The 144179-nt window shown below is 47.3% G+C and overlaps 1 protein-coding gene across 1 annotated transcript; it reads right to left on the bottom strand.

Annotated features, from left to right (window-relative positions):
- Positions 1-38159: 38159 nt before the first annotated feature.
- On the bottom strand, positions 38160-129516 carry ATP1B4 (ATPase Na+/K+ transporting family member beta 4). The gene is made up of 9 exons (XM_088478202.1): positions 129263-129516; positions 120856-120919; positions 91709-91856; positions 56873-57001; positions 50455-50559; positions 45322-45518; positions 44731-44787; positions 40182-40274; positions 38160-39120 (listed from the first exon to the last, which is right to left on the bottom strand). Exons 2-9 carry the CDS (start codon positions 120916-120918, stop codon positions 38962-38964), a joined length of 951 nt encoding a protein of 316 aa, XP_088334328.1. The 5' UTR covers position 120919; positions 129263-129516; the 3' UTR covers positions 38160-38961.
- Between the last annotated feature and the right edge of the window lie 14663 nt (positions 129517-144179).

The raw sequence follows: 144179 nt of genomic DNA, 5'->3' as shown, positions 1-144179 counted from the left end.
AACACTGCCGCGGCCACAGAGGCCATGGATGCGTTCTCAAACACAGAGCCATGGCCACAGAGGCCATGGATGCATTCTCAAACACAGAGCTGCGGCCACAGAGGCCATGGATGCGTTCTCAAACACAGAGCTGCAGCCACAGAGGCCATGGATGCGTTCTCAAACACAGAGCTGCGGCCACAGAGGCCATGGATGCGTTCTCAAACACACACCGCGGCCACAGAGGCCATGGATGCATTCTCAAATAGAGCCGCAGCCACAGAGGCCATGGATGCGTTCTCAAACACAGAGCCGCAGCCAGAGGCCATAGATGCATTCTCAAACACAGAGCCGCGGCCACAGAGGCCATGGAGGCGTTCTCAAACACAGATCCGCAGCCAGAGGCCATAGATATGTTCTCAAACAGAGCTGCAGCCACAGAGGCCATGGATGCGTTCTCAAACACAGAGCCGTGGCCACAGAGGCCATGGATGCATTCTCAAACACAGAGCCGCGGCCACAGAGGCCATGGACGCGTTCTCAAACACAGATCCGCGGCCACAGAGGCCATGGATGCGTTCTCAAACACAGAGCCATGGCCACAGAGGCCATGGATGCGTTCTCAAACACAGAGCTGCGGCCAAAGAGGCCATGCATGCGTTCTCAAACACAGAGCCGTGGCCACAGAGGCCATGGATGCGTTCTCAAACACAGAGCTGTGGCCACAGAGGCCATGCATGCGTTCTCAAACACAGAGCCGCGGCCACAGAGGCCATGGATGCGTTCTCAAACTCAGACCGTGGCCACAGAGGCCATGGATGCGTTCTCAAACAGAGCTACGGCTACAGAGGCCATGGATGCATTCTCAAACACAGAGCCGCGGCCACAGAGGCCATGGATGCGTTCTGAAACACAGATCCGCAGCCAGAGGCCATAGATATGTTCTCAAACAGAGCCGCGGCCACAGAGGCCATGGATGCGTTCTCAAACAGAGCCGTGGCCACAGAGGCCATGGATGCGTTCTCAAACACAGAGCTGCGGCCACAGAGGCCATGGATGCGTTCTCAAACACAGAGCTGCGGCCACAGAGGCCATGGATGCGTTCTCAAACACAGAGCTGCGGCCACAGAAGCCATAGATGCGTTCTCAAACACAGAGCTGCGGCCAAAGAGGCCATGCATGCGTTCTCAAACACAGAGCCGCGGCCACAAAGGCCATGGATGCATTCTCAAACACAGAGCCGCGGCCACAGTGGCCATGGATGCGTTCTCAAACACAGAGCCGCGGCCACAGAGGCCATGGATGCGTTCTCAAGCAGAGCCGCGGCCACAGAGGCCATGGATGCGTTCTCAAACACAGACCGCGGCCACAGAGGCCATGGATGCGTTCTCAAACACAGAGATGCAGCCACAGAGGTCAAGGATGCATTCTCAAACACAGAGCCGCAGCCAGAGGCCATAGATGCGTTCTCAAACACAGCCGCGGCCACAGAGGCCATGGATGCGTACTCAAACACAGAGCTGTGGCCACAGAGGCCATGGATGCGTTCTCAAACACAGAGCTGCGGCCACAGAGGCCATGGATGCGTTCTCAAACACAGAGCTGCGGCCACAGAGGCCATGGATGCGTTCTCAAACACAGACCGCGGCCACAGAGGCCATGGATGCGTTCTCAAACACAGAGATGCAGCCACAGAGGCCATGGATGCGTTCTCAAACACAGAGCCGCAGCCAGAGGCCATAGATGCGTTCTCAAACACAGAGCCGCGGCCACAGAGGCCATGGATGCGTTCTCAAACACAGATCCGCAGCCAGAGGCCATAGATGCGTTCTCAAACACAGAGCCGCGGCCACAGAGGCCATGGAGGCGTTCTCAAACACAGACCGCGGGCACAGAGGCCATGGATGCATTCTCAAACACAGAGCCGCAGCCACAGAGGCCATGGATGCGTTCTCAAACACAGAGCCGCAGCCAGAGGCCGTAGATGCGTTCTCAAACACAGAGCCGCGGCCACAGAGGCCATGGAAGCGTTCTCAAACACAGATCCACAGCCAGAGGCCATAGATATGTGCTCAAACAGAGCTGCAGCCACAGAGGCCATGGATGCATTCTCAAACACAGAGCCGTGGCCACAGAGGCCATGGATGCGTTCTCAAACACAGAGCTGCGGCCACAGAGGCCATGGATGCGTTCTCAAACACAGAGCCGCGGCCACAGAGGCCATGGATGCATTCTCAAACACAGAGCCATGGCCACAGAGGCCATGGATGCGTTCTCAAACACAGAGCTGCGGCCAAAGAGGCCATGCATGTGTTCTCAAACAAAGAGCCTTGGCCACAGAGGCCATGGATGCGTTCTCAAACACAGAGCTGTGGCCAAAGAGGCCATGCATGCGTTCTCAAACACAGAGCCGCGGCCACAGAGGCCATGGATGCGTTCTCAAACTCAGACCGCGGCCACAGAGGCCATGGATGCGTTCTCAAACACAGAGCCGCGGCTACAGAGACCATGGATGCGTTCTGAAACACAGGTCCGCAGCCAGAGGCCATAGATATGTTCTCAAACAGAGCCGCGGCCACAGAGGCCATGGATGCGTTCTCAAACAGAGCCGTGGCCACAGAGGCCATGGATCCGTTCTCAAACACAGAGCTGTGGCCACAAAGGCCATGGATGCGTTCTGAAACACAGAGCTGCGGCCACAGAGGCCATGGATGCATTCTCAAACACAGAGCTGCGGCCACAGAAGCCATAGATGCGTTCTCAAACACAGAGCTGCGGCCAAAGAGGCCATGCATGCATTCTCAAACACAGAGCCGCGGCCACAAAGGCCATGGATGCATTCTCAAACACAGAGCCGCGGCCACAGAGGCCATGGATGCGTTCTCAAACACAGAGCTGCGGCCACAGAAGCCATAGATGCGTTCTCAAACACAGAGCTGCGGCCAAAGAGGCCATGCATGCATTCTCAAACACAGAGCCGCGGCCACAAAGGCCACGGATGCATTCTCAAACACAGAGCCGCGGCCACAGAGGCCATGGATGCGTTCTCAAACACAGAGCTGCGGACACAGAGGCCATGGATGCGTTCTCAAACACAGAGCTGCAGCCACAGAGGCCATGGATGCGTTCTCAAACACAGACCGCGGCCACAGAGGCCATGGATGTGTTCTCAAACACAGAGATGCAGGCACAGAGGCCATGGATGCGTTCTCAAACACAGAGCCGCAGCCAGAGGCCATAGATGCGTTCTCAAACACAGAGCCGCGGCCACAGAGGCCATGGATGCGTTCTCAAACACAGATCCGCAGCCAGAGGCCATAGATATGTTCCCAAACAGAGCCATGGCCACAGAGGCCATGGATGCGTTCTCAAACACAGAGCCGTGGCCACAGAGGCCATGGATGCATTCTCAAACACAAAGCTGCGGCCACAGAGGCCATGGATGCGTTCTCAAACACAGAGCTGCGGCCACAGAGGCCATGCATGCGTTCTCAAACACAGCCGCGGCCACAGAGGCCATGGATGCGTTCTCAAACACAGAGCCATGGCCACAGAGGCCATGGATGCATTCTCAAACACAGAGCTGCGGCCACAGAGGCCATGCATGCGTTCTCAAACAGAGCTGCGGCCACAGAGGCCATGGATGCGTTCTCAAACACAGAGCTGCGGCCACAGAGGCCATGGATGCATTCTCAAACACAGAGCTGCGGCCACAGAGGCCATGGATGCGTTCTCAAACACAGACCGCGGCCACAGAGGCCATGGATGCATTCTCAAACACAGAGCCACAGCCACAGAGGCCATGGATGCGTTCTCAAACACAGAGCCGCAGCCAGAGGCCATAGATGCATTCTCAAACACAGAGCCGCGGCCACAGAGGCCATGGAGGCATTCTCAAACACAGATCCGCAGCCAGAGGCCATAGATATGTTCTCAAACAGAGCTGCAGCCTCAGCGGCCATGGATGCGATCTCAAACACAGAGCCGCGGCCACAGAGGCCATGGATGCGTTCTCAAACACAGAGCTGCGGCCACAGAGGCCATGGATGCGTTCTCAAACACAGAGCCGCGGCCACAGAGGCCATGGATGCATTCTCAAACACAGAGCCATGGCCACAGAGGCCATGGATGCGTTCTCAAACACAGAGCTGCGGCCACAGAGGCCATGCATGCGTTCTCAAACACAGAGCCGTGGCCACAGAGGCCATGGATGCGTTATCAAACACAGAGCTGTGGCCAAAGAGGCCATGGATGCGTTCTCAAACACAGAGCCGTGGCCACAGAGGCCATGGATGCATTCTTAAACTCAGACCGTGGCCACAGAGGCCATGGATGCGTTCTCAAACACAGAGCCGCGGCTACAGAGGCCATGGATGCGTTCTCAAACACAGACCGTGGCCACAGAGGCCATGGATGCGTTCTCAAACACAGAGGTGCAGCCACAGAGGCCATGGATGCGTTCTCAAAATCAGAGCCACAGCCAGAGGCCATAGATGCATTCTCAAACACAGCCGCGGCCACAGAGGCCATGGATGCGTTCTCAAACACAGAGCTGCGGCCACAGAGGCCATGGATGCGTTCTCAAACACAGAGCTGCGGCCACAGAGGCCATGGATGCGTTCTCAAACACAGACCGCGGCCACAGAGGCCATGGATGCGTTCTCAAACACAGAGATACAGCCACAGAGGCCATGGATGCGTTCTCAAATACAGAGCCGCAGCCAGAGGCCATAGATGCGTTCTCAAACACAGAGCCGCGGCCACAGAGGCCATGGATGCGTTCTCAAACACAGATCCGCAGCCAGAGGCCATAGATATGTTCCCAAATAGAGCTGCAGCCACAGAGGCCATGGATGCGTTCTCAAACACAGAGCCGCGGCCACAGAGGCAATGGATGCGTTCTCAAACACAGAGCTGCGGCCACAGAGGCCATGGATGCGTTCTCAAACACAGAGCCGCGGCCACAGAGGCCATGGATGCGTTCTCAAACACAGAGCCTTGGCCACAGAGGCCATGCATGCGTTCTCAAACACAGAGCCGCGGCCACAGAGGCCATGGATGTGTTCTCAAACACAGAGCCGCAGCCAGAGGCCATAGATGCGTTCTCAAACACAGAGCCGCGGCCTCAGAGGCCATGGATGCGTTCTCAAACACAGATCCGCAGCCAGAGGCCATAGATATGTTTTTAAACAGAGCTGCAGCCACAGAGGCCATGGATGCATTCTCAAACACAGAGCCGTGGCCACAGAGGCCATGGATACGTTCTCAAACACAGAGCGGCGGCCACAGAGGCCATGGATGCGTTCTCAAACACAGAGCTGCGGCCACAGAGGCCATGCATGTGTTCTGAAACACAGAGCCGCGGCCATAGAGGCCATGGATGCATTCTCAAACACAGAGCCATGGCCACAGAGGCCCAGAGGCCATGGATGCGTTCTCAAACACAGAGCCGTGGCCACAGAGGCCATGGATGCGTTCTCAAACACAGAGCTGCGGCCACAGAGGCCATGGATGCGTTCTCAAACACAGAGCTGCGGCCACAGAGGCCATACATGCATTCTCAAACACAGAGCCGAGGCCACAGAGGCCATGGATGCGTTCTCAAACACAGAGCTGTGGCCACAGAGGCCATGGATGCGTTCTCAAACACAGAGCCATGGCCACAGAGGCCATGGATGCATTCTCAAACACAGAGCCGCAGCCACAGAGGCCATGGATGTGTTCTCAAACACAGAGCCGCAGCCAGAGGCCATAGATGCGTTCTCAAACACAGAGCTGTGGCCACAGAGGCCATGGATGCATTCTCAAACACAGAGCCGCAGCCACAGAGGCCATGGATGCGTTCTCAAACACAGAGCCGAAGCCAGAAGCCATAGATGCGTTCTCAAACACAGAGCCGCGGCCACAGAGGCCATGGATGCGTTCTCAAACACAGATCCGCAGCCAGAGGCCATAGATATGTTCTCAAACAGAGCTGCTGCCACAGAGGCCATGGATGCGTTCTCAAACACAGAGCCGTGGCCACAGAGGCCATGGATGCATTCTCAAACACAGAGCTGCGGCCACAGAGGCCATGGATGTGTTCTCAAACATAGCTGCGGCCACAGAGGCCATGCATGCGTTCTCAAACACAGAGCCGCGGCCACAGAGGCCATGGATGCATTCTCAAACACAGAGCCATGGCCACAGAGGCCATGGATGCATTCTCAAACACAGAGCTGCGGCCAAACAGGCCATGCATGCGTTCTCAAACACAGAGCCGTGGCCACAGAGGCCATGGATGCGTTCTCAAACACAGAGCTGCAGCCACAGAGGCCATGGATGCGTTCTCCAACACAGAGCTGCGGCCAAAGAGGCCATGCATGCGTTCTCAAAAACAGAGCCGCGGCCACAGAGGCCATGGATGCGTTCTCAAACACAGACCGCGGCCACAGAGGCCATGGATGCATTCTTAAACACAGAGCCGCGGCTACAGAGGCCATGGATGTGTTCTCAAACACAGAGCCATGGCCACAGAGGCCATGGATGCGTTCTCAAACACAGAGCCGCAGCCAGAGGCCATAGATGCGTTCTCAAACAGAGCCGCGGCCACAGAGGCCATGGATGCGTTCTCAAACACAGATCCGCAGCCAGAGGCCATAGATATGTTCTCAAACAGAGCCGCGGCCACAGAGGCCATGGATGCATTCTCAAACACAGAGCCGTGGCCACAGAGGCCATGGATGCGTTCTCAAACACAGAGCTGCGGCCACAGAGGCCATGGATGCGTTCTCAAACACAGAGCTGCGGCCACAGAAGCCATAGATGCATTCTCAAACACAGAGCTGCGGCCAAAGAGGCCATGCATGCGTTCTCAAACACAGCCGCGGCCACAAAGGCCATGGATGCATTCTCAAACACAGAGCCGCGGCCACAGAGGCCATGGATGCGTTCTCAAACACAGAGCCGCGGCCACAGAGGCCATGGATGCGTTCTCAAACACAGAGCTGCGGCCACAGAGGCCATGGATGCGTTCTCAAACACAGACCGCGGCCACAGAGGCCATGGATGCGTTCTCAAACACAGAGATGCAGCCACAGAGGCCATGGATGCGTTCTCAAACACAGAGCCGCAGCCAGAGGCCATAGATGCGTTCTCAAACACAAAGCCGCGGCCACAGAGGCCATGGATGCGTTCTCAAACACAGATCCGCTGCCACAGAGGCCATGGATGCGTTCTCAAACACAGAGCTGCGGCCACAGAGGCCATGGATGCGTTCTCAAACACAGAGCTGCGGCCACAGAGGCCATGGATGCGTTCTCAAACACAGAACGCGGCCACAGAGGCCATGGATGCATTCTCAAACACAGAGATGCAGCCACAGAGGCCATGGATGCGTTCTCAAACACAGAGCCACAGCCAAAGGCCATAGATGCGTTCTCAAACACAGAGCCGCTTCCACAGAGGCCATGGATGCGTTCTCAAACACAGATCCGCAGCCAGAGGCCATAGATATGTTCTCAAACAGAGCCGCGGCCACAGAGGCCATGGATGCGTTCTCAAACACAGAACCGTGGCCACAGAGGCCATGGATGCGTTCTCAAACACAAAGCTGCGGCCACAGAGGCCATGGATGCATTCTCAAACACAGAGCTGCGGCCACAGAGGCCATGGATGCGTTCTCAAACACAGAGCTGCAGCCACAGAGGCCATGGATGCGTTCTCAAACACAGACCGCGGCCACAGAGGCCATGGATGTGTTCTCAAACACAGAGATGCAGCCACAGAGGCCATGGATGCGTTCACAAACACAGAGCCACAGCCAGAGGCCATAGATGCGTTCTCAAACACAGAGCCGCGGCCACAGAGGCTATGGATGCGTTCTCAAACACAGATCCGCAGCCAGAGGCCATAGATATGTTCCCAAAGAGAGCCATGGCCACAGAGGCCATGGATGCGTTCTCAAACACAGAGCCGTGGCCACAGAGGCCATGGATGCGTTCTCAAACACAAAGCTGCGGCCACAGAGGCCATGGATGCGTTCTCAAACACAGAGCTGCGGCCACAGAGGCCATGCATGCGTTCTCAAACACAGCCGCGGCCACAGAGTCCATGGATGCGTTCTCAATCACAGAGCCATGGCCACAGAGGCCATGGATGCATTCTCAAACACAGAGCTGTGGCCAAAGAGGCCATGCATGCGTTCTCAAACACAGAGCCGTGGCCACAGAGGCCATGGATGCGTTCTCAAACACAGAGCTGCGGCCACAGAGGCCATGGATGCATTCCCAAACACAGAGCTGCGGCCACAGAGGCCATGGATGCGTTCTCAAACACAGAGCTGCGGCCACAGAGGCCATGGATGCGTTCTCAAACACAGAGCTGCGGCCACAGAGGCCATGCATGCATTCTCAAACACAGAGCCGCGGCCACAAAGGCCACGGATGCATTCTCAAACACAGAGCCGCGGCCACAGAGGCCATGGATGCGTTCTCAAACACAGAGCTGCGGACACAGAGGCCATGGATGCGTTCTCAAACACAGAGCTGCAGCCACAGAGGCCATGGATGCGTTTTCTCAAACACAGACCGCGGCCACAGAGGCCATGGATGCGTTCTCAAACACAGAGATGCAGGCACAGAGGCCATGGATGCGTTCTCAAACACAGAGCCGCAGCCAGAGGCCATAGATGCGTTCTCAAACACAGAGCCGCGGCCACAGAGGCCATGGATGCGTTCTCAAACACAGATCCGCAGCCAGAGGCCATAGATATGTTCCCAAACAGAGCCATGGCCACAGAGGCCATGGATGCGTTCTCAAACACAGAGCCGTGGCCACAGAGGCCATGGATGCATTCTCAAACACAAAGCTGCGGCCACAGAGGCCATGGATGCGTTCTCAAACACAGTGCTGCGGCCACAGAGGCCATGCATGCGTTCTCAAACACAGCCGCGGCCACAGAGGCCATGGATGCGTTCTCAAACACAGAGCCATGGCCACAGAGGCCATGGATGCATTCTCAAACACAGAGCTGCGGCCACAGAGGCCATGCATGCGTTCTCAAACAGAGCTGCGGCCACAGAGGCCATGGATGCGTTCTCAAACACAGAGCTGCGGCCACAGAGGCCATGGATGCATTCTCAAACACAGAGCTGCGGCCACAGAGGCCATGGATGCGTTCTCAAACACAGACCGCGGCCACAGAGGCCATGGATGCATTCTCAAACACAGAGCCGCAGCCACAGAGGCCATGGATGCGTTCTCAAACACAGAGCCGCAGCCAGAGGCCATAGATGCATTCTCAAACACAGAGCCGCGGCGACAGAGGCCATGGAGGCGTTCTCAAACACAGATCCGCAGCCAGAGGCCATAGATATGTTCTCAAACAGAGCTGCAGCCTCAGCGGCCATGGATGCGATCTCAAACACAGAGCCGCGGCCACAGAGGCCATGGATGCGTTCTCAAACACAGAGCTGCGGCCACAGAGGCCATGGATGCGTTCTCAAACACAGAGCCGCGGCCACAGAGGCCATGGATGCATTCTCAAACACAGAGCCATGGCCACAGAGGCCATGGATGCGTTCTCAAACACAGAGCTGCGGCCACAGAGGCCATGCATGCGTTCTCAAACACAGAGCCGTGGCCACAGAGGCCATGGATGCGTTATCAAACACAGAGCTGTGGCCAAAGAGGCCATGCATGCGTTCTCAAACACAGAGCCGTGGCCACAGAGGCCATGGATGCATTCTTAAACTCAGACCGCGGCCACAGAGGCCATGGATGCATTCTCAAACACAGAGCCGCGGCTACAGAGGCCATGGATGCATTCTCAAACACAGACCGCGGCCACAGAGGCCATGGATGCGTTCTCAAACACAGAGATGCAGCCACAGAGGCCATGGATGCGTTCTCAAAATCAGAGCCACAGCCAGAGGCCATAGATGCATTCTCAAACACAGCCGCGGCCACAGAGGCCATGGATGCGTTCTCAAACACAGAGCTGCGGCCACAGAGGCCATGGATGCGTTCTCAAACACAGAGCTGCGGCCACAGAGGCCATGGATGCGTTCTCAAACACAGACCGCGGCCACAGAGGCCATGGATGCGTTCTCAAACACAGAGATACAGCCACAGAGGCCATGGATGCGTTCTCAAATACAGAGCCGCAGCCAGAGGCCATAGATGCGTTCTCAAACACAGAGCCGCGGCCACAGAGGCCATGGATGCGTTCTCAAACACAGATACGCAGCCAGAGGCCATAGATATGTTCCCAAATAGAGCTGCAGCCACAGAGGCCATGGATGCGTTCTCAAACACAGAGCCGCGGCCACAGAGGCAATGGATGCGTTCTCAAACACAGAGCTGCGGCCACAGAGGCCATGCATGCGTTCTCAAACACAGAGCCGCGGCCACAGAGGCCATGGATGTGTTCTCAAACACAGAGCCGCAGCCAGAGGCCATAGATGCGTTCTCAAACACAGAGCCGCGGCCTCAGAGGCCATGGATGCGTTCTCAAACACAGATCCGCAGCCAGAGGCCATAGATATGTTTTTAAACAGAGCTGCAGCCACAGAGGCCATGGATGCATTCTCAAACACAGAGCCGTGGCCACAGAGGCCATGGATACGTTCTCAAACACAGAGCTGCGGCCACAGAGGCCATGGATGCGTTCTCAAACACAGAGCTGCGGCCACAGAGGCCATGCATGTGTTCTCAAACACAGAGCCGCGGCCATAGAGGCCATGGATGCATTCTCAAACACAGAGCCATGGCCACAGAGGCCCAGAGGCCATGGATGCGTTCTCAAACACAGAGCCGTGGCCACAGAGGCCATGGATGCGTTCTCAAACACAGAGCTGCGGCCACAGAGGCCATGGATGCGTTCTCAAACACAGAGCTGCGGCCACAGAGGCCATACATGCATTCTCAAACACAGAGCCGAGGCCACAGAGTCCATGGATGCGTTCTCAAACACAGAGCTGTGGCCACAGAGGCCATGGATGCGTTCTCAAACACAGAGCCATGGCCACAGAGGCCATGGATGCATTCTCAAACACAGAGCCGCAGCCACAGAGGCCATGGATGTGTTCTCAAACACAGAGCCACAGCCAGAGGCCATAGATGCGTTCTCAAACACAGAGCTGTGGCCACAGAGGCCATGGATGCATTCTCAAACACAGAGCCGCAGCCACAGAGGCCATGGATGCGTTCTCAAACACAGAGCCGAAGCCAGAAGCCATAGATGCGTTCTCAAACACAGAGCCGCGGCCACAGAGGCCATGGATGCGTTCTCAAACACAGATCCGCAGCCAGAGGCCATAGATATGTTCTCAAACAGAGCTGCTGCCACAGAGGCCATGGATGCGTTCTCAAACACAGAGCCGTGGCCACAGAGGCCATGGATGCATTCTCAAACACAGAGCTGCGGCCACAGAGGCCATGGATGCGTTCTCAAACAGAGCTGCGGCCACAGAGGCCATGCATGCGTTCTCAAACACAGAGCCGCGGCCACAGAGGCCATGGACGCATTCTCAAACACAGAGCCATGGCCACAGAGGCCATGGATGCATTCTCAAACACAGAGCTGCGGCCAAACAGGCCATGCATGCGTTCTCAAACACAGAGCCGTGGCCACAGAGGCCATGGATGCGTTCTCAAACACAGAGCTGCAGCCACAGAGGCCATGGATGCGTTCTCAAACACAGAGCTGCGGCCAAAGAGGCCATGCATGCGTTCTCAAACACAGAGCCGCGGCCACAGAGGCCATGGATGCGTTCTCAAACACAGACCGCGGCCACAGAGGCCATGGATGCATTCTCAAACACAGAGCCGCGGCTACAGAGGCCATGGATGTGTTCTCAAACACAGAGCCATGGCCACAGAGGCCATGGATGCGTTCTCAAACACAGAGCCGCAGCCAGAGGCCATAAATGCGTTCTCAAACAGAGCCGCGGCCACAGAGGCCATGGATGCGTTCTCAAACACAGATCCGCAGCCAGAGGCCATAGATATGTTCTCAAACAGAGCCGCGGCCACAGAGGCCATGGATGCATTCTCAAACACAGAGCCGTGGCCACAGAGGCCATGGATGCGTTTTCAAACACAGAGCCGCAGCCAGAGGCCATAGATGCGTTCTCAAACACAGAGCCGCGGCCTCAGAGGCCATGGATGCGTTCTCAAACACAGATCCGCAGCCAGAGGCCATAGATATGTTCCCAAATAGAGCTGCAGCCACAGAGGCCATGGATGCGTTCTCAAACACAGAGCCGCGGCCACAGAGGCAATGGATGTGTTCTCAAACACAGAGCCGCAGCCAGAGGCCATAGATGCGTTCTCAAACACAGAGCCGCGGCCTCAGAGGCCATGGATGCGTTCTCAAACACAGATCCGCAGCCAGAGGCCATAGATATGTTTTTAAACAGAGCTGCAGCCACAGAGGCCATGGATGCATTCTCAAACACAGAGCCGTGGCCACAGAGGCCATGGATACGTTCTCAAACACAGAGCTGCGGCCACAGAGGCCATGGATGCGTTGTCAAACACAGAGCTGCGGCCACAGAGGCCATGCATGTGTTCTCAAACACAGAGCCGCGGCCATAGAGGCCATGGATGCATTCTCAAACACAGAGCCATGGCCACAGAGGCCCAGAGGCCATGGATGCGTTCTCAAACACAGAGCCGTGGCCACAGAGGCCATGGATGCGTTCTCAAACACAGAGCTGCGGCCACAGAGGCCATGGATGCGTTCTCAAACACAGAGCTGCGGCCACAGAGGCCATACATGCATTCTCAAACACAGAGCCGAGGCCACAGAGTCCATGGATGCGTTCTCAAACACAGAGCTGTGGCCACAGAGGCCATGGATGCGTTCTCAAACACAGAGCCATGGCCACAGAGGCCATGGATGCATTCTCAAACACAGAGCCGCAGCCACAGAGGCCATGGATGTGTTCTCAAACACAGAGCCGCAGCCAGAGGCCATAGATGCGTTCTCAAACACAGAGCTGTGGCCACAGAGGCCATGGATGCATTCTCAAACACAGAGCCGCAGCCACAGAGGCCATGGATGCGTTCTCAAACACAGAGCCGAAGCCAGAAGCCATAGATGCGTTCTCAAACACAGAGCCGCGGCCACAGAGGCCATGGATGCGTTCTCAAACACAGATCCGCAGCCAGAGGCCATAGATATGTTCTCAAACAGAGCTGCTGCCACAGAGGCCATGGATGCGTTCTCAAACACAGAGCCGTGGCCACAGAGGCCATGGATGCATTCTCAAACACAGAGCTGCGGCCACAGAGGCCATGGATGCGTTCTCAAACAGAGCTGCGGCCACAGAGGCCATGCATGCGTTCTCAAACACAGAGCCGCGGCCACAGAGGCCATGGACGCATTCTCAAACACAGAGCCATGGCCACAGAGGCCATGGATGCATTCTCAAACACAGAGCTGCGGCCAAACAGGCCATGCATGCGTTCTCAAACACAGAGCCGTGGCCACAGAGGCCATGGATGCGTTCTCAAACACAGAGCTGCAGCCACAGAGGCCATGGATGCGTTCTCAAACACAGAGCTGCGGCCAAAGAGGCCATGCATGCGTTCTCAAACACAGAGCCGCGGCCACAGAGGCCATGGATGCGTTCTCAAACACAGACCGCGGCCACAGAGGCCATGGATGCATTCTCAAACACAGAGCCGCGGCTACAGAGGCCATGGATGTGTTCTCAAACACAGAGCCATGGCCACAGAGGCCATGGATGCGTTCTCAAACACAGAGCCGCAGCCAGAGGCCATAAATGCGTTCTCAAACAGAGCCGCGGCCACAGAGGCCATGGATGCGTTCTCAAACACAGATCCGCAGCCAGAGGCCATAGATATGTTCTCAAACAGAGCCGCGGCCACAGAGGCCATGGATGCATTCTCAAACACAGAGCCGTGGCCACAGAGGCCATGGATGCGTTTTCAAACACAGAGCTGCGGCCACAGAGGCCATGGATGCGTTCTCAAACACAGAGCTGCGGCCACAGAGGCCATGGATGCGTTCTCAAACACAGACCGCGGCCACAGAGGCCATGGATGCGTTCTCAAACACAGAGATACAGCCACAGAGGCCATGGATGCGTTCTCAAATACAGAGCCGCAGCCAGAGGCCATAGATGCGTTCTCAAACACAGAGCCGTGGCCACAGAGGCCATGGATGCGTTCTCAAACACAGATCCGCAGCCAGAGGCCATAGATATGTTCCCAAATAGAGCTGCAGCCACAGAGGCCATGGATGCGTTCTCAAACACAGAGCCGCGGCCACAGAGGCAATGGATGCGTTCTCAAACACAGAGCTGCGGCCACAGAGGCCATGGATGCGTTCTCAAACACAGAGCCGCGGCCACAGAGGCCATGGATGCGTTCTCAAACACAGAGCCTTGGCCACAGAGGCCATGCATGCGTTCTCAAACAAAGAGCCGCGGCCACAGAGGCCATGGATGTGTTCTCAAACACAGAGCCGCAGCCAGAGGCCATAGATGCGTTCTCAAACACAGAGCCGTGGCCTCAGAGGCCATGGATGCGTTCTCAAACACAGATCCGCAGCCAGAGGCCATAGATATGTTTTTAAACAGAGCTGCAGCCACAGAGGCCATGGATGCATTCTCAAACACAGAGCCGTGGCCACAGAGGCCATGGATACGTTCTCAAACACAGAGCTGCGGCCACAGAGGCCATGGATGCGTTCTCAAACACAGAGCTGCGGCCACAGAGGCCATGCATGTGTTCTCAAACACAGAGCCGCGGCCATAGAGGCCATGGATGCATTCTCAAACACAGAGCCATGGCCACAGAGGCCCAGAGGCCATGGATGCGTTCTCAAACACAGAGCCGTGGCCACAGAGGCCATGGATGCGTTCTCAAACACAGAGCTGCGGCCACAGAGGCCATGGATGCGTTCTCAAACACAGAGCTGCGGCCACAGAGGCCATACATGCATTCTCAAACACAGAGCCGAGGCCACAGAGGCCATGGATGCGTTCTCAAACACAGAGCTGTGGCCACAGAGGCCATGGATGCGTTCTCAAACACAGAGCCATGGCCACAGAGGCCATGGATGCATTCTCAAACACAGAGCCGCAGCCACAGAGGCCATGGATGTGTTCTCAAACACAGAGCCGCAGCCAGAGGCCATAGATGCGTTCTCAAACACAGAGCTGTGGCCACAGAGGCCATGGATGCATTCTCAAACACAGAGCCGCAGCCACAGAGGCCATGGATGCGTTCTCAAACACAGAGCCGAAGCCAGAAGCCATAGATGCGTTCTCAAACACAGAGCCGCGGCCACAGAGGCCATGGATGCGTTCTCAAACACAGATCCGCAGCCAGAGGCCATAGATATGTTCTCAAACAGAGCTGCTGCCACAGAGGCCATGGATGCGTTCTCAAACACAGAGCCGTGGCCACAGAGGCCATGGATGCATTCTCAAACACAGAGCTGCGGCCACAGAGGCCATGGATGCGTTCTCAAACAGAGCTGCGGCCACAGAGGCCATGCATGCGTTCTCAAACACAGAGCCGCGGCCACAGAGGCCATGGATGCATTCTCAAACACAGAGCCATGGCCACAGAGGCCATGGATACATTCTCAAACACAGAGCTGCGACCAAACAGGCCATGCATGCGTTCTCAAACACAGAGCCATGGCCACAGAGGCCATGGATGCGTTCTCAAACACAGAGCTGCAGCCACAGAGGCCATGGATGCGTTCTCAAACACAGAGCTGCGGCCAAAGAGGCCATGCATGCGTTCTCAAACACAGAGCCGCGGCCACAGAGGCCATGGATGCGTTCTCAAACACAGACCGCGGCCACAGAGGCCATGGATGCATTCTCAAACACAGAGCCGCGGCTACAGAGGCCATGGATGTGTTCTCAAACACAGAGCCATGGCCACAGAGGCCATGGATGCGTTCTCAAACACAGAGCCGCAGCCAGAGGCCATAGATGCGTTCTCAAACAGAGCCGCGGCCACAGAGGCCATGGATGCGTTCTCAAACACAGATCCGCAGCCAGAGGCCATAGATATGTTCTCAAACAGAGCCGCGGCCACAGAGGCCATGGATGCATTCTCAAACACAGAGCCGTGGCCACAGAGGCCATGGATGCGTTCTCAAACACAGAGCTGCGGCCACAGAGGCCATGGATGCGTTCTCAAACACAGAGCTGCGGCCACAGAAGCCATAGATGCATTCTCAAACACAGAGCTGCGGCCAAAGAGGCCATGCATGCGTTCTCAAACACAGCCGCGGCCACAAAGGCCATGGATGCATTCTCAAACACAGAGCCGCGGCCACAGAGGCCATGGATGCGTTCTCAAACACAGAGCCGCGGCCACAGAGGCCATGGATGCGTTCTCAAACACAGAGCTGCGGCCACAGAGGCCATGGATGCGTTCTCAAACACAGACCGCGGCCACAGAGGCCATGGATGCGTTCTCAAACACAGAGATGCAGCCACAGAGGCTATGGATGCGTTCTCAAACACAGAGCCGCAGCCAAAGGCCATAGATGCGTTCTCAAACACAGCCGCGGCCACAGAGGCCATGGATGCGTTCTCAAACACAGATCCGCTGCCACAGAGGCCATGGATGCGTTCTCAAACACAGAGCTGCGGCCACAGAGGCCATGGATGCGTTCTCAAACACAGAGCTGCGGCCACAGAGGCCATGGATGCATTCTCAAACACAGAACGCGGCCACAGAGGCCATGGATGCATTCTCAAACACAGAGATGCAGCCACAGAGGCCATGGATGCGTTCTCAAACACAGAGCCACAGCCAAAGGCCATAGATGCGTTCTCAAACACAGAGCCGCTGCCACAGAGGCCATGGATGCGTTCTCAAACACAGATCCGCAGCCAGAGGCCATAGATATGTTCTCAAACAGAGCCGCGGCCACAGAGGCCATGGATGCGTTCTCAAACACAGAACCGTGGCCACAGAGGCCATTGATGCGTTCTCAAACACAAAGCTGCGGCCACAGAGGCCATGGATGCATTCTCAAACACAGAGCCGCGGCCACAGAGGCCATGGATGCGTTCTCAAACACAGAGCTGCAGCCACAGAGGCCATGGAAGCGTTCTCAAACACAGACCGCGGCCACAGAGGCCATGGATGCGTTCTCAAACACAGAGATGCAGCCACAGAGGCCATGGATGCGTTCACAAACACAGAGCCGCAGCCAGAGGCCATAGATGCGTTCTCAAACACAGAGCCGCGGTCACAGAGGCTATGGATGCGTTCTCAAACACAGATCCGCAGCCAGAGGCCATAGATATGTTCCCAAAGAGAGCCATGGCCACAGAGGCCATGGATGCGTTCTCAAACACAGAGCCGTGGCCACAGAGGCCATGGATGCGTTCTCAAACACAAAGCTGCGGCCACAGAGGCCATGGATGCGTTCTCAAACACAGAGCTGCGGCCACAGAGGCCATGCATGCGTTCTCAAACACAGCCGCGGCCACAGAGTCCATGGATGCGTTCTCAATCACAGAGCCATGGCCACAGAGGCCATGGATGCATTCTCAAACACAGAGCTGTGGCCAAAGAGGCCATGCATGCGTTCTCAAACAGAGCCATGGCCACAGAGGCCATGGATGCGTTCTCAAACACAGAGCTGCGGCCACAGAGGCCATGGATGCATTCCCAAACACAGAGCTGCGGCCACAGAGGCCATGGATGCGTTCTCAAACACAGAGCTGCGGCCACAGAGGCCATGGATGCGTTCTCAAACACAGACCGCGGCCACAGAGGCGATGGATGCATTCTCAAACACAGAGCCGCAGCCACAGAGGCCATGGATGCGTTCTCAAACACAGAGCCGCAGCCAGAGGCCATAGATGCGTTCTCAAACACAGAGCCGCGGCCACAGAGGCCATGGAGGCGTTCTCAAACACAGAGCTGCGGCCAAAGAGGCCATGCAAGCGTTCTCAAACACAGGGCCGTGGCCACAGTGGCCATGGATGCGATCTCAAACACAGAGCTGTGGCCAAAGAGGCCATGCATGCGTTCTCAAACACAGAGCCGCGGCCACAGAGGCCATGCATGCGTTCTCAAACACAGCCGTGGCCACAGAGGCCATGGATGCGTTCTCAATCACAGAGCCATGGCCACAGAGGCCATGGATGCATTCTCAAACACAGAGCTGCGGCCAAAGAGGCCATGCATGCGTTCTCAAACACAGAGCCGTGGCCACAGAGGCCATGGATGCATTCTCAAACACAGAGCTGCGGCCACAGAGGCCATGGATGCGTTCTCAAACACAGAGCTGCGGCCACAGAGGCCATGGATGCGTTCTCAAACACAGACCGCGGCCACAGAGGCCATGGATGCATTCTCAAACACAGAGCCGCAGCCACAGAGGCCATGGATGCATTCTCAAACACAGAGCCGCAGCCAGAGGCCATAGATGCGTTCTCAAACACAGAGCCGCGGCCACAAAGGCCATGGAGGCGTTCTCAAACACAGAGCTGCGGCCAAAGAGGCCATGCATGCGTTCTCAAACACAGGGCCGTGGCCACAGTGGCCATGGATGCGTTCTCAAACACAGAGCTGCGGCCACAGAGGCCATGGATGCGTTCTCAAACACAGAGCTGCGGCCACAGAGGCCATACATGCATTCTCAAACACAGAGCCGAGGCCACAGAGGCCATGGATGCGTTCTCAAACACAGAGCTGTGGCCACAGAGGCCATGGATGCGTTCTCAAACACAGAGCCATGGCCACAGAGGCCATGGATGCATTCTCAAACACAGAGCCGCAGCCACAGAGGCCATGGATGTGTTCTCAAACACAGAGCCGCAGCCAGAGGCCATAGATGCGTTCTCAAACACAGAGCTGTGGCCACAGAGGCCATGGATGCATTCTCAAACACAGAGCCGCAGCCACAGAGGCCATGGATGCGTTCTCAAACACAGAGCCGAAGCCAGAAGCCACAGATGCGTTCTCAAACACAGAGCCGCGGCCACAGAGGCCATGGATGCGTTCTCAAACACAGATCCGCAGCCAGAGGCCATAGATATGTTCTCAAACAGAGCTGCTGCCACAGAGGCCATGGATGCGTTCTCAAACACAGAGCCGTGGCCACAGAGGCCATGGATGCATTCTCAAACACAGAGCTGCGGCCACAGAGGCCATGGATGCGTTCTCAAACAGAGCTGCGGCCACAGAGGCCATGCATGCGTTCTCAAACACAGAGATGCAGCCACAGAGGCCATGGATGCGTTCTCAAACACAGAGCCGCAGCCAGAGGCCATAGATGCGTTCTCAAACACAGCCGCGGCCACAGAGGCCATGGATGCGTTCTCAAACACAGATCCGCTGCCACAGAGGCCATGGATGCGTTCTCAAACACAGAGCTGCGGCCACAGAGGCCATGGATGCGTTCTCAAACACAGAGCTGCGGCCACAGAGGCCATGGATGCGTTCTCAAACACAGAACGCGGCCACAGAGGCCATGGATGCATTCTCAAACACAGAGATGCAGCCACAGAGGCCATGGATGCGTTCTCAAACACAGATCCGCAGCCAGAGGCCATAGATATGTTCTCAAACAGAGCCGCGGCCACAGAGGCCATGGATGCGTTCTCAAACACAGAACCGTGGCCACAGAGGCCATGGATGCGTTCTCAAACACAAAGCTGCGGCCACAGAGGCCATGGATGCATTCTCAAACACAGAGCCGCGGCCACAGAGGCCATGGATGCGTTCTCAAACACAGAGCTGCAGCCACAGAGGCCATGGATGCGTTCTCAAACACAGACCGCGGCCACAGAGGCCATGGATGCATTCTCAAACACAGAGATGCAGCCACAGAGGCCATGGATGCGTTCACAAACACAGAGCCGCAGCCAGAGGCCATAGATGCGTTCTCAAACACAGACCCGCGGCCACAGAGGCTATGGATGCGTTCTCAAACACAGATCCGCAGCCAGAGGCCATAGATATGTTCCCAAAGAGAGCCATGGCCACAGAGGCCATGGATGCGTTCTCAAACACAGAGGCGTGGCCACAGAGGCCATGGATGCGTTCTCAAACACAAAGCTGCGGCCACAGAGGCCATGGATGCGTTCTCAAACACAGAGCTGCGGCCACAGAGGCCATGCATGCGTTCTCAAACACAGCCGCGGCCACAGAGTCCATGGATGCGTTCTCAATCACAGAGCCATGGCCACAGAGGCCATGGATGCATTCTCAAACACAGAGCTGTGGCCAAAGAGGCCATGCATGCGTTCTCAAACACAGAGCCGTGGCCACAGAGGCCATGGATGCATTCTCAAACACAGAGCTGCGGCCACAGAGGCCATGGATGCATTCCCAAACACAGAGCTGCGGCCACAGAGGCCATGGATGCGTTCTCAAACACAGAGCTGCGGCCACAGAGGCCATGGATGCGTTCTCAAACACAGACCGCGGCCACAGAGGCCATGGATGCATTCTCAAACACAGAGCCGCAGCCACAGAGGCCATGGATGCGTTCTCAAACACAGAGCCGCAGCCAGAGGCCATAGATGCGTTCTCAAACACAGAGCCGCGGCCACAAGGCCATGGAGGCGTTCTCAAACACAGAGCTGCGGCCAAAGAGGCCATGCATGCGTTCTCAAACACAGGGCCGTGGCCACAGTGGCCATGGATGCGATCTCAAACACAGAGCTGTGGCCAAAGAGGCCATGCATGCGTTCTCAAACACAGAGCCGCGGCCACAGAGGCCATGCATGCGTTCTCAAACACAGCCGTGGCCACAGAGGCCATGGATGCGTTCTCAATCACAGAGCCATGGCCACAGAGGCCATGGATGCATTCTCAAACACAGAGCTGCGGCCAAAGAGGCCATGCATGCGTTCTCAAACACAGAGCCGTGGCCACAGAGGCCATGGATGCATTCTCAAACACAGAGCTGCGGCCACAGAGGCCATGGATGCGTTCTCAAACACAGAGCTGCGGCCACAGAGGCCATGGATGCGTTCTCAAACACAGACCGCGGCCACAGAGGCCATGGATGCATTCTCAAACACAGAGCCGCAGCCACAGAGGCCATGGATGCATTCTCAAACACAGAGCCGCAGCCAGAGGCCATAGATGCGTTCTCAAACACAGAGCCGCGGCCACAAAGGCCATGGAGGCGTTCTCAAACACAGAGCTGCGGCCAAAGAGGCCATGCATGCGTTCTCAAACACAGGGCCGTGGCCACAGTGGCCATGGATGCGTTCTCAAACACAGAGCTGCGGCCACAGAGGCCATGGATGCGTTCTCAAACACAGAGCTGCGGCCACAGAGGCCATACATGCATTCTCAAACACAGAGCCGAGGCCACAGAGGCCATGGATGCGTTCTCAAACACAGAGCTGTGGCCACAGAGGCCATGGATGCGTTCTCAAACACAGAGCCATGGCCACAGAGGCCATGGATGCATTCTCAAACACAGAGCCGCAGCCACAGAGGCCATGGATGTGTTCTCAAACACAGAGCCGCGGCCACAAAGGCCATGGAGGCGTTCTCAAACACAGAGCTGCGGCCAAAGAGGCCATGCATGCGTTCTCAAACACAGGGCCGTGGCCACAGTGGCCATGGATGCGTTCTCAAACACAGAGCTGCGGCCACAGAGGCCATGGATGCGTTCTCAAACACAGAGCTGCGGCCACAGAGGCCATACATGCATTCTCAAACACAGAGCCGAGGCCACAGAGGCCATGGATGCGTTCTCAAACACAGAGCTGTGGCCACAGAGGCCATGGATGCGTTCTCAAACACAGAGCCGCGGCCACAGAGGCCATGGATGCGTTCTCAAACACAGAGCCGCAGCCAGAGGCAATAGATGCGTTCTCAAACAGAGCCGCGGCCACAGAGGCCATGGATGCATTCTGAAACACAGATCCGCAGCCAGAGGCCATTGATATGTTCTCAAACAGAGCCGCAGCCACATAGGCCATGGATGCAATCTCAAACAGAGCCGTGGCCACAGAGGCCATGGATGCGTTCTCAAACACAGAGCTGCGGCCACAGAGGCCATGGATGCGTTCTCAAACACAGAGCTGCGGCCACAGAGGCCATGGATGCGTTCTCAAACACAGAGCTGCGGCCACAGAAGCCATAGATGCGTTCTCAAACACAGAGCTGCGGCCAAAGAGGCCATGGATGCCGCGGCCACAGAGGCCATAGATGCGTTCTCAAACACAGCCGCGGCCACAGAGGCCATGGATGTGTTCTCAATCACAGAGCCGTGGCCACAGAGGCCATGGATGCGTTCTCAAACACAGAGCTGCGGCCACAGAGGCCATGGATGCGTTCTCAAACACAGACCGCGGCCACAGAGGCCATGGATGCGTTCTCAAACACAGAGATGCAGCCACAGAGGCCATGGATGCGTTCTCAAACACAGAGCCGCAGCCAGAGGCCATAGATGCATTCTCAAACACAGAGCCGCGGCCACAGAGGCCATGGATGCGTTCTCAAACACAGATCCGCAGCCAGAGGCCATAGATATGTTCCCAAACAGAGCTGCAGCCACAGAGGCCATGGATGCATTCTCAAACACAGAGCCATGACCACAGAGGCAATGGATGCGTTCTCAAACACAGAGCTGCGGCCACAGAGGCCATGGATGCGTTCTCAAACACAGAGCTGCGGCCACAGAGGCCATGCATGCGTTCTCAAACACAGAGCCGTGGCCACAGAGGCCATGGATGCATTCTCAAACACAGAGCCTTGGCCACAGAGGCCATGGATGTGTTCTCAAACACAGAGCTGTGGCCAAAGAGGCCATGCATGCATTCTCAAACACAGAGCCGTGGCCACAGAGGCCATGGATGCGTTCTCAAACACAGAGCTGCGGCCACAGAGGCCATGGATGCGTTCTCAAACACAGAGCTGTGGCCACAGAGGCCATGGATGCGTTCTCAAACACAGACCGCGGCCACAGAGGCCATGGATGCGTTCTCAGACACAGAGATGCAGTCACAGAGGCCATGGATGCGTTCTCAAACACAGAGCCGCAGCCAGAGGCCATAGATGCGTTCTCAAACACAGAGCCGCGGCCACAGAGGCCATGGATGCGTTCTCAAACACAGATCCGCAGCCAGAGGCCATAGATATGTTCCCAAACAGAGCTGCAGCCACAGAGGCCATGGATGCGTTCTCAAACACAGAGCCGTGGCCACAGAGGCAATGGATGCATTCTCAAACACAGAGCTGCGGACACAGAGGCCATGGATGCGTTCTCAAACACAGAGCTGCGGCCACAGAGGCCATGCATGCGTTCTCACAGAGCCGCGGCCACAGAGGCCATGGATGCATTCTCAAACACAGAGCCTTGGCCACAGAGGCCATGGATGTGTTCTCAAACACAGAGCTGTGGCCAAAGAGGCCATGCATGCGTTCTCAAACACAGAGCCGTGGCCACAGAGGCCATGGATGCGTTCTCAAACACAGAGCTGCGGCCACAGAGGCTATGGATGCGTTCTCAAACACAAAGCTGTGGCCACAGAGGCCATGGATGCATTCTCAAACACAGAGCTGCGGCCACAGAGGCCATGGATGCATTCTCAAACACAGAGCCGCAGCCACAGAGGCCATGGATGCGTTCTCAAACACAGAGCCGCAGCCAGAGGCCATAGATGCGTTCTCAAACACAGAGCCGCGGCCACAGAGGCCATGGATGCATTCTCAAACACAGATCCGCAGCCAGAGGCCATAGATATGTTCTCAAACAGAGCTGCAGCCACAGAGGCCATGGATGCATTCTCAAACACAGAGCCGTGGCCACAGAGGCCATGGATGCGTTCTCAAACACAGAGCTGCGGCCACAGAGGCCATGGATGCGTTCTCAAACACAGAGCTGCGGCCACAGAGGCCATGCATGTGTTCTCAAACACAGAGCCGTGGCCACAGAGGCCATGGATGCGTTCTCAAACACAGAGCCATGGCCAGAGAGGCCATGGATGCGTTCTCAAACACAGAGCCGTGGCCACAGAGGCCATGGATGCGTTCTCAAACACAGAGCTGCGGCCACAGAGGCCATGGATGCGTTCTCAAACACAGAGCTGCGGCCACAGAGGCCATGCATGCGTTCTCAAACACAGAGCCGCGGCCACAGAGGCCATGGATGCATTCTCAAACACAGAGCTGTGGCCACAGAGGCCATGGATGCGTTCTCAAACACAGAGCCATGGCCACAGAGGCCATGGATGCGTTCTCAAACACAGAGCCGCAGCCACAGGCCATAGATGCGTTCTCAAACACAGAGCCGCAGCCACAGTGGCCATGGAATCATTCTCAAACACAGAGCCGCAGCCACAGAGGCCATGGATGCGTTCTCAAACACAGAGCCGCAGCCAGAGGCCATAGATGCGTTCTCAAACACAGAGCCGCGGCCACAGAGGCCATGGATGCGTTCTCAAACACAGATCCGCAGCCAGAGGCCATAGATATGTTCTCAAACAGAGCTGCAGCCACAGAGGCCATGGATGCGTACTCAAACACAGAGCCGTGGCCACAGAGGCCATGGATGCATTCTCAAACACAGAGCTGCGGCCACAGAGGCCATGGATGCGTTCTCAAACAGAGCTGCGGCCACAGAGGCCATGCATGCGTTCTCAAACACAGAGCCGCGGCCTCAGAGGCCATGGATGCGTTCTCAAACACAGAGCCATGGCCACAGAGGCCATGGATGCGTTCTCAAACACAGAGCTGCGGCCAAAGAGGCCATGCATGCGTTCTCAAACACAGAGCCGTGGCCACAGAGGCCATGGATGCGTTCTCAAACACAGAGCTGCGGCCACAGAGGCCATGGATGCGTTCTCAAACACAGAGCTGCGGCCAAAGAGGCCATGCATGCGTTCTCAAACACAGAGCCGTGGCCACAGAGGCCATGGATGCGTTCTCAAACACAGACCGCGGCCACAGAGGCCATGGATGCGTTCTCAAACACAGAGCCGCGGCTACAGAGGCCATGGATGTGTTCTCAAACACAGAGCTGCGGCCACAGAGGCCTTGGATGCATTCTCAAACACAGAGCCTCAGCCAGAGGCCATAGATATGTTCTCAAACAGAGCCGCGGCCACAGAGGCCATGGATGCGTTCTCAAACACAGAGCCGTGGCCACAGAGGCCATGGATGCATTCTCAAACACAGAGCTGCGGCCACAGAGGCCATGGATGCGTTCTCAAACACAGAGCTGCGGCCACAGAGGCCATGGATGCGTTCTCAAACACAGAGCTGCGGCCAAAGAGGCCATGCATGCGTTCTCAAACACAGAGCCGCGGCCACAGAGGCCATGGATGCGTTCTCAAACACAGAGCCGCGGCCACAGAGGCCATGGATGCGTTCTCAAACACAGAGCCGCGGCTACAGAGGCCATGGATGTGTTCTCAAACACAGAGCCGCGGCCACAGAGGCCATGGATGCGTTCTCAAACACAGAGCCGCAGCCAGAGGCCATAGATGCGTTCTCAAACAGAGCCGCGGCCACAGAGGCCATGGATGCGTTCTCAAACACAGATCCGCAGCCACAGAGGCCATAGATATGTTCTGAAACAGAGCCGCGGCCACAGAGGCCATGGATGTATTCTCAAACACAGAGCTGCGGCCACAGAGGCCATGGATGCGTTCTCAAACACAGAGCTGCGGCCACAGAAGCCATAGATGCGTTCTCAAACACAGAGCTGCGGCCAAAGAGGCCATGCATGCATTCTCAAACACAGCCGCGGCCACAAAGGCCATGGATGCATTCTCAAACACAGAGCCGCGGCCACAGAGGCCATGGATGCGTTCTCAAACACAGAGCCGCTGCCACAGAGGCCATGGATGCATTCTCAAACACAGAGCCGCGGCCACAGAGGCCATGGATGCGTTCTCAAACACAGACCGCGGCCATAGAGGCCATGGATGCGTTCTCAAACACAGCCGCAGCCAGAGGCCATAGATGCGTTCTCAAACACAGCCGCGGCCACAGAGGCCATTGATGCGTTCTCAAACACAGATCCGCAGCCACAGAGGCCATGGATGCGTTCTCAAACACAGAGCTGCGGCCACAGACGCCATGGATGCGTTCTCAAACACAGAGCTGCGGCCACAGAGGCCATGGATGCGTTCTCAAACACAGACCGCGGCCACAGAGGCCATGGATGCGTTCTCAAACACAGATCCGCAGCCAGAGGCCATAGATATGTTCTCAAACAGAGCCGCGGCCACAGAGGCCATGGATGCGTTTTCAAACACAGAACCGTGGCCACAGAGGCCATGGATGCGTTCTCAAACACAAAGCTGCGGCCACAGAGGCCATGGATGCGTTCTCAAACACAGAGCTGCGGCCACAGAGGCCATGCATGCATTCTCAAACACAGAGCCGCGGCCACAGAGGCCATGGATGCGTTCTCAAACACAGAGCTTCAGCGACAGAGGCCATGGATGCGTTCTCAAACACAGAGCCGCGGCCACAGAGGCCATGGATGCGTTCTCAAACAGAGCCGCGGCCACGTTCTCAAATATAGCCGCAGAGGTCATTTTTAGAGAGAGTTTTAGGAGGAGACGCTGCGCCAGCCATAGGGCGTCGTAGGTCATCGTGATGGTGAGATGAATATTTGAGTCCAACAGCAGATTTCCCCTGTCCACAGACACTGAAAGTGGGCGTCTCAGGGCTTGCATTCTACGGCATTACAGATGGGGAAAGCTAAAATTAGCATGTGCATATTATCACAGCTGTGAATCCAAAAGAAATTGCAGCCTCGCATGCATTAGCATCCACATATAAATCAGGCCCTTATGCTGGGCATACACTGTACAATTATCTGTCAGATATCTGTCCTTTCTGGCTGGTTGAAATGAAAACCTGGTAATGTATGGGAGTTGACAATCGTCCATTTGCTTACTACCACTGGAAAACAGACAAAAATGGTCGTTAAGACAAATTGGTTAAAAAAAACACATGAATTTAACCAATTTGAGCAATTGTTTTTTGTCCGTTTTCCAGTGTTTAAAACCATATGATCGACTGTCATTTGCTCCCATACATTACCAGGTTTTCATCCCAACCAGCCAGATTGGACAGATATCTGACAGATAATTGTACTGTGAATGCCCAGGCTTGGTATTTATAATGGTCTTTTCAATCTAGAATAAGTGCTTGCCCTGTACAGGTGCTTGCGCTTGTGACTTATACGTATGCCCTCACAAATAAAAGGAGTACCAAAAATAAAACAAACATAATAATATCAAATCCTATTATAATTAAAGGTTTTCTTTGGAAATTATGACACTCTAAATTAATTACATTATATTTATTGTATAATTATAATTTTATTTTGTAAAATTATTTCATGTGTTTAATTGTAGACAGCACTAGACAATGCACACAGATTACAGAGAAATATCTTTACAACCATCTTTAAGGGAAGGCTTTCTAGTGCTAATCCATGATCTGCAGCAGATGACTTGCTCGCTGATTTGGACTATAGTGTGAATACAAATTCTAAGAATACATGTAGGCAAGTGTCTGCATCTAAGTGTCATGAGTATGCCACCCAATGCCAAGCACAAAGGATAATCCTTACATATTTTATTATTTCTCAAATACTTTCACTGAAATCTCATAAAAATCACACAATAATTGGACTGATCCACATGTATCAAGAAAATAAGAAACACTGAGCATGTGCTTTCAAGCTGCTGTCATTAGCCGTATGGTTCAGCTGTGGACTTCAGGCAGTTGCAGAGGATGACAAAATGGAGATAGTGCAACAACTGGTACGATCTGCTAAAAAGTGTATAAAACAATGATTAGAGATTGTGGATGGGTTAAGCCCTCTGCGCAGGGACAGAGCCTGTTGCTTGTATTGATTAACAAGTGACTGGATCAATATCCACTATGTCCACGCACGTAAGTGGTCAAACTGGAAATGATCCAGACTTTTGGGCACTTCTGGTATAACTGGGGCTTGTTGATGTTGTTACATACCAAGACAGACAGCTTTCCTCTTTCAACCTCATTTACCAACATACCAAATTATCAAAGCCAGATCATCCATTAATCAATCTAGATTCCAGTTTACACTGAGTTAACTAGATTTACTTTAATCTGTTTTTGTGTGAATTTTTACTGAGTGACGCAGATTACTGTAACCTGTAAACATATAGAACAAGGTTTTGACTCTATAGAAATCCTAAAATAAAGGAATCATTTATATTGGTGTGCTAGGATTAAAAAAAAAACGTCACCTTCTTTAAAGATGCACCTACCCCTCCGAACTAATGTGATGTTAGTGATTTAGGCAACTAATTTATACAGATATTGGATTAAAGAAATTGGAAATAGATGACTTAATTTACATTTATGAACTGAACAATGCCAACCAGATGTTCTTATTTTATGAGCCTCATAGACATAGGCAAACGTGGGAGGGTGGGGGTCCAGTTGCCTGGAAACCCCTCTCCCCAGCCCACATCATGCCCACAATAGAAATATTAATATTATAGGATTTTACTAGTATTGCATGTTCTTTTCAGTATCACAAATTAAATAATTAGCACCATATGTGGATCTTTTAACATGTGTCAGCCAGTAATAAATGCACCTCTGCACCAAATAGGAGATCTGAAAAACATGCACTGTTAGGGATGCACAGCTAAAGACCACCAATAGGGTTAATTATTAATACTGTAGAATAATACACTATCCAATGGATAAGGAGACCAATATGTACATATATGTCCAGGGCACTGCTAGGTTCTTCTGCTGCTCCCCGAGACTCCTGGACTTGCTCCAATGATCTGGAATGGTGCCCACATCCAGTGGCCTCACTATGGAGGATGCACGGGGTGCGGTTGCTATGGGGCCCGGCGGGTTAAGGGGCCCGCCAGCCCAGCAATCGCACCCCCTGCACCTTCCATTTGCCGGGCGCCCACTGAGATTGTGTTACCAGCGGGCGCCGGTTCCTATTCAAACCCCAGACGGCAGCCGGCGGACGGCGCTCACTCCGTCTTCCGGGTCCCGCAGTGCACTATGGGAGTGACGTCATGATGTCATTCCCATAGTGCCGAGGAGCGGACGTCGTGGACGGATGGCTGCAGGCTCTGATTTAAGGTAAGTGTTTTTTTTTAATTTGTGCGTGTGTGTGCGCGCGGGGGGGGGGGGGGGGGGCAGCTACTGGGATCCCACTACTGGCCGGGGCAGCTGTAGGGGGCCCACTACTGGGGGCAGCTACAGGGGGCTCACTACTGGGGGCAGCTACAGGGGGTTCACTACTGGGGGCAGCTACAGGGGGCTCACTACTGGGGGCAGCTACAGGGGGCCCACTACTGGGGGCAGCTACAGGGGGCTGACTACTGGGAACAGCTACAGGGGGCCCACTACTGGGGGCAGCTACAGGGGGCCCACTACTGAGGGCAGCTACAGGGGGCCCACCACTGAGGGCAGCTACAGGGTGCTCACTACTGGGGGCAGCTACAGGGTGCTCACTACTGGGGGGCCCACTACTGGGGGCAGCTACAGGGGGCTCACTACTGAGGGCAGCTACAGGGGGCTCACTACTGGGGGCAGCTACAGGGGGCTCACTACTGTGGGCAGCTACAAGGGGCTCACTACTGGGGGCAGCTAATGGGGGCTCACTACTGGGAGCAGCTACAGGGGGCAGCTACTGGGCGCTCACTACTGGGGGCAGCTACAGTGGGCCCACTACTGGGGGCAGCTACAGGGGGCCCACCACTGAGGGCAGCTACAGGGTGCTCACTACTGGGGGCAGCTACAGGGTGCTCACTACTGGGGTCCCACTATTGGAGGCAGCTACAGGGGGCTCACTACTGGGGGCAGCTACAGGGGGCCCACTACTGGGGGCAGCTACAGGGGGTTCACTACTGGGGGAAGCTACAGGAGGCCCACTACTGGGGGCAGCTACAGGGGGCTCATTAATGGGGGCAGCTACAGGGGGCTCACTACTGCGGGCAGCTACAGGGGTCCCACTACTGGGGGCAGCTTCAGGGTGCTCACTACTGGGGGCAGCTACAGGGGGTCCACTACTGGAGGCAGCGACAGGGGGCAGCTACAGGGGGCCCACTACTGGGGGCAGCTACAGGGGGCTCACTACTGGGGGCAGCTACAGGGGGCGCACTACTGGGGGCAGCTACAGGTTGCTCACTACTGGAGGCCCACTACTGGGGGCAGCTGCAGGGGGCTCACTACTGGGAGCAGCTACAGGGGGCAGCTACAGGGGGCCCACCACTGAGGGCAGCTACAGGGTGCTCACTACTGGGGGCAGCTACAGGGGGCTCACTACTGGGAGCAGCTACAGGGGGCAGCTACAGGGGGCCCACCACTGAGGGCAGCTACAGGGTGCTCACTACTGGGGGCAGCTACAGGGTGCTCACTACTGGGGGCCCACTACTGGGGGCAGCTACAGGGGGCTCACTACTGGGGGCAGCTAAAGGGGGCCCACTACTGGGGGCTCACTACTAGGGGTAGCTACAGGAGGCCCACTACTGGGGGCAGCTACAGGGGGCCCACTACTGGGGGCAGCTACAGGGGGCCCACCACTGGGGGCAGCTACAGGGGGCCCACCACTGAGGGCAGCTACAGAGTGCTCACTACTGGGGGCAGCTACAGGGGGCTCACTACTGGGGGCAGCTGCAGGGGGCTCACTACTGGGGGCAGCTGCAGGGGGCTCACTACTGGGGGCAGCTACAGGGGGCTCACTACTGGGAGCAGCTACAGGGGGCCCACCACTGAGGGCAGCTACAGGGTGCTCACTACTGGGGGCAGCTACAGGGTGCTCACTACTGGGGGTCCACTACTGGGGTGCAGCTACAGAGTGCTCACTACCGGAAGCAGCTACAGGGGGCTCACTACCGGGGGCAGCTACAGGGGGCCCACTACCGGGGGCAGCTATAGGGTGCTCACTACCGGGGGCAGCTACAGGGTGCTCACTACCGGGGGCAGCTACAGGGGGCTCACTACTGGGAGCAGCTACAGGGGGCCCACCACTGGGGGCAGCTACAGGGGGCCCACCACTGAGGGCAGGTACAGGGTGCTCACTACTGGGGGAAGCTACAGGGTGCTCACTACTGGGGGCCCACTACTGGGGGCAGCTGCAGGGGGCTCACTACTGGGAGCAGCTACAGGGGGCAGCTACAGGGGGCCCACCACTGAGGGCAGCTACAGGGTGCTCACTACTGGGGGCAGCTACAGGGGGCTCACTACTGGGAGCAGCTACAGGGGGCAGCTACAGGGGGCCCACCACTGAGGGCAGCTACAGGGTGCTCACTACTGGGGGCAGCTACAGGGTGCTCACTACTGGGGGCCCACTACTGGGGGCAGCTACAGGGGGCTCACTACTGGGGGCAGCTAAAGGGGGCCCGCTACTGGGGGCTCACTACTAGGGGTAGCTACAGGAGGCCCACTACTGGGGGCAGCTACAGGGGGCCCACTACTGGGGGCAGCTACAGGGGGCCCACCACTGGGGGCAGCTACAGGGGGCCCACCACTGAGGGCAGCTACAGAGTGCTCACTACTGGGGGCAGCTACAGGGGGCTCACTACTGGGGGCAGCTGCAGGGGGCTCACTACTGGGGGCAGCTGCAGGGGGCTCACTACTGGGGGCAGCTACAGGGGGCTCACTACTGGGAGCAGCTACAGGGGGCCCACCACTGAGGGCAGCTACAGGGTGCTCACTACTGGGGGCAGCTACAGGGTGCTCACTACTGGGGGTCCACTACTGGGGTGCAGCTACAGAGTGCTCACTACCGGGAGCAGCTACAGGGGGCTCACTACCGGGGGCAGCTACAGGGGGCCCACTACCGGGGGCAGCTATAGGGTGCTCACTACCGGGGGCAGCTACAGGGTGCTCACTACCGGGGGCAGCTACAGGGGGCTCACTACTGGGAGCAGCTACAGGGGGCCCACCACTGGGGGCAGCTACAGGGGGCCCACCACTGAGGGCAGGTACAGGGTGCTCACTACTGGGGGAAGCTACAGGGTGCTCACTACTGGGGGCCCACTACTGGGGGCAGCTACAGGGGGCCCACTATTGGGGGCAGCTACAGGGGGTTCACTACTGGGGGCAGCTACAGGAGGCCCACTAATGGGGGCAGCTACAGGGGGCTCACTAATGGGGGCAGCTACAGGGGGCTCACTACTGCGGGCAGCTACAGGGGTCCCACTACTGGGGGCAGCTACAGGGGGCTCACTACTGGGGGCAGCTACAGGGGGTCCACTACTGGAGGCAGCTACAGGGGGCAGCTACAGGGGGCCCACTACTGGGGGCAGCTACAGGGGGCTCACTACTGGGGGCAGCTACAGGGGGCTCACTACTGGGGGCAGCTACAGGGGGCCCACTACTGGGGGCAGCTACAGGGGGCTAACTACTGGGAACAGCTACAGGGGGCCCACTACTGGGGGCAGCAACAGGGGGCCCAATACTGAGGGCAGCTACAGGGGGCCCACCACTGAGGGCAGCTACAGGGTGCTCACTACTGGGGGCAGCTACAGGGTGCTCACTACTGGGGGGCCCACTACTGGGGGCAGCTACAGGGGGCTCACTACTGGGGACAGCTACAGGGGGCTCACTACTGAGGGCAGCTACAGGGGGCACACTACTGGGGGCAGCTACAGGGGGCTCACTACTGTGGGCAGCTACAAGTGGTTCACTACTGGGGGCAGCTACAGGGGGCTCACTACTGGGAGCAGCTACAGGGGGCAGCTACTGGGCGCTCACTACTGGGGGCAGCTACAGGGGGCCCACTACTGGGGGCAGCTACAGGGGGCCCACCACTGAGGGCAGCTACAGGGTGCTCACTACTGGGGGCAGCTACAGGGTGCTCACTACTGGGGTCCCACTATTGGAGGCAGCTACAGGGGGCTCACTACTGGGGGCAGCTACAGGGGGCCCACTACTGGGGGCAGCTACAGGGGGTTCACTACTGGGGGCAGCTACAGGAGGCCCACTACTGGGGGCAGCTACAGGGGGCTCACTAATGGGGGCAGCTACAGGGGGCTCACTACTGCGGGCAGCTACAGGGGTCCCACTACTGGGGGCAGCTACAGGGTGCTCACTACTGGGGGCAGCTACAGGGGATCCACTACTGGAGGCAGCTACAGAGGGCAGCTACAGGGGGACCACTACTGGGGGCAGCTACAGGGGGCTCACTACTGGGGGCAGCTACAGGGGGCCCACTACTGGGGGCAGCTACAGGTTGCTCACTACTGGGGGCCCACTACTGGGGGCAGCTGCAGGGGGCTCACTACTGGGGGCAGCTGCAGGGGGCTCACTACTGGGGGCAGCTACAGGGGGCTCACTACTGGGAGCAGCTACAGGGGGCAGCTACAGGGGGCCCACCACTGAGGGCAGCTACAGGGTGCTCACTACTGGGGGCAGCTACAGGGTGCTCACTACTGGGGGCAGCTACAGGGGGCTCACTACTGGGAGCAGCTACAGGGGGCAGCTACAGGGGGCCCACCACTGAGGGCAGCTACAGGGTGCTCACTACTGGGGGCAGCTACAGGGTGCTCACTACTGGGGGCCCACTACTGGGGGCAGCTACAGGGGGCTCACTACTGGGGGCAGCTAAAGGGGGCTCACTACTGGGGGCTCACTACTAGGGGTAGCTACAGGAGGCCCACTACTGGGGGCAGCTACAGGGGGCCCACTACTGGGGGCAGCTACAGGGGGCCCACCACTGAGGGCAGCTACAGAGTGCTCACTACTGGGGGCAGCTACAGGGGGCTCACTACTGGGGGCAGCTACAGGGGGCTCACTACTGGGGGCAGCTGCAGGGGGCTCACTACTGGGGGCAGCTACATGGGGCTCACTACTGGGAGCAGCTACAGGGGGCCCACCACTGAGGGCAGCTACAGGGTGCTCACTACTGGGGGCAGCTACAGGGTGCTCACTACTGGGGGCCCACTACTGGGGTGCAGCTACAGAGAGCTCACTACCGGGAGCAGCTACAGGGGGCTCACTACCGGGGGCAGCTACAGGGGGCCCACTACCGGGGGCAACTACAGGGTGCTCACTACCGGGGGCAGCGACAGGGTGCTCACTACCGGGGGCAGCTACAGGGGGCTCACTACTGGGAGCAGCTGCAGGGGGCCCACCACTGGGGGCAGCTACAGGGGGCTCACTAATGGGGGCAGCTACAGGGGGCTCACTACTGCGGGCAGCTACAGGGGTCCCACTACTGGGGGCAGCTACAGGGGGCTCACTACTGGGGGCAGCTACAGGGGGTCCACTACTGGAGGCAGCTACAGGGGGCAGCTACAGGGGGCCCTCTACTGGGGGCAGCTACAGGGGGCTCACTACTGGGGGCAGCTACAGGGGGCTCACTACTGGGGGCAGCTACAGGGGGCCCACTACTGGGGGCAGCTACAGGGGGCTAACTACTGGGAACAGCTACAGGGGGCCCACTACTGGGGGCAGCAACAGGGGGCCCAATACTGAGGGCAGCTACAGGGGGCCCACCACTGAGGGCAGCTACAGGGTGCTCACTACTGGGGGCAGCTACAGGGTGCTCACTACTGGGGGGCCCACTACTGGGGGCAGCTACAGGGGGCTCACTACTGGGGACAGCTACAGGGGTCTCACTACTGAGCGCAGCTACAGGGGGCACACTACTGGGGGCAGCTACAGGGGGCTCACTGCTGTGGGCAGCTACAAGTGGCTCACTACTGGGGGCAGCTACAGGGGGCTCACTACTGGGAGCAGCTACAGGGGGCAGCTACTGGGCGCTCACTACTGGGGGCAGCTACAGGGGGCCCACTACTGGGGGCAGCTACAGGGGGCCCACCACTGAGGGCAGCTACAGGGTGCTCACTACTGGGGGCAGCTACAGGGTGCTCACTACTGGGGTCCCACTATTGGAGGCAGCTACAGGGGGCTCACTACTGGGGGCAGCTACAGGAGGCCCACTACTGGGGGCAGCTACAGGGGGTTCACTACTGGGGGCAGCTACAGGAGGCCCACTACTGGGGGCAGCTACAGGGGGCTCACTAATGGGGGCAGCTACAGGGGGCTCACTACTGCGCGCAGCTACAGGGGTCCCACTACTGGGGGCAGCTACAGGGTGCTCACTACTTGGGGCAGCTACAGGGGGTCCACTACTGGAGGCAGCTACAGGGGGCAGCTACAGGGGGCCCACTACTGGGGGCAGCTACAGGGGGCTCACTACTGGGGGCAGCTACAGGGGGCCCACTACTGGGGGCAGCTACAGGTTGCTCACTACTGGGGGCCCACTACTGGGGGCAGCTGCAGGGGGCTCACTACTGGGGGCAGCTACAGGGGGCCCACTACTGGGAGCAGCTACAGGGGGCAGCTACAGGGGGCCCACCACTGAGGGCAGCTACAGGGTGCTCACTACTGGGGGCAGCTACAGGGTGCTCACTACTGGGGGCAGCTACAGGGGGCTCACTACTGGGAGCAGCTACAGGGGGCAGCTACAGGGGGCCCACCACTGAGGGCAGCTACAGGGTGCTCACTACTGGGGGCAGCTACAGGGTGCTCACTACTGGGGGCCCACTACTGGGGGCAGCTACAGGGGGCTCACTACTGGGGGCAGCTAAAGGGGGCTCACTACTGGGGGCTCACTACTAGGGGTAGCTACAGGAGGCCCACTACTGGGGGCAGCTACAGGGGGCCCACTACTGGGGGCAGCTACAGGGGGCCCACTACTGGGGGCAGCTACAGGGGGCCCACCACTGAGGGCAGCTACAGAGTGCTCACTACTGGGGGCAGCTACAGGGGGCTCACTACTGGGGGCAGCTACAGGGGGCTCACTACTGGGGGCAGCTGCAGGGGGCTCACTACTGGGGGCAGCTACAGGGGGCTCACTACTGGGAGCAGCTACAGGGGGCCCACCACTGAGGGCAGCTACAGGGTGCTCACTACTGGGGGCAGCTACAGGGTGCTCACTACTGGGGGCCCACTTCTGGGGTGCAGCTACAGAGTGCTCACTACCGGGAGCAGCTACAGGGTGCTCACTACCGGGGGCAGCTACAGGGGGCCCACTACCGGGGGCAGCTACAGGGTGCTCACTACCGGGGGCAGCTACAGGGTGCTCACTACTGGGGGCAGCTACAGGGGGCTCACTACTGGGAGCAGGTACAGGGGGCCCACCACTGAGGGCAGCTACAGGGTGCTCACTACTGGGGGCAGCTACATGGTGCTCACTACTGGGGGCCCACTTCTGGGGTGCAGCTACAGAGTGCTCACTACCGGGAGCAGCTACAGGGGGCTCACTACCGGGGGCAGCTACAGGGGGCCCACTACCGGGGGCAGCTACAGGGTGCTCACTACCGGGGGCAGCTACAGGGTGCTCACTACCGGGGGCAGCTACAGGGGGCTCACTACTGGGAGCAGCTACAGGGGGCCCACCACTGGGGGCAGCTACAGGGGGCCCACCACTGAGGGCAGGTACAGGGTGCTCACTACTGGGGGAAGCTACAGGGTGCTCACTACTGGGGGCCCACTACTGGGGGCAGCTACAGTGGGCTCACTACTGGGGGCAGCTACAGGGGGCTCACTACTGGGGACAGCTACAGGGGGCCCACTACTGGGGGCTCACTACTTTGGCAGCAACAGGGGGCTCACTACTGGGGGCAGCTACAGGGGGCCCACTACTGGGGGCAGCTACAGGGGGCTCACTACTGGGAGCAGCTACAGGGGGCAGCTACAGGGGGCTCACTACTGGGGGCAGCTACAGGGGGCCCACTACTGGGGGCAGCTACAGGGGGCCCACCACTGAGGGCAGCTACAGGGTGCTCACTACTGGGGGAAGCTACAGGCTGCTCACTACTGGGGGCTCACTACTGGGGGCAGCTACAGGGGGCTCACTACTGGGGGCAGCTACAGGGGGCCCACTACTGGGGGCAGCTACAGGGGGCCCACCACTGAGGGCAGCTACAGGGTGCTCACTACTGGGGGCAGCTACAGGGTGCTCACTACTGGGGACCCACTACTGGGGGCAGCTACAGGGGGCTCACTAATGGGGGCAGCTACAGGGGGCTCACCACTGGGGGCAGCTACAGGGGGCTCACTACTAGTGGCAGCCTCAGGGGGTCCACTACTGGAGGCAGCTACAGGGGGCCCACTACTGGGGGCACCTACAGGGGGCTCACTACTCGGGGCAGCTAAATGGGGCCCACTACTGGGGGCAGCTACAGGTTGCTCACTACTGGGGGCAGCTACAAGGGGCTCACTACTGGGGGCATTACAGGGGGCTCACTACTGGGTACTTATTACAGGGGGCTCACTACTGGGGGCTTATTACAGGGGGCTCACTACTGGGGGCATTACAGGGGGCTTATTACTGGGGGTCACTACTGGGGGCATACTACTGGGGGCATTACAGGGGCATTACTACAGGGGGTATTATTAGTACTGGGGGGAATGCGTGAGGGGCACCATTACAGTGGGCATTGCATAAGGGGTACCATTACAGTGGGCATTTAATGTTTTAGGGAAACTACTGTGGTCATTGTGTAAGACCTAAGTTAGGGGGGCCCCTTAAAAATGTTGCTATGGGGCCCAAAAAGTTGTAGTTACACCCCTGCCCACATCTAAAACAAAACCATTCAGCTCAGGCAGGATGACCCTACTGCCGCATCTAATGGCTTACTGTGATCGCTGGTCCTGTATATGATGGAATTATGACACACAATACACTTTGTATGACACATATTAAAGCTGGATAAGTGCTAATTATGCTCTATTCATGGACTGGCCACACTCACACTAAAATCAAGCATATGGAAACCCCCCTCTAGAAATCCTGTATTTGCCACTGACAAAAATCCTTGGAGAGAATTTAGGGCAATATATTGGACGCTGGTTGAAAAGGGAAGGATAGAGAAGTGTTCCCATTGTTAGACAGTTTTCGCCATTGATAAAATGTTGCCTATGGACAGTGGCACCATCTAGAGGCTTTTAGAAGATACTGCAGGACACATATACTCTCAATTACATTCCAATGATTCAACTTTCAGCAACACAGTACTATGAACAACCCTGTTTTCATCAGTGAGTTGATCCATGGAAGAAACTTAAATTGTAAAGTAAGTGATATTGGTAAAGCAAACAATATTTTCACTTAATGCAAAGAATGTAATAAGTTTTAATGCATCTTCTCACCTCAGCCCCTTGGTAAGGTATTTAATAGAACAAGAGATGTGATGGAAATAAATACGTATACAAGATAACAGTAAATTAACATAAGTTTAATGTTGCAATAAAAGACATAAAAAACATGTCCACAATGTTTTTAAACTAAACATCAATTACAGTTTTAGATTATTTAATACTGACCTGTTCATTCTATATAGACATTTACAGGACCACTAAACCTAAATACAGTTTGTCTAATGCTAATTAGCTGCTAATAATATTCACAAATGTGCATGTAAAAGTTCTAGTAGCCTATCAGAAGGGAAGGTGTTAAAGATAAAAGTCCTGGGCTCGGGGGCAGATAATATCCTGACCTCAGTGTAAGCTCACTGACGAACACTATAACCAGCCACCTATCACATAGAACAATTGTTTACACAGAACTTGGGAACTAATAACATATATATTAGTGATTGTAATGAATATCTCTTTTATATAGGTCATACAAGTATAACCAGTGTGGTAGTTCACTAATCTTCTTCTTCTCTTGTGAATGTGAAGCGACCCATACATGGACGGGGTGCAAAGTGATAGCATCTAAATCTCTATCTCTTACACTTTGTGTAGTGTAAGTTTAGCTCAATTACTGTTAATTATATGTATTTCCTTGTGATGCTGTTTATCTCACTACACATAAACAATAAGTTTATGTGTATGGCTTGAATGTTCCCTGCACTGTAGGAAGAAATTTTACACACAACAGGTGAATAGAGGATACAGTATGTATGTATATATGTTAGGCACCAATAGGGGGTACATATACATTTGTCTGACAACAGTGTAAGTTATGGCTCTTTTTGAGGTTCCTGAAGAAAGTTAAGCATTTGAGCCCATTCACCCAATATTCAGTATGAAGATTACTCTGCCCAGGAAGCGGTCAGTCTTATGATCATTAATAATGTCATGGCCATTTATTTTGCATTGAATGGTGACATCGAGATTTCTTACCACCTCTGTGAAATGCATTGCAACTAGAGGTGAAGTGTAATTTACCTAAAACAAAAACAAGAAAAATATAGAAAATATTTCAGGCATACATTTCTTTATGATAGACGTCATATAATGATGGACATTTAAAAAAAAAAAAAAGAAAACCGTTCTGTGGGCTTGATTCAGCTTAGGACGGAATTACAAAGCTGCACACAAGCAGCTTGCAATTCTGTGCTTGTAATTGTGGTAATGCAGCAGGAGGTGTCACGGACATTACTTATCCGAGCTGCAACGCAGCATTGTATAATCTGCGGGAACATCGGCCGGCTAAGTGACCCATGGGGCCATGCAAGCCCGCTGCCGCAGGAGAAAGAGGCCAGGAAATCTCTATCAGCAGACGGAGATCCTGGTCAATCAATGACAGTCTGCTGCCAGTCTGCGTGTTTGATACATTAGGATACAGAATGCTGCACATATGCTGGTGGTAATACACAAATACACCTCTGCTGCTTGGCCCACACACAAACAAAAGGAGCAGTTTCACATTCTATGGCCAAATTAGGCAGAGCTGGCTACTTTGTGGTCAAGGTAAGTAGACAGATATTAATTCTAGACTGGCAATGTGGCCTCCACTTGCCCACACACACAAACAGGCAGTGAATGGTTATTTGGTAAATGAGAGACATTTCTACAATGGCCTAAACTATTTCCATTGGATTATTCATGTCATGCCAATTGTTTTGGAGCCACCAACAAATCCATACATATGAAGTCACGGATCTAGGTCTCTGTGTTTTTGGAAGACACCTGAAGAAAGAGAATTGCCCATAAAATGTTGTGTTGTTTCTTTGCTTGCATCACTAAAATCTATCCCTTACAGGTACCTGTGTGTGGCCTCTCAGCAATTATGTCAAGGACAATTTTGGAGTTTTGGGGAGAAAACCTGTTCTCAGCTTGTACCAGGCACATAGAGTCATTTGTGCTCCATTTGTGAGATAACTATTGAGCCAGAATAGGAGTGAACAGTTATTGATCACACAAAATCTCCAACATACCGTGGATGCATATAGATAAAGTTATCAGGAAATGGCAGGAAAATAATATTTCATAGAACATATACTTACATGTGTAAGCTTGCCATAGTATGGATAATACATAAGGTCGAAGTAATTTGCAGGGTAGAAATTGACTGCTCCTAAAAGACTCTGATTACCTCTCTAGATAAGAAAATATGATTATTATATTGTAAAATTTATTTTGAAGAATTAATTTGTAATTCTACTAATCTTGAGCATAAAGTCCATCTACAATTCATGCTGGTGATCAAAAAAGGAAAAAAGCATTATTGGCGCATTTTTCTGTTCTTGTAGCAATCTTCTGTGCTAAAATTACCAACTGTAACTGTAAAGGGGCCTATCCATTAGCAGATAAAATGAACGATTGAACGAAATATCATTCATTATATCTGCTAATGGATAGGCCCTGAATGATGACAGATGCGCACTTCCGTGGCCGATAAATCGCATCTATCATCTCTCCAACATGTTGGTCAATTATAGCATATAGCGGCTGTACGATATTAGCAATATTGTGCAGTTTATATGCGGTAAACGATGAGCGATGAAAGATATTAGCAGCAGCTACAGAGTGCTGCAGAGGAAAAATCCACTCCCTGAATGATGTCATGCGATATCGTTCATCGTTCGGCAAAATCTGTCATGTACATGACAGATATCGTTCAGCACAGTCACCGGAATTTTCAAGGGATCTTTTGTCTTTCATCGCTCAGAAATACATCTGCTAATGGATAGGCCCCTTACCTGTAACTTGCTCTGTAAGAAAAATGACTGTTCCATGTGCGCTTTTCTGTCAATAATACTCACTGTGATAGCAAATTCACTGTCTTTACTGGTGCTATTGTACAGACCCTTCTGCACAGCTGTAGGTGAAAGTACATTTCCTTATATATACCTGTCCATTCATATGTGGGATTGCCAATAGCATTCTGTAGAGTATTATAGATGGGCATGACTAGGCATATTCTTGTTACATATGCACACACTTATGCAATCCCCTAGGTAAGTATTTAGCATTCATTTCGTAGGGCTTTAGTTTACCTGAGACATATGCACTTGTCAGGGCCGACCCAGGTCTAGAAAACTTGGAGTGCCCCCCCTGACCCAACTATGGGCCTGATTCATTACTGATAGCAACTGATAGCAACTGTGATTACACATGCAATCGGCCGTTTGTTGCGTTCTGCTTATGCATCACGTATGCGCGTACTGGCCACTGTGATTGCCAGTGACTACGCAGACCCATCGGAGAGTGACTGACAGGAAGTGCCGTTTGTGGGAGTCGACGGAGGGGTGGTTGGCGAAACGCAGGCGTGTCAGTGCGTTTGAATGCCGTTCCATGGGCGTGCATAAATTATCCACTTTGATGCCTTACGCAGCCTGAATACTCATAGCGTGCAATGAAGTTAGCAATTCCTGAGTAAGGTCAGAGCTTGTGCAAGTGTGCGTGAGGCTGCGATGGTACTCTGTGTTTTAACGATGCTTTTGCAGTCTTGCTAAGAACTACGGATGTGTGTAAGGTAAAGTGGGCGTCCTTATGTTGTGCTGCGATGGCATAGCGATCGCAATGGACTAGCACACTATCACAGTGAGACTGCATGCGTAATTGCTATTGCAATCGCAGTTGCGATCCTTGCTGATTCAGACCCTGTATCCATAATTCTTTTATTAACTGAAAAAAATACAGAGAAATTCCAAGGAGTCCAGCTCCCACAGGGATATAACACACATTGGCCCCCACATTGGAAAAAAAAAACCCCACAGGGATATAACACACACATTGGCTCCCACATTGGAAAAAAAACCCACAGGGATATAACACACACATTGGCCCCCACATTGGAAAAAAAAATCCCACAGGGATATAACACACACATTGGCTCCCACATTGGAAAAAAAACCCCACAGGGATATAACACAAACATTGGCCCCCACATTGAAAAAAAAAACCCCACACACATTGTCTTTGTCAGGAAAAAAAAACACGCACATTGACCCCTCACAGGGGGTAAAAAACACATTAGCCCCCAGAGGGGAAAAAATACAGCACACATATTGGCCCACACAGGGGGAAAAAAAAACACAATCCCCCATAGGGAGACAAAACACACATTGGCACCCACTGGGAAAAAAAATATATTGGCCCCACAGGGGAAAAAAAAACACACACATTGGCCTGCATAGGAAAAAAATAAAACACACTGATTTAACATTTGCTCCCACAGGAAAAAAATAAAATAAAACTCACATTTATTCATCGTCCCCACAGGAAAAATAAAATAAAATAGAACATACATTGATTAATTTCACTGACACCCCCCCTCGCCTCCCCCCAGGAGACAGCTGCAGAACTAATTGCAGGAGACCAGCCTCTAGACCAGTGAGTGTCTCCAGTTGCACCACAAAGTCCAGATAAGTGAGTGCCTTTAGAAAAAGGCGCAGGCAGACCAGTGAGTGCCTCCCTTTAGAGCAGGGGTGGGGAACCTTTTTTCTGCCAAGGGCCATTTTGATATATAGAACATTATTCGCGGGCCTGGAGCAGGCCACACCCCCTCCATGTGATGTCGCACAGGGGTGGGGCAACAATCGCCTGTGATTACAGCAATACCCAAAGCATACTGAGGATGTTCCAGGGAGCTGTAAGGGCAGTGGTGTGACCATCTGAAGCGTCCTAAGGATGCTCCAGGCGGCACTGCTGCATAGGTTCTGGCTGCAATGTGCCATTCTAGGCACCCTGCTAGCCAGATGAGGCTAGCAGGAAAAAGCTCAGAGGGCCAGATCAAATGATTCCGGGGGCCTTATATGGGGTGGAACTTGGTTCTATTCATGGGCCCTAAACACTGTCCTCAGCCACGAGAACCTCATCATTGTCCTCATCACCATCCTCAGCCCCTCATCACCAACCTCAGCCCTCATCGCCTCAGACCCTCATCACTTCAGCCATCATCACCATCCTCAGCCCTTAAGCCCCGTCCTCAGCCCCATATCACCTCAGCCCTCATCACCTTCCTCAGCCCCTCAGCCTTCATCACCTCATACCCATCCTCAGCCCCTCATCACCATCCTCAGTCCCTCATCACCTCAGTTCCCACTTAGCTGTGCGCAGCCAGCACCGGAGTTATAGACTCTGGGCTCTAGAGTGTGCCCAGAGTCTATAGTGTATGCACAGGTCACCGGGAAAATGGCTGCGGTGGCCATTTTCCCTGTACTGCGCATGTGCAAATGATGGGAAAATGGCCGCCGTGGCCATTTTCCAGTTGGTTTACAGCGCCGGATCCCCACGCTGAAGTGGGACTCTGGAGAGGTAAGTAATATTATGGGTGCAGGGTGTGCGGGGGCCCCCTGTATCCAGGGGCCCATGTTCCCCGCACACCCTGCACCCATTATAGATACGCCCATGCTGACCTCATCACCTTAGCCCCTCATCACTGTCCTAAGCCGTTCATCACCTCAGCCCTAATCAGCTCAGCCCTGTCCTCAGCCCCTCCTCACCGCCCTCAGCCCCTCATCACCTTAGCCACTTATCACCATCCTCATCACCATCTTCAGCCCTCATCACCTCAGCCCGTCCTCAACCCCATATCATCTCAGCCCTCATCACCAACCTCAGCCCCTTAGTAACCTAAGCCTACATCACCTCATCCCCATCCTCAGCCCCTCATCACCTCAGCCCCTCATCACCTTAGCCACTTTTCACCATCCTCATCACCATCTTCAGCCCTCATCACCTCAGCCCCGTCCTCAACCCCATATCATCTCAGCCCTCATCACCAACCTCAGCCCCTTAGTAACCTAAGCCTACATCACCTCATCCCCATCCTCAGCCCCTCATCACCTCAGCCCCTCATCACAATCCTCAGATTTTTCAAATCTTGCAGAGAGATAAAGTAGAGAGAGATAAAGTACCAACAAATATACTTCTAACTGTCACTTACAGGCTGTACTAGAAAAATGACAATTAGGAGCTCATTGGTTGGTACTTTATGAATCTCCAAGATTAAACAAATCTCCCCCATAATCTTGTCTGACTCCTTTAAACCAGCTTTGCATGGTCTCTAGATGCCGCCAATATGGGCTTTTTAAATTATTCTGAACCAGTTTGGCATGTTCTGATCTATTTGAGCCTATGAGCCTACAATCTCCATATATATAGTCATCATCTATCTAGGGGGCCATGTAGTGAAGTTCATCCATCATTGCCAATGCCTCCAGGTAAGAGTGTATTTGGGTGCTTATTGATAACAGCTGGCATTCTAGTGGACCCATTCTCATCATCAGCAGTTTCAGGTCATGCAAACAGCACATGTGCATCACTGGGACACTGGAAATAGAATATTTGGGAATTTTCCAGGTGCTCACCCTTCTAGCGTATATATTTTTATTCTCTCCTTAGATCCAGTGAAGCGATTCATTAGAATAGAAGTGAGTAAATATGAAATGTAGATTTTAGGTTTATTTTTGCAGTTCTCACCCTCATCACACTTAATAAATATATACAGATGGTTATTATCATTTATACAAATAGATTTATTCTACAGTAGGTTAAATCTGACAATTAATAAACAATCTCAAATTAAGTACTGAGAAATTTTCTTACATGAATTCCACAGGCCACATTTATTGGTGTTCCCAAACCAGCTTTAAATCCGACAATCTAGGAAGAAAATAATGTTTACTGTCCTAATACAGACAAAAATATTGGCTACATCTCATTTATTTTGTCAGTTGTATTGCAACATCAATTATCACAATTTGCTGACGGATTTCACACTTCATTTTCATTCCCTTAATTATGGATGTTCAGAGTTATAAGCATGGCTGGAGATACTAGCTTTAATCTACGAGTGTAGTGCGTAAAACAAAATGAAGCAATATGTCATCCCAATAAGTGGTTTCAATTCCAGGGGCTGCAAACTTTTGTAAACATCCCTGGTACTCCCCAAATATTGACTTTATACAAATAGGGTCCAGTCTTCAATATATAATTGTTTGATATATTTGTTTATCATATCTCTACATAAGCAAAAATAAATGTTTGATATCCCACACACCCCTTTATCTACAGTAACACCCTTTTCTCCACAATTTTGTGGGCAAATAGCTGACTGGTTAAGGCTAATTAGCAAAAGTGGATTAAAATAATAATAATATAACACCATTAATGTTGTTCATCGTTATTTTATTTTACCCGGTTCATCTTTAGCAAGAAACATGGTTTCCCTTGAGAAAAACCAAAGGTCGGGTCCTCAATTCCAGAGCAGTTCTGTAGTTGTGAGCGTAGGAACTGACAGGCTTTCCTCTCCTCATGTTCCTCTCCTTCCTGGAGGAAGTACTGTCCTGGTGTACATTCCACATTGTTAGCTATTTGTGTATCATCATCATAGGCTATGAATAAATAAAACATCACAGTTAAATAATCAAAGGCTTGAGTTGCCTCATAAGTGGGGGGTCAAACTTCTCCCCTTACACAGTGTTAGCAGATCGTGATAAGAAAAGCCTGGTGTAAAAGAACAGGGTGCCAGCAGTCTCAGAAAAATAATTTTCAAAAGCTCTGCTTGACTTCAATGCAGGGGTGCTTAACATGTGGCCCTTCAGCTGTTGCTTAGTGCAAATTAGGTGAAGAAAGGGTATGCAATCGGGAAGCCGGCTGACGTAAGCCCGACAGCCGGCTTCCCGACTGCTTTATCCTGGCGAGGGTTAAATGACAGGCGTCTAATTCTAGACGCCTGTCATTTTACAGACGCCGGGAGACCGGCGCCCGGCATCCCGATCGAAGTGATGCCGGGCGCCGCTGTGGACAGCCGCAGGGGGAGGAGGGTTAGGTTTAGAGCTCCCAGGGGGGACTTAGGGTTAGGCACCCCCAGGAGGTTAGGGTTAGGCTAGGGGGACTTACAGTTAGGCACCCCACTGGGGGACTTAGGTTTAGGCGGCGGGGAAGGGGGGTTAGGTTTAGGCACTTAGAGGGGGGATTAGGGTTAGGCACTGGGGGGAAGGTTAGGGTTAGGCACCCCTAAGGAGGGTTAGGGGGTTAGGTTAGTTCGTACTTACCTGCGGACGATCAGGATTTTCAGCCGTGTCGGCCTGCCGCTGTAGGGATTTGAACCGTATGTATTCCGAAGAAAGGGTTCATTCCCAGCAGCTCTTCTTGTAAGAAGGGCTCAAACCAGACTTCAATATTATATCGCTCTTTGTATATCAAGAAAAGGAACCTGCCATTACCCAAGCATATGGCAATCTCAGAGTGATGTGTTTTGCAAGGTGTCCTGCCACAAAGACAGAACAATCTCTTCCAACCAAGTCTAAGGCACAAGATCCGTAGGCAAGTCATAACTTCTGTACTGTATAAGTCATAATGAATGTAAGCTCTCATGAGCAGGGCCTTCTTCCCTCACGTGCTTCTCCTTGCCTTAATTTTACTTTCATTTGCAACGGCACCTAACACTTGGTTGCTGACACCCTGCTTCTTATTTAGGTGCTATGCAGCAATGTTTATAAACCATGTCCTTGTCCTGCATTGTTTGTACTGTTAATAACCGTTTTCTTGTGTACTCATTTGTTTCTGTACTGTTTAAGGTGCTGCAGAACCCTTGTGGCATCATATAAATAAATGATAATAATAATAATAATAATAATAATAATAAACTACTGGACATGTATACTAGCGGAACTGTACCATGGCTGCTAAAGCTGGTAGGAGAGTGGAGAACCTACTCTCTTCATTGGTCTGACTTTCACCAACACATTTCCGGATTCCGTGGTAAGTTGTTTATCAAATCTCTGACTGCTCTGTGTTTACCTAACATTTGTCTCAATGCAATGGACAGATCGGAATGAAGAGTTAATGAATCTAATTTGATTCAAATGCTACAAAACCTTAGACATCAACATTTCATATATGCTGCAACTGTGCTCGGGCAGCACAGACAGTGTAATGGCATTAATGCCTCACAGCACTGAGGCCGTAGGTTCAATTCCCATCATGGACCTAACTGTGTAGAGTTTGTATATTCTCCCTGTGCTTGCGTGGGTTTCCTCGGGTACTCCGGTTTCCTCCCACACTCCAAAAATATAGTTGTAGGCTAAGTGGCTCCCAGCATGTGATAGGGAATATAGATTGTAAGCTCCACTGGGGCAGGGACTGATGTGAATGGCCGAATATTCTCTGTAAAGCGCTGCAGAATATGTGAGCGCTACAGTATATAAATAACTGCTAATAAATAAATAGAAAGTAAAGTGTCAGCTTTATTTTCCCAGACAATAATTTTCTTCCTGTCATTTGTTAAAAGCTGAAATTGTCCAATCATGCAGCTACTGTTTATTGACATGTAATGGACTTTTGGGCCTGTATTCAATTAGAAGCGAAAAGTCAGTTGCAGGACTTTTTGCCATCATCGTGGGTTTTGGGTGCAAAAAAGTATTGCGCGCCTACCCGCTTATCCCCGTATTCAATTCCAAATCAGGGAAAATGGGACCCGGCGAAACTTAAATCAGTGTAAAGTTCTGTCAGTTTTGGGGAAATCAGCCTGACACCTCCCAAAAGATGCAATGACATGGGGGATCACTCTGGATACCCCCAAATAGCCCTGCTGAAGGTATTTGGCTACTTTAAATGGTCTCAATAGGTGCTATTTTGCGTGTTTTAAGAAGTGGTGAAGAATAACATTTTGGAGGTTTTTTTGGTCCCATCAAATTTTGGGTATATGAAAATGGGTACTAACATATTTTGAAGTTGCTAATGTGACGTTTTAAAAAACGTGAAAAATCCACCTGCCGCAACCACCTGCAATCATAATCCACCTGCCGTATACTTGGGGACCCCCCTGGGGTCTATTTTGCTAGTTTTTAACTTTGTACCCCAACTTTGTTTTTTTTTTGCCCCAAATTTTTTGGGGTGTTCTTAAGTATTTTTACATATTTTTTACACAGTTTATCTTTGGGGGGCTGTCCAAAGAGTGCTGGGTGGATTTCCTACGTTTGCACCCCAAAACCCCAATTCTGCACTTTTCCCACCTGCTATTCATAGGCGAAACATTGCATTGACTTTCCGCCTTGGCGAAAAGTCGGCCAAATTGAAAATGGGGAAAAGTGGAATTGACGAATATGACATCATCGGCGAAAAAGTATAGCCAAAATGGACTTTTCGCTTCTAATTGAATACGGCCCTTGATCTGGTAGAGGGAAAAATACTGCTAGAAGTGACCTGATGAGTCTGTGTATTATCATCATACAACAGGAAGCATTGTACCCTTGCTAGCTGACCACTTATTGGGAACCACCTCTTTTTACATAATTCACAGTTTGACGTTTTAGGGCATATGTATCAATTAGAGATGTGCGCCGACCCTCGTGTTTTGGTTTTGGATCTATCCTGGTTTTGGATCTGGATTGGTTTTGCCAAAACCTCACCTCCGTGTATTGTTTTCGTGTTTTGGTTTTGGATCTGGATTTTTCCTTAAAAAATCATAAAAACAGCTAAAATCACATAAAATGGGTGTGTTTTTGTTCCTACAGTATAATTAACCTCAATAACATTTATTTCCAGTAATTTCCAATCAATTTGGACGACCTCACAATATTATTTGCTTCATCTAGTTAAGGCCAAAAGGTTGCATCCAGCTAGCTGGCTGACTAGGCTAAGTGACACAGTGGGCAGCGCTAACATGTGGCAGTTCAGTTTCTAATTTCCAACACGGACACAGTGTGTTAGATAGTGTGGGTTGGATACACCAATAGTGCACTTACTGTGACAGCAGTGTCAGCAGAGCAGGGTTGCTGACGGTGTCCTCAGTACATGGAATGGCAGTGCTGTGGTGCTGGCAGTGTCCTCAGTGAAGGGTACCAGTGATGTCGGCAGTGCGGAGGTGCCAGCGGTGTCTTTAGTGCAGGTTTGCTGGCTGTGTCGGCAGTGCGGGGGTGCCAGCGATGTCTTTAGTGCAAGTTTGCTGGCTGTGTCGGCATTGCAGGGGTGCCAGCGGTGTTTTTAGTGCAGGTTTGCTGGTTGTGTCGGCAGTGTGGGGGTAACAGCGGTGTCTTCATTGCAGGTTTGCTGACTGTGTCGGCAGTGCGGGGGTTGCTGGCGGTGTCCTCAGTACATGGAATGGCAGTGCTGGCAGTGTTCTCATTGAAGGGTACCGGCGGCGTCCTGCAGGTTTGCTGACTGTGTCGGCAGTGCAGGGGTTCTGGTGGTGTCCTCAGTGTGGGAGTGTCGGCAGTGTGGGGGTCGCTATCGGTGTCCTCAGTACGTTGGGCGGCAGAGCAGGAGTGTTGGCAGCGGGGGATGCTGCCAGTGGGGGTGCCGGCAGTGTCGGCAGCGGGGGGTGCCAGCGGTGTCAGGCGATAGGGGATGGCGGGCGCCATCTTCTTTTCCTCTTTTGTGCTGTTTTCAATGGGCTTAACGCTGATTGACAGACGGCTCTCTCAGCCAATCGGCTTTAAGCCCGCTCAAAACAAAACCTCGTGACTCCACAGATCGCCTCGGATCCCCGAAATTCGGGTGGGTTCGGATCTCTGAGATCCGAACACGCTCATCTCTAGTATCAATTGGTTTTTCAACCAAATGCAGAATAACCTCTCACCACATTTTCTTTGCATTACTTAAGTTCCACTTCATGTATTAATGCTGAAATGTAGGAGATATAGCTCCTTCATTATCTTAACATAGGCAAATGATTGCATAATATTGCCGGAACTATAGGACACAATGGTTCTTGCGATATTATTCTAATATATCGAATTCCCTAAAAATTTTTTGAGGAGTTTGCATGTGATAGATTATGGCATCTTTAGCTTTTCAGTTCCCTCCACTCGCTCTGCCCTCCCCATTCTCCTTACCCTGCGCTCTCTAGTTATCTGCAACATAGCAACACTCAAGTTTAAAAAAAAAAAATGCAAAAAATAATAATCTAATTAAAATGCTTTAGCTACTTTTTTTTTTTTTTTTTAATACTTATCTCTTAAACCCTTCTAACGTGCAGTGCACATGCCCAAACTGTGATTGGTGCATGCACAGTGGTAGTCTGACAAGGAGGATGACTTTCACAGCTGCGGTAAAGCAGCTTCAATAGTCATCGGGACATCGCCAGGGCAGACGTTTCCGCAAATGGCTGTTCCAGCTGTACATTTTTAATACTGTACATACTACCAAAAAACAATTTCTTATCGTTGCGATTTGCGACAATAAGAAATTATACTTTATGGTCTAAAAGCCTGATAAGATACATTGGCTCCTATGTATATTATATTAAATGGCACAGACAATATGTATTACATTTTTGGTTCTTGCCTGAAAGATTTTTTTATAACTAAAAAAACTAAAAATTACCTTCAAGAAATTCCTGCAGACTCTCCGTGTAAGACAACCATGTGCTCTTTTCTGAAGAAATAAATGTGTAATGCAAGCCACTAACATGTGGTCTTATTGTTAGACCTAGAAAAAGAAAAGTAAACTCACTATTAAGCTTTATTTACATTTATCTTAGTAGACTGTTATAACCAAAATACAGAGCTGATCGCTGAAAATGCACTTACTGTTATAAACACACACTTTAGTGACAAAAACTTGGAATTAATATATATTTAAGGGCTGAAAATTAATATTTTGCAGTTTCATTTAAACTGGGAACACAGCAAAATTTTGAGTGATTTTCCCAATTCCGACGGATTGGAACGACAAATCTCTTAAATTGTTAAGTGTGTATCCACTATGTCAGGCCATGCACGCTCCCGTTGATTCGTCAGCCGCATCGTCAGGTCGGCCCTACATGCAGCTCAATCTGACGATGTGACTGACGACCCCATGCAGCGGGATGCGTAAGGGGCAGACCTATGGGGGCGGTTGGGCATGATATCGTCTGATATGTCGGCCCGTCAGCAGAGAGGGTCACCCATAGGATTGCTGGGTACACACGTCGTTTAGTGTGTACCCAGCTTAAGTGTTTAGAGGTGAATGAATTTGACACAAATCAGTTTGCAGATTACTATTACTACTGCTACTATTATTATTCTCATTCCTTTTATACTCTACAAACAGTTCTGTTTTATATCAAACAATTCATACACCTATGTCATTCTTAGGACTTTAGGGAAATGCAAACAGGATAACATGATTTGCTGTGTGGGGATCACGCTGATAGTCCAAACAAAATGCAATTTCAAAATTAAATTCTGTGTCCCACAGGAGGTTTGTCTGTAATCACAAAGCTTATGCTCTTCATGGGGAGCCAGGAATCTATTTGTCAGTTATGTGATAGGAAAAATACATGTACTATGGTCATAGTGAGGTATGTGTGGGAGATGTAATCAGGTCTGATTTTGAGACATTATAAAATCCTGGTACTCCGCAATTTTGAGATCAGACAAAAGAGCATATAAGCAACATTTTGTATATACAATGCGTCTGATTCAGTGGTAGTCACAGGTGTGTCCGAGGCTGCGTCTTTTGGCGGTCGCCCGTTTGTAGCCGACTTTACATAGAATGGCAAAGTCCTTCCCTGGTGCACATCTGTGTGTATGAGTGTGCTGGGACTGAGACACAAACTCTTAGCATCCTTATAAGCTGAAATAATGCCCTGTGGCGTCTTTAGAAGTCACCATTGGTTGCACCATTGAAGCTTGCACAGCCCTATGGTGAGTGCAGATTTACAGTCTGAGTATGGCCTGCAAAGTGAATGAATGAGCATCCGAGTATGAGATTATAACAGTGACCATCTCCATGCTTCTGTTAGCCACCTCCCAGTCACTGCCCAGGGACACCCAGCACATTTCCAAGACATCTTTATTACCATGCGTCTAATTCGCAACAGGTCCTTTGTGACTCTGTGTATCTCATGCGCCATAGGAGGTTCTAGACATATTTGAACATTTGCAGTAGCAAAATATTACTCAACTCCATGACATTGCATGCAACTCTGATTCGGTGCACCCTAACTCCACCCCTAATATGTCCCACTGTGGGGGACAGAGAGGAGAGAGTAGAGGCTTGGGTAAGTGTAGGAGTGGGGGTGAAGGGGGGAAGAGAAACCCTTTGACCAGGCTCCAATATACTTGTTAAAAATATAAGTTTTTATCTTTACCAATCAAAGATAAAAACTTTAATAGGAGTGACCTTAATGCTGTAAAAAAATCTAAGTCTTCCAAGGATTTTTGGTCTGTTCATAACTCTTTGGGGTAAATTTACTAAGAATAGAGTTTGGTCGAGTTTTTTAGTTTTTAAACTCACTTTACCTTCACCAAAACTTGGGAGAGTTTTCCCTTTTGGAAAATTTACTAAGCAGTGAATTTAGCTGAAAGTGAGTTTTTTGATGGTGAAGCAGATTGAGTTTTTTCCCCCCAATTTGCGAGTTTAGAGGAGAGTTTAAGGAGAGTATAGATGAGATTACTTACTCAAGATTGCAGTGTTTTCTCTCTGCAAAACTCACCCGGGCATGTAGCCTGCACATATCACTGACATATGTGAAGGCTGCTTGTGTATTGAACCTGTAAAAAAAGTGTTAAATGCTAGATAAAAAATTACATAGGGTCCCCCCCCCAAAATCATAACCAGTCCCAGACTTGCCAGCCAGTACTGGTTCCTAAAATTACAGGGAACAAAATGAGTAGGGTTCCACCATAATTTAAGAACCAGTACCAGGCAGCAGGGCCAGACCTTGTTTTAAATATACGGAGAAATAAAATGGCGTGAGGTCCCCCGTATACAGTATTTAAAACCAGCTTCAGACCCTTGCTAGTGGGGGACTGATGCCACAGCCAGCGGAGTCCTTTCACCGGGCCCCGGTCAGGGATCCCTGGTCAGCCCAGGTCAGGGATCCCTGGGGAGTTGGGGACCCCTCCAATAAAGGGGTCTCCCTCTCCAGGGCACCCCTGTCCTAGACTGATAGCCCTAGGGCTATCCCCGGCACCCTAGGGTGGTGGGTGCCGGGTTGATAGTGTTAGTGTTTAGTGTAAAATAAATGGTTAAACATTGTCTTTAGTTGTGGAACTACACTTGCCAGTAAGCCTCCCCCACATGCTGGTATTTGGAGAACCACAAATACCAGCATGCGCGGCAATAAGGGGCTGCTGCTACTTGTAGTTCCACAACCAAAGCAATACGAAAAAAAACATAACATACACCGTGAAAGTAAAATTTTATTATAACATACATGCACACTCACACTCACTATCACACATACTCACCTAGTATCCGAAATAATCCATATGGGTACCTATTAAAAAAAATCCATACTCAGCTCACTTATGTGTAGTTCACGTCCTCTTCTCCAAGTAGGCATCCATGGGGTTAAAACGAAAAAACGGGTGCTCCCGATTCCAAGCCGGACTGAGTAAACCTATGTGTTTCCACATAGCTTTACTCCGCGCGAATGACCAGGGCACACGTGTGCCCCGTCATTGAAGGAGCCGCTAGCCAATCAGTGGTCATCTCCGTCGGAGCAGCTCGCTAATTGGCTGTGTGTGCTCGGCCTGTCTCCCCCATAGACTTCAATGGGGAAAATTCTCCATTGAAGACTTTGGTGGGAACCGCTACATTGTATCATTGATGTAACTACAAGGTTAATTGAGGTGAACCTTGTGGTTACAACAATGATACAATGTAGCGGTTCCCATCATAGACTTCAATGGAGAATTCTACCCATTGAAGTCTATGGGGGAGACAGGCTGACCACACACAGCCAATCAGCGAGCTGCTCCAATATGGATATGCCTGCTGATTGGCTGGCGGCTCCTACAATGGCGGGGCAAACGTGTGCCACGGTCATTTGCGCAGAGAAAAGCTATGTGGAAACACATAGCTTTACTCAGTCTAGCTTGGAATCGGGAGCACCCATTTTTTGTTTTAACCCCATGGATGCCTACTTGGAGAAGAGGACGTGAACTACGCATAGGTGAGGTGAGTATGGATTTTTTTTATAGGTATCCCTATGGATTACTTTGCATACTAGTTAAGTATGTGTGAGTGTGCATGTATGTTATAATAAAATGTTACTTTCACATTGTATGTTGTGTTTTTTTTCATATTGCTTTGATTGTGGAACTACAAGTACCAGTGGGCCCATAATGCCCCGTATGCTGGTATTTGTGGTTCTCCAAATACCAACATGCAGGGAGGCTTGCTGGTACATGTAGTTCCACAACTAAAGACAATATTTAACCATTTATTTTACACTACAGACTAACACTATCAACCCAGTACCCACCATCCTAGGGTGCCGGGCATAGCCCCGGGCTATCAGCCTAGGACAGGGGTGCCCTGGAGAGGGGGACCCCTTTATTGGAGGGGTCCCCAACTCCCCAGGGATCCCTGACCTGGGCTGACTAGTGGTCAGGGCTGATGCTGCAGCTGGGGGCCCGGTGAAAGGGCTCCCCTGGCTGTGGCATCAGTCCCCTGCTAGAAAGGGTCTGGAGCTGGTTTTAAATATACGGGGGACCTCACGCCATTTTTTTTCTCCATATATTTAAAACCAGGTCTGGCCCTGCTGGCTGGTGCTGGTTCTTAAATTATGGTGTAACCCTATTAATTTTTTTCCATAATTTTAGGAACCAGAATTGGCTGGCAAGTCCGGGGCTGGTTATGGTTTAGGGTGGGACCCTATGTAATTTTAAAAAAAATAAAAACACTTTATATTAGGTGTACAGGCAGAAACATACACAAATCACACTGATCTGTGTATGTTTATGACAATCTCGCAGCTCAGGAGGTGGTCTATTTGAAACTTCTATTTCACAGTGAGTTTGCTACAATCTCACACAAGATTGGAAACTCGATTCTTAGTAAATTTGCGAGTTGCTTCTTTTTCATGTAAAGTACTTCCTATTTTGGCCGATGGTGAGTTTTTTCGAGTTTGCAATCTCACATGAGTTTTAACAGGGAAAAGACAGAACTCACTTCCAAACTCACTCGAGTTTGTCTTTAGTACATTTGCAAGATGAAAAACATGCCTAAACTTATGTGAGTTTGCAAACTCACACAAACTCGAAGCTTAGTAAATGTACCCCTTTTTCTGCTAAATGGCAATATGCTATATTTGGTTCTAACAATAGAATGGTAAGCTGGAGTTTACCTGAAATAAATAAGGGTTCCACCTAAAGTGTAAGTTTTAGGTTTAGCTCCATAAATCCTACTAGAATCCTGAAAGTTACTTACCTGGGTTCAGCTTTATTCACATCTTGCCCAGCCGGCATCGTAACAGAACAGTCATGCGTCCTGTGCCAGCCCCGGCCCCTAAACCCGCAACATCCTGATGTCACACCCACGGGGCAGGGCCACCGCCTCTGAGAAGTAGAGCACTTTGTCCCTTGAACTCTCCGGCCACTCTGCAGTAGCGCTACTGACTGGAAGATGCCGTTTCAGGCTCCCTGCAAGCCACATGCAGGTGATGTAATGGGGGCATTGGTGCAGCCCCCGGGGCCCGGCACCCTGTGCAACAGCACCGCTCACACACAACTAGTTACGGCCATATGCTCAGCTATTAACATTGGTTTGACCTTGACGGACATGATAAAACACTGTGCACAGAAACAGTTTTGCCAGAAATGAAGTCAGTAAAATATAAGGTTACTTCTTAAGGTCGTCAGACATAAGCCAAAGTCTAATGCTGCTAACTGGAGTCCTAAGGTTCATGAGTTCGCTCTGAACGCCTGTATGTATGTTGTTCTGCTCGTTTCGATCCAGTGGAATGCAGAATGCCTGTAACAGCAAAATACTGTAACCTAGGGCCAAACATTCCTTCCTGGCTTCTGTATAGGCACACATATAGGCACACATCTTTCTTTGGTGCAAAACAAGGCTTATAATCCAGTTACAATTACACAAAGAAATATATATACACAGTTATCATTATTATTATGGTCTAATATAAGCAATATGTTGTGCTTTTTAACACGGAGCATAGAAGCAGTCTCTCTTAGCACACAGCATCAGTTCCACCTGCAGACAAACCTTTAGCCTGCATTAGATTTCAAAGTACACAAACACCAAGATGCTCAAATATTTATAACGACAATAATACGTCTCCAAGATTTCCTTTACAAATCAATTATTGTTTTACTTTTGACCGCTTTTATTTTTGTTTCATAACTCCACACCTGTGTATCTCCACCTGAGGCATGTGAGTAAAGGTCTTGCCCCTTGTGACATGTGAATGTGCTGCCTCCAATCATCCAATGAGATGTTACGGAATCCAGGTGTTTAAACATGAGATTAGTCTTGTGTTTTAATTGTAAAATAAACTTTACAGTTTTGTTTTCGAATCCTGCAAGTTTGTGTTTAAGTGTAATACCCCATTAACCCTCACCTGTTGTAGTGATGCTGCGTAAACTTGACTGCTGTGTGAGACTGAGTCTGGGGCAACTGCATACTGCCACCGCTCAAATGTGTCTTGCAGTAGTTCTGGGAGAATGACCTGAGGCATCTGATGTAAGAATGATTGAGCTGGAGCCAACTGGCTGTCCAAGGGGTACTGTCAAGGGCACTAAGAGGGAATAGGGCAGGAGCAAAGTACCTGGGCCCAAGCCTCCGTCGTGGGCTCAGCGATGGTAATTATGGTGAGTGCACCTAATTTGTGCCACGTTATAGGCTGGAAAAAATTACAAAGCAGACCAATAGCATCCTACTGGTCTGAGTGTACACTCCGCCTAGACTTACAGCATTGGATATTAATGATATATGATTATTAAAATATAAACAGCCAGCATAAAGGATCCTTGTAAACATAAAAATCTCATTAATAAAATAAGTAACTTACCAGGTGGAAAAACTCTCTCTCTGTAAGTCGGCACATAGGGGCTTATTGTGAGAAGCAATCCATATATGCATAAACAGAACATCCCAGTTAAAAATGCATAAAATAGAAGGTAAAATAACAAAATCATGGCTGAAACGACAAGAAATCAGAAATAAATGAGTATAAAGTAAATGCCTGATGTGGGTTTCAAATATACAATATAAAACAAAATCTAAAATGTACTACTACACAGGTTCTCAAACTCCGGGCCTGATTCAGACCTGCTTGCAAGCGCTATGCACTCGCAAGCGGGTCAATGGTGGCCCAGTACGCATGTGCACTACGGAGCTGGCTCCGTCGTGCGCATGCGCGAGACCCGGATAGCGACGGGCAAACCGTCGCTCCGGGTCTCGTACCAAAGGGGGCGTGCTGTCGATGTTGAGTGACAGCATGCCCCCTTTGGTGGTCGGGCCAGGGGAGTGGCTGCCCAAACGGAGGCGTTCCCATGTGAACGCCTCCGTTTGGAGGCGGCCCCACTGACATCACGAGTGATGTCAGTGGGAGAGATTTCGGCTCTGTGAGAGCCGAAATCTCTCTGGGGGTTGCAGCAACGATACCCTACCACAAGGGTCTCGTCGCAAGCCCGATGGTCGCGATGGTCTTGACCATCGTGACCATCTTCCTGGCCGCTCGCTATAGCTGTGGGTGGTCATCCACAGCTATGCGAGCGGCCAGGAGGCCGCTCTAAAAAACAAGAAGGCTGGCCCTGATTCAGAGCGAGCGCTCTGTCAGAGCGTCCGGCTCCGAATCAGGGCCTCAGTCCTCAGGACCATGTTTTCCAGGTTTCCTTACAGAATCACAAGTGAAATAATTAGCCCCTTCTGTGTATCTTTTAAAATGTGAGTAATGAATACACCTGTTAGGTGACCTGGAAAACATGAACTGTGTGGGGTCCTGAGGACAGAGGGGCCTATGTATTAATAATTGCGGTACCGCCGCGATTATTAACGGTCCAACTCGCCGGGAATATTTTCATTTTTAATGAAAATATCCCGGCAATGTATTACCGGGAATTCACAGTGACAGTAGTTGCGGTAAATGCTGTCCCTGCGAGTTTTATCCCCGGCATTTCAGAGAAGTCTTTCACTGAAGTGAAAGGCTTCCCCGGGGGAAGCTGACACTGCGCATGCGCACACCGTCAGCTTCTGGGGCCAGACAGGGGCTGCAGAAGAGAGATTGAAAGATCAAAAGATTGTAGTCCCCATTGATAATAATGGTGACTGCGATCTAAAATGCTAATAAGCACTTTGCAGGAGATTTCTGTGAAATGTCCTGCAATGTTCTTTTAGTACATAGGAACAATACATAAAATTATGCAGAAACTGTAATAATAATAGGTCCATATTCAATTAGAAGCGAAAAGCCGAGATCCGCGAAAAAAAGTATCGCCGATTGCGACTTTTCGCCAGGCGGAAAGTTATCTCCGTATTCAATTGCAAACACTTTTCGCATACACGAAAACGCAATGCAGTGTTATGGTGCATACACACGATCAGATTTTTTCTTCAGATATGGACGATAACGATTTAAAAATCGTTCAGTCGTTCATATCTGAAGGAAAATCGTTCATATCTGACATGCCTGAACGATGGACGATCAACGATGCGCGTTCCCGTTTGTCAGATAACGATATCTGACATCTGATGGGTTTGCAGTCAGACTTGGACGATTCCATTCATTTTAATGCAGTCAAAAATCGTTCAATCGTTCCATCGTTCAAAACTTTGGTCAAATCGTCCAAATCGTTCAAATCGTTAAATCGTTCAGTCGTTCATCTGACAAATCTGACAAGTCTGACAAATCTGACCGTGTGTACGCTCCATAATGGAGCATACACATGGTCAGATTTGTCAGACTTGTCAGATTTGTCAGATGAACGATCGAACGATTTGAACGATTTTACCAAAGTTTTGAACGATTTGAACGATTGAACGATTTTTGACTGCATTAAAATGAATGGAATCGTCCAAGTCTGACTGCAAACCCATCAGATGTCAGATATCGTTATCTGACAAACGGGAACGCGCATCGTTGATCGTCCATCGTTCAGGCATGTCAGATATGAACGATTTTCCTTCAGATATGAACGACTGAACGATTTTTAAATCGTTATCGTTCATATCTGAAGGAAAAATCTGATCGTGTGTATGCACCATAATAGGCGAAAAAGATTTGCCTCTGAATAGGTGGAGAAAAAAATTGGCAAAACCACTCAGCACCCTTGTGACAGTCCCCAAAAGGATAACTGTGTCAAAAAACCCCTAAAAACATTGAGGCACACCCCAAAAAAGCACTTTCAAAATGGGTGCAAAAAAGTACAAAGTGGGGGTACAAACTTAAAAACTAGCGAAATAGACTTTTGGGGGGGTCAGCAAGTATGGGTGAGGTGTTTTTTTGATTGCAGGTGCTTGCTACAGGTGCATTTTTTAAGTTTTTTTTTTAAACGTTTAGCGACTTTAAACCATGCTTGCACCCATTTTCAAATACACCAAAATTGGACATGACTATTTATTTTCACAAAAAAAAACTGCTTAATGCTATTCTTCACCACTTGTGCAAAGACGCTAATTAGAAGAAAATGACACACCTTAAGTACCACAAATAGCTTTATTAGGGATATTTGGGGGCATGTACATTGATACACAATGTTAGTGCATCTTTTAGGGGGTGTCAGGCTGATTTCCCCAATTCTGTCAGCACTTTTCACCTGTTTTGCATTCGCCGGCTTGTGTTTTTGCATCTTTTGGAATTGAATAGGGCGATAAGTTTCCGCGGCTAAAATACGCGATGTAGGCGAAAAGTACAGCAAGCGAAACTTTATCGCATATGTGAATTTAATTGAATACGGCCCCAAGTTGCAATGCAAGGGGTGCAAATACATACATTTTTTGCATGTGGGGTAAATACTGGCTGCTTTTGCATGTAGCCCACAGATACTGGGCAGCTTTATTTTTATACTGCAATTTAGAGTTCAGTTTGGACACACCCCTCCCAAATCTATATCTCTATGCACATTTTTTAAATTGTTTTTATTGAAGCATTACTTGCATGAAATGCCTTATACAAAATACAAAACAGTCAGATGTTACAACAATCATTGTATCAAAGAGTAATACATTTATCACAAATACAGAAGGAAGACAACAGTTGGACATTACAATTTGGTTTACAGTGCCTTGGAGGAACCCCTTAGGGCAGAACAAGGCATATATTATAGAGCCTTAATCGAGAAACAACAATTCTCAGTACATAATACATAAAGTTATAATGGTAATAGCTAAAGAAAAAAAAAGACTTTCTATCAAATTCTCCCCATCCCCCCCCCCTTTCTGCAGAGGCACCAAAGCTTCAACCATTGTTCATCAAACAAAGTACGTCAGGCACTGGTGGAATAAATCTCTATGGGTGTGTCATTGTCTAGTACTCGCAATAAATACCAGGATGAATTTTTAAGACAATAGTGTATTTGATGCCTCATTTCCAAAGACAGAGTGAATATGTAACTCTCCCATATGATAAAAAAATGGTTTCCATTTTGGATTCCTTATCTAGAGTCACCTCAATCCAGTCCATATGGAACAGATGAAATAGTTTGGACTTAAATAGTGATAATGACGGAGAAGATGATGATATCCACTCATGTAAGATTGTTTTACGGGCTGATGTGCTAACTGCTAGCATAAATGTTTACCTCCTTTACTAATCCTCATATGAGCAGGGACAAGGCCGAATATTGCCCATTCCACCGTAAAGAGATATAATTAGATAGGTCTCAGCATAATTCTTGACTTGAAGCCAAAACCTCCTGATTGGTGGACAAGACCAGAAACAGTGATATAAGTCTGCATAACTCTCACCACATCTATGACATGAGGGTCTATGTACTAATAACTGTGGCACGTGACCACGTGTGGTCGAGGCAGTGCATGCGTGATCACATTCTCAAGATATTTTTTTGCAATAAGAACCCTGAGAAGTTCGGGGGAGGGATTCTCTGTCCCGGCATGTGATATTTGATACATCCTTGCGATGTATTCAGATATCAAAATGCGAGTTTGGCCAAATTTATCACAATCCATCCGTATCTGATATACGGATTGTGATACATACAGTGGCGTAACTTCATCCCAGGTGCCCGGAGGCAAGATAAATTTACCACCCCCCCAGCACCTATGCCAGCCCCTGCTGCCGCCGCCCCCTATGCGATTCCTCTTATACAGTGCCCCCAGTAGTGTCCCAAAGTAGTGGTCCCTCTATTCAGTGCCCCAGTAGAGGTGCCCCTATGCAGTGCCCCTTATACAGTGCAACTTATGCAGTGCCCACCTATGTAGTGCCCCCCAGTAATGGTCCCCCTATGCAGTGCCCCCGGTAGTGCCCTTTATACAGTGCCCCCAGTAGTGGTCCCCCTATGCAGTGCCTTTTATAGTGGCCCTTCCTATGCAGTGCCCCCAGTAGTGTCCCTTATACAGTGCCCTGTTATGTAATGCCCCCAGTAGTTGGTCACCCCTATGCAGTGCCCCGTTATGTAGTGCCCCCAGTAGTTGGTCCCCCCTATGCAGTGCCCCGTTATGTAATGCCCCCAGTAGTTAGTCCCCCCTATGCAGTGCCCCGTTATGTAGTGCCCCCAGTAGTGGATCCCCCCTATGCAGTGCCCCTTACAGATATAACACATAACACAAACACACACAGATTACTTACCTGAATCCCGTTCCAGTGCCCACCACCGTCAGCTCCTCTGTCCTCCCGCTCGGCACTATGGGAGAAACGTCATGAAGTCAAGGCGTCTCTCCCATCACCACTGCGGGAGCCGGAAGGCGGAGCTCATGAGTGAGCTCCACCCGGCACCCTCCGTGTATAAAGCAGCTAATGAGAGTCTATCTGACTCTCACTGGTTGCTAAAACAAACAGATCACCGGTGACGCCAACGGCGATGTGTTTGTTACTGATCGGCAGGCAGGGGTTTTTCTGTTTACTCAGAAACCCCCTGCGTGCGCATCGGGTCCTCAGGCGGGTCGCGGCGGTCACACGCTACGTGACGTCCACGACCATAGAACTCTCCGGCAGCAGCAGATCATGGATGTGGAGCGCCGATCAGCGGTGCTACTCTTCCATGCAGCTCCTCAGCAGTGCAACAGGTGCGGGTCCTCAGCAGTGCCCGGGAATGGCCGGGTGACAATGGAGCCGGGTGCCCCCTTCACGGCTGGCTCCTGGCGGCAAATGACTCCATTGTGTCCGTGAGTTCCGCCACTGGATACATATAACCCTAAAACATGGAAACTTTCCTGTGATAGCTAGTATCAGATAACATGCAATCTTATGCTGTAAGTATATGGGGCCTGATTCAGAGTTTGCACAGCAACTGTATATTAAGGATCACCGGGATTTAACATGAGGGGACCACAGTAGTAATCTTCAATACCTGTTGCCGGCCCTCCATTTTCCATTTCTATATTGTTTATTTAATTCTTTTTACTTTTAGCAAGTAATGCAAGATCTGTGCTGGTTATCATCATCATCCTCACAGAACTTGCATAGGGGGGAAGGGGTGGCAGCTGCAAGAGATGCGCCTTCTAAGAGCAATATCTGTGACCTCTATGTTTGCATACAATGAGAGGTGAAAGGTGTGTTAAGAAGACATTCTTGTGATAGCCATCAGCCTGCACCTTCTCTCCCCTATTCCACCTCTCTAACGTACATCCCAACATTCTTGTGATAGCCATCAGCCTGCACTTTCTCTCCCCTATTCCACCTCTCTAACGTACATCCCAACATTCTAGATAGTAGAATCGGGACCCTTTCGCTCGTCCGAAAAGGGGCATGACCCCGCCCCTGTTTTCATCACTCTGGGTACCCCCAGGCTCTCCCCGTACAGTAAACAGATGCGCATGTGCACAGCATCTATTTACCTGTTGCTCTGCAATGCTATGCACATATGCAGAACAGCGGTAAGAATGCTTTCCCCCATCTTTTCTCACCTGCAGGACACTGCAGCCCGTGGTTGGGACGGCGGGACACTCCCTGAAAAGTGGAAGTGTCCTGCCAAAAGCAGGACAGTTGGGAATGAAATGGGATTGAAATCCCGAGAGTGAAAACCCGACGGTAGGAGATCTCGATGGTATCCTAACCTCCCCTCTTGCCCCCTAACCCTAACCCTCCTTTAGGGGTGCCTAACCCTAACCTTCCCCCATAGTGCCTAACCCTAACCTTCCCCAGGGATGCCTAAACCTAACCGCCCCCTCCCCGCACATTAAACCAAACCCTCCCGGGGGGTGGGTGCCTAACCCTAAACTCTCACTAGTGGCACCTAACCCTAACCCCCCCTTCCCCTAGCCTAACCCTAACCTTTCCCGGGGGTCCCTAAACCTAACGCCTCCCATCCCCTGGACGACGATTGGGATGGCGGGGGTCGTTCTCCCAGCGTCTGCATTAACATAGGCGTCGGCATTTCGACGCCTATGTTAAGTCCTGTGTCGGGCAGGAAGTGTCAGTATTTAGACCGGTGGCATTGTGTCCGCCGGTCTAATAACTACATCCCATTTGGGAATACCTCTCAAAGCGCGAAGAGGCAAAATGGAAATATTTCTCCCAGTCTGCGTACAGAATGAGACATAAGACTGCTACTAAAAAGTACTAAAAAACACATTTTGCAGGAAGAAAATCACACAAAATGTGTTTACGTTCAACCGTACATGAGGCCCTGATTGAGCATACAATATATACCTTTGAAAACATCTCCATATAGTGCTCTTGAATTTTCTCAGCCATTTCAATGTTCATTATTAATTTTACCTTGCTAAGTTCTCGCAGATTGACCTTAACTGATGTTGTTTCAATAACACAAACCTTCAGTTTGTTAGTCCATTGTTTATGAAATTTCAATATTCAGCTGCCTGTTACTTTGTGTCTCTGGCACCATATGGAAATAGTCTTACGGGCAGTGCCATAACAAGGTGTCTGGGTGCCCTGTGCCAACCCCGCCCCCTGAGCACCTGACATAATGACATGAGCATAACGTCCTTACGTCACACTGAGATGGCAGGGCCGGCAGCACAGATAAGTGCAGCGCTGGTGGAGTGTCATGATCAGGGCCGTCTCTTCCATTGGGCTTTTTGGGCAGCTGCCCAAGGGCCCGAAGCTTAAAGGGGCCCGCCAGCCCTCCTGCAGCCACGGCCAGTTGTTAAATGTTTTTTTTTTTAATCACTGTTCCAGTCTGCCAGACCCCCAACCCCCCAACCTTCACTTACTAAGTTGGCTGTGACAGTTGCACCCTCCAAACACGCTCTCCACCTCTCCTGCCCGCTTCCTCAAATCAATGGGCTTTCTGCAGATGATGCGCAGCCTGCGCGGCGCAGGTGACACGACGATGTCACGCTGTGTATGACTGAGTGCCCATGAAGAAGAGTGGAGGAGCCGGAGCAGCGCGCAATCAACAGGACGCCGAATCTCCTCAGTAAGTGAATTATGCAGAAGGAACTTTGTCATGTGGGGAAATTATTTAGTTTGATTGACTGAGTTCTTGTTTCGGGGGTCGGGGGAAGGGGGGGGTGTTATGTGTATACTGTGTATACTATGTATGTTATTTGTATACTGTGTGTGTATGTTATGTGTATACTGTGTATGTTATGTGTATACTGTGTGTGTATGTTATGTGTATACTGTGTATGATATGTGTATACTGTGTGTATGTTATGTGTATACTGTGTATGTTATGTGTATACTGTATGTGTATGTTATGTGTATACTGTGTATTTTATGTGTATACTGTGTGTGTTATGTGTATACTGTGTGTGTATGTTAATGTCAGTACCGGGCCCCACAATTTCTGATGGCAGCCCTGCTGAGGAGTCAGGAGACTCCTCTGCCAAGCGAGCCACTGCCTCCTGATCCCAGTGGCAAACTCAGGATTTCTAGAGGAGGGTTTCCAAAAGCTTGATTATAGAGTGAGTGTGGCCAGTCTATGAAGAGGGCAGAATTAGCACTTTACCAGCTTTAATATGCATCATACAAAGAATATTGTGTGTCATAATTCCAGCATATACAGGACCAGTGATCACAGTAACCCATTAGATGCGGCAATAGGGCCATCCTGCCTGAGATCAATGCTTTTATTTTAGATGTGGGCACAATTCTAGAGCATGAGAGCAAGTCCGGGAGCCTGGATGAGCAGCAGAAGCACCTAGCACTGCCCTGGACATACATTATATGTACATTTTGAGTTCTATAGCAGTGCATCCCTAACAGTGCATGTTTTCCAGATCTTCTAGTTGGTGCACAGGTTATTTATTACTGGCTGATACATGTTAAAAAGATCCACAGGTGGTGCTACTTATTTAATTTGTGATATTGAGAAGAACATGCAGCACTAGTAACAATCTATTATATTACTATTTCTATTGTGGTTATGGTGTGGGCTGGAGAGGGGAGTTTCCAGGCAGCCAGAACCCCCCCTGCACCCGGCAGGTAAGAGCCTGTTTTCCACAACAGGGTCTGTCTGGGCATTTATTACACTTTGCGTCCTTCATTAGGGCTTGGGAATGGATGTTACATGATCTCCCACGAAAAAAAAAAAAACTGCAATAAATTCCAGGCTAGAATAGATGGCACCAATACTGGCAGCAGGCTCTCTTTTGTACTATATGGTGGCTGTGTCATATTATTGTTCTGGGCAGCATATACTGTGTACTGTAGGTAGTAGTAATGCACATAATTATTGTGTCATACTGAATATTATATATATATATATATATCTACTATTACTATATACTGAGTGTATGAGAGCTGCTCTCACAGTGCAGTGAAGATCCTTTTACAGTGCATTGAGGAGAGACCCTCACACATTACTGTGCATTATTTTGACTGCAACTCCACTCCTCTGGTTATTTCATACTGTACATTTTGCCAGTTATTTAACTTTTTTTTATATTTAAACTGATTTTGTTGAAAGTACTTCTAAATCTAAAGGTTTAATTTTATTGACTATTTACATTTTGTTCCCGTGAATGGGTGGGTAGGGGCCCCAGTGCATTGCTTTGCCCAGGGACCACACTGCTGTTAAGACAGCCCTGGTCCTGATGGTGCTTCAATCTGCTGTACAGGCTGCATTTGCCTGTTTGGAATGTCTAAGGGATGCTCCGGTGAAGCTGCGCCAGTGAACCTGGCTGCAGGGTGCCACTCCAGGCACCCTGCTAGCCAGAAGCAAGGGCCATGGAGCGGGGACGGTGCCGCTCACAGAGCCCTGTACTCTGTGAGGCGGCACTGGTCGCACATTGCTAGTTACTGCCCTGGTCTTGATTGGTTTGTTTTATCAAGTGCATATTTTATTTCTGTTCAGTTCCACATTTAATGGCATTATCTCTTTATCAGCAGTGGCTCCTGCCCTCTTACTTGAGGGGGGCTGCCGCTGATTCTGGTCCTGGTGCCTGCACAATAAATGTCAGGCACCGGGACTTGCACATGCGCATGAGTGGCAGTAGCGCTGCGCATGCGCATAACACTAGACCAGCTTCTCAGGGCTGCATTGGTAGTAGCCCGAGAAGTCCTCTAGGGCTTCCCGAAAGGCAGACCTCCCCCTGGGGCTGCCTGTCCTGCGCGTGACTGGCAGATGGCTCTTCCAATGGGAAGCCACCTCCAGTCACAGTGTAGCCAGTGCAGTCACGGACTCCACAAAATCCTCCACTGAACAACTGTAGAATTTAACTTGTTTTGTAAGCGTGGGCTTTCTCCCAGTTCTTGCGGCCGATTTCGTCGATCCACTGCTCGCAACCCTTATGCAGAGTTTCCTTACATCTGACTTTGTTGCCCCACCGCCCAACCTCTTTGCAATTTCTTCGTAGGCATACCCTTCCTCACGAAGCGTCATGGCTTTGCCTCTCCTCCCAGGCAACCAGTCAACACGTTTCGAGGTATTCAGAGCCATTTTAGTCATTATTCACACTTTGACCAGAGCTGCAACTAGCTTTGGGGATTGATTGTAAAGGCTGCCACAGTCTGGATGAATTGAGTGCTGAACAAAGCACATGAGCCTGCATGGATGCTGTGTGGGACCTGCTCCCGAATCCTGTCAGCATGTTGCCTGCTGTGACTGGTGATAGCCTGCATCTTCACCACTGACAGTTGCTGGTAAGTGTGTTTCAAAACCTTCTCTCTCTCTCTCTCTCTCTCTCTCTCTCTCTCTCTCTCTCTCTCTCTCTCTCTCTCTCTCTCTCTTTTTCTTCACCCACTCTATCTCTCCATTCCCTTCTCTCTGTTTCCTCTCTCTCTGACAAATCATGTTAAAATATTAAGTGGAAACATCATAGATTAAAATAAAAACATTGAAGTATTGATTTGGTATAGCAGAATATGAATGTTCTGCATAAACATCAAATAAAACATTATTTTTATTAAAAGTGTCCAGAATTAATTCCACTACTGTATATATAGGGTGAGGGGAAAACATTTTTTTTTAGTCCTGTTACATCAAGGTGCCAGCGCTTTTTGCATTTTTTTCTGTGGTTCTGGGGTGTCTTCACTTTTCATTGGAGCATGCAGGCACTCAACTGTCTCAAGACTCAATAGCCAAGTATTGCTGTTTGTACAACACATAGTGCAGAGAACATGACAGTGACCACCACACAATGCAGAGAATATTGCAGTGACCGCTATTTAATACAGAGAGTATCGCAGTGACTGCCATATAATACAGAGAACATTGCAGCGACCACCATATAATACAGAGAGCATTGAGTGACTGCCATATAATACAAAGAGAATTGCAGTGACTGTCATATAATACAGAGAGCATCAGTTTCCTCATATAATACAGAGAGAGTAGCAGTGACTGCCATATAATACAGAGAGCATTTCAGTGATCACCATATAATACAGAGAAAATCACAGTGAACACCATATAATACAGAGAACATGAATGACCGCTATATAATAAACCAAGCATCTAAGTTACCCTCCATGCACTATAAAGAACATTGCAATGAGTGCCATATAATACAGAGAACTTCAATGACCACCGTGAAATACAGAGGACATGGCCACCACATAGCATGGCTAATTGAATGGGTTAAATCAGACAGCAAACTGCTTGCAGATATATATACTTTTGGTACCACTGGACTCGCAGATCTTTATTGGCAGCCCCATTGGGTTACGTACAAAAATAAGAGTCAGGATTGTGATCAGGCAGTGAGGGGAGGGTGAGCTGTGGTGCTGTTGGCAGCATTTCCATGCCATTACAATGGCAATTCAACACCCTCGTGTCTAAATGAATTGACCCCTAAGGTGGGGGAGGGGAGCACTAGTGTTCTCTCTCAATTAGGACATGAGTCAGTCATACATAATGCAGTCGCAGTTCTAGATGTCTCCAGCGATCAGAAGTCCTATGTGTATATCTGCCCATATTCTGAGTTATACGCATCTATGTGATAGCACCGCCCTCAGCCCTCCTGCTACGCGAGCAGTCACCATCACCAGTAACAGCACTTACACCTACCCCTTGCTTGCTGCAGAAGATTCTACTGAAAATGGTGTGCACTCTGCATACACACAACTCAGAATAGGTCGCAGCACTAACTACACACACACAATATGCCCATGGGATGCTTCTTGTACATGTTATCACCCATTTGCCATCTCATAACATCCATTCAGCCACATGTGAGAAGTGAATGGAATGCGCATGACCCATTCACAAACTGTTTGTAGCTGCTCTAAGCTGCACATGTCAGCTGAGACACATGGCAGTCTGGTCAAAGTCGCACAATACGGCCTCCTTTGGACTTGCCCATTTATTAAGTAACTTTCCTATTTACGAATGCAATATCACAGATATCTACAATGTTTACTTTCACTAACTACTGTTGTCTCCATAGTTTTCTGTGGAGATGGTGATATGGGCTATTTATTTACTGTAGCTGATCACTGTAAACTAGCTCCGTCTTCAGATGGAGGGGGATCTTCTGATCCTTCTTGGTGTTAGCAGCAGCTAACTTCACTTCTGACAATTATTTTTATGCACATGTGTGGCCCAGCCAGGCTGTATAAAGATAGCAATAACTATCACTATACTGTTATATCTGAGCAGGGACACATCTTAACATGAATGCATACTTGCTTACTTTCCCGAACATCTGGGAGGCTCCCAAATTTGGGATGGCTCTCCAAGGCACAGTAGGCAAATCTCCTGGCAGCCCGTCGATGCCACCTGATGCTGCAAACTTCCGGATGCCACATTGTCTCCACTTTACAATGTAGGGAATTGCAGTTTTGCATAGCGTGGGGTGAAACGACGATGAAACAATTGTTGCACAACGACCCCCAGAACCTCACTACTGCCTGCGCCTAGCTGGATGACCCCTCCCAGAGAGTGCAGCCATACAGTGGGCAAGGATGCATAATTAAACTGAGGAGTTACTAATATTGGTTTTCTTTATGTATACCACACATGCAATGTCTGTAAAAACAGGTGAGAGAACATTTGTATAACATATGAGTGACTTCCAACTTTCATTGCTATAGTCGCCCCATACTGTATTAGTAGCATAGGGTTTTTGTTTATTTATGGTAAGTGCAGTTTTTCCCAGAAGAAATAGTATTATTTCAACTCACAAAACACAGATGGAAATCTATTTAATATTATTCCCAGAGGCAAAGTAGTTATGGGAATACTCAGTCATGGAAACTTTATCATGCAGAGCTCTAACTTCCATGTGTGGCCAGGAGATTACGTTATGTCCCACAGCTACTAAACTACATGTAGAGCTATGCCATGACCTAAGCAACTGCAAAGAGCTTTACAATCACTCATTTATAGATTGTGATGAATGGTCTGAATAGATTAAAGGTTTACACAAATATAAGATCTAACATCGCACAGACTTGCAACTGCATAAATGTCCTTAGATATATGTATGGGTTGCACTGATGTAATTTACAACTATGGGCCTGGGGCCTGATTCATTACCGATCGCTACTGTGATTACGCACATAGACGGCCGATTGTTGCCTTCTGTGCATGCGTATGCATCGCAGTGCGCGTGAGCGAAGGTCTCACGGCGCTCACAGACACTACGCAGACTCATCGCAGAGTGATTGACAGTGGCCGTTTGGGGGTACGGACGGCGAAACGCAGGCGTGTCAGTGCATTTGAACGCTGTTACAGGGGGGTGCATAAATTAGCCATTGCGATGGTATACGCAGCTTGAGCTCCCACTGCGTGCGACGAGGTTAGCAATTTCTGAGAAAGGTCTCACCTTGTGCAATTGTGCATGAGGCTACGATGATACTCGATGTTACCGATGGTCTCGCTGTTTTGCTACTGGTAAGTATTACGGATGTCAGTAAGGGGAAGTGGGCGTCCTTATGTTAGGCTGCGACAGCATTGCAATTGCAAACATTAGCAGCTGCGATCGCAGTTGCAATCCGTATTGAATCAGGCTCCTGGTTCAGATTTGCACGCTATTACACAGCTGCTGCAACTTTGTACGCAGCGGTTGTGCGATAATACACTAATGGCGCAGGAAGCGTCTTGTGTAAATAGATGCCTCCTGCCGACTTCTCTGATCCACTGCTGCATCCAAGGATGCAGCAATGGATCATCTGCGTGTCCATCAGTCATCTGAGTGACCCTCAGGTTCCTCAGGCTAGCTGGGAAATTCATGCTGCCAAAGCCAGCTATGATGAGTCAAAGGACGCAGCCACTGGCTCACATATTCTGGGACACTGCCTGTGGCCACCCCAAACGTTAGCAGCATGTCAATAATGCTGCGGCGTTTGGGGCACTGTGAGTGACATCGTGTCTGCATAGATGCAATGCGGTTTTTGCGCATGCACAGATCTAAAAATAAAAACATCAGAGATTTACCTTTGGGTTTGCTTACATAAATGAATCAGGCCCATAGGGGCTATTTAGTAAACAAAAATATGGCTTTACTTCAGCATTTTAGTTGGGGAAAGACAATCTTTTGTTTTCAGTCTATTCAGTTACATGAAAAGTGCAGAGAAATCACTGATTTATATCCACCATTACATTTATCCTCTCTTACCCTGTAGCCCCATTGGATTTAATGGGGACTTTGCAGGGATGGTATTAGCTTATCTCATCTTTCTTGAGAAACGTAACTCCATCTGTAGATGACTTCATGTGTCTTCTTACCTGTAGAAATGAAGAAAAGTAGGGAAGAGGCATTGTCTTCCTGCTTTTCTCTGCTGCCCTGGCCGGTTCTGTGTTCTCCACTTCGGTATCGGCTCCCCCTCCTCGGCTGGCTCCCTCTTGTCTGCTCCCCCTGACTGACTTCCCAATCAGAGTCAGTCTGATATTACCGATGCTGATCAGCGCACTCAAACATCTCCTTGCCGGGACAGCCCTTAACCGCACTTCAAAAATAAATATAAGGCTAAAATTACACAGTGAAAAACGCCAATTTTTTTGTGCCGCTTTTCATTTACTGACCCTGAAGCCCCTATGGGGCCGTAGGCAACATACTGGTTTGGGGCCCTCCTAGACCACTCTATCCGTACCCAAATTTATTTACCTTATAGATGCCCCTGACATTATTTCTCCTTTTTCCTTCTCGTGTCCAACATTATGAGAAACCTATAAATGATTAATGCTTTTATTTCAACATTACACAATATGATCTCTTTGAACTAGAACACATGCCCACTGCTGCTGCATTAACAACTTTTTTATATAGTGCATGCCTGAAAATTATCTGCTAATAAGCACATATACAAGTCAAAGCCAATGTTTGCTAAGTGACATGGGGCCTATTCATCATCGATAATGGGCCCGGTAACCATGCGGAAACGCTAGTTTCCGCATATTTAGGTACCGGGTCATCATCAGGGGTCCGGTAGGACCACCTCATATTCAGCAAATTCAGAAAACTGAAAGTTTTTGGAGTTTGCTTGCGAGAACAAATGCCATCTTCAGGTGGTGCTTGTTCTTGGATCTCCGGTCCAGTGTGTTCCACGGATGCGAAGAGGGATCCGAGCAGATCCCTCCGCCACCTTCTCACTACCTCCCCAGCGGCTTTGCGCATGCGTGATCTCAGATCGTGCATGCGTAGCCAGGCTAACGGGGAAGAGGTAAGTATAGCAGCTACTTCTGTAGCTACAATACTAACGGAGGGGACAGCTGCTTTTTGGAGCAGCTGTCCTCACACCGGAGCAATGATGAATTGCTCCGGTGTTAAGTTTCCCCCGCTGCGAGATGGATACTTAAGTATTCCTCGCAGCGAGATGATAACATAATCATTGGGGGCCATACGGCCTCCGATGACGATCAGGCCGTACAAATAGTTAAGTAAGAGACAGAGAGAACTGATTGAGGAACAAATATGTAGTACATTCAGATGGGGGTAGGATAGGCTATAGGGAAGCTGAGAATTTTGAGATAGTGCTTGAAAAATGATTGCGTTAAGCTAGGTACATACTATCCAATTACCAGACCTATCAGCCGATAATTGACTGATCAGCCCAAGAACTGGATAGTGTGTATGCAGGAGCATTAAATAAACAGCTTCAAATGCTCTTGCAAAGGTCAAATAGGGTGGACGATATAGCATGTGCTGCACATACTTATATGCATATACTTTCCAATCCCGTTGTAGAGATCAAAAGAAAGTACACACTGTGCAAGAAATTGCTCAGTTTGTATGGTTGAGCATCAATCCGATAATCGCTCAGTCAGATTGGATCATTTATCGGATCGGCTGCATTTATCACATAGTGCAGAGGTTCCCAAATGGGGTCCTCAAGGTTCCCCAACAGTTCAGGTTTTAGAGATATCCATGGTTGAGCACAGGTGGTTAAATCAAATTGACTGAGGTACTAATTAAGTCACCTGTGGTCAAGCATGGATATCCTTAAAACCTTTTAGGGTGCCTTGAGGACAGAGTTTGGAAACCTCTGACGTAGTGTGTTCTCGGCGGGTTAGGGAGTTTCATAACTTGGTCAGTACAGATAAATCTTGTGAGAGGTGCTAAAAAGGGAAGGATAGGTGTTTGTCATAGGCCGATCAATGAAAGTGAGAGGAAGGGGATATATGATGAGAGATGTATTGAGGGGAGGATTGATGAGGGTTTTGAAGGTGAGGACGAGAAGCTTGAATTGAAGTCTGGAACATAGGTTAAGCAATTATAGGGATTTGTGGTGCAGTGGATGTTGGGAACCATGATGAAAAATCTATCTCATTGCTGCATTGAGGACAGATTGTAAAGGGTAAAGGTGAGAGGAAGGCCAGTGAGTAGGAAGTTGCAAGTGAGAAATGGGCACATTCTGGCAACAAGGGACTGGGGCTGGGATGTAGTAAACGGAAAATGTGGTAAAAACCCAGTTGTCGGGGTTTTACCGCATTTTCCGTATGTACCATCACCTGCCCTCTCCGATGCGGAGGGTAACGCCAGCTTTTGCTGACATTACCCTATAGTAGCCTATGGGCTTCTACTGTATCGCGCTGGTATGAGGGATCCGATCGCATGCGCAGATGAACTCCCGGGTCATAAACCCGGAAGTCCACGGCGAAGAGTGGCTCACAAAGGATAGCTCTTATTGGAAGAGCTGTTCTTTGCGGTACTGATCGCATATGTTAGTACATATGCGATCAGTAGGGATGCGGTGACTGGCGGTAAGTAGCGCCACTGTTGTACATCCCGGCCAGAACGAGTTGAAGATGGCAATGAGGAAATGGGGGTTGGACAGCTGAGTAGATATGACGGAAATAAAGTAGGTTTGATTGGTAAGAGTGAAGACAGTATAATAAGAAGACAGCATGTCAGCATTGGAGTGGGAGTTTCTCCATTGGTACTTAGCTGTATGGGAGCACTTTCTAAAGGTGTCAGGATTGGGCTTTGGATCATCAGAATCACTTCATCAAGGGGTTTGGGTGAAGGAGAGCCCTCAACAGGAGAGAGCTGCAGGGGAATCGGTGTCAAAGGGAGGTAGTCTAGTTTCAGGATTGGCAAGGAGATTGAAGGAGTGACAGAGGAGCAAGTTGTGATTGGATGTAAGACATATCTAGCATTCCAGAAAGCATAGGAAAAGGGGAGGTGGAAAAGCAGAAAAATAAAATGAGGAAAGGAAGGCAAGGTTACAACAATGGGCAAAAAAAGGGGGTGGCATATTAAGAAGACCAGGGACGTATATACGTGGTTAAGAGGATAGTGGGCCTGATTCAGACCCGCTCGCGAGCGCTATATGCTCGCAAGCGGGTCGATGGTGGCCCAGTGCGCATGCGCAAGACCTGGATAGCTACGTGCAAACCGTCGCTCCGGGTCTCGTACCAAAGAGGGCGTGCTGTCGATGTTGAGTGACAGCACGCCCCCTTTGGTGGGCGGGCCGGGGGCGTGGCTGCCACAGACGGAGGCGTTCCCATGGGAATGCCTACCGTCTGGGGCCGGCTCCACTGACATCACAAGTGATGTCAGTGGGTGTGCCTTCGGCTCTGTTAGAGCCGAAAGCACTCTTGCGCTTGCGGCAACGAGACCCTACCACAAGGGTCTCGTCGCAAGCCCGATGGTCACGATGGTTTTGACCATCGCGACCATTATCATGGCCGTTCGCTATAGCTGTGGGTGGTCACCCACTGCTATGCGAGCGGCCAGGAGGCCGTTCAGAAAAACCAGAGGGCCGGCCCTGATTCAGAGCAAGAACTCTGTCAGAGCGTCCGGCTCTGAATCAGGCCCAGAGTTTCCTATGCTGGAGAATGTTGAGAGTGCAGGGAGTAATTTGATTTTACATGCAGAGGACGTAATAAAGGCAAGAGTAGAGCTGAGACGTTAGAGGGGAAGAGGAGGTAATTAAGAGGGTGAAAAATGTATCTCTGGAGGGTTGCTGAGAGAAACGAAGACATGCATAGAGATCACAGCAGTATAAACAAAGTAAAAAATAAGGAGAATGCTAAGCGGGAGTGACAGAAGGAGTAAGCTCTAACCGACAGCATCAATTAGGAAGTGTAATGGTGATTTATAAACCATAGTGAAATCAGATGCCCTGTGGTGAAAATTCTACTTCTTGACTCTTGGGGAGCACCACTGGGCATTTGGGTCTAGGGGGTAAATGTAATAGGGTCCGAGTTTTTCTGTGGGACAAACTCGGACCTTCTTGCACATTTAAAAGTCCAAATTTGTCCCACAACTGTAATAGCATGCCAACTTGTGAGTTTGAGGCTATTACTTTGTGCGAGTTCTTGTTAGTTTTTCATATGAAAACTTGGACCTTGTAATGAGACTTTCATTACAAGATTCGAGTTACACAGAAGCCTTCCCAGTTCAGAGAGATCCGTGAAGGCTTCTGTGTTAAAAAAAAAATAGTAAAGTATACAAAATATAAAAAAAACAATGTGGGGTCACCCCTAAAAGCACAATCAGCACCAGGCTTTCCTGGTTGTGGAAATTCAGTGGGGAAAAAAGTAGGGGTCCCCTGTGTTTTCCACAACCAGCACCGGACTCTTCTAGCGGGTGTGTAATGTCACATCCGGGGGTCCCATTCACTGGGTCCCCCAGCCAAAGCATTATCACCTGACCGCTATTCAGTCCAGGCAGAGAATCCCTGGGGAGTTGGGGACCCCCCAATAAATGGAGTCCACCTCTCCAGGGCACCCCAGGCCTAGGCTGATAGCCCAGGGCTATGCCCAGCACCGCTGGGTGGTGGGTGCCAGGTTGATTGTGTAAAAATAAGATTGAATAATATTGTTTTTTACAGTCAATCTAGAGGTCTCAGCAAGCCTCCCCCACATGCTGGTACTTGTAGTTCACTTGCAAAAGAAATATTAAAGTAACACAGGACACGGACACCAAAGGTTTTAATATTTATTGCAATCAGTCATTTACTCACTCACACCCACACATACTCATCTACAATCCCTGTAGCCGTTCACGTCCTCTTGTCCATGTAGCATCCACGACACCTGTAAGAAAAAAATTCCATACTCACCTATTCAGGTTATACTCGCCAGCTTGAAGCAGGTCTATTTTTTATGCGAGTTTTATGTAAGTAATATGTACGAGTTAAAAGCCGAATTGTATCCTCACAATGGCAAAACATCTGGGTTTTGCCATGGAGAGTAGCGGAGATGTGAAATACATGTGAGTTTGCATGTTCTCGTACCCTATTACATAGGGTGTGTTCTGAAAATGTGTGAGTATAGCTCTATACCTGCACATTTTCAAAACTCGGAACCTATCACATTTTGCCCTATATGTTGTTTTTTGAAAACCTATCACAATAAAAGAAAGATATTTGCACATATACTCCGGTACTTTATCCAGAGTTGCCTACCCTCCTGATTTTCGTGGGAGTCTCCCGAATAAAGGTGGGAGCTCCCACTACGCCGTAAAGTAGGTTGAATCCCCCGCATTCCCTCTGCCCTGTCTAAAAATCCGGACTGCGCATGCGCAAGTCCGTAGGTAAAGGGGGCGGGGCCTGAGCTTAAGACGCAGGGGCGTACTCACCGGGTGCAGGGAGGCATAAGTGTGGCTGCTGCTGGCCCGGAGGTCTCCTGGGCCCGCCTTCCCCTGCACACAGAGGACCTCATTCAGAGTCGGTCGAAGCGACCGCACGGTCGTACGGGAAAAGGGGCCGGATATGCAAATGATTCCCTCGCAAGTTGCGTCCCTAAGTTTGGATCGGTAGCTGACCGACCAAGGGGAGGAAGCGGTCGGAAGACAAAAAAATACGCCCCCTTCTCGTACGCATTACACGTCAACTCCGGGCATATAAGGATTAATCAAGACCATCGGGAACCATCGGAACTGGTCGTAGAGCTTAAGGTTGACCATACCCTCTCTTAAGCTCTACGATCATGTCAGTGTAAAAACCTCCCATGTCACATGTGCCATGACGCTACTTTGTTAATTATGCACTCCCATAAACCGTATGCACTCCCATAAAACGCTGTTCGCATAATGAGGCACGCCTGCGTTCGGATCTCCACTCCCCCGTTTTCACGCACCTTCCCCTGTTACCACCCACAAACGCCTCCATCTGTCACTCAAACTACCGACCTGGCTGTGTTCAAGGAGAGAGAAATTTGTGATCGTAGCGGCTAGTTTGCGCACGCGCATTGCGAACTTTACGCATGCGCAGTATAGCGAACATCGGTGGCGTACGACCATGCGGCCGCTTCGACCGACTCTGAATGAGGTCCAGACTGCTGCTGGGAGAGACTGATGCTCCCAGCATTCCCTGGCCAGCCTGTGATGACAGAGGACGGAGGGGGGAGGAGCCGACGCCGGAGGACACTGAAGACAGAGGAGCTGCCTGATACTGTGAGTGTTAAGGGGGGCATCCACTACACGATTTTAGCAGGTGATTGAACGATAACGACGACGTTATCGTTCAATCGTTTAAAAATCGTTTATAAATCGTGCAGTGTTTGGTCGTTAACGATCAACGATGCGCGCTCCCGCTGGTCGTTTGATCATCTCGTCTCGACTGAACATGCAGGTCAATTTCACTTGATCTATTAAAGATAGTTTGCAAATCGTTTGCAAATTATTTGCAAATCATTCAGACTGAAAGATAAAATTTCAAGGGAAAAAAATCAAGGGAAAATCGTTTAGAGATTGGACAGGGAGTAGATCGTCTAGTGGATGTGCCCCTTAAGAGCTCACTGCAATTCCTGCCAAATGTATAACTCATGTCAGTGCCATAGAGGAGGGAGGGAGATCTATTACTGTGTGTTTGTATTTCTGTGTGTAGTAATGTGATGTATGTGTAGTAATGTTATGTATGTGTGTGTGTTGTAATGTGATGTATGTGTGTGTGTGTGTGTGACTGTGTGTGTGTGTGTGTGGGGGGGGTTGAAATCTTCATATGATGTGTGTGACTGACTAGGTGTCTGTGTGTGAGAGACTGTGTGTGTGTGTGTGTGTGAATCTATTCATGGGATGTGTGTGAGACTGTCTGTGTGTGACTGTGTGTATGAGACTGTGTGTGTGTGTGAATCTATTCATGGGATGTGTGAGAGACTGTCTGTGTGTGACTGTGTGTATGAGACTGTGTGTGTGTGACTGTGTGAACCTATTCATGGGATGTGTGTGAGACTGTGTGTGTGTGACTGTGTGTGTGAATCTATTCATGGGATGTGTGTGTGAGACTGTGTGTGTGACTGTGTGTATGAATCTATTCATGGGATGTGCGTGTGACTGTGTGTGTGAATCTATTCATGGGATGTGTGTGTGAGACTGTGTGTGTGACTGTGTGTATGAATCTATTCATGGGATGTGTGTGTGACTGTGTGTGAATCAATTCATGGGATGTGTGTGAGACTGTGTGTGTGAATCTATTCATGGGATGTGTGTGTGCGACTGTGTGTGTGTATGAATCTATTCATGTGATGTATGTGAAACTGTCTGTGTGTGTGTGTGAATCTATTCATATAAATGAATGTGTGTGTCTGGGGGGGGATCTATTACTGTCTATATGGTAGGGTTGAGATGTATTAATGTCAGTGGGGGAGCTAGGGCGTCAGCTTATAGGAATATATATGCGCCCATAGGTGGAGTTAGACACGCCCTTTGGGTGGAGCAGACCACGCCCCCACAATAGTGCGTCGCATTCTGCAGCCATCTACAATCTCCCTCAAAGTCATTTTCAAAGTAGGCAAGTATGACTTTATCATAGAACCAAAATAACTTATGTGACGCGTCTGAGCACCAGCCATCTCCTGCAGCAATTTGAAGCCATAGTGAAAATCAGAAAATGCGGCTGGCTGGTGAGGCGATTTGCACTGAATCATGTCATCACGGTCCCACTCCCCTGCTTCGCAATGCCATTAAGCACGGCATTGTGAAGAGGGGATGGGGCCACAATGACGTGATCACGCGGTCATGCCCTGGCCCTGCCCCCAATTAGTCATCATTGCCCGACCACGCCCTCACTGTATACAGACATTCAGCTCCCACCCGGAAGGAGGGAGCTGAATGTTGGCAAGTATGGTTCAGCCCAGTGCTGGTCACTGTAAAAAAAAATGGGGGGACCTGCAATGATTTTTCCATTGATTTCCCAGTACCAGACTGGGCTCAGAGGTACGGGGGGAGGGGGGGGAGCAAACATTTATTTAATAAAAATATTAACCCTTTCTTTACTCTTTAACACACCAAAGCCATAGTATGATCTGTGCAGTTCATTGGACAAACCCGCCGCTCACAGCAGGTCCATTTAATACTTTTATTCAAATGCGATTTTTTTGGTGTGATTTTTTTAACAACATGATTCTTAGTAAATCTGTGATTTCTTTTGTAGTCTATGTAAAGCATACTATGTTTTGACCGATGGTCTAATGCTGACTATTGCTGTATAAAGTCATGTTTGACATGCGATGTTCTGACGGTTTTGCCTTTAGTTAATGTATTTGCAAAATCAACGGGATATCGCAAAAAACATCAAATCGCCCAAAAAGACCATCACGACCATCGGGCTTGCGACGAGACCCTTGTGATAAGGTCTTGTTGCCGCAAGCCCAAGAGTGCTTTCGGCTCAAACAGAGCCGAAAGCACTCCCACTGACATCACTTGTGCTCCCATGGGAACGCCTCTGTCTGGGCAGCCACGCCCCCGGCCCGCCCACCAAAGGGGGCGTGCTGTCACTGAACATCGACAGCATGCCCTCTTTGGTACGAGACCCGGAGCGACGGTTTGTCCGTCACTATCCAGGTCTCGCACATGCGCACGACGGAGCCGGCTCACGAGCGGGTCTGAATCAGGCCCTCTGTTTGCAGCCAATGTTCGCTGTTGTGAAATGAGCATTTCTAGGTGTCAACTGAGCAGCTACCTTGTGAACGTACCCAGGAGATCCATTCTTTGGGAGTGTCATGGGCATGTAGCCAGACTTGCGTGCTATTATTATCAGTCATGACTATGCGGAAGGTGCACCTGTTTCTGTCGGATCTTTTGCCCCCAGCATGGAGTTTTTGTAAGTATCGATGGTAATGATGACGGTTGCAGCTGTGGACGGAAAAACATTGAGTTGCGCGACTATGAGCATGAAGCCATGTGGATACTTGCATTAACATAAAGTAGTGGCTCTGGCTGACGTGGGCCACCCGCACATGTGGCTGCTTTGCGTGCGACTCAGAATAAGGCCTTTAGTGTATAAGAATAAGTTAACCTAACAAAATTTGCATCTGATCACATTAAATATAACTGGTACAGAGATATAGAGCTGGTATATAATATTTGCCATTATCTACATAAAAACAGCAGACGAAATGTAATAGGTTGAGAGTTTAGAGAATGTGAGAGGTTAGCATGTGTGTATTCCAATGAGCACGCATTTCTGTGAATTAGCAGCTCCACCATTTTGTGAGCGACAGCAATCTCACTCTGTGAGAGTGCTGAATCTGCAGTTAACCACAGGGTGTGATGGCATACCATATCTGTATTGCACAAGGAACACGTCCAATAAGGCGTCAGCCTTAATGAACGGAATTTCATTGCTTTTTACAGAACATGTCTAAGAAGCCTTACCGGGACATGTGAAACCTTAAGGTTTTTTTGTCTGTGGAATATATATATATATATATATATATATATAAACTTGAGAGAAAAGGTGTCACTCACATCAAACAGAACATATCAATTGCTGGGGTGTCAACCCAGAAAGTGGAATCCACAGACCCCACTAAAAAGAGACATTGAAAAAGAGGGAGCACTCACGAGGCTTTAAAAGGAGTTATTCACGTTTTTAATCTAGTCATAGCATGGCTCGACGTTTCGATCACAGTACATGACCTTCTTCAAGAGACACAGCACAAGTGTATAAACAAACACAGAAACTACCAGGTAGGATCCAGAGATAGAACTTACCTTGACACAACAGCCTCTTATACCCTTTAGCTAATGAGAAGATTGCACAGGGCGCACACCTGGTCACCTCCCATGTGACTGACATCAGCATGATGTCACTTCCGGTCGCGGACCTCGCAACATAACATAATATCATGACAAAGAAACAAGGGGCAAGCTACCAACAATAGTAATCCATAAGTGCGCAGATCATGTGTCAAGCACGCGATCGCGCTAATGTGGCAACACAGCATGTCATCACAAGCCCGTCCGGGTAATCGCGCTTAAATTCACTTCCCCACACACAGTGTTGGTAACCACAGCAACCGACAGGAACCGGATGTGAACAAAGTAAACATCCGGTTGGCAGCGCTCAGTTGTACCTGCCCAGATACATTGATGGTAGTCATGGCAACCACGAACAACGGAAGCTCTGAAACACTAAATCAGTCAGAGCGATGTTGTAAGCAAGTTGTCAAGACAACAGAATTATAAGAGCAGCAAGTTAGTAAACTAGCCACAAACACAGTTAATACTGGAGCAGACACCCCTGGTATAAATGCAGCGTACATACAAAGGTGCTGCATAATTAGTACAATATGGTCAGTAGAGGACTGAAATATAAGGACAATGTAAAAAGCCTTATATTATAGTAAGGGTATAAAGGCAAGTTGTGTCACTATCACATAAAATACATTTACACAAATAATTCTATAAAGCATACAAAAACATACAAATAAAGAAAATTTAAATATATATATATTCAACTAAATTGGTAAGCACAGGGTGATTGGAAGGTGGCAGCACAAAAACAAGAAAAATAAAAATAAAAAATATAAAGTTAACGTAAAAAAATAAAAAGTTAACGTAAAAAAAATATTGAATGGGTTATTTTCATTCAAACCCTTAGGTATGAGGGTCTCTAGTTGAAAAATCCATTTCGTTTCCAGTTTCTTCAGCAAAAGTGAACGATCACCCCCTTTTATCGGTGGAGGTATCCAATCGATGATACGACATTTTAGCTTAGAAACTAGATGTTGTAGAGCTAGAAAATGTCCAGCAACCAGTTTATCAGTTCTTCCACAACTCAGTTCTGAACAAACAGCACTTCGATGGTTCTCCATCCGTTCTCTGAAAGGACGAGTGATAAGGCCAACATAGGCTAACCCACACGGGCACGTAAGTAAGTAGATCACGTGGTCCATCAGACAATGTAATTTGTATTTTATTATAATAGGCTTTCCACTATGAGGGTGTGGAAAAGACGAACCTGGCGTCATAGACCTACAGGTGGTGCACCCTGTACACCAGAAACAGCCTGGTTTTTGTGTTCGTAGCCACGTCTGGTCGGTATTGCTGGTAAATCCCAGAGGACGCATTAGTATATCCTTCAGGTTTTTGCCACGTTTATACGCCATCAGCGGAGGCTTTTTTAAATTTTGAACCAAAGAAGAGTCAGAGCTGATAATGGACCAATGTTTTTTCACAGATTTAGAAATGACTGATGATTTGTGATCATATTGTGTAACATAGATCATCCTATCTTGTGATTTACGTGCACTTTTGGAGCCGAAGTATTTCCTAGCCCTGGTGAGGCAACCCTCTATCGTGGAATTCGAGTAACCTCTTGATCGGAACCTGTCCTTCATTTCAATAATTTGCTCCTCAGCTTTGAGGGGATCAGAATTATTTCGATATACTCTCAAAAATTGAGATATAGGTAGGCTCTCCTTCAACCGCGGGGCGTGGTTGCTGGTTGCAAACAATAGAGAATTCCTATCGGTCTCTTTGCGAAAGAGTGTCGTCTCCAAAAACAATCCATTAAAAGTAATTGTCAAATCCAAAAAATTTAGTGAAGTGGGATTGCATGTATAGGTAAATTTGACCTGTAGAATCCTGGCCATTCAAAGCCGCCACCATCTCAATGAGTGTCTCCTCAGTGTCATTCCAAATCAAAAAATTATCAATAAAACATTTGTAATAAGAAATTTTATGACCAAAAGCAGGTATAATATAAGTATCCTCAAATTCATGCATGAAAATGTTTGCATAGGCCGGCGCCAAGTTTGAACCCATCGCTGTACCTGATTTTTGTACATAGTAATCTCCATTATACATAAAGTGGTTCTTCTCCAGAACCAATGACAATAACTGTAGAACAAATTCAATGGGTATGTGTGTATTACTCTTTTCTGTGAGAAATTTTCGTACAGAACAAATCCCATGGTCGTGTGGTATAACGGTGTATAAGGATGATACATCCAAAGACACTATTAACATAGTGTTAGGTAGATCATGTAGTTTGGCCAGCTTGTCAAGAAAATCACCGGTATCCCTAACGTAACTAGGTATCAGGGGTACCACCTCTTGCAAAACGCTATCCACAAAGACGGCTAGAGGTTGTAACAGCGATCCCTGGCAGAGATGATAGGTCTGCCAGGGAGATCCTCAAGCATCTTATGAATTTTGGGTAGCGTATAGATGTATGGACACAGTGGATGATCCACTTTCAAATATTCAAAGAGGCGTTCATCAAGCCAACCATGCGATAAGGCCTGTTCAAGAATCAAATCAATTTCCCTTTTAAAAATTGGAATAGGGTTACTCTCACACTTAATATACGTGGATAAATCAGACAATTGTCTTTTAATTTCTTTATCATAATCACAAAGATTTTGGATAACAATTGCCCCGCCCTTATCAGCGGGGCGAATTACGATATTCTGATTATTCCTGAGAGTGGAAAGTGCAAATCTCTGCTCTCTAGTCAAATTATTATAGTGTTTCACAGGTGGAGTTGATTTGATATCCTAAAAAACCACTCGGTGGAAGAAGAGTCAGAGCTGATAATGGACCAATGTTTTTTCACAGGTTTAGAAATGACTGATGATTTGTGATCATATTGTGTAACATAGATCATCCTATCTTGTGATTTACGTGCACTTTTGGAGCCGAAGTATTTCCTAGCCCTGAATATATATATTTAAATTTTCTTTATTTGTATGTTTTTGTATGCTTTATAGAATTATTTGTGTAAATGTATTGTAACCCCCCTTTTATCGCTAAAAAGGGTCACAAGGCTACTAATATATCCTCCCTGTAAACTTGGTAATAGATGTAAGCTCTCCCTATCTGGTCAGTGCCTCCACCCAAGTAATGATAGCTTATATGGGTCTACTTGGGAATAACCCAATATCTAATGCATATGTATGTACAGGTATATTGTAGGGATGAGACGTGCCATTAATTTAGTATCTATACCTTATAACAGTTACTATAGTTTACCACCTTTGATCTTTCTCTTATCCAGGGAGCTGCAAGCTGAGTCTGGACGGTTCAGAATTAAGTAAGTACTCCACAGTAAATTAATCATACCTAGATCTCGGATTTCTCCGGCTCTTAACAATTCCCCATTGGGAGTTTGTTAAATTGAATCCTCATTATGCATAGAATCCACTGGGGATGGTTCCAACGGTGGAACGACTATGGGAGGGGACATAGTAGTTTCAATATTCAAATTCTCCTTTCCTTTTATCCCCTCTGACTGCGGCCTAAGGGTAAATTCTCCAAGATTGAGTTTGTTATTTAAACACTTATTATCCTGAAAGTAAAAGTGCCCTATCCCTTCACCATTCTCAAATTCCTGAGCTTCTGACTCATCCCTCTCCTCACTATACTGTGCACTTTTGTCAGTATGTTTCCTTATTCTACCCTTTGAGTCCAAAGGGGTCAAACCTTTATCCTTCAAGCATGGAGAAGGGACGGGAAATCGAATATTCATTCCAATTGGAAGAATGTGCTGCCTATGGAGAGTAACTATAGGACCATCCTGTGCCTCGGGTTGTAACCTATAAACCGGTAGTTCATAAAGTCTTTTCACTACTATGTAAGGGTTTTTCTTCCAACGATTGGCAGTCTTCCTTTGGAGAGGGTTACCTAATTGTCGAATCAGTACTCGATCTCCCGGAAATAATACTTGTTCTCTCACGGTACGATCATATACTCTTTTATTCTTCTCCCCCAACTTCCTAGAAGCTTGCTCTGCAGCTTTATAAGCCTCTTTCAAATCCTTTCTAAGTTTTGTCACATATTTAGTGTGGGATTGAAATGGGTGATCACTGGAAGATAATCCCATACATACATCTATTGGTAATCGAGCTTCTCTCCCAAACATTAGGGCATATGGGGAATACCCAGTGGCCTCGTTCCTGGTGCAGTTATAGGCATGTACCAGATGGCAGATATGTTGTCTCCATTGTGGTTTCTTATTTGGATCTAAGGTACCAACCATATTGAGCAGGGTCCTATTAAACCGTTCAGGTTGGGGGTCTCCTTCTGGGTGGTATGGGGTAGTTCGTGATTTTTTAATTCCACAACACACACATAGTTCTTGTATCAATTTGCTTTCAAAATCCCTCCCTTGGTCAGAATGCAACCGGGCTGGTAACTCATAATGAACAAAAAACCGCTCCCAAAGTGTCTTAGCGACAGTGGTGGCTCGCTGATCTCTAGTCACGTATGCCTGAGCATAACGGGTGAAATGATCCGTGACAACAAGAACACTGCTGTTCCTATCAGGACCCGATTCAACAGATAGGAAATCAATACATACTAAATCCAGAGGTCCACTACTGGTAATATTGACCAGCCGGGCAGACTTAGTAGGAAGAGTCTTCCGCAAAACACAATTCCCACAGTTTTTGCAATACTGTTGGATGTCTTGCTCCATATTAGGCCAGTAAAACCTGTCCGAAATCAAGCCTAATGTTTTGTCCACACCTAAGTGACCATGCTGGTCATGCAGTGAAAACAAAACAATTTGTTGGTATTGGTGAGGCAAGACTAGTTGCCATCTCCACTTTCCATTTGATTTCAAAGTTTTCCGATACAGTATCCCTTGTTTAAAGGTCAAATGTTTGAATTGTTTCTTCAACATTTTGACCAGTGAAGATTCAGTCCGCCCATCGAAAAAAACTGGTCCCTCCTTTTTTTTTATTTTTAGTATGACATAGCCTAGATCAACATCTTTCCTCTGATCAGCTTTTATTTGGCTTCTACGTATATGCGAAAGACCTCCCATTTCCAGCTGACTTAGCCAACAGTAAGCAGGTGCCAAAGCCTTTTCAGTAGCCCCTAATGCACTAATACACTCCTGTAATGGGTAAGGACTTACTCTATTACAGTGGCATAAGCTTCGGACCTCTGGAGCTGGAACCTCTATCCATTCTTCAGAAGTATTTTCTACCCTCTGATTGGGAATCCGAGACAAGGAATCAGCATCGATATTACTGGCTCCGGGACGATACTTTAGGCTAAAATCATATAAAGCCAATGCTGCCAACCACCGATGTCCAGTGGCATCTAATTTAGCTGTTGTTCGTACATAAGTGAGAGGGTTATTATCCGTATGAACCTCAAAACTAGCCCCATACAGGTAATCATGAAACCTGTCAATCACAGCCCATTTAAGAGCCAGAAATTCCAGCTTGTGAACTGGATAATTTTTTTCACTGACTGATAACCCTCTACTTATGTACGAAATGGGCCTCAATGGGTGTACATTTATCAGCACTGCCTTTGCCATAGCTCTACCCATCCCCTCACACTCTATATACAATATTAAACACTTAACTCTTACATTTAAACATTACAATACTTAACCCTATCTATCCCTAAATGAATAAATATGTTGAGGTGCCAGACAGCACTCCCAACACATTCACACACATGGGATATTGAATACCTAGTTGTGATTATACCAATAACTCAATTTTTTTAAGGAAGGTTACAGTATTTTATGTGATTCAGTGATACAACTTGCCTTTATACCCTTACTATAATATAAGGCATTTTACATTGTCCTTATATTTCAGTCCTCTACTGACCATATTGTACTAATTATGCAGCACCTGTGTATGTACGCTGCATTTATACCAGGGGTGTCTGCTCCGGTATTAACTGTGTTTGCGGCTAGTTTACTAACTTGCTGCTTTTATAATTCTGTTGTCTTGACAACTGGCTTACAACATCGCTCTGACTGATTTAGTGTTTCAGAGCTTCCGTTGTTCGTGGTTGCCGTGACTACCATCAATGTATCTGGGCAGGTACAACTGAGCGCGGCCAACCGGATGTTTACTTTGTTCACGTCGGTTCCTGTCGGTTGCTGTGGTTACCAACACTGTGTGTGGGGAAGTGAATTTAAGCGCGATTACCCGGACGGGCTTGTGATGACATGCTGTGTTGCCACATTAGCGCGATCGCGTGCTTGACACATGATCTGCGCACTTATGGATTACTATTGTTGGTAGCTTGCCCCTTGTTTCTTTGTCATGATATTATGTTATGTTGCGAGGTCCGCGACCGGAAGTGACATCATGCTGATGTCAGTCACATGGGAGGTGACCAGGTGTGCGCCCTGTGCAATCTTCTCATTAGCTAAAGGGTATAAGAGGCTGTTGTGTCAAGGTAAGTTCTATCTCTGGATCCTGCCTGGTAGTTGCTGTGTTTGTTTATACACTTGTGTCTCTTGAAGAAGGTCATGTACTGTGACCGAAACGTCGAGCCATGCTATGACTAGATTAAAAACGTGACTAACTCCTTTTAAAGCCTGGTGAGTGCTCCCTCTTTTTCAATCTATATATATGTGTATATATATATATATATATATATATATATATATACACACAAGTCATGTTAAAGCAAAGATAAAAATACAAATGTAAAAGGTATTGCTTAATTAGAATGATAACAATGACCAATTGGGGGAGAATTCAATTGTTTGCGGAGCAATCAATTGCAGCCCCGTTCACATATGAATAGCCGCAGGAGCACTCATTTCTGATCGCACCCTCCTAAGGTGGCGAGCAGCAATGTGCGATAAGTCCATGGTTTGGGAGCACTAACGAGGACTTTAGATGGGTTTAGCTGTTTTATGCGGCTAAACCCGGTCTAAGTGGGTGCAACATGAGTGATAAGGCATGGGTGCCTAAAAACAATTGAACATCGCACCTGGATCTCCCGTCACTTTAGACAGGAGATCGGGTGCGATAAAACAATTGAATTCTCCCCATGGTATCATTCAGAGATAGATTTACATAATTGGATACTCTAGGTCCAAAATTTTTGCACCCTAAGCCTTGCTCCGTTCACTTTTCTTACACCTTTTGCTTAAAACACTCTCAACCTTCGTCAGACCTGTGGTATCTTACAAATGACATGAGGTATAGTGGTTGTTGACTTTAAGTATACGACCCCAAGTGTCATCACCTAATAGTCCTTGGTTGCAATTGCAATTGTACTGCTTTGTTCATGGGGAAACTTTGCTGTAAAGCAATTACTAATTCAGCCTTTGCTTTTCCTTTTCCACAATAAAAATGCCACCATTGTAAAATAGAGGAGCAGACCAGGACACTGATCCAGCGCCAGATTAAGGGGGACCACATGGGTCATGTGTATCTGTGACTATATTTATATATGTGTGTGACTAAGTATGCATGTATGTATGCATGTGTATAAGTGTTTGCCTGTATGTATGTGTATGTATAAGTGTGTGACTGTATGTATATATGTACTGTATGTATGTATTTATGTATTATGTATGTATGTGTACAGTATTAGTGTGTGACTGTGTGTGCATGTATAACTGTGTGCCTGCATATATTTATGTATGTGTATTAGTGTGTGACTGTATCTGTGTGTATAAGTGTGTGACTGTATGTACAGTATATGATGTAAGTTTATAAGAGTGTGACTGTATGTATTTATGTAAATATTTGTTTGTAACTGTATATAATTTATGTTTGTGACTATATATGTGAGCATGTGTAACTATGCATGTGTATATATGTGTGACTATATATATATATATATATATATATATATATCCAATAGTGCGGCACTCACAGCGCTTGATAAGAGAAATAAATAGCACATACACAAGATGTATATCAACGTTTCAATCTATTTCGATTTTCTTCAGGACATATACAAAATGCATAAAACATCTTACTTTTTATCCCACAACCCAGCACATGTCACAACAGCCCGCCGGAGCCCCGACCAGGCGCACCAAAATGACGTAATCGCGTATCCACGCGACGCACGTCAAGTGATCACCATCACCATGACAACAGAAAACATTAACACATAAACACATCTCACGAACACATAGATTATGAAAACACAAGACAGTAGTTTAAAACAAGCTGCGTATAGACTTATTCCATACATTGACCCTGCACAATACATAGAAACTATAAGAGAGCTTTCTCATAAGAAAAATTAGTACATATACAGATCATCAAATTAAGGATATCAAATATACAGGGGTCATGTTCAACACCAAATTTAAAACAGACAAGTCAAAGGTTGAACCTCATTCAAACCTCTCGGATAAATCACATCAAGAAAATGTATCCAAAACGCTTCCCTTTTAAGTAAGATCTTATTCTGATCACCCCCTCGCTTAAGTAGGGGGATATGGTCGATCATCCTGTAACGAAGAGTGGCCAAACTGTGTCCAGCCTCCAAAAAGTGGCGGGCAACTGGCTGGTCACTACTTCCATTCAGTAAGGCTGCACGTATAGATGACCGGTGCCCACCCATCCTCTCTTTAAATTTCCTAGATATTTTACCAACATACACATAGCCGCAAGGGCATAAAATCTGGTATACAACATAGGTTGAATCACAGGTAAGATGGTGTCTAATATACAGTTTTTTACCTGAGTGTGGATGGAAAAAAACATCACCAGTTAATAGATAACCACATGTGACACATGTGCATTTGAAACAGCCAGGTTTCTTAGCAAGAAAATTAACTGCTGTGGGTTTTTTAACCAGACCAGAGACATCAGTTTTAACCAATAAATCACGTAAATTGCGGGACCTAGAATAGCATGGCATAAGTTTACATTCTGATAATCCAAGGTCTTTAACCGACTGAATCAAATTCCAATGTTTTTTAGATACCTTATTAATACTAGATAAAATCATATTATACAGAGTCACCCAAGGGAATTTATTAGTAAACTCCTTCGTTTGTTTATTAACCAATAAGGCCTCCTGTTCAAATCGAAGTACTTTATGTTTTAACCCCACTAAGTATTTATGGTCATAACCCCTCATCACAAAGCGATCAATAAGGTTATCAATTTGCACCTCTGCCTTAATAGGATCACTATTACGCATAACCCGAATCATTTGTGAATAGGGAATGCCAAGTTTCATATTCCTAGGGTGGCAACTACTAGCATATAAAAACGTATTCCGATCAGTTGGTTTATTAAACACCGAAGTATCAATATGAGATTTAGTAAGGCCTATTTGTACATCCAGAAATTCAATTTGGCTTTGATCCATCTTAAATGTAAATTTTACAGGACTATCTGAGGAATTATGTGACACAAAGACTTCTTCCAATTTTTCCTTGGTACCACACCAAATAAAAAATAGATCGTCAATAAATCTCTTATAAAATAAAATATTATCACAAATCTCCTGTTTTTCAAAAAATATCTTATCTTCAACATCAAACATGTAAATATTAGCGTAAGCTGGTGCCACGGAAGAGCCCATGGCACAGCCTTTAGTTTGTAAATAATATTCATTATTGAAGAAAAAGATTTTTTTGTCAAAATCAATTCCAATAACATTAATAAAATATCAATGTGTACCCCATCAAACAAACTTTTATTCACTAGCAACTGCTTAACTGATCTCAAACCCTCTGAATGTGGGATGACAGTGTACAGGCTTGTGACGTCTGCTGTCACTAGCCACAAATTCTCTGGCAGATTATCCAATTTTCTAAGCTCCTTCAAAAACATAGTAGTATCCAAGAGAAAATGTGGGTATCCACATATCAATGGTTGTAGGATGGAGTCCAAATATATGGAAGATGGTTGAAACAGGGATCCACGAGCTGAGATAATCGGCCTCCCAGGTGGGGGGATTATCCCCTTATGGATCTTCGGTAGAGTATATATCAACGGTGTAATCGGGAACTCCAGTAATAGAATGGTACACAGTTCCTCATTGATAAGGGAAGTATCCTTAGCCAGACATAATATCTCCATACATAATATGTATGTGCATATGTGTGTGACAGTATGTATGTATGTATGTATGTTTAAATGTGTGTGACTTATGTATGTATACATACCCCCTGGGACAGTCCTACATTTCAGGTGGAAAGGTAGGGAGGGAACTCTTTCACCTGCTGTGCAAGGCTTTGTGACCACCTGTGTGACATGAAATGGGTGCATGATGTGTGGCCAAGTCCCCTATTAATCTGTGCGCTAAAGAACCTGATACCCATGTCCCAAATTATGTTCTATAGGGCCAACAGTTCTAAGTACCCAGGACCCCCCAAATCCAGCTCTGCACTGCACCCACTGATAGCGTTGCACTAGTTATACCAGCAATGGGAGAACTTTTGTTTTTATCATTTGTGGAAAAAATCCCATAACCTAGATGTTTATTATGACCTTTATTTGTAACTACAGCAGCTAAAACATTCCACTGTGGGGAATGGAAAACTTTGAATCTGGGAATATAATGATACCGTATTAGTGACAGAAACACAGCATTAGAGTGACTGACTAAACTTTGATGCAGTGGTTTTCATGGGATAAGAATCGCACTAATTGGATATGTCCCCAAAGGTCTAACGTTTAATTAATTACTATTACTGATAATGTAAATATTAAATACTTGTACTTCACTGTACAACAAAATAACATATGCTATGGGTTTTTCAAGTATTTATCAGTGCAATTTAATGATTTATTTTCTTTACAAAGTGAAATTGAACCATAAGTAGAAAAGTCAATTATTTTAATGAATTAATTCTAAAATATAAAATAAAGGGATAATCCAACAATGGACTTCAGCCCCACACAAAATTAATTAAGAGGTTTTTTTTATAATTACGGGACAACACTATGGCAAATACAGTGAATATTTACAATCATATGATGTCCAAGATATTGCAATGAAAATGTTTCTGATTTCTTACCCCAGCTTTTCCCATTTCTTCCTAGAACTTCTTTTTTGTTTGGATTCCAGATGAAGAGTTTTACATCTTGCATCCATTCTGCACAGGTTTTAGTCTGCTCCATTTGGTTGTATCTCTCAGAATGGGATTGCCTTCTATCCTGAATGTCCTGGAAAGACAGCAGAGGTCCCTCCCATCAGCACACAAATGATCACCATGGTACTGAAGCAAGAGATCAGTTAAGTCCTTAGAACATGTGTCAGATTGTTGGCCAATATATTCTTATTATATTACATATTTTTAAATATGAATGAAGTACTAGTGCAAACTTGATTAATGTTATTAAAATGTAAAGTTTATGTTAGAAATTGATATATTGATTTAAGTATTAGTGCCTACCTATACCTATTTACCCTGGCTCAGTGGCAAACGCAGGATTTCTATAGGGGGGTTTCCAAATGCTAGATTTTAGAGTGAGTGTGGCCAGTCCATGAAGAGGATAGAGTTAGCAGTTAACCAGATTTCATATGCATCATACAAAGTATATTGTGTGTCATAATTCCAGAATATAGAGGACCAGCAATCACAGTAAGCCATTAAATGCGGCAGTAGGCCATCCTGCCTGAGCTGAATGTTTTTATTTTAGATGTGAGCACCATTCCAGGGTATTAAAGCAAGTCCAGGAGTCTGGGGGAGTAGCAGAATAACCTAGCACTGCCCTGGACATATATGTACATATTGGGCTCTATAGCAGCAAATTCCTAACATTGAATGTTTTCCAGATCTCCTAGTTGGCGCACAGGTTATTTATTACTGACTGATACATGTTAAAAGATCCACAGGTGGTGCTAATTATTTCATTTTTGAAACTTTGAAGAACATGCAGAGCTAGTAAAATTCTATTACATTACTATTGCTATTGTGATCATGGTGTGGGCTGGTGAGGGGGGTATCCAGGCAGACGGAAACCCCCCCTGCATTTGCCTATGCGGCTGTACATGAAGAGGTACTAAGTTGTATACATGGCTGTCAACCAATAGTAAATTAACTGACAGTAAAAAGTTACATACATCAGTAGATTAGCATGGTTGTGTCATCTTAGGGGCTGTCAGGATTCAAGGGAATTTTTATGATTCTAGTAGTCACAATTGGTTTGGCGAGACTCATCCAGGTGTGTGGAGTGTAACGGGGACCTGGTTTTCGCAAGTGAATCCTGTAAGGGGATATGGACTTTATTCCCCAAAGATCGCATACCCCTGGTTGGAGACTAGCTGGGAGTAGTAGTGAAGAAGTATTGCAGCATAAAAACAGAATTTAAGGGAAGGTATATCGGGCTAAGGGTCGAGGCCACTAGCAGAGGTTCGTAAATGGAAGGTAAGCCAAGAGGACAGGTCAGGGGCACAGGCAAAGATGCAAAGTCAATAATTAGTCAAACTGGCACACAGGAATTCAAACGTGCTGGACTTTTCGCTCCATATCGGAGGTTTGACGGGGATAAAGTATCGGGCGCGCGCCCGCTTTATCCCCGTATTCAATTTGAAAGCTGTGAAAACGGGACCCGGCGGAAAGGTAAATATCGGAAAAAATTCAGGGAATTTTTGGGAAAGCATCCAGGGACCCCCCTGATGATGTCTTGACATGGGGGATAATTATGGGTACCCTCATTTTGGCCTGTGGAAGGTAAGTATGTTTTTTAAATAGCCGCGGCAGGTGTTTTTTCACGACAGGGAAGAAGGGGTGAAGAAGAGCAAAAAAAACTAGGTGCATCAAATTTGGGGTACATGAAAATGGGTGCAAGCCTATTCTTCAGTCCTCAAGGTGCATTTTGAAAATGATTAAAAAATGCACCTGCCGCTACCACCTGCATTCTTTAAAACACCTGTCGCATACTTGGGAACCCCCCCTGAATTTATTTAGTTAGTTTCAAATTTATTCCCCATATTTTTTTTTTAACCCCAAAATTTAACTAATTTTTTTGGGGTGTCCCTTTATTTTTAAAAAACTTTTTTTGACACAGATCGTTTAAAGGGGGCATTCCCAATGGTGCAGGCTATTTTTTTAAGCCTGCACCCCTAAACCCCAATGCTGCACTTTTTTCGCCAGCAAAGAGCTGGCGAAAAATGATCCCCGTTTTTAACATTGACTTTTTCGCACCGGAGAAAAGTCAATGTAATTGAATATGTGGATATTAGAAATAGGCGAAAATTACATAATCGGTGATAAATTATCGCCGATAACGGACTTTTCGCCCCATATTGAATATGGCACATAGTTTGATTAAAATACCAGACAATATATGGACAGCTTTATACTAACAAAATAGTGCAAAGTCATCATAGACTATAGATCAGAATCTTTGATCAAAATAACAGCCAGTTATTGGTGGTAACTGCCATAAAATCTATGTAAATAATATATAATGTATTAAGTATATATTGTTTTTATAACTGCACCAGTTATTCTGATATTTATCATTATATAATAAATGTATATAATATGTATATATTTGATATGTACATATTCATATACTATTATATACATGTACATTATTTATGTATCTATCTATATATCTACAGTGTATATATATATATATTCTTTAAAGCTGCATAATTATCTAACAATTCATAGGTATTTTAAGTGATTTTATAATTAAGATTTTTTTACTCTTAAACTCAATCTTTTTGAGCACTGATGTATGTTTGATTCTACCTTTGTTTATGTAGCCCCCTTTATCATAAGCCTATGTACAATTATCGTGTTAGACGTCTTTCAGTGTCCTTGGTTACAAGCCTCTATATGTTGTTTGGTTAACTGAGTCATGTGACTTTTTAAAACTTTATTGTGTGCTCACATTTTGGACTTGGATTATTATTGTGTTTGTTCTACAATTACTTATACGTAACTACCATTTAATTACTATGACTTTATTATTCATGTGTATACTAGGAGTTGACTTATCCATTGTGAGCTTTATGGAGCTGCTACAGTACCTGCGACCCTCATCTTCATTACCAGTGCTACCAGGTCTAGACACTTCCACTGCACATTTCTATTCCCTGCTGCTTTACTGATCCTTGTTACCAGCAATTCGAAAACCTCAGGTACAGTATGCTTGTCACCTTTTCCAGCAAAAAAAGGACAGGGTCGTGGCCAGGGGAGTAGCGAGGGTGGTTCCAGTGGAGCATGAGCTCCGGGCACCAAAATGGACAGAGGGCTCCATTCAGAGTTCCGGCTACATAGTATGATGGCCGCCTTTTAGTTTTATCTCGGTTAGTTTGCTCTATATCCTAAATAAGTTATGGATTTTTAAAAATATTATTAGGAAACCTGGAATAATAATAATGGTGGTAGACAGAACATGACATGGTTAGTAGTACTCACATTAATATAGGTGCTATGTATATTTGCTAAGTAGGAGCATAGCTGAGAAGGGAGCTTCCCATAGATGTTCCCATTCCAGTGATAGCTGCTCGGGGCAGTAACTGCAGTAATAAGCTGTGCACTCTGTGGAATCTCACTCTAGCACATGTATTCTGTCAATTTAAGTTAAATGATCAGAATATATAATACAATCTCTTCTATTGACTAATAACAATGATTCAAAGGAGATAAAAGTCAGATCCATATCTGCTATACATAAATAAAGTAGTGCCAAAGGAGCTACCCCTTAATGTCAGACTAAAGCATTTCATTCCCCCAATGGGACCTCAACGGCCAGCATAATACTGCCACTGCTGTTTTTCTCTTTACTTCAGTATTCCCCTACAGGCTGGCCATACCCCACTGGCACAGTTCAGTATAGGGAGAGGGGGGCGCTATGACATACACTTTCTCCGGGCGCCATGGTTCCACGCTACTCCTCTGGTTGTGGCCTAATTGCCATCTTGTTTTCTAATATAGAGATCAGTGCATACTTTTGAAAAAGCATTTCAGGGAGATTGTAAAAGCAACACCTATGAGCACGGTGGTAAAGTGGGAGTGTACTGTTACATCTGAGAGGTGTGTCATAAACTTGATTTGCATCCACAAAACGAGGCCCAAAGCAGCTAGTAAGATCTACTTGTTGATGAAACCACACTGATACTTCTCTGAAAATGCATGTAGCCATAGGGATCATTGTGCCTTATTATAATTTATAACCAATGAGGGGAAATTATACTAATGATTTTGAAATGACAGGGAGCAAAGGCTAAAAACAGGTGCCATGGAGGAGTGGCTACATCATCCTGGGAGTGTGGTTGCTGCATATTGGGCATGGCTATGCCCCCCAAGCAATTTAATTACTGCATGCAGTGGAGACAACAGGGGCGTCTCAAGAAAGGGGGGGGCCCGTGTACACTCCCCGTGCGGGGACCCCCTCCTCTCTCCCCGGTGGTTGGCAGCCGATTGACACGGCTGGCCAGACACCGGAGCATTAGTAGACTTCGGGCACTAGAGTGTGCCTGGAGTCTACTGCGCATGCGCAGAACGCCGGAAAAACTGACACCCGACGCGGGACCACGGACAGGTGAGTTTAAAATAATATGGGTGCAGGGTGTGCGGTGCAGGGCCCCCCTGGACTCGGGGGACCGTGTTTCCCGCACACACTGCACCCATTTTAGATGCGCCACTGGGAGACAGATACACATCCAGACTGGAGATATAGGGATCTATTCATGAAGCAGAGAAGAGCTTTGTTTAGCTGAAATCAGGGCTCTTCTCTGCTTCGTGCTATTCATGGAGCTAGTTTACCGTGGAGAAGTGTATTACTTCCCCAGCGACACCTCCGCCCCATGCCTGTATCGCATCACCATACTATTACATGGTGAGTACGATTCATGAAGGAACGGAAAGCTCAGTTTTCCGTTCCTCTCCTGCGGTACAGATTTGCCATCTGGGAATGACGTTTTCTGTACCATAAGCCAAACAGAGCCTACTTAGTAGCCCCCTTTTCCCAGCATCCATTGAAGCAGGTCTGACTTGACCTGCTGCTCTCAGACGCCAGGGCATGCGCAGTGAGGAGCAGGCATGTATATTGGGCTCCCGATATGTCTGTCTTCTCACTACTTACAGGTGATCGCGGTGGGGCCAGACAGCGCCTGAAGATGCCAGTCAGGTAAGTGTACATGAATGCCTACTAAATGTCACTATATATCGCATCGATGTGCTGCGATATATAGTGATATCTTTTAGTAGCCACTTCATGTTCTACATGAATATACCCGATAAAGACTAAAACTGGGTATACACTATGGGCCTGATTCAGAGCCGTTCGCTATTTGCGGTCGTTCGTTCAAAAACAAGGGGTGGCTATTCAAATGATCCGTTCGCAAATTGCAGTCTGTTCACACCTCTAAGTCTGAACGAGCGAGCAAAACATACGCTCGTTTATTTGATAAAAACGCCCCCTGGCCGCACGCACCATACGTCATGTCCGCTATTTATTAGATTAATCGAGTACATCGTACAGCGTATGAACTGCTCGCTATTCTTGTGGTTGGTTTTTGCTACCACAATCTTGCGAGCAGTTCTGGCTATAAAATAACCCAGTGACGTGGTCAATGACGCTGCTGTATTAATTATGCACACCCTTAAAACGCCCGTTTTGACCTTTAAGCACGCCTGCGTTCGGATCTCCACTCCCCATTTTCAAGCACCTTCCCCTGTTACCACCCACATACGCCTCATTCTGTCACTCAAAATAGCAGGCATTCGCTATATTTCGAGCACATGAATTTCGGCCGCACTGACTGGTTCGCGCATGCGTATAACGATCCGTACGCATGCGCAGATGTGCGAACATCGCTCGGAACGAGCGTACTGCCGCTAGCGAGTGGCTCTGAATGAGGGCCTATATGATGTGTACTCAGCGACGGTGCGATGTAACGATACATCTCGCGCACAGTACAAACTGAACAAGCTATGGTGTATGACAACGTGATGTGTCATTACATGCAGCATGGAACAGCACCACTTCGTTCATTGCATCGCCCCATCTGCTGATGCTGCGATGAACGGCTGTAGTTAACTACGGATCCGATGTACACAGTATACGATGTGTAGAATATATAGTTCCAATCTGCGTCAGAATGGCATATCATACGATATATCATATTGTGTGTCCCCAGTTTAACATAAAAATGCTGACAGACACAGACAAAGGATGGGATAATCATGAGGAGGGGCAGCTTTAGTAAGGGGTGGGCAGGGAAAGATTGGGGATAGAATAGGAGATATGTGAAATATTATTATTATTATTATTATTATTATTATTATTATCATTTATTTATATGGCGCCACAAGTGTTCCGCAGCGCCTTACAAAGTACATAAACAAATTGTAGACAAGTGACTTACAGAATACAATACAATACAGGACATGGATAATATATTTTGCTACATTAGTGACAATATCACCCAGATAAGCAACAGAGCATAAGCAACCAAGTGTTAGGTGCCCTAGTGGTGAGTAAGAAGTAAATGACACTATAGTAAGGAGAAGCACAAGAGGGTAGATGGCCCTGCTCGTGAGAGCTTACATTCTAAAAAGGTGGGGGAAGACAAACTGGGTTGACACAGATGGGGTAGATGGGGACGAAGGAGCATGTAGCAAGGAGTTAGTATGATAGGTGGAAGGCTTTGATGAAGTAGTGGGTCTTGAGAGCCCTTTTGAAGGATCGCAAACAGGTGGAGAGTCTGATGGGGAGTGGGAGAGAGTTCCAGAGGTGGGCAGTAGTGCGGGCAAAATCTTGGAGGCGGGAGTGGGAGGAAGTAATCAGCTGGCATGAAAGGCGGTGTGCATTAGTTGAATGAAGAGGGCGGAGAGGAGCGTGAAGGGAGATGAGATCAGAGATCTATATGGGAGAAGATTGGGTGAGGGCTTTGTGAGCGAGCGTGAGAACCTTAAATTGGGTTTTAAAAGGGAAGGGGAGCCAGTGGAGGGCTTGTAGTAGAGGGGAGGCAGATGTAGAGCGTTTGGAGAGGAAGATAAGCCATGCAGCAGCATTAAGGATAGACTGGAGAGGAGAGAGATGGGATTTGGGGAGGCCAGATAGGAGGAGGTTACAATAGTCCAATCTGAAGATGATCAGTGAGTGTATGAGTGAGTGTATGAGTCTCATCCTGGGTGAGATAGGGTTTGATCTTAGAAATATTTTTGAGATGGAAACGACAGGACTGTGAAAGGTTCTGGATATGTGGTTTGAAGGAGAGGGATGAGTCCAGGATAACTCCAAGACAGTGCACCTTGGGACTAGATGAGATAGTTATTCCATCAATTGATAAAGAAATAGTGGGAAGGGAGGTGATGTGGGAGGGTGGGAAGACGATCAGCTCTGTCTTAGACATATTAAGTTTAGGAAATCGCTGGGACATCCAGGAAGAGATAGCAGAAAGACAGTTGGAGATATGAGTCAGAAGAGAGGGGGAGAGATCAGGGGAGGAAAGGTAGATTTGAGTATCATCAGCATAGAGATGATAATGGAGGTCAATAGAGCTGATGAGTTCACCTAGAGAGGAAGTATAGAGGGAGAATAGGAGAGGACCAAGAACAGAACCTTGGGGAACACCTACTGTAAGAGGCTGTGGGGGGGAAGAGGAGTCGTGAGAGGAAACTGAGAAAGATCGGTCAGAGAGGTAGGACGACAGCCAGGAGAGGGCAGTTTCACGTAGACCAAGGGAGTGAAGGATATTCAGCAGGAGACGGTGGTCCACAGTATCAAAAGCAGCAGAGAGATCAAGGAGAATGAGAAGAGAGTAGTGGCCTTGGGATTTGGCAGCAAGGAGGTCATTGCTGACTTTTGTGAGGGCAGTTTCAGTGGAGTGGAGAGAACGGAAGCCATACTGAAAAGGGTCAAGGAGGGAGTGGGAGGAAAGAAAAGTGGTAAGGCGGTTGTAGACAATCCACTCAAGGAGTTTGGAGGCAAAGGGGAGGAGAGAGATGGGTCGGTAGTTAGAAAGAAAGTAAGGATCAAGGGTAGATTTTTTAAGAATGGGGGAGACAAGGGCATGCTTGAATGCAGAAGGAACAGTGCCTGATGAGAGGGAGAGGTTAATGAGGTGGGCAAGATGGGAAATATGTAGCTAACCAGATCAGCCAAATGTTCACAGCAGCACATAATTATTTCATTATATTATCCAACTTGTGTGATTAAGGGGCCTATTTATCAAGACATTTATTTACATAAAATTTTGTAGAAACTGCAGTTTCTGCATAATTTTATGTATCAATCCTATGTACTAATGGCAATGAAGGTAATTTCTCAAAATTATTATCAATGGGAACTACGATCTGACCCCAATGTACTGTACTACACTTCAAAAAGCAAAGCTTTTCGGAGTTTAGCAGCAGTAGTTTACACCATCTTCAGATAGTGCAAACTACTGTTTGCCTATGGGGGCTCCAGGGGCAGGAGAGAGACCTTTCGATCTCTCCCTCACAGCCCCCAGCCAGTCCCGGAAGCTGACGGGCATAACTCATATCTCCAGCCAGGGATGGACTGGGACTGCTGATCAGCCCTGGCAGTTCACCTGCGCGCGGGCCTGCAAAAGGGGTGTGGCCTAGCCACAAAAGGGGCGTGATTATGTCTCACAGGGGCGTGCCGTGAGTCACGGGAGCCTGGCCATGCGGCACGCCCCCGTCTTTCAGTATCCCGCACGAGCATTGCCGGGAGGCGGTGCTGCTAGCCCAGTGTTTAACACCGGACTGGCCCATCTGGCCATCGGCCCTTCTGGCATTTGCCAGAAGTGCCAGATGGGCAGTCCGACCCTGTCTCCAGCTGTCTCTTTGCTATTTCCTCCTGGAAGTCCTGACGCTTTCTTAAACTTAACATATCTATAAACCTAAGCTGATAATCTTCCCACCCTCCCAAATAACCTAACCTACCTCAATTTCAATATCTATTAATTGCACCACCATCTCCTCTAGCCTGCAAGTGGAGTTATCCTTGACTCCTCCCTCTCCTTCAAATCACACATTCAGTACCTTTCGCATGCCTGCCATTTTCACCTCAGAAATATCTCCAAGATCAGAACCTTTCCCACCCTAGAGGTAGCTAAGACCCTCATACATGCACTGGTCATCTCTACACTGGACTGCTATAATCTCCTCTTATATGGCTTCTCTGACTCTCACCTCTCTTTACTCCAATCTGTCCTCAATGATGCTTCCCAGGTAATCTTCCTCTCCAAAGTTGCTACATCTGCCCCCCATCTCCTACAAACACAACACTGGTTCCCCTTCCCCTTCAGAACCCAATTCAGTTTCTCACACTCACTTACAAAGCCTGCACCCAATCCTCTCCTATTTACATGTCTAACTTATCTCCCTTCACATTCCCTCCTGCCCACTATTAGCGTTTTGTGGCGGCCAGCAGTTTTATAGGATGGAGAAGGAACCTGAGAGAAAGGGGGATTTCCAGATCTAACAAGGATGAGAAAAATTGCCTGAAATCAGACCAGAATTAATATGTATTGGGGAATACCACCATTTGTGGCTAAAAGAGCCAACCTTACTTATGGATGAATTGTAAGGAGAAATGGGGATATAATAACTATGGTGTATAAAGAATTATACCAATAAACATTCCCCATCACTGGTGTGTTGCATTGTATTTTGTGTAGTTTAGTTGCGTCATTAGTTGTTTCTTTAGGATAATATATTTCTGCTGTGTCATCTTCATACAAAGAAAAAGCAAGTATCAGTTCACAATATGGCCCTCATTCAGAGGCGGTCGGAGGATGCAAGCGGTCGCTCAGAAACTGGGCGGCCGCTTGCATCCTGACCGCCCGCCTCTGTTTCGGTCGTTAGGCTGTGGGTTTACACCCACAGCTCTAACGACCGCTAGGGTGATGGTCGCGATGGTCATAGACCATCGTGACCATCGGGGCTTACGAAGAGACCCTAGGGTAGGGTCTCACTTGTCGTAAGCCCCGGAGAGCTTCTGGCTCTGTCAGAGCCGGAAGCTCTCCACTGACATCACTAGTGATGTCAGTGGAGCCTCCCCCAAACGGCAGGCGTTCCCATGGGAACGCCTCCGTTTGGGCTGCCATCCCCCCGGCCCGCCTTCCAAACGGAGCGAGCTGTCAATCAACATCGACAGCTCTCCCCCTTTGGAAAGAGACCCGCTACGACCGGCGCTGTCGGTCGTAGCGGGTCTTACGCATGCGCACGAAGGAGCCGGCTCCCTCGTGCGCATGCGCACTGGACAAACATCGAGGCGGCCGTGCGGTCGTAGACCGTACGGCCGCCTCTGAATGAAGCCCTATGTGTGTGTGGGTGAGATGGATTTCTTTGTTACAAACTTAGAGAACAGTCTGTCAATTTAAGGGTGAAGTGAGTGGGATAACATCATATAAATTTTAGCCTATACATTAAAATAAGAAAAACAAAAACAACCTATTGAAACAATACAAGAAATAGACAAGTACATATATCTGCAGAATACTGAATTATTAACTATTTAATATGTACTAGTGGTGACCATCAACAGCTCGATGGGCGATGGTTTTGAACCTCAAATATAAATCATCGATGGCTCACTATCAATGGTTTGTGTTTCGCACATGCACAGTAGATGCCCACACATGCGCAAAACTCATTTGTGTTTCACCATTGGGCTCAGCCATCAACATTATATCATTGGCCTCTAACCATCGATGGTAACTGAACTGGCGATGGGTGATGGCCAACCCTAAAATGTACAGTGCATGTTATCTATAAATGTCAGGAAGGGCAAAGTCTGGACTACTTTTTACCGTATGCGCAGTCACACTCTCAGGGTACTTTTTGAGAAAAGAAAACTCTAAGAGGTGAAGGGTAGAGATTTGCAGGGACAGAGCTTTCTCGCAAGCTCTGTCCCTGCATGTGATATTTGATACATCCATTTTGAGCAAATTCATCACATACCATCCGCATCTGAGATTCAGATTGTTATAATTATGCCCCTTAATCCATAAAATAGCCCTACACTATTACATGTGTGTTATAGATAATTTTGGATACATTAAAAAGTTTAAAATAAATTACCTCCAGTAGTTTTCTAAATTTTGTTTTGACCCAAGTATAGTGTTTAATATTTTTTGCACAGTGTGGGTACCAGTGCCAGGAGCCTGCTGTTAGTTCTACAAGTGCCACAGGTCAGGCATGCTGGTACCTGTAGTCCCACTGTAAAAAAAAAAAAAAAAAGATTAACTCTTTATTAATGCCATTATACTTGCATTTACCACCAGGGATGCAGGAAAAGGGCCAGGGCTGGTTGATGCTCGGGAGGGGGGAACCCCACTTTCTAAAGCTTGCCAGCCCTGGACTGACCAGTTTGGGGCTGGTTTAATGCTTTGGCAGGAAGACTCCACTTGTGTCTTCCTGCTGTGACATTACCACCCCAGCAATTTTTCATGACCAGACCAAGCTGGGGGAACCCCACACCATTTTCTTTTAACTATTTAGGTGCTTTTAACCCTAAGAAGCATGCACAGTTCATAGTGATCTGTGTATGCTTCTTTTTTACATGTATTTTAAATTAGATCTTTATGTTGTATTTGTATTCAGGTTTGAACAGAAAGTTAAAAAATGAATGCATTTACACCAGCCAAATCTGACTAACATCGAATTTGATTTTGAAATCGATTTCAAAATCGAATGTTAGTTATACCCCTTTCAGACAAAAAAACAATTTATTGGGTCAAACATTTGAACCCGGTAATTTGCTGATCAACACGGATCCTTTTTCTGTCTGAAAGGGTCAACCCGGGTTGAATATCCTGGGACTTCGACCCAGGAATTTACCAGGGTCGGAGACACGGGAATTTCGACCCGGATTGACCCTTTCAGACAGAAGAAATAATTACCGGGTTGAAATGTTTGACCCAGTAATTTGCTCTTCTGTCTGAATGGGGGTACAGGCAGGGCGAATGCCGGGTAAAAGCCAGAATTTCAGCTTTTTCTTGTCTGAAAGTGGTATAAATTAGAGATTTTGCCAGTGATTTATACAGTTAATTTTGAGACAATTTCAGTCGATTAAAATTGACATAAAAATATAAACTCAAAATTTGATCTTTAGTAAATATACCCCGAGGTCCTAGTTTGCTGGGTGACACTGCAGAGAAAGTTGGTCCGCAGATACAATGAACAGGATAAGACTGCAAAACAATGTATGCCAGAACTTCCAGGTATTTGGCCCCACCAGAGATTTACTGAACTTTACTTTATTAGAATTTAATAGTCCTATGCTAAGCTGAGTGTCCAAACCATACCTGCCTACTCTTCCAGAACCTGCAGGAGGCTCCCTTGCACCCACGGAAGAGTAGGCACTTCTCCCACATCCCGCCCACTTCCTAGTGAAATGGGCAGAATGGGGAGAAATTTCCCAGGGATCGGCAGTTCGCGAGTAGGGGACAAGGCCTAATAACGCAATTCTTGGAGATTGAATTATTTGGCCCCACCCAAATTTAAATATACCAGGAGAGGGCGGGGCTTAATTAAGCTGATAGTCTGGCCTTGCCCTCCATCGCCACCCATCTGTATTTCCTCACTGGGTTTCTCACGGAGAGGAAAATCTGAAAGCAGGTAAGTATGGTCCAAACATATACACATTATGGCCTCATTTTTATAGATAAACAAACATAATCATTTTGAATTTATAAAGAAAAAGAGGGTAAGTAGTTGGCCATAGGCTATCCACAAGTAAAAGGAAATTCATTAGAGAAAGATAACTTGAATATATTAAGTGAATGTTTATATATTAAACAGTATTGATTGCTGCATATAGTACTATACTTTAAACAGAAGCCGGGATAAGTTACATCAGAGTAAAGGCTTTCTATAAAAGGTTGGTGCTTAGCATTTTAGCAGTGTGCTTTCATTAAATAAAACATATGTATCAGCCACCTGATACATATCAGAGCGTAGCCGGTTAGATTGGAAGCCTGGTCAATTTTTGTCAGGTTTAATATTTTTTAATGCCATTCTTAATGTATGGTTTCGGTAAGTAAGCCTTTACTCACTGTCAGTGTTTACATAGAAATATAGAAACATCAAGTTTGTCCCCTTGCTTGCAGCTGGTTAGAAATTGCAGTTTGGATAAAATGAACAATTAATGAACAATTAAATTATTTTTTCTAATGTATGGATTATTTAATGAGGAAGGTGGGCAAAAGGAATGTGATAGGCAGTACTTAGATATGGGTTATAATGATGCAATTCATTTGCAATTGCATCATGAATGACTGCCCTCTGCACTTGAGAACCTGAGAAGGTGGCCTATTATCCCAGGAGTAAGAGAGAGCTCCCTGATGTTTGGAAGACTAGGCAAGTATGCATACCCTCCAACATTTCACAGGAAAAATCTGGTGCAGGGGCATGGCAACATACAAAAAGGGCGTGGTTACAGATAAAGGGGCGTGTCCATGAGTACTATACATGGGGGCTGGAGGGAGCTGGCGCTGGCTGGTGTAAAAGTCTTACTTCTGTACACTGGCGCTGGTGTGATTACATCAGCGTCAGTGTTGACTGCACTGCAGAGAACCATGGAGGACGGAGCGGAGCCGCCTGTCACTCAGCAGCGCTGCAGGAGTCCTGTGTCCCAGCAGCACTGCTAAAGAATTCGGGATATTGTACCCACCTGGTACAAACCGGTACAGCCCCTGTTTGCCGATACAGACCTTTAAAAAATGGTACTGTACCGGCTAGATCGGTATATTTGGAGGGTATGAAGTATGCAGTTGTGGCAAGATCGGACATTGGGTGTCCAGAGGCATATTAAGAGAGGAGGGGGCCTGTGTGCACTCTCCATCAGGAGCCCCCTCCTTATTACCCAGCAGCGCACTAGCGCAGTGGACTCTGAGCACAGTAGACTCTAGCTCTGTGCCAGAGTCTACTGCACATGCACAGGTCTCTCTAGGGAGATGGCACTGCAGCCATTTTTCCGGCGATTTTCCTACTGCTCATGCACAAAATGTCGGGAAAATAGCTGCCATTTTCCAGGTGATTTGTACAGCGCTGCTGCCACCGATGCAGAACGCCTGAGAAAAAAAGTACTGATGAAATAGGAGCAATGTGTGCAGTGTGGGCCCATGTGCACCGCACACCCTGCACCCAATATAGATACACCTGTGGGGGTGTTGTCTCCTGGGGTAAACGGTAGCGTTTTCCATGCAGCAGCCAATTGACAGCACACCAGTCCAGAGTGTGTACAAATAGCTACAGTTTCAGTAGTAATGGTGTCTACCACCAAGCTAGCAGCTTGCTCCCCAGGCAGTGAGAGAGAAGCTGGAAAACTTATACACTTTTATTAGCCTCTCACAGGTGGTCTGTCAATCAAAACAGGGTTATATATAAATCCTGCGCTCACAAAATTCAAAAGGTCCCCACCACATATCATATAACAATAAAAAACAATACAGTAATTCAACTGCTCCTTTTTCTGCGATATGTAAAAGTCTATTTCCAAGCAACAGTCTTTTAGAAGAATGAGTTTTCTTTCTTCTATTGAATTTCTTCCTCCAAAAAATCATATTGTTATTTTAATAGTTTGTCATGATTGCATTTGCACAATAATTTTACAATAATTTTACTGTATATTTATGCCACTCTATTTATGTATCCATGCACTTTGCACTTTCTATATATGGAGGACAAATTAATTGAGGGGGAACTGTGTTGCACGCTGCCGCAGGAGCTACGGAAATCTAATTGAGAGGACTTGAGATAGCGGGCACGTCACTTCCGGTTATGTGGCGGATGTGACATATATGCCCTACCCCCTATTTCAATTTCTAATCCTTTACCCATTAATCCTGTTGACCATGCTGGGATATAGAGAAAATAGACATTTATTAGTCAAATCAATATTTGACCAAAGAGATAAAAATAGGGATTCTGTCTTGTAGATTGATGAAGACCTGGAAGGTATAGTAAGTAAGCTAGAGAAGGTACTCATCAAAGAAAGCAAAACCTGGTGGGAGGCTGTGACATTGGAGAGATACATGGCAGATAGTTTGATCCCTAGAGGTCTACAAATTAAAAAATCCTGTTCTTTCAGATCGGGGAATGGTGATTTCAATGAGGAATAGCACAGCATATTAAAATCCTGCTCTTTCTCATTGATGTACCTCATTATAAAAGAAAGGAAGGCTGAATTATCCATGCTAGAAAGAGAGATATCAGAATTGACTACTCTAATTGAACCATTTAGGGAGTCGCCCGAATGTAAAGAATTGGAAATCAATCTAGAATTAAAAATTATACAAAAAGAAAAAGAAATTATAATGAGGAATCAACAAAAATTTATTAGAGATAGGAAAGAACAAACCAGTATTAGAGATATTAGGGATGAAGATAGATAGAGTGTTATAGGGGAAGAAGACGAGGCTATTTCACCTCAGACTTGTCCAATCCATGATACTCCCAATATATATATAGAAAAACTCATTATAACATCTATAAAACACAGCTAAGAGACCAAACGTGGAGTAGAAAATATAATATAGAGAAACGTGTGAAAAATCGACAAGGAGAACAGAGATATAGAAATTATACAGACAAACGAGAATACCATAACTCGTATAGAGGCAACTTGGGAGTGAACTACAATTGGAGAAATAATGAGAGGAACCCCAATAGAGGGAAATTCCAACCAAGAATTGCCTATCATGATGTCCCTACGCATAATAGGTTTGATCCACTTGAAAGGGAAGTTTTTTTGGACAGGGGTCGAATACAGAGGAGGTACCAATAATAGACAAACAAAACCGGATACATAGAGGAAAAAGGGGGAGAGGAAGAAATAAGAAAGTGGATAAGCCAATTGCCAACCCCCAAGTAAATAGTGCAATATACACAAAAATTTTCAATTTAAGCTCCCATATTTTAGATAACAATGAGGAAGCCATTTTAAGTAAAGGCCTGAAATTTGCCCCGGTGAACAAACTAAATAAATTTGAGACTTATCTTGATGTACAAAAATTCATATGGAAAGTAAGTCTAAAGAAGTACTTTGCAGGAATGAATAATACACAGGAAATAAGGAACCAATTTAAGCCTAAATCAACATTTAATCCAGTTTTTACTCGGGACTGTTTTATAAATAGCTTCAACAATATTGTTTGTGCAGAAATTGAAAAGATCCATCTGCAGAAAAAAAACAAAATTCAATTTGAATTAAGAGGAATTCGACGCTATGAGGAAACTGGAAAAAAAATCGAGATCTGATTATAAAACCTGCTGATAAAGGGGGGTGGGGGGGGCATTGTTGTCATGGACAAAGATAAATATAAGATGGAAATTCAAAGACAACTAAGTGATAAAGAAACCTACACCCTTTTAAGGGGGGACCCCACAGAAAAAATTGAAAAGAAGTTTGTGAAGATGTTGGAAAAATGGGAAAATAAAGGAACCATTACCACTACTGATAAGGAATATTTAATCAAAAAAGAACCAGTATTAAAAAAAAGAAACATTGTGATGGAATATTTGTTAAAACTCTGCATAATTGTCAGCTTTTTAAATATTTTTATATTTTACATTGTTTAAGAAGCACTGCTTTTAAATCATACAGATTATTTATAGATTGATTGACAGGAAAGGCGGAGTTACATCACTGCTATATAAACAGGTCTAGTTCATTTACCAGTCACACTTTGAGAAAGGCTTGTGGCCGAAACGCGTCTGTGTGACTGGAGGGACCGCGGCTGTGGGGTGACTATAGTACTTTAAGAAGTACTACGGGGAGGTGATTTGAACCCCGGTATCTCATTCACCATCTTATGTCTACATGCTTGCCTTGGTTGGAAGGCCCCATTTGCGGCCAATTTTTATTTATTTTGTGTGGTTATATCAAATAAATGTGACAGTATTACACTATAGTTGCTCTTGTTCCAAATTTCCTTTGAGGTTTTGATGTATATTGCTGGGTGTGGACCATACATCACGCATTGAGAAAAAAAAAGAAAGAAATTAATCTCTTCATGTTTTGATAAGACGGATCAGCTAAACCTACATGTAAGTAGGTCTGTCAGTCAAGGCTGCTCACTAGCCTGATTACCACCAGACAGAAGCTAGAAACCTGGGGCATACATAACTTTCATCCACAAATTCCCCAGTGCTTTTGTAACATATCCCTCCCTCTTGTTTCAACCTGTGAGGCGGAACACCTGTATCTGCTAAGCAGAAAATATGAGACAAAGCATCTGCATTGGCAAATTGGCTTCCTGGTCTATGGCAAATTGGCTTCCTGGTCTATGGTCTGCTGAAAATTTTAAATTTTGTAAGAACCATCTTGTTATTCTCCCATGGCTCTCTTTATTCTCAAACATCCATTTTAATGAAGCATAATCAGTAATTAAACGGAAAATTTCTTCCCAAGAGGTAGTACCTGAGTGTTTCTAAGCCCACTTAATGGCCAACGCTTCAGTTTTCTACTCACATAATTATAACCATCTTTGTTCTGAGAGGGAACAGCACCTTTCCCTACATCTCATGCATTTGTTTACTGTACACAACAAATTCTCTTTTCAAGTGAGGTGTCATCAACCCTGGTTGGGGGCACAGCGCTACCTTTAACGTGTGAAAAGTCTTTTCTGTGTCAGGATTCCACTTAACTATAACTTACTGTTTACCCTTGGTAAGGTCAGTCAAAGGGACAGCAATGATGGTAAAATTGGTTATACATCTTCTGTGATACCCCATTATTCCCAAGAAATCATTCACCTTCTTATTTAAAGGTTATGGCCACTTTTGTATTGCCTTAATCTTATTAAGTTTTGGCTTTATCAAACTCCTGCTTATGATGTATCCAAGATACTTTACCTCTTCCATCCATAAGTAACACTTTTTTTGGAGTGGCTATCAATCATGCCTTATGTATGGAGTCCCTGCTTGTACCGTGGGTAAGTGCCAATCAGGACCATAGATGACTACATCATCAAGATAAACAGCAGCATACTTTCTATGAGGCCTTAGGATCCTATCCATCATCTTCTGAAAGGAGGATGGTGCTCCATGTAACACAAATGGTAACATCATATATTCAAGCAGACAATCCGATGCTGAAAAAGCTGTCTTTTGTTTTGCACTGTCTGTCAATGGCACTTGCCCGTACTCTTTAGTTAAGTCTAGAGTGGTTAAGTACCATGCTGTTCCCAGCCTTCCAAGTAGTTCATCCACACATAGCATTGTTAGGTAGGCATCAAACTTAGACACACTATTCAATTTACAGAAGTAATTGCGGAAGCGGAAGCTCCCGTCGGGTTTCGGAATAAGTACAATGGGACAGATCACTCACTGGGTGACTCTTCAATTATATATTGTCCCCAAGAACAAAGGTGAGTAATTGGGCATTTTGATTGTACACCCTTTGTTGTGCCCGTTGGGTGTGTTCCAAGTGTTCTCTCATTATCGCCACTGCAGTTATTCTTTCCTGTATATGAGAAACATGCCCAAAAAACTTTTTATAAGAACTGGGTTGCCCCTCCCATGTCGCTTTTCGCAATATCCAGCAATCTCCTTGGGTGTATCACAAACAGTAAAGCAAAAGGCGAGAACCCTGTAAAGGATTGTGGAACCTCTCTAATGGCCAGCAATAAATAGGGTAATAAATAATCCCAATCTTTACCATCTTTATCACCTTCTTTATCATATTCTTTAGAGATTTGTTAAATCAGTCTGAGTGTGATACATGGAGGTCCTTAGATAAGTAATCTTAAACAGGAGGCAGATCTCTTTCATGATTCTTGGCATAAATGGGGTACCCTGGTCAGTTAGTATTTCCTTAGAAATTCCCACTCTGCTAAAGATATGTACTAGATCCCTAGCAATTCTCTTTGTTGACGTATTGTGCAATGGTATAGCTTTTGAGTATTGGCAGCATAATCCATTATTACTAAAATGTATTGATGACCCTGGGGTATAATTTACTAGTGATCCAACCAAAGCCATAGCTATTCGCTTAAATGGTACCTCAATAGTGAATAATGAGACAAGCGGACTTCAATAATGTGGTCTAGGAGCATGGTACTGACACGCAAAATCTGGGCTTGGTGAATAGTGCAGCAACATCACTAACTCAAGGGACTGAGGGCCTGATTCAGCAAAGATCGCCGTTGCTAATACGCACGCAATCAGTCAATTCATTTGCACTGTGCATGCGTATGCATCGCAGCGTGCGTGCCAGATGCTGCGGTCAGAACTGCGTACGCAGAGGCTACGCACACGCACGACAGGAAGTGCCGTTTTACAGGAAGTGACATTTGTGGGTGGTGACAGGGGGGTGGTCAGGGAAATGTAGACGTGCCAGTGCGTTTCAACGCCGTTGCATGGGCGTGCATAAATTATCCACTGCGATACCAGACGCCTCCTGAGTGAGGTCTGGGCTTCCTTATCTGTGCGTCTGGGTCCGATGTTACTCGATGTTACCGATTGTTTAGCTATGTTGGCCAAGTGTACGGATGTGGTTAAGGGGAAGTGGGCGTCCTTATGTCAGGCTGTGTTCGCAATGTGAATGCAAACATTTAAATATCACCACTGATATTAGCAACGCAGTTGCGTGCGTATAAACAGAATAGCAATCCTTGCTGAATCACGCCCTCGGGGCCTAATTCAGAGATGTACATAATTCAATATTTACGTACATCTCCAATGTTTGCTGATCTGTGTCTATGATGTTGCTTGCAGTGCTCCAAAAGCCGCAGCATGATTAACATGCAGCAACGGTGAGCTTACCAGAAAGCAGGGGCATTTCTGGGCGTGTCAAAGCCAGTGGCTGCGTCCTTGGATGCAACTTCACTGGCCCCAGCAGCGTGATTTATCCGGACATCCTGAGTTAAGCTGGCCACACACTAGACCAACTTACATCCAACCAGCCAACTAGTTGATTGGTTGGAATGAAAATCTGGTAAGGTATGAAAGCAAATGACAATCAGCAATTTGCTCCCGAACGCCTGAAAATGGGCAAAAACTGTTGTTTGAACAAATTGTTTAGATCAAACATTTAACAAACTTGTCTGATGACCATTTTCATCTCTTTTCTGGCATTTAGGAGCAAATTGCTGATTATCAGTTACTTCCATTCCTTACCAGATTTTAATTCCAACCAATCAACTAGTTGGCTGGTTGGACAGATAATCTTTAGATGTGTGGCCAGCTTAACACGAGGGTTACTCAGATGCCCAATGTTCATGCAGTCTTCGGATGCAGCAGCAGACTGGAGAAGCTGGCAGGAGGCGTCTATTTACACAAAATGCCTCCTGCAGCATTTGCATGTTGTTGCACAATATCGTACATCTTTGTATCAGGCCCTTTAGTGTGTTGCTGTCATTGCATGGGTATTTTGTTGCCTGGAGACCTGCATCTGTTTAATCCCAATCTGTAGTTGGACAAAAGTAAAACTGATCTCTATTATCATAACACATCGAGTTGTGTTAAACAGACTTTTACATGTTTATTTTACATTTTAAAAGATGCATGGGTCATCCTGAGTGTATGTTTATTGCCCACTACATGCTCTTTATTAAACAGCTCACTCAGAGATATCTGGTAATTATGGAGCTATATAGGTACATCTCCATTAGTAAGTGAAATTGATTGTTTTGGGGACTTGATCAGTTGCCTATGATGCAGCCATGTCCATTATAGCTGAGCCTTTGCAATGTGGAATATGGGAGATGAAGGGAAATGATGTCCTGGGACTGAGTCCAGGAGAATAAATACTCCCTGCCTGAGTTGGCTGTTATATTATACAGCTCTGCTCCTCCTCAGGACACCTGTTTCCCTTGTTAGGATTGAATCCGGTATTCTGCTGACAATTTACTGTTCAGAAGTGGAATCACACATCTAGTCACATCTAGTTAAATGATGTTCACTATTTTCAGTGTAAAGGTGTAACTTAAAGATAAGGTCACGTATGAAAATGCTGCGACGTGTGGTTGTCTACTGTATAATTAGGTTTTGCATGGCTGTAAAAAAGGATCTTAATGGCACTGACATTGAAATATGTGTAACTAACTTTCAATGACCACAACATGTCAATGTGTTCATGTTTTATGGGTAACAGAGAATGAGATATGACTGGCATGTAGCATTATAATCATTAAAGGATATATGTGGCAAATGTTTCTTCTTCACAATTCTGTAGATGCCATTGCACACTGTGGGGCTCATAAAGAGCTCTGGCATTGTATGCATGGAATTAAATGTATATATAAGTCCGTATGCAGGGTTCTACACATCTCTGCGGTAGAGCCGCCCCTATCTGTGAACTGGGGGCCTGATTCAGAACCGTTAGCGATTGCTTGGAGCGAGCGATGTTTTGCAATGTGCGCATGCGTATGCATCGCAGTGCGCGTGCGTGAACTAGGCCAAGCGATCGGAAAGCATTCGCTCGCCCAGCAGAGACAGCCCAGCTGAATGAGTGACAGGTCAAGCTGTTTGTGGCTGGTAACAGGGGCAGGCCACTGGAAACGGGGGAGTGGAGGTGCGAATGCAGGCGTGCCTGAGCATCTTAACGCCGTTTCAGAGGCATGCATAATTAACAGCCAGCGTCATAGTACACGTCACCTGGTTGAATTATACACAGAAGTGCTCGCAGTGCTTGTGGTAGGGTATAGTCAACCTCAAGCGCTGCGTTCACTTCCGATGGAACCCGATGTACCGATGGTTGCATACACTTCCAGGAGATGACATGCGCTAGTGGGCGTCTAAAGACAGACTGGTGGGCATCTGCATACACACCGCCATTGCACACAGAGACATAGTGGGTGTACTTATGCCTTGCCGTGCGATCGCCTGCCTTGCCATCACTTAGCCGAATTTGCATACGCTGGGAGCGAGCGTAGGCATCTAGCGAATGGGTCTGAATCAGGCCGAGGGTTTTATAGCTGTCATCATTAGCAGTTGCACTTGCCACAGCCCTATCTCTGGTGAAAATGATCAATTTAAACCAGGCTTAAATACGTGAATGTACAATTACATTCTGCAATTTGGGTGACATGGCCTCACTATTACCACCCAGTTACACCTCTTCAACCGCAAGTGGAGATTCAACTGAGATTCAACTAACTCTGCATTGTCCATACTTGGATGCGCGTGGCTTTGGAGCATGAGTAGCAAGCCCATAAATAAGGGTGTTCAACTGCTGCTGCGCTCAGGGTGCAAAGCGGAGAGGGGCTGCACTGCCTCGGTGCAACAAATGTTGTCTTTTTATATTAGGGAGGCACTGAATCCAAGTTAGTCTGGTTATACACCAATGTACATCTATGTATGTAACATTCCAACTCAAAATATCCAAACTATTTACTACCGGGAACTCGCAGGGACAGCAGTTGCGGTAACCGCTGTCCCCGCAAGTTATATCCCTGGAATTTCGGAGAAGTCTTTCACTGAAGTGAAAGACTTCCCCCAGGGGAAGCTGACACTACGCAGGCGCACACCGTCAGCTTCCTGGACTGGCTGGGAAAGATCTCTTTCCTGCCCCTGGAGCCCCCATAGGCAAACAGTATTTTACACTGAAGATGGTGTAAACTACCGGTGCTAAACTCTGAAAATCTTTGCTTTTTTGGAACTTAGTACATAGGGGTCAGATCGTAGTCCCCATTGATAATAATGGGGAATGCGATATGAAGTGCAAATTAGCACTTTGCCAGAGATGTGTGTGAAATCTCCTGCATTGTGCCATTAGTACATAGATTAATAAATCCTTGGGAGGAATGCAGTGCCTCATGGCTACTGTGTTCTATTGTATTGTTCCAGGGTTGGATTTACCATTAGGCAAGCAGGGCGCCATCCAAGGGCCCATCTGGTCCCAATGGGCCCTTTGCTAAGCCCCCCGCCTGAAATCCAGCCTTGGTGAGAACCTGCCATGCTGTGTGTGATCTGCTGAGGACACACACACAGCCAGTTTAGCAGCAGCAGTGCAGCATGGTGCGGTCCCTGCCCCTCTTATGCGGGGGGAGGAGGAGGCGGAGTTGCAGTCCTTCAGCTGGGAGTCAGGGCTCACACACATTTCCTGCCTGTAGGGGACCAGTGTCTCCATTTCATGATCCTCACCTCCAATCAGTTCCTGAGTTATACATTTTTGGCAGTACCATTTTTTTTTAATGATTTTCCCCCCCTTATTACTACTATAATATCTACAAATTTTTTGATCCAGTGCAGTTACTTGCTACATAATTTTCACCTAATATTGTTGGTCATCTTTGCAACATTGTTTTATACAATTTTTCCAATCCGAAACTGTTTAGAAGAACTTCTGTTCAGATTCCTGTCTGTTGTTTTTCAAAAAGAATATCATCTTACATAATTATTGAAATCTGTTATTAGGATGGTGTGCTTTAGGGTACAATAATGTTTTATTGTGTGTACTAAGAAGGATTTTGCTTCTTTCATTATTATTTGGTCATTTACACTTTTATTATTGCATATTAATAAAATTTACTGAATTCTCAACGGCACTCCACTCTTTTTCCTTTTGTATAGAGTCTGAATGGGGAGCAGAACCCACTGTGAGAGCTGCTTCTCTGAATTTGGGGTGACCATTGCTATACATTAGCGCACCTTAATCTTTTTGCTCCATTTTAAAAAATTGGACTGTGAGTGTGTTTATTATTTTAACTATTTAAACTGAAATGTGGTCTGCCATGTGTAATGTGTTTCACTGGATGACCAGGAGACAAGGAGGTGGTTGTGGAGGTCCATGAGTGCACCCTGGCTAATGTTAGTTTTTATCTGCCACTTATACAGGGTGTGGTATACCATGTCACCGTTCACAATGTCAACATTCAGATTGTTGATAATGGTCACAATGTCGACATTCACAATCTCGACACTGACACAATGTCGACATGTTAAAAATGTTGACATTATGCATGTCAACAGTGAGGTACTAATTTATCCTAACCACATCCTAACCCTAACCGCTGGCTGGGTATGGGAGACCGGCAGACGAGATGCCGGCTGTCAAAACCGACGGTGGCATTTCGATGCTCAGAATCCCAAAAGGGGCTAGGTAAGTATCCTAACCCTCCCTTCTTCACTCCCTAAGCTTAACCTCGCTTCCTAAATCCTAACCCTCCCTACCCTGCACCCTAACCCTCCCTCCTTAACCTCGCTCCTACATCCTAACCCTCCCTACCCTGCACCCTAACCCTCCCTCCTTAACCTCGCTCCTACATCCTAACCCTCCCTACCCTGCACCCTAACCCTTCCTCCTTAACCTCGCTCCTACATCCTAACCCTCCCTACCCTGCACCCTAACCCTCCCTCCTTAACCTCGCTCCTACATCCTAACCCTCCCTACCCTGCACCCTAACCCTCCCTGTTAGTGCCTAAACCTAACCCTCCCCTCTTAGTGTCTAACCCTAACCCTCCCAGGTGGTGCCTAACCCACTCTGGCCACTGCCTAACCCTAACCTCCCCCCTCCCACAGCCTAACCCTAACCTCCCCCCTCTCACGGCTAACAGCTAACACGGCTATACTTACAATCGCGATGCTGGTTGTCAGGATTCCGGCGTCTGCATCTCAACTGATGTCGGGATTCCGGAACCGGTGTACTGTCTGCAGGTCGGGATACCGGCGCTGGGATTTCGACCACCGGGATCCAGATCATAGGTAAATTCACTACATCCCCCTAAACGTAGCCTAATTCTAATGCTCATATGTTCATAATGTCGACATTTTGAACATGTCAGTTTGTCAATGTGGACATATTGAATATTGACATGTAGCATATCGACATTATGAACTGAGACTGTCCGAATATGTAAACGTTTGAATGTCGACATTTTGAACTTGACAACATTACAATGTCAACATATTGAATGTTGACATAGTAACTACATACGCTTATACAGACATACTTTACATTACTTTAATGTATATGCTCTGATTTATTTTTTTCTTTAATTTAAAGTTGTATTTTGCAAGGAAATAGTAAAATAATACTATCAAGTACATAAGCCGAAAGTTTTTGTACATAGCCTTGAACTGATATGATTGTCCTCCTTACATTACCATTTGTCCATAACTGCACCACCACCATCTAATAAAATTGTGAGAGCTTAACTGTTTGGGATTAATTCAATTAGGAGCGAGTGGGGCAAACCGCTGTTACAACAGCATGGAAAACCAGCAGAGGTATCGCAACCCACTTCAATTAGCCCCAGAGTCGTGCATATGGCCATCCTTATGCTGGCCATACACCTACGCGATTTTGGGCCGAGTACCCAATTTTCGACGTGCCGTACGATGAAACGTGTGGAAATCGTGTGTTTTTTTAGGTAGGATATGATGCGATACGCGCTCCTGCAGCCATCAAAACGTATCGTGTGATCAGATATGCAGTCCATCTTATCCGTGGTGTTCGTATGCTGATCGTGCGGTTTATTTCAGCATGCGATGCATCATGCGTCAGACCGTGCGAGCGGCGTAATTTGATTGACAATTTCCTGCCAAAGCCCACTGCAACAGCGAGCGGAGGAGAGCAGCATCAGCGAGAAGCTGAAGATTCTTGCCGTAAACAACAGCAGGTATGTATTGTTTTCTGCCCAGCAATGCCCACTGGCCACCAATGTTTCCCCTGCAGTGGCCATGTTTACTATATGCGCATATTGGCATTTATTTAGGGGCCTGTACACACTGCCACACCTATGTTTGCCTAGCAATGCCCACCTCTGTCCCACCTCTGTTTGCCCAGCAATGCCCACTGGCCACCAATGTTTTGTATATGCATAGTATAAATACATAAGTATTTATATGTGTATAAAATAATTTACACTTATCTAAACATTTAAACTTTATTAATAAATAGTCAACATTTAGGCCCCCGTTATTTGGGGGCCTTTTTAATTATGCAGTTCAATGGCCACACCCATTGTTTCGGGTGGCCAGAATTAGTCCAGTAAGGCCCCCTTTATTTGGGGGCCTTTTAAATTATGCAGTTCACTGTTGGGGGTGGCCAGAATTAGTCCATTTAATTTTAAATGGTTTTTATTTTTATTTTTTTCAAGCATGTCCCTGGATCGTGAGCCTGAATTTATCACAGGGTTTCTCGAACTGTACAGGCAGCATGAATGTCTTTGGCACCAAAAATCCAAGATGTACAGCAACAAACAGAAAAGAAACCAAGCGTATACTGTGCTGGCAGAATTCAGTAAGCTGTACCACGATGATACCTCCATAAACTGGGTGCGCACCAAGATCCAAAACCTACGCACATCCTTCATAAAAGAGCACAAGAAGGTGGAGAATTCGAATAGATCCGGAACAGTGACTGACAGCGTACGACCTCTTCAAATTGTGGTGCAGCAGGATCTGGTACGTCCTTCGGTTCAGGTGATGGCAGAGACCGAGGAGTGCAGCCTGCAGCAGGAGGATGTGGGGGAACTCGGAGAGACATTTTTGGTAAGTAGAGACCCAGCAAAGTGAAATGTCAGCAATTATAAATTTTGAGTCCTACCAAACAAATTTTTAGATGTACTCCTCCTGCAATGGCACTGCACTGTCCCCGTTAAAGTAGGCCATATATTCATCTCTGACCTTTTTGGCCAGAGCACTCCTGGTCTCCATGACCACGTGGACCTCCATTGAGGGGAATGGAGCAACCACTTTCAGATTTTCTTGATCTTCCACTGCAGCTGTGCCTGCTGGGTGGCTTTCTTGCGCAGGAAGTTGTGCAGTATACAGCAAGCCGTCACCACCCAGTCAATCTTCTCCATCTTCAGATTTATCGGGCTATGCAAAATCCAGAATCGGTTGCTCAAGATCCCAAAAGAGTTTTCCACAATACGCCTTGCACTAGATAGGTGGTAATTAAACACCCGCTTCTCATGAGTCAAGGCCCTCTGTGGGAATGGCTTCATGACATGCTCATGAAGGGCGAATGCCTCGTCAGCCACAAACACGTAATTTAGGCCATGTTTGGTAGTCTCTCTGGACGGCAAATGCAGAGTGTTAGTGGTGAGATGGTCGTAGAATGCCGTCTTCTTAACTGATCCACCGTCAGTAGAACGGCCGTTCTTCCCCACATCTACGAAGAGGAACTCATAGTTGGCATCCACCACCGCCATCAGAACAATACTGAAGTACCCCTTATAGTTGTAGTAGTAGGACCCGCTGTTGGCCAGTGGGGTAATCCTAATATGTTTCCCATCGATAGCTCCCCTGCAGTTAGGGAACTGCCAACGGCTCTCAAACTCGTCTGCAATGGCTATCCACTATTCTGTGCTTGTAGGGAACTGTGAAAGAATTGAAAACAAAATTAATATATGACATTTGTTTTCATTTTCTCTGTTAACAGACTTCTGACATCTCCAGCACCCCGGTCCTTTTCGCAAGTGGGGATGAAAGTGTGGAGACAACAACCCTAACAGTTCCAGTTTCCAAAAAGCAACGCCGGAAAACAAAAAATACCCAGGAGGAAGAATACCCAGGAGGAAGATGCCCACTATTACGAAAGGCCAGAGAAGACTTATTAAAGCCCCCTGACAAATATGACCACTTTGCTGCATATGTAAGTGCAGCACTCAGAGCAATGGTCCAAGACCAACTAATGCATTTTGAGAGACTGACCTCAGACCTGATATTCAAAGCTCACCAGTCTCTACTATCAGCAGACACTAGCATTGTAACCCCGCCAGCAGTTCCTACCCCCCTACACTCGCCATGCCACCACCCACCTACTATTCTTCTCAACAGTACCCACCCTACCATCCTGATCCCCTTCCCACCTCCTCCTACCAACCTCCTCACCCACCCACCTCCTCCTACCAACCTCCTCACCCGCCACCTCCTCCTACCAACCTCCTCTCCCAACCATCTCCTCCTACCAACCCAGTTCTCCACCTTCGATGTCAAGTTTGTTTTTCAGTTTTACGCGAAAGTGATTAGTAAAATTATTTTGTTCAGTTGTGATGTGGGTCCCCCCTACTGTTTGTAATGTTGCATAGTTTTGCACAGTACTAAGGAAGTTTCACACTCCCTGATAAGTATGGTGCTGTATGCAGCATGGTGTTTGTGACACAGACTCAGGCGGCTAATGAACACATGCTGGAAGTGCATCGAAATGGGGCCGGGCCCACTGAGTAAGCACTTTCAGCATGTGTATGCACCACTGAAATATGGACTGTAAACACCATAGCACATACCGCACCATACTTATCAGGGATTGGGTAACTTGGTGATACTTTTAGCATTTTATAATATATATGTTTATTATATTTAAAATTACAGTTTGTGTTTTATACATTTTATAGGCCATGTTGGCCACAAAATCACAGAAAAACACACACAAAAAAAGTTTTTCTGTCTTTAAAATTAACAAAAAAAAAAAAAAAAAAATTGTAATAAAACAATCATCTTAAGTATAAAAAACAGTGTGGTGTGTGTTTTATCTTACCTTACAATAACGGAACTGCAGCACCTTCACGATAGCCATGCAGGTCTCTGGGATAATGCATCCCAAAGCTTGAGCTGAGATGCGGGTCCCAAACTTGAGGTCTTCAAAGGAGCGTCCTGTAGCCAGGAACCTCAAAGTCGCCACGAGCCTCTCCTTGGCCGTGATGGCTATCCTAAACTTGGTGTCCTGCTTTTGGATATAGGGGGTCACCAGACACAGCAATTCCTGGTATATGTTGGCTCATCCATCCGCAGGAAGTTGCGGTAATCGTCCGGGTTGTTCTCCCTCATCTCCGTCAGCAGGGGCATGTAGGATCGGCTCTCCCTCTCCAGTAGCCAATCCTTGGTTCAGCAGGACCTAATTCTCTTCCTACGCTGGGCCCTCTCCTTACTCAGCTTGACCACAGCATAGGACAGCAGAGATCTATCGCATGATCGCATGTTTTTATGTGCGGCACACGATCAATTGCATCACGATCCATCATATAGTGACGCGTGATCGTTCGACAGATCGTGTGTAAATCGTGTGTGAAATTAGCATGAAACGTACGGCAGGGACTGCCAGGGAGCTCCGGGGAGTTGAAGGGAAAACGGCATGGTGAGTCGCATCGGCACTCATCGTGTAGGTGTATGGCCAGCATTACTCTCACTGCAAACCGACTTGTGGCCAACGCAATTGTTTTCTTGCTGTCAGTTCCTGTCCAATCCCACCCTGCATTACAGCAATTATGGCCAGGGTGCATTTCTGAAGAGCTGCAACTGAGATTTTCTCCCCTATAAAATACAGCCAGTTCCTTTTCTATACACTTACCACTGAATGTAAGTAGTTTCCATGTTGGTCAGGAGACCTGGAGTTTGAGGAATTCATTTCCATACTAAAAAAAAAACAACAGAGAAGATTGTGATGGATATTGGTATATGATCAGCAACATACACACTATGCAGGTATAGTACAAAAATATGTATCTCCTTATGTGCCCTTCATGCATACATATGTGTGTTAGGAATAGGTATATTTGTGCACTCAGCTATATTTAGGTGTACTATGTGCGTGTGCTAGAAAACACTGGGGCTGATTGAGAGTCACACACGAAGGGCTGCTTCTGCAGCTGCAATTCTAGCTTGAATATAGCTGTTGATTTCCACCTGTATCCAGAGGCATTTATGTGGATGCACCACCTTTATATATCTGCTTGCCAGTCATCACTTTTAGCATGCACTTGCACCAACCCTATCCTTGGTGCAAGAATACCACGTGAAATCCCTGCGTCTTGCATACACTTACCTCTGCTATGTGTGAACAGAAACGACCCGGGTTGAAGTCCTGGGTCCATGACCCTGCTCTGTACCAGGGTTATTTCCAGGTGACACCTGGGTAGGCTCTAGTGTGAATGCATCCAACCTAGGTTTATAGACTTGGGTTTTAAGAAAACTTTCTCATTGGCTGTTCCGTGCACCTGCAGATGACATCAACTGCAGGCATCCGGATCATATGGCAGGGGAGCAAATTAATTTAAGTGTGCATTATTTAAGTTTAATTTTTTTATGTGAAAATTTTGTCTTTGTATAGACCAAAACTTTTTAAAGGCTATATTCAATATTTTCTTATATTGTAATGTAAAAATGTATTGGCATTCAATAAAAGAGACATTTGGAAACAAACAAACTTTGTGGCCTTTACTCTAAAAATGCTAATTTTTATATTATGTCATTACTGTGAACATAAAAAAATGTCCCCTTCAAATCCACACCAAATTCCAGGACAGACCCGGGTTCAGTGTGAACGTATCCGACCCTGAAATTTCCCGGGTTTTGTAGTATAAATGGGGATCTCAGACTGACCTGAGAATTTTTCAGGGTTAATAGATAGCAGAGATCTAACTTCCATGCTATTCTGATTCTGCAGAAATACCTATGTTTCCTTGCTTGTTCTCACATTAACGCAGTCCGAAAAATTGCTAATACTGTTTGACTCTGAATAAGGGGTCTATTTACTAAGCAGTGTTAGGAGACAGAGTGAAAAGTGATAAGAAAGTGATAAGGTGCCAGCCAATCAGCTCCCAACTGTCATCGCACAGGCTGTGTTTGAAAAATGACAGTTGGGAGCTGATTAGCTGGCACCTTATCACTTCCTTATCACTTTTCACTCTGTCTCCTAACACTGCTTAGTAAATAGACCCCTTAGACCCACAGTGTCCTCCACCTTGGAATACTAGAAGAGAGTTGTACGCAGGGGCGGATTGGCCATTACTTTTATCGGGAAGAATCCCGGTGGGCCGATTGGTGTGTGGGGCAGCTTGTCAATTGTGGCCCGCCCCCCCGAATTGCGTCATCCGGCTGTGACTCTGTTTTAGCATGACAGGCAGCCCGGCTGTTAGTCTAGAGCTCTCCTGCCCTCAGTGTCACACTCTCCTGACCCTCAGTGTCATACTCCCCTGCCCCTCAGTGTCATACTCTCCTGCCCTTCAGCCTCTTTCTCTCCAGCCCATTAGCGTCTTTCTTTTCCGAAAGGTATAACCGCGGAAGAGGGGGAGGCCTTGAGTCTCAGCTGCTGCAGAACCTCTTCCCAGCTTTGTATTGTCCTGTCCCATCTCAGACATCGTACATGGTGTATATAGAGGGGCCTCCTGTCATATATTGTATATAGTGATGCATTATAGTGTGTGTCCTGTGTGATACATGGTAGAGGATGGTAGGATCGCTGGTACTATTAGAAGAAACAACTGGGGGACAGTAATCATCAGTAAGACAACAATTCTAATTAAATCATATTACTGATGCAAATGGTACCAAATTAGCAAATATATTTTATTAATATAAATTTGTTTGATATGGGAAACCCACATTTATTATCTGGTTGTACCTCTGTTGCATGATAATGACATTGGTTTTATTGTGACACATACAGGCGACTTCCAGATCATGGGATCTCGTGCATGAATAGTAAATACCAACTCAAGACACTGCCTGTCCAGGGAGGATAAATTTGTTCAGAGGTTCTCTGTTGCAGAGAAATCATATAGGTAAGAAAATGCTCATTCACATCCTTGCTGTGGTTATTCACTGGAGAGGACTGTGGACAAGCCCATCAGCTCCTAGAGCGGTGGGCATGCCCCGAGCATGACTGAAACACGGGGAGTGGCTTGTGGGCATGGCTTTTCACATTAGGCCACACCCATTTCCACAAGGCCACACCAACTTTTTTGGGCCGCTTTGACACATTTTTCCAGGGCCACTTTCATTTGCCAATCCGCCCCTGGTTGTACGTGACCACATTTGCCTCGTTGTCTGGTGTGGTATTTCATTGGAGATATGCAGAAGTGTTTGTGATTGTGAGATGCTGGGTGTACTGTATGAGAATGTAAAAATTAGAAGGTAGAGGACTAAGGGCCCTATTTATGAAAATAAATTTGCAGGATTATTATCTGCAAATTTCAGGTACCCCTTGAACTATTCTAGAGGGAGACCGCAGCTGATATCTGCAGCAGTTGCACCAACAGCCCCGAGAGGTTTCCACGGAGGCTGCTATTTACGAGATTTACCTAACTCGGGTAACTAACGCCATCTTTAGTGTTAGCCATTGTAGCCTGTGGGCTATAAGCTGCACAATTTACTAAGATAGAGAGCGTGTTAAGGTAGGAGAGTAGTAGGAATTGTGGAAGCATGGAAATGGTTGAGGAATAGAGGTTAGATTGGGGTTCGGAGGGGAAGTGAAAACGGGCAAGGTATTATGATTTCTAGGAAACATAACGGATCTAAGAGAAAGTAGACTAATATTGCATTCAATTTGGAGGTGAGGTAAAAGCAAATAAAATGAATTGGTGTAAATAAATGAATGACTAGCTGCATATTAACAAATATATAATTGTGTGTGGTTGCCAAACATGAGTTATGAGTGAGAATAGGAAATAGGAATTGTGATGTAAATGTAGATAAAGAAGAGCAAACAGTTATAAAATAGAGATAATAAAACTAAGGTTTGAATAGTAGTGAACTGAATATTTGAGCAAAACAGGAATATATACTGTGAGGTGGTTTCAGTCCATACGCGTTCTGTCATCAGTACGGTCACTTAGTACTACAGCTCACAATTTGCTCATTTATATGTTTATAGTACCCAGTTATTCATTTATATACTTACACCTACTGACTTTATTTGCTTCTCCACTCTTCCACATATATTGCCATGTTGTTCAACTTATTCCTAGATCACAATGGATGTGGTATGTTAGGCCAGCAGTTCTCATATCGACATGCATCAGGTCGACATGAGAATATTGACATGCTTTAGCATGTTGACAGTGATGATGTTGACATACATCGTGTCTACAAGGATGACATGTGGACATGATAGAATATCAACCTAACATCCCTGTTGTCCCAGCGGTCACTTTCCTGGTCCCGGCAGCAGCGGTGTCTCCAGCCATGTCCCCAGCACTTCTGGTGGAGATGTCTGATGGAGCAGCGGTTTGGGTATTTTATCCCTCTCCTAACTGTAATCTCTAACCCTCCCAGCAGCGCCTATCTCTAATTTTGGCATTCTGAGAATGTCGACAATTCACATGGTGCCTGTAATTTATGTTCCCCAATTTTTCTCCCTCTATATCTTCCGTTTCTCTCTGAATTATTTTATTCAAAATATTTGCTCTTCCCTGCATTCCTTTTTCCCGCCTGCTTTGCTTTTACCTCCACCTTCCTTATTCCGACTCTCAGCCTCCCCCGCGCTGACACTTTGACTCCAGCAGCTTTTCCATCTATACTATACACAGCTTCTTTCCATTATTTGCACTTAGTACGGTTAACACCAGATTTTTGCGGCCCTAGGACCTCACAACACTACATATCTCTAACAAAACACTGCCCTACATGTTGATGATTGGATAGGTTTACATACATAATAACTTTGCCTGGGAAATTTTACTCCCTGAGATAATAAACATTCTGGTGGTAATTTAAATATTACTTAATGTCTGCTATGAGATGAAAAAAGACATTTGGAACCTCTATGCACCTCAATGTGTGCTTACAATTCCCCCAAAGCACATAGGCTTGTGGAGCACAATGGCAGTGTGTCCAGTAGAGCATACATTTGCAAAGGCCAAGTGGATGGGGTGTGTGGAGTGGGGGAATTACTTGTAAAGTACAGAGTAAGCACATCAATGTGTCTAATTTTATACATTACTGCAACAAATAAAAGGAAATATCCTGTTGTTGTGGCCTGAGATTCTAGAAATAAGATGGATTGTCAAGAGTACATTTCAAGGGGAAATTCTTGCTTTGCTGAGCAGCGGAGCAGTGCACAAACATTTCCACTATGCAAATATACATTTTATGTTGTACTTTAAATAGGACTATTATGTGCCTTCTTCTTGCCTATTTCTGCATTCTCTAATCCAGGAGATGCCGGTAGGAGAGATGCAGATAACCGGTGGGGGCGGGGGCGGGGCTGCGCACTTCGCATCATTAGTCCCCGCACCCTCACAATGTAATGATGCAAATTGCGGTTCTATTGAGAGAGGGCGGGACCAAAATGATGTGTTAGAAACATGTCATTGTAGCCTCTCCCCAAGGATCTGGCATATTCTCCCCATCCTGCCCACTTCACTAGGTGGGCAGCATGCAGTGGGACGCCTACTCTTCCAGGGATCTGAGTGACACCCAAACTTTCCAGGAGACTAGGCAATTAAGTGCTCTAAGCCCAAGAAGGGTGTAATAAAAAGCTAATCGTACACAAAAATAAAAAAAATACTCTGACATCTCATAAGAGCCTATTAATCAAGTAATTCTGTTCCTAAAAGTTGGAAAACTTCTGTTCATAAATAAGTATCCCTGAAATGCACCATGATGGAAACAGAAGATATTGGAAAATACCGGCGTCGAAATCCCGACAGCATTGGGACCCCGGCACCAGTATCCCAACCGCCGGCATCCCGAAGGTAAGTATCGGCAGTTAGGGGAGGGTTAGGGTGCAGGGTTAGGATTAGGCACTAGGGGGAGGGTTAGTGTTAGGCACTAGGGAGGGAAGGTTAGGTTTAGGGTACAGAGAGGTGTAAATGTGTACTGCAATGCTCTTCCAGTGTGTTTTATTGGGTCAATTCAATTAGCCACGAGCTGATCTCGCTGCCCTCAAGGCGCGTGCTCACATTTTTTTTATACACAGCCCTATGGGGCTGCAAACATAAAGTCAAAAGCTTGGAGCTATCATATGTGCAGGGTGAGCCAGCTTGCTGCTAACTGAATTGACCCCTATAATGATGTGCTTTCTGAGCAAGCTCCAGGGGTAAAGCTTTGTCTATTGCATCTATGTGACTTTTAAAGCCTAGACATTTATTAATGTGACTTTTCCAAATAATTGTTAACTGTTTGTATCACAATCACATTTGGAGAGGAGAGGTATTTCCAAAATGTATTGTTGTATAGGAACTGCCACAGGGGTAGACACAGAATTCACCATTATACAGTTACTCTTTTCTCAAATGCCACAATACATTTATGATACATACTACATACATACATGTATACATAGCTGCATATTATTTGAATTCTGTCTTTCAGTATATGCCACCACTAAGAAGAATACTATGTAATGCCAAGGGCAATAAATGTTGATATTGGCACATACTGTTTCCTCCAGCACCACATTTACTATGGTGCATTAATAGTCTACTGGATGTGTAAGCTAAATGAATTGTTAAACTGTGTTACTAAATATGGAACAATGCCCAATATTACAGCTGTAATGAGCAGGTGGGCAATCTCCAGCAAACTAGCTCCTGAAACTACGAGCATTATAAATTGCCCATGGATAATAGTAGTGGTAGCTCATAGCTGGTCTCATACAATATACACTTAAGAGTAGTTCTATGCATTCTCCAAGCATTATATGTGAATCACATACAGTCAGGTGCATAAATATTGGGACATTGACAGAATTTTCAGATTTTGGCCTCTATTCACCACCACAATGGCTTTGAAATGAAACAAACAAGATGTGCTTTAACTGCAGACTTTCAGATTTAATTTGAGGGTAATTACATCCAAATCAGGTGAACGGTGTAGGAATTACAACGGTTTCTATATGTGCCTCCCACTTTTTAAGGGGCCAAAAGTAATGGGACAAACTAAACAATCCTAAATCTAACTTTCATTTTTTAATACTTTGTTGCAAATCCTTTGCAGGCAATTACAGCCTGAAGTCTGGAACGCATAGACATCACCAGACGCTGGGTTTCATCCCTGGTGATGCTCTTCCAGGCCTCTACTGCAAATTTCTTCAGTTCCTGCTTGTTCTTGGGGCATTTTCCCTTCAATTTTGTCTTCATCAAGTGAAATTCATGCTCAATCGGATTCAGGTCAGGGGATTGACTTGGCCATTGCATAACATTCCACTTTTTAGCCTTAAAAAACTCTTTGGTTGCTTTTGCAGTATGCTTCGGGTTATTGTCCATCTGCACTGTGAAGTTCCGTCCAATGAGTTCTGAAGCATTTGACTGAATATGAGCATATAATATTGCCCGAAACACTTCAGAATTGATTCTGCTGCTTTTGTCAGCAGTCATATCATCAATAAATACAAGGGAACCAGTTCCATTGGCAGACATACATGCCCACGCCATGACACTACCACCACCATGCTTCACTGATGAGGTGGTATGTTTTGGATCATGACCAGTTCCTTTCCTTCTCCATACTCTTCTCTTCCCATCACTCTGGTACAAGTTGATCTTTGTCTCAACTGTCCATAGGATGCTCTCCCAAACTGTAATGGCTTTTTTAGATGTTGCTTGGCAAACTCTAATCTGGTCTTCCTGTTTTTGTGGCTCACCAATGGTTTACATCTTGTGGTGAACCCTCTATATTCACTCTTGTGAAGTCTTCTCTTGATTGTTGACTTTGACACATATACACCTACCTACTGGAGAGTGTTCTTGATTTGGCCAACTGTTGTGAAGGGGTTTTTCTTCACCAGGGAAATAATACTTCTGTCATCCACCACAGTTGTTTTCCGTGGTCTTCCGGGTCTTTTGGTGTTGCTGAGCTCTCTGGTGCGATCTTTCTTTTTAAGAATGTTCCAAACAGTTGATTTGGCCACACCTAATGTTTTTGCTATCTCTCTGATGGGTTTGTTTTGATTTTTCAGCCTAATGATGGCTTGCTTCACTGATAGTGACAGCTCTTTGGATCTCATATTGAGAGTCGACAGCAACTGATTCCAAATGCAAATGTCACACCTAGAATCAACTCCAGACCTTTTACCTGCTTAATTGATAATGAAATAATGAGGGAATAGCCCACACCTGTCCATGAAATAACTTTTGAGTTGATAGTCCCATTACTTTTGGCCCCTTAAAAAGTGGGAGGCACATATAGAAACCGTTGTAATTCCTACACCGTTCACCTGATTTGGATGTAATTACCCTCAAATTAAATCTGAAAGTCTGCAGTTAAAGCACATCTTGTTTGTTTCATTTCAAAGCCATTGTGGTGGTGAATAGAGGCCAAAATATGAAAATTCTGTCAATGTCCCAATATTTATGCACCTGACTGTATGTGATACATAAAACTTAGAAGAACACATTACTTTCTCTATTACAAAGAGAAATTGTGCCCTCTTCTTCGGAGATTAGCTCTTTCCCCTGCAGAGGCAGCTGTGTAACATCACAGCTGGATTATATGGTTGACAGCTCTGAACATTTCTGTTTTGATTGTTTCACTATATCAGTTTATAATTGTCAATTTGAAGTGCACTAATTTTCCACTACATTCATTGATTTTCAGAATGCTGCAGTTTGTAACCTGTTAATATATTATAATATATTGGGAAGTATAATGTGGTGTTAAATATTACATTAAAATATAAAATAAAAACCCATAAAATGACACATTGCAATAAAATAAAGAACTGCATAGACGTGGAATCTAAATGTTAACTGGCGAGTCTAGGAATATGGTCATAATAGTAATAGCCTACATAACATACATTATTTCCTATGACCTCAGCTCAACAATATTTAGAACAAAAAGTTTAATAGTTTCTTTTTGGATCAAAACGTTTACTAGTTTATTTTGGTCAAAAAGTTTATCAGTCTATTATGGTAAACATGAAAGTATTTTTTCATTTTAGATGAATTTCAATAATATCTTACAGCTTCAAGTAAGTACAATACCAATACAATTAAGAGTCCATATGTTGTGCACAATGAATACATTAGTTTTACCTTGTACAGGAGCTGGAATAGTGGATTTGGAGATTTTCAAGCAAGAACCCACAGTATCACTGTTATCTCATATCTTTTCCTATCATCAGCCCTTGTCTGGAATGAGGTGCAGCGTCTCTGGAGGCAGAGAGAACACCCTACTCTCATGGATAAAGACTGGGAGACCGTTTCTCACCTACAAGTCCTGATCCTGGAGAACAGGCAATGTGTGCTTGTCAGTCAAAAGTACTCCATGGCTGGCAGTGAGTTCAAAAATTGGCACTATTTTTATCTCATCACATACAGTCATGGCAAAAAAGAAAAACAGTTAATGAGCTTGCAGTGTCAGTTCCCAGACATAGCTTGTAAGGACTGGATGGAATCAGATATTGCATTTTAAAAGGTTAGATTGGGATAATAATTTGGATGAACATGTTGGCTATTATACAGGTTTGGTCTATTTCAGGATAATTAATCCCCAATTCTGGAACAAAATACTTAATGTTGTAGGAAAGGCTTTTATATGAACTAATAAAAATGATATAGCATTTTAATCCAATGCTATTACACACCAGTCCAAGTGTATAAATGTTTCACCGCCTTCCCTGCATGTTTCCATTAGTGCAGAGAAATAGGCAATATGTTGTACAAATGAGCTCTTGTTCCAAAACTGTCAGTGTGACTGTCTGACTTGTGAGCTTGTCTACCAGAATTGTCATTTTGTCTGTCCCACTAAGCCCTGCCTCCTTCCCTGATTGGCCCAATGTTCGCCCCTTAACCACTGCAGGAATGACCATTGATGGGTGCAAACCTTCAATGTTTTCCAGTCAACTGGTAGTGACCATCGATTGTTAACCCACTGATGGCCATCCCTAGTAGGAAGCATGTGTGGTCATGCGATGGCAGAGGTGTTGGATGAGGAGCACACTGTTCTGCCTCATATCCATATAGAAGCAGAGCTGGCAGTCTCTAGAACCCACCGCAGCTCAGCAGGAGGCCTGAACTCTGTCATGTGCTACATGCATGTGCGTTTTTCCTTCTCAGCATTCCAGCAGACTGGCTGTGCCCTCTGAAAGTACCCTATACCACCACAGCTTTTATTAAGGTGCATAACACCACTAACCACTGGGGCAAACATCATCCTGCCACTGAGCGCACTACAAAGTCCAGCAATAACCATTCGCTCCATTCTTCTCCAGCATTATTATTGTACCTGTTTATCCCTGTGTCTCTAGGCCTCCTTGTTGTTCTACCTGGTCAAATAAACCTAAAACCTGGTTAAGCTGTACCACGTGTGGACTAACCACCACCATCAGTTTTGCTGCGCAACTCATTTAACGTCCTGTACACCCAGGGCCCAGTGTTATCCTGTACTCAGTGGGAGATCTAGGGGCGGGAAAGCAGGGCTATTGCTGATCTGACGACGCCCACCGGCTCTTGGCCACCACGGCGCCACCATTACAGACAGTAATGCGACAGTGCTGCCATGATGTTCAGTTGCTCCCTCCTCCCACTATTTCCCAGAATGCTGGTGCCCACTGCCGGGCGTGATGACATCACACCATGTGATGTTGTTGTGGTCGCGCATGGCATTCTGGGAATGTCAGTGGCCGCAGGGGAGAGTGGAGCGGGTCACGGAGGAGCAGCCTGCAGCATGAGCTTGTCTGTCTGACTCTGAGCAGGCAGGAGAAGGTGAGTAAGGGGCATTACTATGTGGCATGTGTAAAGGACATCACTTGATGTGGCAAAATGTGTAAGGGACATTACTTAGTGGGGCATAATGTGTAAGTGGCATTACTGTGTGGCATAATGTGTAAGAGGCATTACAGCATGACATAATGTGTTATAAGGGGCACTATTACAGTGGGGCACAATGTCTATAAGGAGTATTACTGTATTGCATGACGTGAATGGATTCTGTGTGGTATAAAGCGAATGGGCTCTGTGTGGCATGACATGCAAACTCCGGCAGCGCCATATTCACAAACTGTGCTGCTGCTCCCAATCCCTTCCAGTCTCCCAGAAAGCTGGTGATGCCGGACGTGACGTTGTCACGCATGGCATTCTGGAGTGGTCTCAGGAGTAAATGGAGCAGCAGCACATTGCAACTGCACATCCATTTTCTGCTGGGCATGCCCCCTAGAGCGATGAACAAGGGGCATGTCACAAAGCCGCATCCCTTTTCAGGAACCCCCTGATTTTTCCAATTTCTGTTTGAGAGGGGTGGCGGGGAATTTTGAGGGGGATGCGCCAAAGGGGATGCACCAACAGGGCAGTGGCGGACTGGAGCATGAAGGGCCCACATGGAAATGCAATAATAGAGGCCCACAAAGAGCTGTGGTCAGTCACTGGAGGAGGTGCAGCCAACTATAATGGAAAAAAGTATTTGTATAATTTATGACCATTCTATATACTAAAAATAGAATACTATACAACACACACACACAGTCAATGTGCCCTGGTCCTCTGCGTGCAGCTGCCGGCCGGGTCAGTTACATTCCCGATGACTGCCCGGAAAGCAGCTGCACTGCCTGCTATACGAACGGCGCCGTTGACCGCGCCCCCCTCCCCCCCCACGATAAGGTGTGTCGCTTCCAGCATCTTCTCCCTGGTCCTGACGCTCATGTGTCCAGCAGCTTTGGCGCAGACAACTTATGTAGTGGCATTCTGTTCCTACTATGCCTAACCCCTACGCCCTACATATAATCACTGGCAACATTTCAGTTGTCAACATTGTGAACATGTTGATATTCTGAGGATGTTGACATGGTGCCTGTTGACATGTTGAACCTTGTTGAAATTCAAATGTTGACATTTTGGTGTTGACATTATGAATTTCAATATGGTGACTGTATTCCGGTGCAGTGTTGTTATTTACAACGCATGAGGGCCAATAGGGCAGTATGATGCCATACAAACTGCAACCCTGGAATTCCCACCAAAAAAATACAGGCTAAGTCCAGGCGAAAAACTTCAGTAGTATAAATTGTAAGCACTTGTCAGGGCAGGGTTCAGGACAAGACCACGGTGCAGGGAGCAGAGATATCAGCATAGTCACAATACAAAGCTGTGTAAAAGCTAATAGGAAACATGTAAGCTGCCTAGAACCTCGGAACATAAACACAAAGTAAATGATTTGGCAAGATCATCAGCAGCTAATAGTGTGGAGAAGCACCAAGCACATTGTAGAACAGCCTTGCACAGTCCTGAGTAACTCTATGGTCGCACAGAATGAGTGCAGGAATTGAGATGTCGGAGCCATATTTCCTGTGTACAGGATGGCAAACATTGGATGGGACATGCCCCCAAAATGGTAGTGACACGCCTGCTTTCTCTGCTGCCACTCCATTTTACCTCCCCCAAGCGCTCCCTGACTGTCAATCACACTGCGAATAAATAGTCGCTGTGAGCAACTATGTTCATGGTCCTTGATGCCTGCGCAGATGGCCGATACTCGTTCAACTGCGAAAACATTGGCATACCGTACAACTCTGAATCAGACCTTTTATGTGACCCTCGGTGTCAGCCCTGGATACGGCCGCCACCTGGTGGTGTTTATTTTTTTATTTTCCTCATACTGGTGTAGAATGTACTAATCCTTGGAGAGAGATACAGTACCAACCAAGCAGCTCCTAACTGTCATGTTACAGTTGTGTTTGAAAAATGACAGTTAGGAGCTGATCGGTTGGTACATGATCTCTCTCCACTTTATCTCTCTCCAAGGCTTAGTACATCTCCCTTAAAGATTTTTTCTTGATCATTTTTTCTGCAACTGCCACTGGGGAGGGTTGTGGGCATTACTGATCTTTCAGGATGTCACAGACATGCCTGTGATAGGCAGCCTGGCGGCCAATCGAATTGCAGAGGAGTGACCCCCAGAGCTCTCAGCCTTGATAATGTAATCATTAAAATGCATCATTGACACTAAATACTTTCCCACTCACTGCTCAAGTTCTACTCCGACAGATAGACTGAGTCACAGTTTGTAGCCCAGGTAAGCATATTTTTATTTAATGGCTCTTCACACTTCATCATTATTAAAGTTATGATACATTGCATTACGGAATAAGACAATGAATTTAGCAATGGTGTAAATTTAAAACAAAAGTAAAGGAATTACAGAGAGTTATTTAATTGCTTGCTAACAACAAATGTCTGGTTTCTGTTGCGTTTTAGATAATTTTGTAGATTACAGTTTCATTGCCATAGTCAGGGCCAGACTGGGGGGCTTTTGTAATAGGTTGCGACTTGCAGTAACTGCGGGAACTCCTGCGAGTCTTCCTGTATTTTTAAAGTGGCAATCGTTTTAAAGGCAAAATTAGCGTAAACATGCTTGGCCAGCCGGATCACTGCTCATCTTGAACATCTGTCCTTCCGTAATCAAAGGCAGTGCACCAAACCCAAACCTGTTTCTGTGACATGACATTATCACTGTACACTTCAACAAGTTGGCGATGAATTTCAGCTGCTGATATGCCATTTAGACGCAGAAATCTGATCACTCTATGCACCTCAATGTCTGACTATAGTTCTGCCAGCCCCGCCATCTTACAACTGATTTTGGGACAGTATGACTGATATGAGGCGCACACTAAAGTGTGTTCTACCTGCCTCCCCTCACAAATAGAGACCATTACACAACATGTGACAGGTCTTTTTACTATATATATATATATATATATATATATATGCAAAAGCATAAATGATTACCCTGCAGTATTTTCTAATTCAATTTAAATTGTATTTTTCAAGAGTGTGTGTTTTTGAGATGCAGCGTATATTACTGCACAGACGGTGTAATGATTAGCATTACTGCCTCACAGCACTGAGGTTGTAGGTTCAATTCCCATTCAGCTGTGTACAAAAAATCATAAGTGGAAAAAGATAATTCTTTTACTGGTGTCAATAAAAATCTCCAGTCTTTTAATCAAATTGCAAGGTAAAGCTAACAGTCCCTCCTTTCCTATCTCATTGTACATTCACTTTGTGTGGTGGCAGTTCAACAACATTAGATTTACTCCTGTCTTGGTGTAAAAAATAAAACCAATCATAGATCAGTCGATAGAGGAGCAGGAGCAACCCAGTACTAGTGCTGCCAGTCATAGAAATTCAGCATCTACTAAAAGAGGTCAAGCTAGTAATCAGTCAATCAACCAACCAACCAACTCTTTACCTGGCTTCCAATAAATACTCCACCTCCATTTTCCTGTGCTGGCCTCGGGCCTCCGATCGAGTTCTTGATAACATCTATAGGATGGTATAGTTTATTAAACTTCCATCTTGCCTGCCACTGCAGTATCCCTATGTTTCATAGATGTGTTATGTTCTTTTAAACAGCCACATGTTTGTGCCTCTGCTCTGTCGCTTAGTTTAGCCAGCTAACTCGCTGGAGCCTATAGCCAATATTAGTGAAAATAATCTTGTGAACTTTGAGTTGGTCAAAATGGACTAAAAATTACTGTCAATGAATGTTATTGATGTTAATAATATTGTAGGAACAAAGACAAGTCCAAATTACATGATTTTAGCTGTTTTTATTAATTGTAAAGAAATAGAAATCCAAAACATTTGAGGGGGGCTTTACTAAAACCGAAATATGATGAAGATTTAGAAACAAACCCAAAACACGGGGGTCCGTGCACATCTCTAATAAATATATGCATTTAGGTACTGGTATGCTCACCACATGTTTTTTTCCCATGCTCTTCTAAGAGCAACACATATGCACCAAAAATACACAGAAAATGCAGGCCACCTGGTATACTGTAATTTGAGAAACACTATAATAAGCAATAACATGTCTAATAAATACATTAAACACATTGCGAGACTGTCCTGATTTTTATTACTAGAGTAACCCCCCCCCCACACACACACACCCTATTTCCTTATCACTGTAATAGAGTAGCGTCCACTTATGCTGGCCATACACTAGTACGACCAGCATTAGATAAGATTCACCTTACGACTCCCTGGCAGTCCTGGTGGCACAATTTGTTGTTTTTCTTTGCACACGATCTGTCATATGATCGATCGTGTGCCTCACATACTCATCAGGGAAAAGTCATTGAAATGACATGAATGGACGCACGATGCATCGCATGCACAAAATACACAGTACGATCTGCACACGATACCGATGGATCATAATTGTCTCAGTCACAAGCAAGTGCTTATTATTCCAAATGGAGGTGTCTCTCACAAACATTTTAGCCTACATTACACCAACTGGTGCAAAAGATATGGTAGCATATAGAACAAGTTTGGTGGGGCCTTGGATGTTATAGCATCCAGCCACAGAGACCTATTCTATCATTTTCAATATTTAGAAATCTGAACAGTGGGTTGTATTATGTAGACATCCTGAGGCTATCTGACAAAACACGGGGCCTGATTCAGAGCTGAATGCTCTGACCAGAGCGCTCGCTCTGAATCAGAGCCCTCCTCCATGAAAATGGAGCGGCCTCCTGGCCGCTCGCATAGCTGTGGGTGACCACCCACAGCATATGCGAGCGGCCAAAAAGATGGTCGCGATGGTCTTGACCATCGTGACCATCGGACTTGCGACGGAGACCCTGCGGTAGGGTCTCCCTGCCACAAGCCCTGGAGCGATTTTGACTCTATCAGAGCCAAAATCACTCCCACTGCAATGGGGCCGGCTTCAGACGGTAGGCGTTCCCATGGGAATCAATCAACATCGACAGCACGCCCCCTTTGGTGCGAGACCCGGAGCGATGGATCCCACTGCGCATGCGCACGACGGAGCTCCCTCCGTCGTGCGCATGCGCAGTGGGGAACATCGACCCGCTTGCGAGCGTACTGCCACTCGCGAGCGGGTCTGAATGACCCTCACAGTTCTGAGAATTTCAATTATTCAGTCTGTATTCTCTACTAGGGAATGAATCACACCTATGAGCATATTTGTCATTATGCCCTGATTGGCACCCGATACTTCGGTATCCAACTCATCACCAGTTGCAGGAGCAAACACCAAACTACCAAAGCAATTCAGTATTGCTCTAGTGCGGGGATAGCTGAATAGCAGCAGTCCCTGCAAGCCCCATCACTAACACTTTACATGTGTTTATTATTATTACCAGTTATTTATATAGCGCACACATATTCCACAGTGCTTTACAGAGAATATTTGGCCATTCACATCCATCCCTGCCCCAGTGGAGCTTACACTCTATATTCCCTACCACATGCGCACACACATACACACTACGGTTAATTTTGTTGGGAGCCAATTAACCTACCAGTATATTTTTGGAGTGTGGGAGGAAACAGGAGTACCCAGAGGAAACCCACGCAAGCACAGGGAGAATATACAAACTCCGCACAGTTAGGGCCGTAGTGGGTATCGAACCCACGACCTCAGTGCTGTGAGGCAGTAATGCTAACCATTACACTGTCCCTGCAATGTTATTGCACATGCATGAACTGAGGTCCTGATTCAGAGGCGCTCGCTATTTGCGAGCGCTCGCTCTGAATCAGGGCGGATTTAATTAAAAAAAAAAATCCGCCTCCAGGCCGCTCACATAGCTGTGGGTGACCACCCACAGCTTGTGCGGGCGACCTGGCGATGGTCGTGATTATCGCGACCATCGGGCTTGCGACTAGACTCTTGTGGTAGGGTCTCATCCAACGCAAGCCCTAGTGAACTTCCTGCTCTAATAGAGCAGGAAGTTCACTACTGACATCACATGTGATGTCAGTAGGGCTGCCCACAAACGGCAGGCGTTCCTTCCGGAACGCCTCCGTTTGTGCAGCCACCCCCCGACCCGCCTACAAAACGGGGTGAGCTGTTGATCAACATCGACAGCCGTCCCGTCTTGTAGCGAGCCCCGGAGCGAGTGATTTCTCACTTGCTCCAGGGCTCGCACACTGCCTGACCATCGACCCGTTTGCGAGTGCTATGCGCTCGCGAGCGGGTCTAAATCAGGCCCTGAGTTCATGCACAAAACCCAGACCTTCTTTCAATGGTAAGGACACCATCTGAAGATAGTGTCAATTCCCTCAGTCAAACTCCTAAATTTTTAGTTACACATTTGCCACATAGGGCCACCAATGGTAAATTGGCCTGTTATTTAAGACATGCGGAAACTAGTGTTCCTGCTTGTGTAACAGACCCTTTAGGCTTAGTGAATAGGCTCACTAGTACCCAATGCCTACCTTTTAATATGGCAACTAGAGTGATTTCCCCAGACACTTTTAGGGCACTGTGGACCCTGCAGGGGCACCTCTGTTGCATTTCTGCCTAGTTTTTTTCTATTATTATTATTATTATTATTATATGCACGGGTGGCCACATACAGTAGCTGCTAGAGACATGCTTTAGCTGGATTGTTTTCTGAACCAGTCATCCCCTACCCGTGTTTTATACTGTAGAGTGAATATCTTCTCCAGCCTGTTTTGTGTAACAAAATGAATCACACCTGTGAGCAACACTGGCTAATAATTGGTAACTGACTTAGGCTGGGTACATATTAGATGATATATAATCCGACATATTGCTTTTATTCAGATTGGAATGATATATCGGGCACATCGTCTAATGTGTACCCATGATTACATGCTCCCGAGAGTTGTCAGCATTGTTGTCACATCTGTTGTTCTGCACAGCAGATGTGACGATCTGGCAGCCGTCGGCATGTTCCTGGATGCGGCCACTGAACGATATATCATGCGGTCACGCGCTATATCGTTATGTGTGTACGGGTGAACAATGTATCGTTACATCGGTCATCCCATCCGTCACGATCCAGGATCGTCTAATGTGTACCCAGCTTTACAGGCCAGTAGTCGGGCGTATTTATAATGGGTCTGGTGGGGGCACACAATGCACACCCTGCACCCATATGTTTTAACTACTCACCTCTCTGAAGTTCCACACCGGGCTGTCTCACAGGAGAAAACACCTGAAAAATGGCCGCCGCCATTTTTCCGGTGTTCTGCGCATGCACACTAGGGAGATAACCCTAGTGCAACCTGCGCATGCGCTGTAGACTCCGGGCACACTCTAGTGCCCAGAGTTTACAAGTGCTGCGAGAGAGAGGAGGGGGTCCGGACAGAGAGTGCACACAGGCCCCCTCCTCTGTAGAAACGCCCCTGCCAGTAGTGACAAATTTACATCGCCTGATGTAAGGTATTAATAGCATCCAGGAAAGTGCTAAGTTTCACACATCCCACAAAAAAACATATATAAAGAATTTGTTTTGAGCTCTTTAATACTGTATGAGTGTGATACAGTGTCAGACTCCTCTGAAAACAACTGCAAATGCAGGTTCATCTGGAACAACTTAGCATTCACCATATTTATCAATTTCTTATGTGTAACTCGTTCCACTTTTTGGATTTCAAAGACGTGATGTTTCTCTTGTGTTACCTTACAACCTCTTTTCTGGAACTTTTCTTTGTACTTGTTTGGTATTGAAAACAATAATGAAACTGTTACTTTTGCAAGTTTTTTTCCCCACAGCAGGGGGTGCAATGTAATAAGCAAACTTTGCAATTATGGTATTAAGGCAACAGGGTTTAGCACAGTCAAATTCATTATTATTGTGCACAGCAAGGGAATGGCAGAAAAAATATTAATTTTAAATAATAAATGCTGAAAAATAAAATATTTGCAACTCAAAGCAGTATGGGCCTGATCAGTCAGACGCAAAGTGGCTGTAATTGCCAGAAGCCACAGAAGGCAGATTTACTACCTTATGCTAGTGTGAGTATCTGTAGGGCTAATACAGCATAGTTGCCGAAATTCTGGCTGCCCCCTCCAGGTGGCGTGGCATGGTATAAGGGGGCCTGGGCTGGATGTGACACGGCATTGGGGACGGAGTGGGGGGGTGTGACCGCATGATTGCGTCATCGTGGCCCTGCCCCCCAATACACAATGTCGAGATTACCAGCATTATGAAGCAGGGTGTGGGGCCACAATGACGCGATTCATGGCGAATTGTGTCATTGCTCCCCCCCCTGAACAAACCTCAAATGGATGTCTGCAGAGGGGCTTAGAAGGTTGGTGTGGGAGAGTGCAGGGATGTGTCAAGGGGGGTGCAGCAGCGGCTGGCTGGGAGACTTGCCCACTTTGCTGGTAGGCCGGAAGCCTCCTAGCCATTCCGGGAGACCTGGCAAGTATGTAATGCAGAAGCCATTCAGCATCAAGCAGGAAGCCGTACCACCCGATTTTCCATCTACAGCCACAACCGTCATCATTAGTATTGGCTTGTACTTGATCCTGACCTATGCTGAATGCAAGAGATCCGTCAGAAACAGACTTCCCTTCGCTGTACATGTGACTCAGAATAGCATGGAAGCAGGGTTGGACTGGCCAACAGGGGTACAGGGGAAATTCCCGGTGGGCCCCACTGTCTGAAGGCACACCCCCTCCTCTAGGGGTCATATGTTACATTATAATGCATTGTGTCTTCACTACAATGCATTATTGTTATCAATCTGGTACAATATCATGCATGCACTATCAGTATGTACTACTATATATATTTATAAAGGGGCCCAGACCATGCAATTTTTAATGGTTAGCCAAGCCCCTGTGGTGGCTGGCCACACCCCCTCTGGAGGCTGGTCACATCCCTTAAGCATGGGCCCCTACCACTGTGCATCTCCTGAGCTGGGCCCTGTATGCCCCAGTTCGACACTGCACGGAGTGTAGCTCACAACACTCCCATGACACTCCTAGGAGATGGATCTCTTGTATGCAACAGCAGCGTTGCCGCCCAGAAATGCCCATTTCACACAAAAGAACAGAAAAAAATATTACTTTCAAACAAAAACAAGAGTAAAGAAACAAGAGTAACTATTACAATTAAAAACAACATCGAATAATTTAAAGAGGAGCTTATAGCAAAAATACAGAGTATTACTGTTGTGATTATGATATAGATCACAAGATATTAGGCAATATGTAACCCTTTATGTTTACTATTTTCAATTACCAGTGATATGGAATTAAGGGGGGGGTTCTATTAGGGAGTGGATAAAGGAATATATAGGAACACTTATATGTGTCATTTTAGAAGCCTGTCAAAATGGGGTGTGGATTGAAAGATCTACAGTAAAAAGGTAGGCGATGTCTAGACAGACACCAGATGTTAGATAATCAGTGTAATAAGGCCGACAGGGTCAAAAGTTCGCCGCAGAAATGGTCAACGCAAATATGGTCAACACATTTTTTTTCTAACCTTAATCTTCACCTAACCCTAATCCAGGCTTGAATACCCTCCGGATTTGGCCGGGAGCCTCCAGAATATCGGGTGCTGCTTCTGGCCCACGGGAGAGGCAGGCAAGCTCCCGACCACCCCCAGAATAAATAGAGAAACTCCAGCAGTGGGAGGGCCCGGTGACGCGATGCACGCTGAATAGCGTCATTGTGGCCCTGCCTCCTGCTTTACAACGCAGTTTAGTCTGGCATTGTGAAGAGGGGGCGGGGCCGCGATGACACGATCTTGCAGTCACGCCCCCGGCTCTGCCCCCAAAACGGCACTATCGTCCAGCCACGCCCCCCGCTGTAAGCTGACATCCAGCTCTCTCCTGGAAAGAGGGAGCTGAATGTACGCAAGTATGCCCTAATCCTAACCCTCCCCTTGGTGCCTTACCCTAACCCTCCCTTCTGGTACCCAACCCTAACCATTGGGGTAGGTGCCTGACTGTAAGTGTCCCTTCTAGTGCCTAACCGTAACCCTCCGGTAAGTGCCTAACCCACCCTCCTGGTGCCTAACCCTAACCCTCCGGTAAGTGCCTAACCCTCCCCTTGGTGCCAAACCCTAACCCTCCCTGCTGTTGCCTAACCCTAGCCGTCAGGGTAGGTGCCTGACCCTAAGTGTCCCTTCTAGCGCCTAACCCTAACCCTCCGGTAAGTGCCTAACCCTCCCTCCTGGTGCCTAACCCTAACTGTTGGGGTAAGTGCGTAATCCCAACCCTCCGGTAAGTGTCTAACCTGTGTTAGGCCATTTTTTGTGGCGACCAATTTTATGCCGACCTTTTGACCCTGTCGACCATTTGTACCTGTCGACCTATTGACTGTCTAACATCTGGTGTCTATCTAGACCAGGGGTTCCCAACCACGGTCCTCAAGGCACACTAACAGTTCAGGCTTTAAGGATAGCCATACTTGAGCACAGGTGACTTAATTAGTACCTCAGTTATTTTGATTTAACCATCTGTGCTTAAGCATGGATATCACTAAAACCAGGACTGTTGGTGTGCCTTGAGGACCGAGGTTGGGAATCACTGATCTAGACATTGTCGACCTTTTTACTGTAGATCTTTAGACCGGATACCGTCATAATGGCTCCATTATAAATCACTAGCATTTGTATTATAAGCAGTTTACCATAAATTGTGCTGAGATGAAGTATTGCTTCACAATATACCCTATACCTATAATTTCCAAAAAGCTACACCCAATCTACCATTTTGTTGTTTTCTTTTAAAATTAACATAACTTTTAGACAAGTACATAGCATAAGACCACAAAGGACCTTTAGGATGTGTGTTTTTTTTATTTATATGGTGTTAAGATGATAAAAGTATAATCGTGTGATATGACTACGTACTTGGCACTATAAAAAGAATGGATGCAATTTTGAGGGAAGCATTTTGCCTTTGAATTGTTTCCATATGCATATGCTGTAATACAATAGCACACAGGTTCTCAAACTCTGTCCTCAGGACCCGAAACAGTGCATGTTTTCCAGGTCTCCTCACAAGTGAGATATTAGCTCCACCTGTGGATCTTTTAAAATGTGTCAGTGAGTAATGAATACACCTGTGCACCTGCTGGGTGACCTGCAAAACATGGCCTGTGTGGGGTCCTGAGGACCGAGTTTGAGAACCACTGCACTAGCATTTTCAATAAATAACTTGCTTCGCACTGACACATTCTTATTTGGGACAAAGGATATTTCCATATCAATAGGTGCTGTGTCTCGGCTATTCATGATTCAGCTAGCAACAGAGAAAGATAATCGGGGGTCACTTTCCCTGGGGATCTCACAGTGCCCACAGCCGGTAAGGTATTTTTACTTACCTATGAGACTCTGGATGGTGGAATATGTGTGATTGCCTCTGTTTGGTGGGTGATGGGTATCCCCAAAGCCTGGCTTTCAGGTAACAGTGCAAGACAAGATCTTTATTTTGTGAAATGTATATTTGCATTAATATGCATTAATTTGTGAATAAATGTTTATAATAGCTTGTATGATTGAAAAAGGCACATGTAGTTGTGAACTTAAGCCACATGTTCTCAAACTTGGTCGTCAGGACCCCAAACAGTGCATGTTTTCCAGATCTCCTCACAGAATCGCAAGTGAAATAATTAGCTCCACTTGTTGATCTCTTAAAATGTGTCAGTGAGTAATTAATACACCTGTGGACCTGTCAGGAGACCTAGAAAAAGTGAACTGTGTGGGTTCCTGAGGATCGAGTTTAAGCTATTAATCTCTGATCTTCTGCTGCTGGGTTTTAAACAAGCTTTTTTAGTCTGACACTTCTTATGTTGCTGCCCACATATGCTACTGGTGCCATGAGGGCAAAAGAAACAAAATTAAGGTGTTTAAACAGAGTGTCAGAATTTGACATAGAAAAGATTGTATTTAAATCAAAGTTAGAGAGAAAGCAAGTGATACTGCTTTTACACCGAAATTCCAGGTCTGACCCGGAGTTGGAACAGAGCAGCTCATTCAGAGCCGCTCGCAAGCGGCCCAATGTTTTTGCACTGCACATGAGCCATGTCCGGCATGCGCGTGCGCGAGCCCCGCCGAGCGACTGAAGTTCAGTTGCTACGGGGCTTGCAACAAAACGGGGTGGCTGTCGATGGTGAGTGACAGCTCTTCCCGTTTTGTGTTTTGTGGGCGTGGAGGGGGGGTGGCTGGACAAACGCAGGCGTTCCCTTGGGAACGCCTGACGTTTGTTGGGAGGTCTAACTGACATCAGTACTGATGACAGTAGTGGACTTCCTGGTCTATTAGAGCAGAAAGTTCACTCGGACTTGCGGAAGCCTAGACCATACCTTAGGATCTCATCGCAAGGCCGATGGTCGCGATTATCGCGATGGTCTCCTGGCCGCTCGCACAAGCTGTGGGGGGTAGCCCACAGCTTTGCAAGCGGCCGGAGAACCAAAAAACGCCCACACTCCCTGCGAGCGGCCAGCGGCAATGACCGGGCCTGAATCAGGCCCAGAGTTCCAACCCGGATCACACCCGGAATTTCCCCGGCGCCGACCCAGGATATTCCTGAGTTGGCGCCGTTCACACAGGAGCCGGCTCTGCATTGACCCGGTTTTTCCGGCGTTGAAGTGGACGCTTGAAGATGACGTCATCTCCAAGTGCCACTGAAGCCGGACCAATCGGCCAACATGCGGCACACTCCAGGTCATCGTGACCCAGAGAGCGCTGTTCACACTGCAGGGTTATTCCTGTGTTAAACCCTACAATTTACCTGGTTTGGATTCCCGGGTCACTCGACCCGGCAATCCAACCCTTTACCCTTTTACACCAAAGAGCTACCCGGGTTAACCCTGCAATAACCCGGGCTTTAGCCAGGGCCGTCACCCTCTTCCTGTCGCCACCCATCTCTCAGTCACTCACTGCTGTCACCCTTTCCGTCACCCACTGCTGTCACTCTCTCCCTGTCACCCAGTGCTGTCACTCTTTCAGTCACCCTCTCCCTGTCATCACCCTCTCCCTGTCACCCACTGCTGTCACTCTCTCAGTCACCCTCTCCCTGTCATCACCCTCTCCCTGTCACCCAGTGCTGTCACTCTCTCAGTCACCCTCTCCCTGTCATCACCCTCTCCCTGTCACCCACTGCTGTCACCCTCTTCCAGTCTTCACCCTCTCCATCACCCACTGCTGTCACTCTGTCACCCACTGCTGTCACCCTCACCCTGTCACCCAAAGCTGTCACCCTCTCCCTG

The sequence above is a fragment of the Taudactylus pleione genome, unplaced genomic scaffold (assembly GCF_031769625.1).
Source record: "Taudactylus pleione unplaced genomic scaffold, aTauple2 ptg000211l, whole genome shotgun sequence".
Classification (NCBI taxonomy): Eukaryota; Metazoa; Chordata; class Amphibia; order Anura; family Myobatrachidae; genus Taudactylus; species Taudactylus pleione.
The sequence above is the reverse complement of the archived record's forward strand: the minus strand, read 5'-3'. Positions and strand labels throughout refer to the sequence as shown.

Bases quoted from the DNA above. Each gene is read 5' to 3' on its own strand.
- ATP1B4 (XM_088478202.1), bottom strand. From the start codon at position 120,918: ATGGAAATGAATTCCTCAAACTCCAGGTCTCCTGACCAACATGGAAAC. The intron at 57,002-91,708 runs GTAAGAAATCAG...TTGTCGTTTCAG, and splicing joins AAGAAATGGGAAAAGCTGGG to CCATGATTTTGTTATTTTAC. The intron at 45,519-50,454 runs GTAATTTTTAGT...ATTTATTCATAG, and splicing joins TCTGCAGGAATTTCTTGAAG to CCTATGATGATGATACACAA.